The sequence below is a fragment of the Oryctolagus cuniculus genome, chromosome 6, assembly GCF_964237555.1.
Source record: "Oryctolagus cuniculus chromosome 6, mOryCun1.1, whole genome shotgun sequence".
In the NCBI taxonomy this organism is placed as follows: Eukaryota; Metazoa; Chordata; class Mammalia; order Lagomorpha; family Leporidae; genus Oryctolagus; species Oryctolagus cuniculus.
The window spans coordinates 29,781,833-29,923,432 of record NC_091437.1 but is presented as its reverse complement, the minus strand read 5'-3'; the positions used below and the strand labels follow the sequence as shown (position 1 = coordinate 29,923,432).

The 141,600-nt window shown below is 53.8% G+C and overlaps 2 protein-coding genes, 1 long non-coding RNA gene and 1 pseudogene across 4 annotated transcripts; 3 read left to right on the top strand and 1 right to left on the bottom strand.

The window, feature by feature from the left end:
- The first annotated feature begins 2,544 nt into the window (after positions 1-2,544).
- On the top strand, positions 2,545-2,933 carry LOC138850051 (large ribosomal subunit protein eL36-like). Its single transcript, XM_070075795.1, has one exon. The coding sequence runs from the start codon at positions 2,576-2,578 to the stop codon at positions 2,891-2,893; it is 318 nt and encodes a 105-aa protein (XP_069931896.1). The 5' UTR covers positions 2,545-2,575; the 3' UTR covers positions 2,894-2,933.
- A 38,938-nt stretch (positions 2,934-41,871) lies between these two features.
- On the bottom strand, positions 41,872-94,428 carry LOC138850172 (uncharacterized). Its single transcript, XR_011389781.1, has 4 exons — positions 94,240-94,428; positions 75,216-75,306; positions 54,916-55,115; positions 41,872-42,027 (listed from the first exon to the last, which is right to left on the bottom strand). It is a non-coding gene; the product is annotated as an uncharacterized lncRNA (long non-coding RNA).
- LOC100355024 (large ribosomal subunit protein eL36-like) lies at positions 53,222-53,667 on the top strand (annotated as a pseudogene).
- A 130-nt stretch (positions 94,429-94,558) lies between the features above and the next one.
- SPRY4 (sprouty RTK signaling antagonist 4) lies at positions 94,559-106,917 on the top strand. Of its 2 annotated transcripts, none has more exons than XM_008255157.4 (2): positions 94,559-94,764; positions 102,704-106,917. In XM_008255157.4, exon 2 carries the CDS (start codon positions 102,750-102,752, stop codon positions 103,647-103,649), a length of 900 nt encoding a protein of 299 aa, XP_008253379.1. In that variant the 5' UTR covers positions 94,559-94,764; positions 102,704-102,749; the 3' UTR covers positions 103,650-106,917. The 2 variants fall into 2 exon arrangements, with proteins under 2 accessions (XP_008253379.1, XP_069932356.1); XM_070076255.1 differs by lacking the exon at positions 94,559-94,764 and adding an exon at positions 95,271-95,628.
- The last annotated feature ends 34,683 nt before the right edge of the window (positions 106,918-141,600 follow it).

Below are 141,600 nucleotides of genomic sequence, written 5' to 3'. Positions count from 1 at the left end.
GGGTTTTCAGGTGAAGACTGGAGGAGTGTTTGCAGCGAAACTCTCGAGGGGTTTCAGCCACACCACTGGACTCAGTGACCCAGGGCCTCTGCAGACTGAGCTTCTGAAAATGTGGTCCAGCATTGCCTGGGGGATTCCTAGAAATGCTGACTCTCAGTGGCTCACGGGCGTGTCAGAGAAGCACTGCTCGAAGATGAAGAAGGCCTCTAGGCAGAGAGAGTAAAACCCTGCGGTCAGTCCCTCAGCAGCCTTCCTCCACCTGAGTTTTCTGAGTGCGGCCATCCTGGCTCCATCAAGTGTGGAGTTCCGGGCAGGAGCGAGGCTGCCGCTCTAAGACCTCAGCCCTTCTTCCACCCAGGGCTGCACTGTTTCTTTTTTTTCTTTTTCTTTTCTTTTCTTTTTTCTTTCTTTCTTTTTTTTTTTTTTTTTTTTTTTTTTTTTTTTTTTTTTTTTTTGACAGGCAGAGTGGACAGTGAGAGAGAGACAGAGAGAGAGAGACAGAGAGAAAGGTCTTCCTTTGCCTTTGGTTCACCCTCCAATGGCCGCCGCGGCCAGCACACTGCGGCCGGCACACCGCGCTGATCCAATGGCAGGAGCCAGGTACTTATCCTGGTCTCCCATGTGGGTGCAGGGCCCAAGGACTTGGGCCATCCTCCACTGCACTCCCTGGCCACAGCAGAGAGCTGGCCTGGAAGAGGGGCAACCGGGACAGAATCCGGTGCCCCGACCGGGACTAGAACCCGGTGTGCCAGCATCGCAAGGCAGAGGATTAGCCTAGTGAGCCGCGGCACCGGCCATGGTCTTCCTTTTTCCATTGGGTCACCCCCCAAGTGGCCACTTCGGCCAGCACGCTGCGCCTATCCGAAGCCAGGAGCCAGGTGCTTCTCCTGGTCTCCCATGTGGGTACAGGGCCCAAGCACTTGGGCCATCCTCCACTGCACTCCTGGGCCACAGCAGAGAGCTGGACTGGAAGAGGAGCAACCGGGACAGAATCCAGCACCCCAACCGGGACTAGAACCCAGGGTGCTGGCGCAGCAGGTGGAGGATTAGCCTAGTGAGCCGCAGCGCCGGCCTCGCTGTTTTTCTACTCAAAGCTTCCAGATGCAGACTTTGGAAGAACAGTGGAAGATTCCTAACTTGTCTCTAAGCAGGTCCAGAACTTACAGTGGAAAAAAATTAATTTAATACTATTTATTTTGGGGGAGGTAGCACAGTGGTTAGGATGCCACCTGGGACACTCACATCCAGGGCCCCACTTCTGCTTCGGATTTCAGCTTCCTGCTAAGCTATAGTCTGGGAGACAGCAGGTAACGGCTCAAGTACTTGGGTGCCTTCCATCCATCCAGGATACCTGGCTTGAGTTCCAGGCTCCCGCCTGTGCCCTGGCCTCTAATACCTGGCTATTGCAGCCATCTGAACCACAGAATGAAAAATATCTATCTCTCTCTATCTCTATCTCCCTGCCTCTCTCGTTCTCTGCCTTTCAAATAAAGATTGAAAATTTAAAAACTATATCCTCAGAATAATCATTTTTTTTTTAAAAATTATTTATTTGAAAGGCAGAGTTATAGAGAAAGAAGCAAAGACCGAGAGAAGGATCTTCCACCTGCTGGTTAACTCCCCAAATGGCCATAACAGCTGACATTGGGCCAGGTCAAAGCCAGAAGCCAGGAGCCTCCTCCAGGTCTCCCACATGGGTGCAGGGGCCCAAGCGCTTGGGCCATCTCCTGCTGCTTTTCCAGGCCATTAGCAGGGAGCTAGATGGGAAGTGGAGCAGCCAGGACTGGAATCGCTACCCATACGGCATGTTGGTGTTGCAGGCAGAGGCTTAACTTACTATGCCACAGTGCTGGCCCCACAAATCACCTTTAATAACAGATGTGACTGATCTTGTGCGCACATGTCCCATAGACACTGCTCAGTGTTTTTTAGCTCTTGCTGAATCCCCACAATAACCTTGCAGGATCGGTCCTGACGTTGTTTCTCTCCCATTTCATAAATGATGAACCTGAGACTCAGAGAGGGTGACTTGCTCAGGGCCACACAGCTGGGCGATGGGGGAGCAAGTATGCTGCCAAAGTTCAAGTCCTGAACCACTAAGCCCCACACCTATCTCCTGTAGAGGAAATCTCTCACCTTCCAGTCTTCTCAGCAGGCAGGCAAAGTGGCCTAGAGGCTGCCAGGTTTCCACAGAGCCCATTCACCTTACCTGCCATGCAGCCAGGCTGCTGGCCAGGCAGCTGCAGGCACAGGTGCCCTGGGGTCGCAGGTGTCAGCCCTGCATTCTATTCTGTCCATTACCCAGGAAGACCTGGAGGTCCAGCTTTCAGAGGGGGGCCCTGTGCTCCTTATCTGCTCCTGCCCCTGCATTCCCGCAGGCCTGCCCTGCCTTGCTTACTCTCCTGGCTGCGGCCCCACGCCCATTAGACCCCAGCACTGCAGCACAGTACACAGCTCTCCAGTTCTGATGCAACGGAACCAACTCGCCACCCCTCCTCTAGAATTCTGGGCGTTGTCAGAGAGGATTTAGAAGGTGTCATTGCCCCGCCCCGGCCGCCATCGGAAAGCTGCAGCCATGGCCCTGCGCTACCCCATGGCCGTGGGCCTCAACAAAGGCCACAAGGTGACCAAGAACGTGAGCAAGCCGAGGCACAGCCGCCGGCGCAGGCGCCTCACCAAGCACACCAAGTTCCTGCGGGACATGATCCGGGAGGTGTGCGGCTTCGCCCCCTACGAGCGCCGCGCCATGGAGCTGCTGAAGGTGTCCAAGGACAAGCGGGCGCTCAAGTTCATCAAGAAGAGGGTGGGCACGCACACCCGCACCAAGAGGAAGTGCGAGGAGCTGAGCAACGTGCTGGCCGCCATGCGCAAGGCGGCCGCCAAGAAGGACTGAGCCCCGCCCGCCCCCAATAAACGAGTCCGCGAAAAAAAGGTGTCATTGCCTCGGAATTACGGTTCTTTATTTCCAGATGCGTTCCAAAGGGAACCAGCACCCCCGGCCAGCCTTACACAAGCACTTTCTTCCCAGCAAAGCGTCCCTGGAATCGCACTGTGCACATCTGCTCTGCTCAGGGAGGAACCGTGTCCACGAGAACCCAGACCTCCCAGACTCACGTCCTGCAGCCGAGGCTCGGAAGCGCATCTCTCTCCTCATTAACTCTGTGAAACTCGGTGGATGCCTTTGTCCTCCTTGCCCTACCCAGGTCCCTCAAGGCAGGAGCCACCTGTGAGCTCCCTGTTTCCACCACACAGCAGTCAGCTCTCGGCACTGCCTGTAGGAGACAGTCGATGGCCGCGTAACTGATTGATAACACACCAGCTGCGGTTTACATACCACCATGCACATCTGCTGCTCGGTCCAAAGTGAATCCACTCTTCCAGAAAATCAACTCATTTGGAAGAGGGACTCAGAGGGGTAAAACTCTAACAAAGCGCAGTGAGACCCCAAAGCAGATGGTGCTGTGTAAAAAACCGTAACAGGATGGTCTCAGCCTTATGAGACAGAGCAACCAAAACTACTCCCTTGAGGTAGGACTCAGCCACCAATCCCCCTGGGACAGCTGGAAGCACAAAAGTCTCTTATAGTTCAGGGACAAAACCCACCTGGTCAGACACTAACCCAGCCATAACCTCCTTATCACTTGCTCCAACTTCCACACTACTTAAACAGAGTGCCGGGAATTTTAAATGTTATCATTTTCTAACAAAAACAAAACGTAGGTGAAACCAGTTGGAAAAAGCGCACATTTCCTCCAGCTACAAAGGTCAGATTTCAGCAAATCAATCAAGTTTGAATTTCAATCAAGTTTGAATTTCTACTCGGGATGACTCAGTTTTTGAAACTGTGTTGTATTTCTCTCCTCTCTTCCTAGCCGGCTGTGTTCATTCACAAGTGGATCCAGAGAGCAGAGCAGGCTCTCCGTGGTCAGCGTCCACTCGGGGTTAGTTTGGAGGCTTCCCACTAGGTTCCTTCAGTGCTGCGACTGCACCTCCTCAAATGATGGTCTCTCAAAAGGTCTAGGGAGCACGCAGGCCACAGGGAAGGGGAAACAGCACAGTAACCAGGGCGAAGGGTCTGGGGCAAGGCCAAGTTCAGACCCTGTTTCTGTTCCCGGGCATGAGAACTGGCCCTGTGAAAACCCTCTCTCTCCATGGGAGGATGCACACACTCACGCCCCACCACCTTCAATCAGGGGAGGAAGACTAATGTCCATCAGCACAAATGAGCACGGGAGCTAGGTCAAGGGGACGGGGACCCAGTCAGCAATGACGGGCACTGGTAGGGACTGAGGTGAGCCAGAGTACACTACCCCACAAGTGGACCTGGCCTGATGCGGCACCAGCCAAGTGCAGCCACAGGGGCCACGGGCCAGCATCCTCCACTCTGATTCTTCAGAGAGAGAGAAGCCGAGTCTCTGTATTTGCATCTGAAATATCCCAGCTTTTCAATGATGGTTTGGGCTGAGCATTTGGTACAGCGATTAAGACACCACTTAGGACACCCACACCCCCTCATTGGCGTGCCAGGGTTTGTGTCCCAGCGCAGCTCCCGATCTCGCTTCCTGCAAATGCTGACTCCAGGAGGCAGCAGGTGAGGGCCCAAGTACTTGGGTTCTTGCCACACACATGGGAGACCCAGGTTGAACTCCTGGCTCCTGGCTCCTAGCTCCCGGCTCTGGTCTGACCCAGCCTTGGCTATTGTGAGCCTTTGGGAAATGAACCAGCAGACAGAACATGTTGGTTCATTTACCAAAGGTTCACAAAGCATGTTGGCTCAAAAATTTTGACAGAGATCAATCTTCCTTCCATGTACTGTCTCACTTCCCAAATGAAAGCAATAGCTGGGGCTGAGCTAGACCAAAGCCAGGAGCCAAGGATTCCATCCGGGGCTCCCACAAGGGTGTCAGGGGCCCAGGCACTTGAATCCTCACCTGCTGCCTCCCAGGGTGCACATTAGCAGGAAGCTGGACCAGAAGCCGAAGTACACTCTGATACGGGGTACAGGGCATCCTAAGTGGCAGCTATGCCCACTGCACCACAACCCCCACCTCTAGCTGGGTTTTTTAACTCCAGTTTTGCCATTCACCTGCATGTGACCTTGGACATCTTAACTGCTTCATGTCTCACTTTGCTCATCTGAAAAATGAGATCGTGCAAATACCAATTCCATAGTGCTATTATAAGGAATAAAAGGCATATATATCTAAATATAGAGTGGTCCCTTGTTATCTGTGAGAGATTGGTTCCAGGATGCCCACACAGATACCAAAATCCATGACGCTCAAGTCCCTTGTATGAAACCCTATAGTTTTGGATATAACCCTCCTACATACTTTACATTATCTCTAGATTACCCATGACACCTAACACTATATAAAGGCTACATAAATAGGTATTATACTGTATTGTTCAGGAAAGAATGACAGGGACAAAGTCAAGCTATGTTCAATATAGACACAATATTTTCTCAGTATTTTCTTAAATTTTTATGGTATTTATTTTATTTCAAAGGCAGAGGGAGAGAGAGATGGAGATATACACAGAGAAACTTCCCGTCCACAGGTTCACTGAAACCAGGAGCCCAGAACTCAATTCATCAAGCATCTAATGGGGGTAACAGGGACCCAAGTACTTGAGCCATCACCAGCTGCCTCCCCAGAGTACATATTAGCAGGACGCTGGACCTGGAGTGCAGGAAGGACTCAAACCTAGGCACTCCCATGTGGGATGCAGGTATCCCAAGCAGTGTCTAAACTGCTAGGCCAAATGTGTACCCCCAAATGTTCTCAGTGCACAGTGAGCTGAAACCACAGAGGCAGAACCCAGTGATACAGAAGGCTGTCTATGTATATAAATACAAACAACCAGAACAGGGATTGGCACATGACAAACTCTCTCTATATGTCAGCTATTACTGACATTACTTTTGCAAACACAGGACAGAACACACACAGCACTTCTCTTAAGAGGGCCTCACATAAGCCAATACTTGGAGACCTTAGCTATGCCGCATCTGCCTCTAATGCATTCGTGGGGTCATGTGCCTGTCTCTGCAGCTGTGATGGCTGGATGAGCAATCTCGCTGCTTCCAGCTGCAACACTCTGCAGCTGGACACGAGGAGGAATCTGGGACCTTTAAGGGCACCTTCCTGCACATCCACCCTCCCCAGATGAGGGGGGCTGGGGATCACTCTGCCAGGACACAGGCAGAGCACCAGGCGATGCCTTCTGAGCCAGCACTCCCAGACACAGAGGGGTCCCAAGCATGGTAAGGCCCCTGGAAAAGCTGACTGTATTTGGGAATTATTGGCACTTCCAGCCCCAGGGCAAGTGCAACAGCTCTACTTACCAGGCTTCCTGGTTCCTTGGCTTCACTGATGCCCAGGTATTTTCATGATCAATACTGAGTGCATCCAAAAAGCCCTGGCTTCCGGGAGTCCTGCAAAGGGCCTGTCCAAGCTACTTGGCCTGTCAGTATTTTGTCACCAAACTATGCAATTCCCCCATGCTCCCTTGCACTGCACAGTATTTTCTCCAGTCCTGCCTACAATTCCTACCCAGCCAGCGGCAGTGCATCTGCTAGCTCTTAGCAACAGAAGGGCTTAATTTAAAAGAGAGAGAAGAGAAGGAGGGAGACAGTAACTGAGAAACAGGATCCTATCTTCAACTCCTATTAAAAATTGTCCCTTTCCTCATTTGATTGCCTTTAATCAGGTCTAATTTCTTTCAGGTGTGGGCTATCCGTCACAATGGTAGCAATAATAACAACCAAACCTAATAGTTATTGAGCACATGTTGTTGAGCCCTTCACATCCATGCCCCCCACCAACCCCGCAACATAGATACTCCCAGGATCCTAATGGGACACAGGAGGAAACCCATACTCAGAGAGGTTAAGAATCATGCCTAAGATCACACAGCTTGTAGGTGGTAGAGCTGAGGGGCATAACACATCTACAACCTCTGAGTCCCCAGTCTTACCCAGTGAAAGGAACGAGACCAGGACTCCTCAGTGTGGTTGTGACTGAGCTTTCCTAATGCGTTCACTGGGCTAGGAATGGAAAAACGAAACCCCAGCCTAACCTGTGACTGTGGATACTGCAACCACTCCTCCTGGAAGTGACTTTCCTCCCCATATCACCTCCTGAAAAAAGGGGTTTGGAGGATAAAGACCCTAAAGGTGAGGCCTGTGCTGTGGCACACACGGTTAAACAGCCGCATCCCACAAGCAGGGGCTCAAGTCCTGGCTGCTCCCTTTCCCATCCAGCTCCCAGCTGACGCACCTGGGAAAGCAGTGGAACAAGTGCTAGGGCCGGTGCTGCCCATGTGGGAGACCCAGAGGGAGTTCTAGGCCCCTGGCTTCTGTGTGGCCCAGCACCAGCTGTTGAGGCCATTTGGAGAGTGAACCCAAGGATGAAAATCTCAATCTCTCTCTCTCTCTCTTTCGCTGTTTCCATCTCTGCCTTTCATAAATAATTTTAAAAAAATAAATAAACAATCCAACTCATACACAAAACCCTATTTCAAAGTAAAACATAACCCCATTCTTTCAGTCACACACTCATTCATTCGTTCATTCAAGTACTTGTGGTCGGCCAAGCGCTGTGCTCAACTCAAAAGAATTTTTTCAAAAAACCACAAACCAAGTCTCATTTCCTGCCCTTGAGGAACTGCCAATTCAGTGAGCAGACATGAAATTCATAAATCAATTCTACATCATATTTTTAATTTATTTATTTGAGTGGTAGAGGAGGACAGCTCCCATCTGCTGGTTCACTCACTAAATGTTATCAACAGCTGAAACTCGGCTGGGCTGAACTGAAGCCAGGTGCTGGGAACTCAATCCAGATCTCCCATGCGCCGCAGAAACCCAATTATTGTCATTACTGCTGCCTCCCAGGGTCTAAATTAGCAGGAGGTTGGGAGTCGGGAGCAGCAGTCGGTATGGAATCCAGGTACCAGATATAGGGCAGAGCTGTCTCAGCCAACAGGCTAAACCTGCTCTTATGCTTAATTTTTTAAGAAACTGCCAGGGTGGAGGCATCATGGCAAAGCAAATAAAGCCACTGCCCGAGGCACCTGCCTCCCATTTGGCTCCAGTTGGAGTCCCAGCTGCCCCACTTCCGATCCAGCTCCCTGCTAATGTGCCTGGGAAAGCAGTGGGAGATGGCTCAAGTGCTTGGGCCCCTGCACCCCCGTGGGAGGACTAGAAGCAGCTCCCAGCCTCGGTCTGGTCCAGCCCTGGGAGGTGAAATCAGTAGATGGAAGATCCATCTCTCTCGCTCGCTCGCTTGCTCTCTCTCTCTAACTCTGCCTTTCAAATAAATAAAACAAATCTTAAAAAAAGAAAAGCAACTGCCACACTGTTGCCAGGGGGGCTCTAAGCTGTCTACATTCTCACCAGCAGTATTTCAAAGCTATAGTATTCACATCTTGCCAACACTGGTATGCTCCTTCTTTTTAATTTTTAGCCACTCTAACAGGTAAATAGTGATATTTCATTCTGATGTTAACTTGCACTTTCCCTAATGAATAAAATCAAGCATCTTTTCATGTGCTGGTTTGCTATCTATAGATTTTCTTTGATTAACTTCCTTTTTTTTTTTTTTTTTTTTTTTTTGACAGGCAGAGTGGACAGTGAGAGAGAGACAGAGAGAAAGGTCTTCCTGGCCGGCGCCGTGGCTCAATAGGCTAATCCTCCACCTTGCGGCGCCGGCACACCGGGTTCTAGTCCCGGTTGGGGCGCCGGATTCTGTCCCGGTTGCCCCTCTTCCAGGCCAGCTCTCTGCTATGGCCAGGGAGTACAGTGGAGGATGGCCCAGGTGCTTGGGCCCTGCACCCCATGAGAGACCAGGAAAAGCACCTGGATCCTGGCTCCTGCCATCGGATCAGCGCGGTGCGCCGGCTGCAGCGGCGGCCATTGGAGGGTGAACCAACGGCAAAAGGAAGACCTTTCTCTCTCTGTCTCTCTCTCACTGTCCACTCTGCCTGTCAAAAAAAAAAGAAAAAAAAAAAAAAGAAAGGTCTTCCTTTACCATTGGTTCACCCTCCAGTGGCCGCTGCAGCCGGCGCACCGCGTTGATCCAAAGCCAGGAGCCAGGTGCTTCTCCTGGTCTCCCATGCAGGTGCAGGGCCCAAGCACTTGGGCCATCCTCCACTGCACTCCCGGGCCACAGCAGAGAGCTGGCCTGGAAGAGGGGACAGAATCCGGCACCCCGATCGGGACTAGAACCTGGAGTGCCGGCGCCACAGGCAGAGCATTAGCCTAGTGAGCCACAGCGCCAGCCTGATTAACTTCCTTTTCAAATTATTTCCCAGGTTTAAAATTTGGGGTTTTTTACAGAGACGGAGAGACAGAGAGAACTATCTCCCATCCACTGGTTCACTTTCCAGATGGCCACAACAGCCAGGGCTGGGCCAGACAGAAACCAGGAGCGAGCTTCATCCAGGTCTCCCACGTAGGTGGTGACAGGGCCCCAGGCCCACAGGCCATCTTCTGTGCTTCTCCCAGGTCCTTATCAGGGAGCTGGATCAGAAGCAGAGCTCCTGGGACACCAGCACCCTTATGGGATGCCAGTGCCGAGGTCGGTGCTGAGGTCGTGGCTTTATCAGCTGTTTTCTTAGTATCCACTTCTAAGAGCTCTTTGAATATTCTAGATGCCAAGTCTTCTAAAGAAAAATGCTTTGCAGGTATTTTCTTGTAGTCTGTGGCTCGTCTTTTTGTTCTAACCGTATCCTGAAGAACAAAAGGCTATGTTTTTGACAAAGTCCACTCTGTCCATTCTCTGTTTTATACATTGTGTGTTGGTGTCTTAGCTAAGAAATCATTGCCTAAGTCAAAGGTCACAAAGATTTTTTTTTTTCCTTTGTTCAAATATTGTTACAGTTTCAGGTTTTACATTTAAGGCTGTGAGTCAGTCACCTCTGGGAGGCGTTTGGGACCCTGTGGGGCATTTGTGTCTGTCACAGGGACAGAGGCAGGGGTTCAGGCAGGTGTAGGGTGATGGAGGGGCTGGGGCACTCAGGGGACGGCTGCACAACAAGCCTCCTCCACTCTGCAGGGCTCTCAATGTCCCACCCACACCGTGTCAGGAGAAACCGTCCAGAGTGACACAGCTGTCTACTTAGCTTTCGAAATACCAACGGCTGTTAGGAAAGTTTCGGCAGCGTTAATTCAATCTTTGTGTCTCTTAAATCCAAAGTTTTTCCTTAAAAGCTCCTATCTCATTCTGTCTTCTGGTATATTACTGCCTGTGCAGCCACATATTGAATTAGGTATTTTATTGCAAACTCATTTCCTTTCTCTTTTCTAATTCAATTACAGCATTAAATTAATTTTGTAATCTTGGGTGTGTAGCTGGTTATATTATCATACATTAGTGACATGATGAAATTAAAAACACTGAGCTGAGTGAAAAAGAATGAGAACGACATCTAGAACAATGCTGCTCATATATTAACGCAGTATTCCTGGGGCAGGCATTGTGGGGCAGCAGGTTAAGCTGCCACTTCAGGACGTCTGCATCCCGTGCGACAGTGCCTGGTCCGAGTCCCTGCCACTCTGCCTCCGATCCAACATCCCTCTAATGCGCCCTGGGAGACAGCAGATGACAGCCCAAAGAGCTGGGCCGTTGCCACCCACGTGGGAGACCTAGATGGAGTTCCAAGCTCCTGGCTTTGGCCTGGTTCAGCCCTAGCTGTGGTGGGCATTTGAGGAATGAACCAGCTGATGGAAGAACTCTCTCTCTCTCTCTCTCTCTCTCTCTCTCTCTCTCTCTCTCCCCCACTCTGCCTTTCAAGTTCATGAAAAAATAAATCTATAAGCATTTTTAAGTATAGCTGTTATACAATTAAAAGTTTTAGAAACCTATACATACAACAACTCACATTTTATAAGAATATACAGGGAGGGGCTGGCGCTGTGGTGCAGCAAGTAAAGCCCAGGCTTACAGTGCCAGCATCCCGTATGGGTGCTGGTTCGAGATCCAGCTGCTCCACTTCCCATCCAGCTCCCTGCTAATGCGCCTGGGAAAGCAGCAGATGATGGCCCATGTGCTTGGGCCCCTGAACCCATGTGGGAGAGCCAGAAGGAGCGCCTGGCTTCTGACTTCACATCAGCTCAGCTCTGGCCATTGTGGCCATTTGGGGAGCAAACCAGTGGATTGAAGACCTCTTTCTCTCTCTCCCTCTGTCTATACCTCTCTCTGTAACTCTTTCAAATAAATAAAACAAATCTATTTAAAAAAAAAAAAGAAGAAGAAGAAGAAGAAGACGACGAAGAAGACATGAGGAAAGGTAGCCATCATGCTCATGAGAACAGCTACCCAAGGGAGGAAGGAGACGGGAGCAGGGGATGAGGAGGAAAATGAAATAACACACCACAGCCCAGGAGAGAAGCCCCGCCCAGACTGAAGACTGTCGCAAAGCCTGGCTGTCCATCTGAGTGTCTCAGGCAGCCACTGCAGGGTCTGCAGCAGAGTGGCATCGCGTGAGGCACAGAGCAGGCGGGCGTGCAGGGACCGCTCAGTGCTCCGGGAGCTCTGGCCAAGCTTCACTTCAGCCTGTCTGTGCATACACTGCCCAGAAAACTCTCCCCCACCTTTTTTTTTTTTTTTTTTTTTCAAAGATTTATTCGTTTATCTGAAAGAGTTACAGAGAGAGAGAGAGATGGAGAGGCGGGGGGTGAGGGGGGGTGGGGGTCTTCTATCCGCTGGTTCACTTCCCAGATGGCCGAAATGGCTGGAGCTGTGCCGATCCGAAGCCAGGAGCCAGGAGCTTCCTCTGGTCTCCCATGTGGGTGCAGGGGCCCAAGGACCTGAGTTATCTCCCACTGCTTTCCCAGGCCACAGCAGAGAACAAAATGGAAAGTGGAGCAGCCGGGACTCGAATCGGGGCCCATATGGGATGCCAGCACTGCAGGCGGTGCATTTACCCACTACACCACAGCGCCAGCCCCTTCTCCACCTCTTCACTGAGTTGACATCTAGCCAGCATCTTAATCTCCATTCCTCAGGGAATTCTTCCTCACGGGGCCACCTCCCCTCCCTGCAGGTGCCTTAGCTGCTTCCTTCCCAGCATGGGTCCTGGTGAAACCTCTCCGCCGTGTCTGCTGTGGTGTGGAGCCGCCTTGGGATATCTGCCTGCACCCTCCGGGGCAGAAGCTATCGTTTTAGTCAGGGATTCACTGCCTGCACCTAGCACAGAGCAGGTACCCATGGCAAGGAGGAGGTCAGAGAAGGGGAGAGCCACAGGTGTTACCACGATCAGCGCTGAGTGGAAGATGCAGGCCGACTGCGAAGGCAGAATGGCTCTGCACTCCCAAGGCAGACAGGAAAAGGCATCTAAGAAGAAGGAAAGAAGTCCTGTTGTAAGTAAGGAGACTGTCAGGGATCAGACAAAAAGCCAGAAGAAATATGTCCTCATACCCTCCTCCAGGGCTGCCTCTGACAACCCCTCCCATATCCTGCAACCTGGAATCATCATCGTAGCACAGCTGCCCAAAACTGGGCACAGGCTGAAAAATCCAACATGGCCACTGCCTGCCTCCCCATGATGATCTATAGCCCATTGTAATATCATTACAATAAAATCATGGCTGACACTCCTACTCCCATCATGCACCTGACACCATGTCACTTCCAAGACTTCCTAAAAAGGTCAGGAAATGAGCAGTCACTCAGCACCTGGAAATCTCCACCTTTTCCTGGAAAACTCTCCCCAAAGCACCACTCTTCCACCTTCAGCTCAAAGGGCTGACACTGAACCTCCCAGGGAGGAGGAGGGGGTGAGGGCTTTGACATCAGGTCTGCCCCGTATAGACTTTTGCTTTTGACCCAGCACAGGCGGCCTCTGCAATCAGAGGCAGAGAACCCCAGCGGCCACCATGTAGTAAGATTCATGTTGGGCTGCCCCAAACCCAAGCAAGGAAAGAGATGTCTGGTTGGGGGCAGGGTAAGGAATCCATCATCTACTGCTGCAAACTAAAAACTGGGAGAGGGCTGGTAGATCCAGCGTTCATCCTTGAAGGAAGAACAGCCTTGTCAATAACACCCTCAGCAATATTAACTGGGCTGGGTGTGCCTTCAGTGATCTCATTCAGTCCTCAACTGCTGGCTTCCCTATCTGTCTAGGATCACTCTCCTATCGCCCTGTTCCTTCCCTTCCAAGCACTGGATCCCTGAGTTATCTTGTCTGCCTGTTTCCTCACTGCTTATCACCTGTCAGTTAAGCTCCTTGGGGGCAGGAACCTTATCCACCCTATGCCGCACCCCTCTGCTAGTACAATACCTGGCACATAGCACACACCAAACACCAACCAAGAGGCTGCCCCACCAGTTCACAGACCAGGAGCCTTGCTTCCCTATACTTTCCCCACCTTAGTGTTGAAAGCCTCTGCTTTTGCACGGGTGGAATGCACTGGCAGCTCTAGACCACGCTGTTCTTCCTCTTGTGCTGTTCTGCAGCAAGGCTGCTCTCGGCCCCAGATCTCTCTCCCAATAGCAGGATATATCCCTTCCCCATCTGAAACCCAGGAAAGCAACAGCTGCCTATCCAAAAAAGCACTGGGAGAGGTGCGGGGTGGGGGGAGTTGTTTTCCTAAGGTAGCTGGCATCCCATATGGGCGCAGGTTCGTGTTCCCACTGCTCCTCTTCCAATCAAGCTCTCTGCTATGGCCTGGGAAAGCAGTAGATGGCCCAAGTGCTTGGGCTCCTGCACCCATATGAGAGACCCCAAAGAAGCTCCTGGCTTTGGATCATCCCAGTTCTGGCCTTTGCAGCCAATTGGGGAGTGAACCAGCAGATGGAAGACCTCTCTCTCCCTCTGTCTGTTCCTCTCTCAAGTACATAATAAATAAAATCTTAAAAAAGAAAAGCAAGCAAGCATTGCAAACTGAATGGCTTGAAATGACAGAAATTTACCCCCTCACCCTCCAGTTCTGGAGACTGGAAGCACAGAACAAGGTGTGGGCAGAGCCGGGTCTCCCTGAAGGCCATGGGGAAGGGTCTGCCCCGCGCCGTTCTCTTATTAGAGTTTGCTGTCGCGCCTGCAGCTGTGTAGCTCCAGTCTCGGCACTGCATTCTGCCCGTGCCTCTCCTAGCCTCTTCCTATAAGGACACTCATCATTTTGGACGAGGGGCCCATTCTACTCCGCACAACCTCACCTGAACTGACTACAAGGATCATGCTTCCAATAAGGTCACCTTCTGAGACACAATTCAACCCACGTAACACCCCCCTAAAAGAGCCGGCCCCTCCTCCAGCTGCCCATAGCCTGCACGCCACTTAACTCAGAATGCATCCTGATTGCTTTTTAATTCTCTCCTGCTTCATCAATTATCCAGCTAGTGAAGAAAATCTTGAATCAGCTAGTGATGTCTGTCATGGGTGGAGGAATGAGGTAGGGCAAACTCCAATGGGCGTACAAAGCCTGCGGGGAATCTCAGGCCAATGCAAACTGATTCAGTAAGTTGGGAGGAGGCCTTGGAATCTGCATTTGTAATATGCTCCCAGGGAACGCTGCTGCTGCTGCTGCTAGGCCAGGGTGCAAAGTCTACAACTCTGTATTATGTTGAACAGCACACGGATAAAAGAATGTCTGAGCATGAAGATTCTGGGGGATGGGGCAGGTTTTCCACAGTGGTTAAGAGGCTGTTTGGGATGCCTGCGTCTATCGGAGCGCCTGGGTTCCAGTCCTGCCTCTGACCCGGCTTCTTATCAACGTGCACCCTGGGAGGCAGCAGGTGACGGCTCAGGTAGCTGGGTCGCTAACACCAAGCAGGAGATGGAGACTGAGGCCCAGGCTCCTGGCTTCACCCTGGCGCAGTCCGGGCTGCTGCATACATTCAGAGAGTGACCCAGGGGAAGGAAGAGAGCATGCTCTCTCTCACTCTGCCTTTCCAATAAAACAAAATCATTTTCAAAATTAAATAAAATGCTAGGCTCTATAGGGACTCTTTATAGAAAGTTCAGGGAAATCTCTATTATGAAAAAACTATTTAAGAATTAAAAAAATTTTTGCCCCTAAATAAATTTATCTTTAATCCTGTTTTCCCATGTGCTTTTTGAAGTATCCTCGTATTTACAAAACTGGGACAACCGCACCACTGACACCTCCCTCCCACGGCCCTCAGAAAGCCCCAACCTCACTGGAAGGCACTGGGCCTGAATTCAGCACCCGCAGTGCGTGCAGGACCCCGGCTGGGGGGTGGAGCTCTGGGCGCACGGAGGAAGCATAGGCCCAGGGGAAGCGCGTTAATCCTCCCTCTCCTTCCCCTGCTCTCTGGCCCGAGGGCCTTCCTGCGAGGAAACAGCGTCTGTGTACCTCACCGCCTGGCAGGGGACGCGCAGTAATGAGGTTAGGGGTGGTGGTGCCGTTCAGCAACCCCCACCTAACCTGCAGACCGGGCCACAGCTGCTTCAGACGCACTCCTGAGAATTAATCCTGCCAAACTCCAGCCCACGCCAGGTGCGGCCCCTGACCCCCAGGTCACCGCTCCAGCAAGGGAGTGCACAGTCCCAACTGTTCGGGGAGCCCGTGCGGGCCTCCAGGTGCTCTCTCACACACAGGGACAGGCACACGCACACGCTCGCATGATTAACTAGTGCAGGCACATCTGTTATCTCTAGAAGGGGCGGGGGGGGGGGGCGGTTTGCAACACCCCTGCTCTGCATTCCACACACACAATCCCAAAGCCTCCACACAGCTCCTTCTGGGGTGATCTGGACACAGCCCTGATTTCTTAAAGACACAAGAGCATCAAATCCGATGTGTCAGTTAAGGAGTGGTCCCTATGCACTCGCTGAGTTGCAAAGTGGACTGGGACAGCAGCTACAGCTGACAATGAGAGCTCTGAAAGAGAAGACAGCAAAGGGAGGGGCTGGCTTGGCCTTGGCCGGAGCAGAAATGCCTTGTCCTCTGGATGGGACTCGGAAGCAGCTTTCTCCCCTGTGCCTTCCCTCCCCACTGGCTTTCTCTCCTTTTCTCTTTGGGTCACTGTCCTCAAGGCCCAGTGACAGGAGGAGAAGCAAGGTGAGGGTGCTGTCCATGCTCCGGCTCCCCTAGGCAGAACCAGGCGAAGGCAGTGCCCCCCGGGCTGGAAGTCAGGCAAACTGGGAATCCAGCAATGGCGGGGGGGGGGGGGGGGGGGTTGTTTGCAGAAGAAGCCAATCTGGAAAGAGGCACAGTATTCATGGGAGAATGTGACCTGGCCTGGAACCCTGGGGGGCTGGGCCAGCCCGGCAAACAGCAGATGGCCCTGCACCGGCCTGAATCCTCTCCAGCGAAATGTGCAGCAGGGCTAAGTGCCCAGCCCCTCAGTTCATCTGCACCCCAGCATTCTCCAGCCTAGGAGAAGTAGCTCTAGCGCTCAGGTGTGTGCGTGCACCTGTGTGTACCAGTGCACACATGAACCACCCCCCCCCCACACACACACACACAAACACACCTCTGTTCAGTCTCAGCCTGCACAGCAGCAAGCCAGGGAAGATGCTTTGGGGTGCAGGGATCCTAGAATCAGAGAGGTTCAGGGGCTGGCACTGTGGTGTAGCAGATAAAGCTGCCTCCTGCTTTTTTTTTTTTTTGACAGGCAGAGTGGACAGTGAGAGAGACAGAGAGAAAGGTCTTCCTTTGCCGTTGGTTCACCCTCCAATGGCCGCCGCGGCCGGCGCGCTGCGGCCGGAGCACCGCGCTGATCTGATGGCAGGAGCCAGGAGCCAGGTGCTTTTCCTGGTCTCCCATGGGGTGCAGGGCCCAAGCACCTGGGCCATCCTCTACTGCACTCCCTGGCCACAGCAGAGAGCTGGCCTGGAAGAGGGGCAACCGGGACAGAATCCGGCGCCCCGACCGGGACTAGAACCTGGTGTGCCGGCGCCGCTAGGCGGAGGATTAGCCTAGTGAGCCACAGCGCCGGCCCATGCTATTTTTTTTCTCTTCTTCTTCTTCATGCCCCAGCTGCTCCACATTCTATCCAGCTCCTTGCTAGCAACTGCCAACCACATGGGAGACTTGGAAGAAGCTCCTGGCTTCTGGCTTCAGCCTGGCCCAGCTCTGGCTGTTGTGTTGCAGCCATTTGGGAAGTGAACCAGCAGGTGGAAGATCCCTCTTCCTCTCTGACTCTCCTTCTGTCTCTGTATCTCTGACTTTCAAATAGATAAATAAATCTTTTTTTAAAAGCTCCAGCTCAGAAACTTGCTATAACTGGGTGATCTTGTACAAGCCACCTCCTACCCCTCACCTGTTGAACGGAGCTCATAACAGCATTTGCCTCTCAGAGGCCAGGGGAAACAGAATCCTGTGTTCTCTTTTAAAAAAAAAAATTTATTTTTAGTATTTGAAAAGCACAGAGATAGAGAGAGAGAGAGAGATCTTCCATCCACTGGTTCGCTCCCCAAATGACTGCAAATGCCAGGGCTGGACCAGGCCAAAGAAAGGAGCCAGGAGCTCCATCCGGGCCATCCTCCACTGCTTGTCCTAGGCACATTAGCATGGCCATATGGGATGCCAGCGTCATAGGCAGCAGCTTTAACCACTATGCCACAACACCAGCCCTAAATCCTGTGGTTTAACATTGAAGAACAAGGTTATCCTAAGCATTTTCAGTGCTGAAAGAAAATTTTAACAATAACAAATATACAGCAGGAGGTAATGGGAAATACTAATGTCAGTGTCCCAGTTTTGAATGTACAGCATTCATTTACGATACCACGGTGGGGAGCTGGGTAAAGGCAACACAGGAATTCTCAGGACTATTTTTGCAATTTCCTGTGAGTCAAACTATTTCAAAATAACAAGCTGTTTAAAAAATTAACAAACATAAAAATACTATTGCATATGTAATTTTATTTAAAGATAACCTCAGAGGTGAACCTTTGGCACAGCAGCTAAGATGCTGGGGGGACAGCCACACCCCATAGCAGAGCGCCTGGGTTCTGATTCCAGCTTCCTGCTAACACTCCCCGGGACTCGGCAGGACTCATGTGGCAGACAGTCCCTGGCTCCTAGCCTCACCCTGGCCCAGCCCTGGCTATTGAAGGCATTTAGGAAGTAAACCAGTAGATGGGAGATTTCTCCCTTTCTCTATGCCTCTCAAATAACTTAAATAAATAAATCTTCCATTTTTAAAAATAAAGATCAAACATCTACAGTTGAGGTTTTACGCAAATGAGATACTCTAATAGGTGCCCCCTGCCCCTCCCTATCTTGTGCCCCTATAGAAAGCCTGGGAGGTCTACGCTTTTTCAGAGCACATAGCTCCCACACAGCCCACACGCAGAGCCTCCACACCTGCTGCTTTCTGGATACAGTAATGACTATTAGTAACCAAACGACCATGAGGAAACAGCACTGTAGCAGTCACCCTGGGGAATGGATGCCTCCCAACAGAGCTGTCGGAGAGTACACAGGTTACAAATGCGGAAAGAGGTTCGTGAAGTACCAAAGGCAGGTCACAGATTGGTATGCAGAGTTTTGTCCTGCTCTTCTGCAAGCTGGCATGGACAGCGCCTAAGAGTATAGGCCGAGGCTCAAATCCTGACTTGACTACTTAGTGACAGTATTTTTTAAATTTATTTTTATTTATTTTTCCCTTTATTTATAAAGCAGAGCAGATGGAGATGGTTCACTCCCCAAATGCTCTCAAGAGCCAGGACTGGGCCAGGCTGAAACCAGAAGCCCAGAACTCCATCCAGCTCCCACAGAGGTGGCAGGGACTCGAGCACTGGAGACCTCACTTCATGCCTCCTAGGACTTGCCCTAGCAGGAAGCCAGATTAGAAGTTGAGCCAGGACTTGAATCAGCCTCTCTGATATGGGATCAGATATCCCAAGTGGCATTCTTTTTTTTTTTTTAAAGATTTATTGATTTATTTGAAAGGCAGAGTTACAAAGAGCCAGAGGCAGAGAGAGAGAGAGAGAGAGGCCTTCCATCCACTGGTTCACTCCCCGATTGGCTGCAAAGGCTAGAGCTGCACTGATCTGAAGCCAGAAGCCAGGAGTTTCTTCTGGTCTCCCATGCAGGTGCAGGGGCCCAAGGACTTGGGCCATCTTCTACTGCTTTCCCAGGCCACAGCAGAGAGCTGGATAGGAAGTGAAGCAGCCAAAAGACTCAAACTGGCGCCTATATGGGATGCTGGCACTGCAGGCAGCGGCTTTACCCACTATGCCATAGCGCCAGCCCACCAAGTGGCATCTTAACTGCTGCACTATAAGCCTAATCCACCAGTGTGATTTTTTAAAATTTATTATTTATTTATTTATTTATTTGAGAGGCAGAGTTACAGACAGAAGGAGAGACAGAGAGAAAGATCTTCCATCCGCTCCTTCACTCCTCAAATGGATGCAATGACTAGGGCAATCTTCTAGTGCTTTCCCAGGCCATAGCAGAGAGCTGGATTGGAAGCAAAGCAGCTGGGACACGAACCAGCACCCATATGGGATGCCGGCGCCAGGGGCGGAGGTTTAGCCTGCTGCGCCACAGCAGCAGCTCCCAACAATATTGTCTTAAGCAAGGTACTTGATCACCCTGACCTTAGTTTTCTCATGTATACAATGGGTGTAATAATATAAATAATCTTTGCATCACTGAGGATCACATGAGTCACGCATGTAAAGCACAGGCCAACAGTGACTGCAAATGCAGCCCATCAGCAGCCGCGGCTGGATTTCACACTAATACAGAGTCTGCAGGAGCATCCTGCAAGAGCATCAAACACAGAGCAGCAGCAGCAATTATCCCCGCTGCTAAGTTTGCTGAAGTCTTTTAACGCCGCTAATTTATTTTTCTACAATACACATGGGTAAACAACAAATCTGAAATTCTTACAACCAAAAATATTTGTCTTGGGACCAGTGTGGTGTTTTAACAGGGTAAGCTGCCACCACCTGCAACATAAGCATCCCATATGGGTACCAGTTTGAGTCCCAGCTGCTCCACTTCTGACCCAGCTCCCTGCTAATGTGCCAAGGAGAACACATTAAATTGTTTAGGCCCCTTCCATCCCTGGGGGAGACCTGGAAGAAGCTCCTGGTTCCTGGTTCCTGGCTTGGTTCTGGTGCAGCCCTGGTGGTTGCAGCCATCTGGGGAGTGAACCAGTAGATAGAAGATCTCTCGCTCTCTCTCTCTCTCTCTCTTAAATGCTGAGCCAAAGGCCTACCTTCCATAATTTTTAAGAAAAAAGGAATAAGATTTATTTATTTGAAAGCCACAGCAGAGAGAGCGAGAGATCGATCTTCTAACTACTGTTTCACTTCCCAATGGACCAGAGCTGGACCAAGCCTAAGTCAGCAGTCTGGGGCTTCTTCCAAGTCTCCCACGTGGGTGCACAGGCCCAAGGCCATCCTCCACTGCTTTCTCAGGCACATCAGCATGGAGCTGGATTGGAAGTGAAAAAGCCAAGAACTGCTGCCCACATGGGATGCTGGCGTTGCAGGCGACAGCTTGACCTGCTACGCCACAATGCCAGTCCCATCAATTTTATTTTTCCAAGTTTTGAAGTCCCTGCATACGAATGATCATTTCCACATGTCATCTAGGGGACAACAGGGAGGAAGGGAGGAAGAGTCTAATAAAAAGCCAAGCAGGAGATGGCACCCTCGCCTGAGGCTCTGCTGGAGTTGCTGGGTAGTTGCCCCCACCCCCGGGGCGGGGGGGTTCCCTGCACCCCAGGGCTCTCAGAAACACCGCATAACAAGTGCCAGCAGGTCACCAACACAGCGGATGTATACTTTAAACCAAACCTGCAATCCACATCCAAGTATACCTCACACACACACACGTGTGCATTACCAAACTACAGAGACTCTCCCTGCAGGATCTCTCTAGTCGTGGAAAATGCCTTGGCAAAGGTAGCAGGGGGCACGAGGTCCCTGTGCAGCTCACTACCACACCCAGCCCACAGCACAGAACAGCTCCTTCTGCAGAGGTCGCGTGCCATACCCCTCACAGCGCGGGCCACCAAGGCACCTTCAGTGTAAGGTCTGCCACCCGCCGGATTGGCGGGGAAACCTGCAGCCCGCCCGCCCCACCCTGCCAGTGGCTGGCCCAGGACTCAGGCCATCCTCACCTCCCTCCCTGGGCACAGCCCCAGGCGAGCTGTGGCTGGAGAGCCGGAACGTGAAACAGCAGCCTGTTCAGGGGCTGCCCGGCACATTATTGGGAGGAAGCTGTAAAAGCTGCCAACATGGGTGACCTCAAGCCTTTTCCTTCCCACACACGCCCGGAGCCAGGCGCTGCCTGGGTCTTCTCCCCGCCCCGCGCCGGTCTGGAAAAGGCCCTCTGTGTCCTGACCCTGCTGACTGACATCCCGTGCTGGCCGCTGCAGCGTCTCCCTGCTCGCCCTTCAAAGTAGCTCTGTCCGGACCCAGTGCCCAGAAGGCGGCTTCCAGACCGCATGGCCCACTGGCTTCTCAAAGTCTGGCTCGGAAACGCAATAAAAAGCCTCTCACTGACACTGTAGTTTATGTGCAGCCGCTCAGAAGCCTTGTTTCCACGCCTTAGCCGGCTCCCACCTGAACAAATTCGTCTTAAGTGCCACTTTTCCGTTTGCGGACGACGAAGCTGTGAGGAGCTCCGGGGAACAGCCCCTCCGCCTCCGTGCGACGCGCCAGGGCAGGCAGGGATGCCAGGTGACCCCTGGGGGACCAAGATGGCCAAATGGCACGCTGGCTCTCGGCAGCCGACGCCACAGCCCTAGGAAGGGCAGGCCCGGAGGAGCCCTCCATGAAGGGGCAGCCCTCCCTCCTGGACGCAGCAGGGCTGGCGGCACCGGCCTTCAAGTCTTGACTTCAGATCCCAGCTAAGCACATTCCCAACTGTGAACCCCCAGGGGCATGGGACAGGCTCCCGAGCTAATTTCTCCAGCTGGAAAGAGGGGACAACACCCACTGGGGAGGGGGCTATTGTTAGGATGCATGGAGATGATGAAATGCAAAATGGTCACCATCCTGATGAGTGTGTAGACCCCCGACACCAGCATCACTAATTCATCTTGCAATGTAGGAAACACATATTCCCTGACAGGCGGCAGCTGGAAGCCAAATAGACATCATCTCCTACTCAAAGATGGCGGTGACATCGGTGCACAGTCCTAACACAGCGTGACCACTGCAGCGACAACAGTGTGCGTGTGATCCAGGATAGCGCCAGGGAATGAGGCGCAGGCACACACCGCACGGTGGGCTGGAGGAGTCCTAGTCCAGGGGCAAGCCTGACTGGGGCACACGCCAACACACCACAGTGACCAGCACTTCTGCCAGTCCACCTGGCCCCATGCGCCCCCAGCTGAGCCTTCTCAGGGGCCACCAAGGGCTGAGTCAGAGCCCCTCTCCCCGACCCGCAGCAGAGAGAAGGCAGAGGCTCCGGCAGCCTCCCACAGTGGCGACTTGCCACCACGCAGGAGCGTCTGGATTCCACCTGCGGAGCGGGGCCCCACCCAAGACTGGCAGGGCTCAGGCACACTCTATGGCTCCAGTTCCCCACACCCAGCTTGGGGGGGGGGGGTGGTAAGTACATTTATCAAGCAGACTCTGAGCGCCAAACCATTTTTTTTTTAATGCAGCTCTGTACCCTTAAAAAAAAAACAAAACACTTTGATTTCAAATTCATTTATTTTCAATTGTAATGATTTGGAAAGCTGAGAGAGAGAGAGAGAGAGAGATATCTTCCAACCCACTTGTTCACTCCTGAAATACCCCTAACAGCCAGAGCTGGGCCAGGCTGAAGCCGGGAGCCCAGAACTCAATCCAAATCTGCTCCAGGGATGACAGGGTCCCCGGTACTTGAGTTATTACCAGCTGCCACAGGGTGTGTATCAGCAGGAAGCTGGAATCAGGACAGAGCCAGGACTTGAACCCAGGTGCTCCGACATGGCACGTAGGCATCCCAAGAGCAAACACCCTGCCCAGCCAAGCCCATTTTAGGTGCGCGTCCTCGTCAACTGCGGACTCACTTGCCAAGTTTGGTTAAGGCCCCTTTTCCTCGTCTGCGACCCTGGACTACTGACCGGCCTCCCGAGGCTCTTGCGAAGCCTGCACATGTTTACAGGAGCCTGGCAAGGGAGACGCATTCAAAACACGCCAGCTCCAGGATGGCATCCTACGTCCTGGCCGAGGAAAAGACGCAGGGAGAGGCGACAGTCTGTCCCACTCCCACTCCCACAACTGCCGAGGAGACGGCTCAGGGATTCGAACTCGGACCACCCTCCCTGCCACACTTCAACACTCCCACGCGGTGACCAGTGCCGGCAGCATAGACAGAGCTTCTGTGTTCCCCGAGAAAACTTGAGCATACCCCATGGGTCAAGGAACTCTGGTCCCATGTGTTTTGTTTTGTTTTGTTTGTTTTTGTTTTTTGTTTTTTTGTTTTTTGTTTTGTTTTGTTTTGTTTTTATAAGCAGAGTTAGACAGTGAGAGAGAAAGATAGAGAGAAAAGTCTTCCTTCTGTTGGTTCACCCCCCAAATGGCCGCTACAGCTGGAGCTACGCCGATCCGAAGCCAGGAGCCAGGCACTTCCTCCTGGTCTCCCATGCGGGTGCAGGACCCAAGCACTTGGGCCATCCTCCACTGCCTTCCCGGGCCACAGCAGAGAGCTGGACTGGAAGAGGAGCAACCAGGACAGAATCCAGCATCCCAACTGGGACTAGAACCCGGGGTGCTGGCGCTGCAGGCGGAGGATTAGCCAAGTGAGCTGCGGCACCGGCCCATGCTCTGTCTTTGAGCTATGTGTCACTCTGTGGTAAATCACATTAGACTTCCTTCTCTGCTACCTACTTGTGAACTCGCACGGACTCCACCACCATGCACATTCTGTGCTTCTTACCAAGTACTCAGTTCTCCACCATTCCAGCTCCTCTCCCATCCTAAAGGTGGCGTCTCCAGCACTAATACCTGATGTGCAGACCCTTACTGGATCAGCCGTCTTGCGGCTGATCTTCACCTTCAACAACTAAGAACCCCAGCAAGCTGAAGCTGGGTGACCTGCTTCACTGATCACGGGTCTCCCTCAAGGCAATGCCGGGGCGTCTGCAGCAGCCAGCAAGGAGCCACCCCGGCTATCCATTAGGCCCTAACCTTGGCCTACCCCCCCAGGCCGGCTTTCCCCACAGACACCCTGAGGGTCCGTGCCCTACGCAGGCCAGCTGCCAGCTGCCAGCCCCCAGCTTTGCGACAGTCCACTCACACATAGAACATGGCTCTGAAAAACATGGGAATGGACTTCCCACCTGGAAGCGCCTCAGAGCTCCGTATTCTGTAGAGCGTGATGCTGTGCATCCAGTGGCAAAAAAGCCAGGCTGAGAGGAACACAGAGACAGGAGACTGCAGCCGACTGCAGCCAGCACGAGGCCAGTGGAGCCCCTGCATCCCCTAACTCTGTTCTCTCGGGGAAGACTGTACGCATGAGCGTGTTTACATGAAGGAGCCTTCCAGAGAGGGCGAGAAGCCACGTCCTGACTGGCCTGCTGCTCCTCTGCAGACAGGAATACTGGCTGAGAGGCAGGGGCAGGTGCCCCACCCGCGGTACCACACACCACCCACCCCATATACGAGGCCCCTTGAGACCCAGTGACGCCTGGAGCAGAGGAAGCTGCAGAGTGGGAAACTGGAATGGGGGTGGCTGAGGAGCAGGTGGATTTTGTGAAACTAGAAGTTCTGGAAAAACCTGTAACACAGCTTTCAAGCAGCATCTCCTTTCTAGTAGATCTGCTAGAGGGAAAACACACATCACCCAGGTCCCAGCCGCCTCCAGGAGCCTGGGAGAGGAGACGGGGCAGACACCTGCACGCACACCAGGGCCCTTGCTCCAGCCACAACGTGGCTGCTAGCAGCTCAGCAGTGCTGGCGGGTCACCCCGCTCACTCGGGAAACAGGGCGGTGAATGGGCCACACTCGGCACCGCAGGGCTGTGGATGGATATTCAGGGGTGGGCATGGAGCATCCTAGCAACACCTCTCCTCCTAGAACCAAGCCTCTGCCTTAGGCTCCATTAAAAATGTTATTAGGGGCCGGCGCTGTGGTGCAGCGGTTAAAGCCCTGGCCTAAAGCGCTGGCATTCCATGTGGGCGCCGGTTATAGTCCGGCTGCTCCTCTTCCAATTCAGCTCTCTGCTGTGGCCTGGAAAAGCAGTGGAGGATGGCCCAAGTCTTGGGCCCCTGCACCCACATGGGAGACCCAGAGGAAGCTCCTGGCTCCTGGCTTCGGACTGGCGCAGCTCTGGTTATTACACCATCTGGGGAGTGAACCAGTGGATGGAAGACCTCTCTCTCTGTCTCCACCTCTCTTTGTAACTCTGTCTTTCAAATAGATAAAATAAATCTTTTTAAAAAGTTATTAAAATATTTCATCACATTGTTCAAAATGTATCGGGCCCCACCAAGGACCCTTATTTTTAACTATAAACGAAGTTTACATGAATCATAAGAAAAACACAAAGAACCCCAACAAGAAAATGAAGGAAGAATATAAAGAGCACGTCACAAAAATACTTATGAACTATGTGAAAAGTGAGTTCAACCTTCCCGATAACCAGAAAAAGGGCACATTTTAAAAGAGGGCTCTTCCCAGGAAGGTTCTAGAAATCCAGTGATGTCTAGCAAAGGACAGGGCTCTGCTCAGCCCTGATGCATCCACTGCAGGAAGCCGTATGAAACCAAAAATTCTCAATGGGGGCTGGCTCCGTGGCGCAGGGGGTTCAGCAGACACGGTATCCTATGTATCAGAGCGCCAGTTTGAGTCCCAGCTCTGCTTCTGCTCCAGGTTCTGTTAAGGCGCCTGAGAAAGCAGCAAATAGGATCCAAGTACTTGGGCTCCCACACCTATGTGGTAGACCCAGATGAAGTTCCTGGTTCCTGGCTTCAGCCTGGCTCCGCCCTGGCCGTTGCAGTCATTTGGGGACTGAACCAGCAGATGGAAAATCTGTTTCTCTCTTTCATCCGATAAGTACAAGGTGCTGATCTAACCGCTCCCACTAGAAACCCGCCCCAGGCCCTAGACTGGCAGCCTAGCTGGGCCCTCAGAAAATTCCTCTCACCCCCTCAGCCATGACCCCGAAAAACTTCCAGTCCCGGAGTCACGCGTTTTGCACTTCCTCTTGGCTGTGTTTTACCCAAGAAGAGCTACAGTCTGCGATTCCTTTAAAGGACATCAAATCAGGGCCCCCGCGGCAGGAGCCGCCCAAGGTTCTTGTTGGCAGAGGAAAAGAGGAGTGCCCAGGAGGCCCCAGAGCCCCGAGACAGCCCCTCACAGTGCCGGGGGTGGGCCATGCCCAGCTCTGGGCAGGCGAAGCAAGGTTCACAAGTCACGGGCACACAGCTGGCTCGCTGCCCCCGCCTACCTCTCCTCCTCAGCCCCTGCCAGGGCCCACAGCCCAGCAAGCCCCTCCTGACACGCCTGTCACCCATCCTGCACTCAGCCCTGTCTCAACCCTCTGCCACATCTCCTCCCCAGAACAAAACAGCTCAGGGAAATTCTCTCACAAGTCACTGACACAGTTAACTGTCTCATCTTCTGCTATCCCATCCGCTCATGGATCAAACAGTTCTGATCGCCCAAGCAAAGCTGCATGGGTCAGAACTTACTCAGCTGGGAGGGGCAGAAACCAAATCTGACTTCCTAAGCTCGGGGGAGCCCAGTCAACATTGCCAGCTTCAGGTATGGCTGGATCTAGGGTCTCAAGCATCAGAACTCTGAGCTTTCTCCATTTGCTGAGCAGAATATCCATCAACAGTCACTCAGGTCCCACCCATTCCAACTAGAGCAGACCACCTTCCCAGAAAACTCCAGCAGAAAAGGGCCAGGAAGAGCTCAACTGGCTCAGATGTCCTGTCCACCCTGGGGACACAGGGCAAAGGTCAGCCCCATCCAATGCACAGGGAGAGGTGACGTCTTCCCAGACAGCAGATGGTGCTGGAAAGGAAACCAACGACCGACTTCCACCTAGAGAAATCCCTTCCACTTGAAGAACAAATACAAGTTTCTTTTTAAAGGTTTATTTTGTTTATCGGCCGGCGCCGCGGCTCACTAGGCTAATCCTCCGCCTAGCGGCGCCGGCACACCGGGTTCTAGTCCCGGTTGGGGCACCGGATTCTGTCCCGGTTGCCCCTCTTCCAGGCCAGCTCTCTGCTGTGGCCCGGGAGTGCAGTGGAGGATGGCCCAAGTACTTGGGCCCTGCACCCCATGGGAGACCAGAAGGAAGCACCTGGCTCCTGCCATAGGATCAGCGCAGTGCGCCAGGCCGCAGCGACCATTGGAGAGTGAACCAACAGCAAAGGAAGACCTTTCTCTCTGTCTCTCTCTCTCACTGTCCACTCTGCCTGTTAAAAAAAAAAAAAAAAAAAAAAAAAAAAAAGGTTTATTTTGTTTAGCTGAAAGGCAGAGTTACAGAGACACCAAGATCGTCCATCCTCCGGTTCATCACTTAAACGGCTGAAACAGCCAGAGATGTGCCAGGCTGAAGCCAGAGCCTAGAACTCCATCTCCTACATGGGTGCAGGTGCCCGAGTACTTGAGCCATCTTCTGCCACCTTCCCAGGCTCGTTAGTAGGAAGCTGGACAGAAGCAGAGCAGTTGAGACTCCGACCATCCCTCCGACATGCGATGCCGGCATCACAAGCAGCAGCTTAAGCCCACTGTGCCACAACATTGACGCCACACATCAGGCCTTTGGCACAGAAATTCCCTGGCAGAAGACACTGCAGGACTCAGACACATTAGCAGGGAGCTGGATCAGAGGTGGAGCAGCCTGGACTTGAACCAGAGATGCTGGCACTACATGCAGAAGCTTAACCCCCTGTACCACAGCGCAGCCTCAGGTTTCTCACTCATCATCACACTTGAACTTCATCCATGTCAGTGCATGTCAGAGGTGCATTCCCTGTGTTGCTGAGCAACACTGACATGAATAAGGGGCCAGTGCTGTGGCATAGCGGGTAAAGACGCTGCTTACAGTGCCGGCATCCCATACGGGTGCTGGTTCGAGACCCAGCTGCTCCACTTCCAATCCAGCTCTCTGCTTTGGCCTGGGAAAGCAGTGGAGGATGGCCCAAGTCCTTGGGCCCCTGCAACCCATGTGGGAGACTTGAAAGAAGCTCCTGGCTTCTGGCTTCAGATCGGCTTAGCTGCAGCCATTGCGACCAATTGGGGAGTGAACCAGCAGATGGAAGATATCTCTCTCTCTCTCTCTCTCTCTCTCTCTCTCTCCCTTCCTCCCTCCCTCCCTCCCTCCCTCCCTCCCTTTCTCTCTCTGTAACTGATCTTCAAATAAATAAATAAATCTTTTAAAAAAAATTCCCTCGTACACGCTTGACCTGTGACAATGTGACCAGAGAGTGATGCAGCTGTTAGGTCACGGCTTGGAGGAACAGCCCCATCCCGTACTGCAGCACCCGCGCAAGTCCTGGCTATCTACTCCTCACTCATGCACCGGGGGGACAGACGATGGCTCAGGTACTTGGGTTTCTGTCATCCACTTGGCAGATCTATGTGGAGGTGTGGCCTCCTGGCTTCACCCTGGCCCAGCTCCAAGCGTTGTAGGCATTTAGGGAGTGAACCAGCAGATGGAAGATCCCTCTCCAGCTATTTCCCCACCCACCCCCACCCCTGCTTCCAAATAACATGAAAACAGACATAAATCAAAGGCTTCACCGAAGATATACATCAGGGGCATCCCATGGATGAGCAATTTAGCTATCAGCTCCACGAATACCTCAGTTTCCCCGTGTGTGGCTCGGAGCAGGCGTTCCAGCAGGGAGCAAGACAAGGCCCTCATCGTGCGGGTGCTGTCACTCCCATGCAGGAAGAACATCAGTGTACCCACGCGTCAGGAGGCAGGAAGTGACAGGGAGGAACTAGAGCAGGCCATGTGATGGCGCGGGAGGCACTGGTGGTCATAAAGCAGGCAGCATGAGCCTGGGGGACACCAAAGGAGGCGCCTGCCAGAGGGAGGGACCACCAAGGACAGGCCCCAAGGCCTCAGCCAGCAGGAAGTTGATGGCGGCAGGAGAAAGCAGAGAAGCAGGACAGAGGGCTGCTGGGAGCTGAGCAAGGGTGGGGGGCAGGGGGCCACCTGGAAACCAAGGACAGGGCTTTGGGCTTCACACAAGACACACCTGGGGCTGAAGTGAATGTGGCCTGGGGAAGCCTCCACACTGCAGCCTCGCTTAGCACAGCGACGCACAGAAAGCCCGACCCTGCACTCGGCTCCTGCAGCAAACGGCTGGGCTGCAGCCAAGGCGACCACCGGTGCCAAGCACGTTCCAGCTGTCTCTGTCCTCACTTCCGCCTCCCTGGACCATTCCCATTTGCTGTCCAGAAAATGCCGCCTGACCACCAAGCAGAGGGGAGTCTCTCGGAACCTGTTTCGGTTCTGAGGGCCTCCTTCTTTGCCCAACTAAACTCGACTCAATGTCAATGACCTGGAGTTCTTTTGTTTTGTTTTGAAACACTGGGGACAACCCAGATAGCCCAAGCTGTCTGCCTCGTCCACACTGGCGGGGAACCATTTCATGGCCACATGGATTAGAGCCACAATAAACCCGGTCTCCACACTGACCACCTCCCCGTCCTCAGATACTCCCCAGAGGAGACTCCCGGGCCTGTGGCACACTTTGCTTCCTGTCCCCCAGCAGCACCAGCTATGGAACTGGCAGGGCCCAGCTGGGGTGGGCAGAGAAAGCAGAATACTCAGTCGAATTTCAGATATTCAATGAGTAATGTAAGTATATCCCAAATATTTTGCACAGGATATACTTATACTACAAACATGAAAATGAGCCAGCCATAATAGAGCATGGCACAAAGCGTGAAAGCTTTCCAGGTGGGGGGGACCTGTGAGCTGCTCAGGTGCACACCCTCTAAACCAGCCCGGCTCCTCCGCCCTACCGCGCTCTGCCTTCCAGCTCCTCTGCAGACCCAACTAGTCATCTGAAGGGAAGTTCCCCACCTTCCAGTTCCACGTACTCTCCCCAGCCTGTGCTAACTGAAGTCCCCAGTCCTTCTGAGCCCTGGATCTCACCCCCCCCCCTTCTTTTTATTCATCATCTGAAAGGCAGAGTGACAGAGAGAAAGGGAGAGACAGAGAAAGAGATCTTCCACCTACCGGTGCACTGCCCAAATGCCCACAGCAGCCAAGGTGGGCCAGGCTGAAGTCAGAGGGCAGGAATTCTATCTGGGCCTTCCACATGGTGGCAGGAACCCAAGTACCTGGGCCACCATCTGCTGCCTCCCAAGCACATTAAGAAGGAGTTAGACCACAAGCAGAGGTGGGACTCGACCCCAGGCACTCCCATGGGAGACACAGGCATCCCAAGCAGCAGCCCAACCAGCTATGCCGTGACATGCAGCTCTCTGCCTACCATCTTGGGGCCCTGCATTATTCATCACACACTTCTCTACATTTTCTTCAACTTCTAACCTACCAGAAGTACCTGTCACCAGCAACTAAACATGCGCAGTCACCCCCATCTCTCTAAAGCCTGGACCCCCACACACCCCGACAGCTAGCATCACTCTTCTTCACACTCTCGCAATTCAATCTGGTGACCACATTCCCTCTGCTTTCTCACCCGCCGCACCCCATGGCATGCTCCATATGATCATCAATGATTTGTTTTAGTCATCCAAGTTACTCACTTTGCAGGACTCAACTTTCCCTCATCTTAAAAAAAAAAAAAAAAATGGGGCCGGTGCTGTAGCATAGGAGTCAAGCCTCTGCCTTTGGCTCTGGCGTCCCAAATGGATGCTGGTTGAAGCCCAGCTCCCTCCTAATGCACCTGGGAAAGCAGTGGAAGATGGTCCAAGCACTTGGGCCTTTGCACCCGCATGGGAGACCTGGAAGAAGCTCCTGGCTCCCAGCTTTGGGTCGGTGCAGCTCCAACTGGTTGGCCATTTGGGGAGTGAACCACCAGATGGAAGACCTCTCTGTCACTCCCTCTGTCTGTAACTTTGCCTCGCAAATAAATAAATAAATCTTTATTTAAAAGTTTGTTTATTTATTTGAAAGGCAGGAGAGAAACAGAGATAAATAGGTATCTCTAAATGGCCGCAAGAGCTGGGGCTGGACCAGGTCGAAGCCAGGCACTCCACCTGGATCTCCCATGCAGGGGCAGCATTTCAGCTGTCCTCTGCTGCCTCCCAGGGCAGTCAGCAGGAGGATGAATGAGAAGCAAAGGCGAGAGGCTGGCGCCATGGCTCACTTGGCTAATCCTCCGCCTGCGGTGCCAGCATCCCATATGGGTGTCGGATTCTAGTCCCGGCTGCTCCTCTTCCAGTCCAGCTCTGCTGTGGCCCAGGAAGGCAGTGGAGGATGGCCTAAGTCCTTGGGCCCCTGCACCCACATGGGAGACCAGGAGGAAGCACTTGGCTCCTGGCTTCAGCCATTTGGGGGGTGAACCAATGGAAGGAAGATCTGTCTCTCTCTCTGTCTATGACTCTGTCAAATAAAAAAAAAAAAGAGAGAGAGAGAAGAAGAAGAAGAAGAAACAAAGGTGAGACTGGATCCCAGTCATTCCCACATGGGCCGCAGGCAGCCCAGTGGCAGCTTAACTGGATACACCACAGCACCCACCCTCCCTCCCTGAAACGCTCTTGCCACGGCTTTAGTGGCACCAAGTCCTCCCGGCTTCTTCTTTTCCTCCGTGGGCCGCTGCACCTTCCCTACGAGGGTGCAAGCCCCTGCCCTGGACCCCGGCACACGGACACACTCACTGGCCCACAGAGGAGCCCAGGGACCCAGATGCTGCAGCCCATGCCTCTGTCCTGCCCAGACACCTGCCCTGAGCCTCAGACCCTCAGGAAATCTGACACCACCTCTGTCACCCACACTTGAACATCTCCACACCTGACCTTGAGTTCAACTTGTCCCAAATCAGACTCAGGGGTGAGAACAAGAGGAGGGCTCCTTCTCTCTTACCCCTTGCCTGGCTCTACCTTCTCTGTTTTCTTACTAAATTCATTTCTGGGATCGGTGCTGCAGCGAAGATCAAGCCTCCACCTGAGACGCCGGCATCCCATATGGGCACCAGTTCGAGTCCTGGCTGCTCCACTTCTGATCCAGATCCCTGCTAATGCGCATGGGAAAGCAGCAGAGAACGGCCCAAGTACCTAGGCCCCTGTCGCCCACATGGGAGATCTGGAAGATGCTCCAGGCTCCTAGCTTTGGCCTGGCCCAGTACCGGCTGTTACAGCCATTTGGAGAGTGAATCAACAGATGAAAGATCTTTTTCTCTCTTACTCTCTCTCTCTCTCTCTCTCTGTCTCACCCTTTCTGTCTAATTCTGCCTTTCAAATAAACAAAAATAAAATCTTTTTTAAAAAAAATAGAAGAAATTCATTTCCAAGCCATCAACCCAGGAGCTTCCTGGACTCTCCCTTCTCCTTCTGCTCACTAAATCTCTCTCGATTGCTTACCTGTCCTCCCGCTTCCCCTACTTCACGTGACACCGGCTCCTCCCTTCTAGAACCTTCCAACAGGCTCCTAACCTGTGCCTACTTCCAGTCTCGCCCCCTCCCACCTCCACCTGGCAGCCCCCACTGCTCCCTCTCACGGAATAGGCTCAAGATTCCCCCAGCATCTTGCCACCCTCAGCTGCATCATGCCCCGTCTCATTCCCCCAGGCTTCTGCATACGCTGTTCCACCAGCCTGGAATTCTCTCTTCTCCCCTCTTGACTCCCTCACTCCCTCTCACCTGTCATGGGAAGCAAAGCATGGTGGGAAGACAAAGATCCTACAGCTGGGCTGCCAGGGTTCAAGCCACAGTTCCATCACTTCCTAGGTGTATGATTTTTAACCTTCCTAAGCCTCAACTCCTCGCCAGAAAAATGGGACTAATGGTTGACATTTCATGGATTGAGACTACCTGACTACTTTCCCTTCTTTTTGTAAGGTTTATTTATTTATTTGAAAGAGTTACACAGAGAGAGGGAGAGACAGAGAGAGATCTTCCACCCCCTGGTTCACTCCTGTGATACCTGCAGCAGCCAGGGCTGGGTGGGGCAGGAGCCAGGAGCACTCGCACCAACTGCTGCTGCTTTGCCCAGGTCATTAGCAGGGAGCCGCACTGGAAGTGGAGCAGGCACTCATACAGGATGCTGGTGTCACAGACAGCGGCTTCACCAGCTACACCACAGCCCCAGCCCGTTCCCCCTTCTTCCTCGGGAACAGAACCCCAGTTTTATTCAGGGGCCTTGGGCTCAGTCCAGGGATTGAATCCGGCCTGGCATAAATGAGTTCCAGGAACCTACCTTCTCCGTGCCAGTGGTTAATTCTACCCAGCAAAACCAAACAGGACGTCCACTGTGGGTTTCTGGAAAGCACAGCACTGCCCTAAGAACCAGGCACAAAAGGCCCCCTGCACCAGAGCCCGAGTGTTGGAGAGTCCCACCAGTCACAAACACACATCCAAGTCACGGCACGCCCGGGCACTCCTGTCACTCAAAGTCACACAGCATGACCCCAAACCCTCAAAATCTGCTCTTGGGACAAACACACACTTGGGCCCCAGAGAACACTTCACGCCTCTTGCCCTGTGTCCTCAAACAAAAGCCAGCTGCATCCAAATGAGAAGCTCTGTGGCTTGTGCTGCTGCCAAGCCCAGAGCCCAGAGCTGCCATGGGGCGGGGAGGATGGGAGACACAGTCCTGTGAGCAAAGAGCAAGAGGCTCCAAAGCCTTCCTCTCAGCACAGATGCAACCCTGAACCGCAAAATTAAGCACAGAAGCCCAGGAGCACCAGGTACACACTGTCTTGCCTCCGCTCCCGTTCACGGTCCCAGGGGCACTCACCGCCAGTGCTGCTGAACTAGCATCAGCTGCACACGGTAGCTGAGTAACATTTTGCACTGCTTTATCACACTGCATATCCATGTCACGGGTGCAGACGTACAGCTCACGTATGCAAAGGAAATACATGTGAAATGTAACTCACATGATGCGTAACAGTTCTTCACTTTGGTAATTCACTGGACATTGAACAATCAAGTTACAGATATATATTATCACAATAAAACTAAGATTTAGGGGTCAGCTTTGTGGCGCAATAGGCTAAACCACTGCCTGCCGATGCCAGCATCCCACATGGCACTGGTTCAAGTCTTGACTGCTCCACTTGCTATGCAGCTCCTGCTAATGCACCTGGGAAAGCAGCAGAAGATGCCCCAAGTACGTGAACCCGAGAATGGAAGCTCACCCTCTCACTCCCTCCCTCCCTGTCTCTCCAATTTTTTTAGTATATGTGCTGCCAAAACGAGCACCCTCCCTGTCTCTCCCTCTCTCTCTAGATCTCTGCCTTTCAAATAAATAAAATCTTAAAAAAAAAAATTAGCTTGCCTAAGTGTTTGGGCCCCTGTTACCCACATGGGATACCTGGATGAAGCTCCTGACTCCTGGCTTCGATCTAGCCCAGTCCTGCTGAAGTTGTCTGGGGAGTGAACCAGTGGATGAAATGCATCTCTCTCTGTCTCACACTCTATCTCTGTAACTCTGAAATACAAATAAATAAATATTTTTAAAAAGATTTAATTTTCAAAATACTAAATGAGTTTTTAGCCTTTAAATAATTTTGACTAAACATTGATATTAGTTATAAATTTTGCCTTTTTTAAAAGATTTATGTATTTACTTATTTGAAAGAGCAAAAGAAAGACTTGAAGAGATAAAAGACAGAGAGCGAGCTTCCATCTGCTGGCTCATTCCCCTAATGGCCCTAAGGACTAGGGCTGGGCCAGGCGGAAGCCAGGAGCCAGGATTTTCTTCTGGGTCTCCCATGTGATTTTTTTTTTAAATATTTATTTATTTATTTATTTCAAAGGCAGAGTTACACAGAGGCAGAGGCAGAAAGAAAGAAAGCTGGGCTGATACGAAACCAGGAGCCTGGAGTTTCCTCTGGGCCTCCCATGTGGGTGCAGGGGCCCAAGGACTCGGGCCATCTTCCACTGCTTTCCCAGGCCACAGCAGAGAGCTGCATTGGAAGTGGAGCACCCAGGTCTCAAACTGACACTCATATGGGATGCCGGCACTACAGGCTGTGGTGTTACCCACTACGCCACCGCGCTAGGCCAAATGTGAAGTCTTTTAAAAAGTCAAATACGGCTGGCGCCGTGGCTCAATAGGCTAATCATCCGCCTGCGGCACTGGCACTCCGGGTTCTAGTCCCGGTTGGGGCGCCGGTTCTGTCCCGGTTGCTCCTCTTCCAGGCCAGCTCTCTGCTATAGCCCGGGAGTGCAGTGGAGGATGGCCTGAGTACTTGGGTCCTGCACCTGCATGGGAGACCAGGATAAGCACCTGGTTCCTGGCTTCGGATCGGAGCAGCGCCAGCCGTAGCAGCCATTTGGGTGGTGAACAGACGGAAAAAGGAAGACCTTTCTCTCTCTCTCTCTCTCTCTCTCTCACTGTCTAACTCTTTCTGTCAAAGAAAAAAAAAGTCAAATACACAAAGAGAATAAAGCAGTGGTTTCCGGGGGGGGGGGGGGGGTAGGCCATGGGAGCCACAGCTCAGAGGATAGAAAATAGCAGGTAAGTAGGATGAACAGGTTGAGAGATCTCATATACAACACAGGACTACAGTAAGAAAATGGTAGTGTTTGGGATTCCTGCTAAATAAGTAGATTTTAGCTGCACTTACCACAGAAACAAAAAATAGGCAAACGTGAGACAATGGATATTTTCATTTGCTTCTCTGTAGTAACCATTTCACCATCTAAAACGTATCTCATGACATCATCTGATAAACCTTAAATATATAATACAACAACATTTATTTTAAAAATAGATATAGGAGAGGGGGCAGAGCTGTGGCACAGTGGGTTGAACTGCCGCCTCTGATACAGCTTCCTGCTAATGTGCCTGGGAAAGCAGTAGAAGATGGCCCAAGTGCTTGGGCTGCTGCACCCACATGGGAGACCTGGAAGAAGCTCCTGGCTTCAGGCTGGTCCAGCCCTGGCTGTTGTGACCATTTGGGGCATGAACCAGCGGATGGAAGACTTCTCTCTCTGAGTATCTCCCTCTCTCTGGTAACTTTGAATTTCAAAGTTTTTAAAATTTAAAAAAAAAAAACACCTTTTCTGCCTAAAGTCATTGTTTGATAAAGTTTCTCTTCCTTGCAGACCAAAGCATTCTTCACAAATAAACACTCCCCAGCCCAAGACCGGCAGGAGGACTGAGCGAGATGAACTCCGCTGAGCTGGGAACTTTGCCTGAGCCAGCACTGTTACAATGATGGAACTCTAGGGGCAGGGCCGGGCACGTGGTTCAAATGCCACAGAAGTTACCATCCATACCAAGCACCTGGCAGAGTAAAAGCTGGTGCAGAGGACAATTACGCCAGGACCACAAACATCCACACCCAGCCAACTAAGAGCCAACCCTCTATCAATGCTAGCGCTTTCTACTGGCAGATGCATTTCCTCATGCCCTCTGAGAACACCCTCCCACTCCCCACAGCCAGGGCCAAGGCCACTCTTGGGTCTTCGGCCCCAGCGTTCCTCCCAGTACACAGCCCCAGGGCCTGTCTTCAACATGGTCCACCCCACTGGACTGCAGGCCCATTCTTTGCTGTGTCCAGGAGGATTGGCAAACCCAGAACGTTCAACACACATCTGCTGAATTAACTGATCACACCTTGCAGCCTTGCCTGACCTGGTGATTCCACTGCCAGTGAGATGCTCTCTATTTGCACTTGGCTTCTGTGGGAGCAGGACCTGTGCTTGCTTCCCTCGCTTGCCGTCCTCACTGCGGGGCCCAGGACAGAAGCTTCTCTCACAACGATGGTGCTCTTCCCTGTACGGCGGCCCACGGAGCACCATGGGATTCTCACGAACCCGGTACTCTCACTGTGCAGCGTTGGGCTCCCCTGGCTAGTTGGTCAACTCAGGAGCCCAAGTCCAGGTGGAGAGACCACTGCAGCCAGGCACTCTGATCAAGTGATACTCCAGCGCCTTCCTGGCTGCAGAAGCACACAACGCACAGGACGAGGAGGTCAGGGTCAGGTTCATCTCCCCAGCACAGCTCTCACCTGGTGCCCTAGGACTTTGCTGTCCCCACTGAGTTCACTGCTGCTGTCCCTGCAAACCCAGTCTCCAGAACATGCCTCTCAAACAGCCAGAGCCAGGCAGCATGAGCCAAATAGGCCCAAGATGCTGGCGTCCGTCTCCTCGGCCACACTGCAGAGCCTCGCATCTCCAAAGGAGGAAGAAGAAAACCCCTCCGCAACCACCCACAGACCAAGGCAGCACAGCCGAAGGACCCAGAAGCTCTTCTCATACGAAACCTGTGTGACAGGCCCACAGGCCATCAGATGGGCCACGCCACCTCCAATGGCCACGTGACACCATAGCCAGAGCCTTCTTCCAGGTGCAGGGGGAGGGGACTGCTGCCCTGGGCACCCTCGGCGGCTGTGATGCGGGAGTGCACATCACACTCCTGGACGTCAGAACAGGAAGGATGTGCCCAGTAGCTCATCCAGCTGTCTCCAGCCATGCCATGGACACAGCTCCAACATGGGCACCGCCGTGGCCAATCAGGTTCATCACAGCCCACTGTACGTCACATTTATGGTATTCTCCCACACCCCCAACCCGAGAAGAGACGCCAGCGTCAACACCGTGCAGACGCTAGTCCCAGTGTTCTTGCTTGTCCCACACGGTGCACCCAGGATCAGAGACAGATCCCTTACCTGTCACTGGTGAGGGAGCCTCCCTCTCCATCTGCGGGGGATGCCATATCTCCCCTCATCCTCAATGCAGCTGCCACCACAACGGCTGCCCAACCTAAGAGGAAATGTCAAGTGCATCACCTGCTGTTGCACCAAGAAGCAGCCTTTTCACAAAGTGGACTCACGGAGTCGGCGTTGTGGGCGCCAGTTCGAGTCCCAGCTGCTCCACTTCCAATCCTACTCCCTGATAATGTGCCTGGGGAAAGCATCAGAAGATGGCCCAAGTGCTTGGGACCCTGCACCCATGTGGGAGACCTGGATGAAGCTCCTGGCTTTGGCCTGGCTCAGCCCTGGCCATCGTGGCCACTTGGGGAGTGAACCAGCAGATGGAAGATCTTTCTCTCTGTAACACTGACTTTAAAACAAATTAATAAATCTTTTAAAAAGAAGCAAAAAAAGCAGCAGCAGCAGGAGTGGACTCTTTGACTCTTTCTGGAACCCTAGGGAGTTTTCTCCCTGACCTCTGGTACCTTACTACAGGACTTTCTTTTCCTTTAGGTTAACTTCACTGGGCAGGAAAATAAGAAGACGTGCATGGTGGTGGGAGGGGGGAGGTGTGGAGAAACAAGAACCCAGTAAGGCCCCGCCCCCATCTGCTCAGAATCTTCCCCTCACAGGATGTCATGTCCAGAAAACCAAAAGCATATTCCTTCCTGTTCCAGCACCCAGCAGGATCTCGCGTGCAGAGAAGAACGCCTGCTTACCGGGTGGGTTTCCATCTGCTCTGTAACCCACGTGGTGCCAAACTACAAGGGCCCCTTAACTCCACTTCCCCCTCCCCCAAAATCACAGGAGTGGCAGCAAGGACCAGGGCAGCCCCGGGCAGGAGCTGACCTCCCCTGCAAACCCACCCCCGGCCCCCCCCTCCCCCGCCCGCCCCCAACGCCGCACAAAAGATCATTCCTCCCAGGCCAGGCCAAGGACTCCTGCAGATCTCTTAGCTGAAGACACACCAGGGAGCTGCCTGGGGTCCCCAGAAGAGGTGAGGCTGCCCCCAAGCGTAGCAAGAGTGGGCTCAGGATGGCAGCTTCTGGCCGTGCGCCTCCCGCCACCCTGCATCCTGGCCCGTCACGTGGGTGTGCACAGGAAGGACGTCCCTGGTGGCTCGCAGCAGCCTCACCGCTGTGCTTCCAGGGCTGGGAGGCTGATATTTATAGGAAGGGCGGCCAGCCAAGCTTCATTCCACCCCACCCTCCCTTCCCCTCGGAGTTCAGCGGAAAAGCATTCCTCCCTTTATTGCTGGGTTTTTACGCAAGGACCGAGGCTCTCATTAAAATGATTGAGAAACTCTGCCTGAAAAGATGGAAAAGGACCTGCATGCCAGCCCCTCCTTTTGGCTCTTTCTCCCCATGCCCCTCCCTCGCAGGTTCCTTGGCACCTGCTCCTTCCTCTGCCCCTGCAACCAGAGTCCCCTGGGGTCCTCCAGATGGGCAAGGCCCTCTTTGACTTCAAGCTCTTATCATCCTCCCCCCCACCGCCCACTCACTCCTCCTCACATCCTGCAGCGCCCTGCATAATCCACCGACCTTCCTTCTTCCCCACATCCCCCACAAACAACCTCCTACTCCCACCGCTCCAAACACCAATCACGGCCCTCCCGGCCTTGGCTCCGGAGCGGCCTCTACCTGGAACACACACACACAGATCTGTCTCCCAGGGCCCAGTCCTCCGCCCCCAGAGACCTCGCTAATGCCTTCTATTAGAAAGCACCCTACAAGGGCCGGCGCTGTGGGGTAGCAGGTAAAGCCGCCGCCTGCAGTGCCGACATCCCATATGAGTCCTAGCTGCTCCACTTCCGATCCAGCTCTCTGCTGTGGCCTGGGAAAGCAGTAGAAGATGGCCCAAGTACTTGGGCCCCTGCACCCATGTGAGAGACCCAGAAAAAGCTCCTGGCTTCGGATCAGTGCAGCTCCAGGTCCGGCCATTGCGGCCAATTGGGGAGCGAACCAGTGGACGCAAAACTGACACTGACACACACTCTCTCTCTCTCTCTCTCCAGCAAGAATCCCCTTCCCTTGGTGCCTCCTTTCAGTGACCTGAAAGTGACCCTGGCTGATTAAAAACCCCAGCCCAGTCTCATTCAGAGATGCACTGACTGTCTCCCCTATTGCTAAGAAGTTGACTGCTCCTGCAATCATCCTGAATAAAGACGTCCTGGCCATCTTAACAAGGGCAGGAATCGTGTGTCTTCACTGCCACCTGACACCTCATGCACTTTCTCGTGCAGGAAGGGGCTGATCCAGGCTGGCATCACACGCACACGGTGACAGAACTCACGGGAGCAGTCCGGAGCAGAGTCGGATTTAGCGAACACACTGCAAGAGAGCAGCCGCGGGCGGGACGGTGGGAAGCTGAGTACTGCTGCTGTCTGTGAGGGACCGCGGTGGTGCAACAGGTTTTCCCGGTTGTGTGATTTCCATTTCTGGGTGCAGCTGGGGAGTCTGCCCTACCCTTAGCTTAGGGGCTCCGCCAAGCGCTGTGGGACCACCCTCCCCATTTCTGTCCATCTGTCTCCATCCCTTGGATTCCAAGTTTGACAAAGGCAGCAGCTTTGTGTGTTCTCTGCTAGATCCAGCTTCCACAACTGCTCACACAGGGGCACTCGGCAGACATTTCTCCAGCCACCTGCACTTGCGCGTTGGTCTCTGCTGACCTGCCACGTTCTCCAAAGACATCCACCTGAAAGTCATCTTTGAGTCTTCCAACCTCAACCCCGCACTGCAGGGAGCAGGGATTGTGCGGCTCAGGGGCTGCTGTCCGAGGGGTCTGACACGTGCTTTTCATTTGTTAGATAGCTGATGAGTATGCTAACACACAGAAAGACGCCTTGAGGCCCGCCCTGGCCTGCGGCACCACAGCCCCCTCTGTCTTCTTAGGCGTCCTTCCCTGCCCACAGCTGCTTGCATGACTGCACCCCCAAACACACACACACACACAGTGCCAGGCCTTCAGCACACACACACACACACACACACAGTGCCAGGCCTTCAGCAGGGGCTGAATTAAGAAAGGGGAAGAGGAACAGCCATTTAGCCTCCCAGTTAAGACTGCCATGTCCCAGTCAGAGTGCCTGGTCCAAACCCTGGCTCCCAACTCCAGCTTCCTATCTCTGCACACCCTGGGAGGCAACAGTGATGGCTCAAGAAGCCAGGTCCCTGCCAACCATGTGAGGGACCTGGACTGTGTTCCAGGCTGCTGGGTCCAGCCCTAGCACAACCACAGATACTGTGGCATTCTCTCTCTCTTTATGTCTTTCAAATCGTTTTCTTAAAAGATGACTTATTTACTTGAAAGAAGAGAAGCAGAGACAGAAACAGAGATCTTCCATCAGCTGCTTCACTCCCCAAATGGCCACAACAGCCAGGGCTGGGCCAGGCTGGAGCCAGTGTGGGTGCAGGGGCCCAAGCACTTGGGCCATCCTCTGCTGCATTCCCAGGCCATAGCAGAGAGCTGGATCAGAAGTGGAGCAGCGGGGACTCGAACCAGCACCCACATGGGATGCAGGTTTTGCATGTGGTGGCTTAACCAAGGGGGCATGGAGGAGACACCTGGTGGGGCTGAGCGTCAGCTCTGTATGTTCCTAATAAGTCAAGCTCTGCTCCCATCCTCCTGGCCCTCTCCACCGATGTGTGGGGGAGGGGGCACCTGTGTGGGCTGCCCTGCTGGAGGCAGCTGCAGTGACCAGGGCTGGCCACTCCCAGCTCACTTCTCCTACCAGGCAGACTTTCAAGGCCGCTGCCGGTCAGCAATGAGTCCCCTGAGCCTGACCCCAGGAAGGGGTGCACAGGAAGGGCACAAGGGCCCAGCTGACCCCAGAAGACAGCTGGGCCAGGGCTGTGGTGGTAAACTGGGGCCTGCTGGGAAGCGTGGGGGAGGGTGCAGCGTGGGGGAGGGTGCAGCCTGGGGCCAGGGCGGCAGCTGGGTGCAGAAACAGCCCAGGTAGGTTTGCTCACAAAAGAAAAGTCAACAGATGAAGGCTCTGCCTCAGCCCCCTGGGCCCCTTGGAGGAAAGAAAGCAAACCTCCCCAGTGTTTGCTGAAATGCTAATCCCATTTAGGAGTTCTTTGAAAGAGCTGCAAGAGGAAGCAGCAGGCCTGCAGGCTGAGCCTGGCCACTTTCCCCACCTCAGCCTGTCTCTGGGGACATCACACAGAGACCCAGGGGATCCGAGAGGTACCTGGGCCAGGTGCTCTTGCACGGAGGTCCGTGGGACTCTTCTTCCTGCTGCGCCCAGAAAGAAGCCTTCTTAGCAGAAAACCGGCCAGGACTGGAAAGAGCTGACTCCAACAGCCTTCACCCCAAGGCCAGCTCCTGTCATTCACGCCCTAGGAATCTGGAAGACACAGAACGTCCTTGCCTCTGCTCCCTGGGAGGCACTAATTAGCCTCAACTCCCACCCCAGGTGGGTCTTATTCCTGGCAGCCAGTGTATTCCCTGAAGTCGTAGGTGGAATGAGCTGGAGGCTTGCGGGAGGGGAGGTTACCAAACGATTAAAGGAAAAGCAAACCCACAGTCCTGTTCTCTCCCCCTTGGACAGCTTCACCAAGTCCTGTCACTCGTTGTCACCCACAGACGGCCCCGCCTCCTCCCTTGAACACCCCTGGCTTCAGGAGGGGCAGGTGTTTTGGAAGGCAGCCTGATGACGCACAGGAGGGCTTCCTGCTGTGGTCTCCTCGCCCCTCACCCCTTGTTGGGTTTTAGAGGGGAGGAAGGTGAAAAATCTAGAAGGTCAACGGGTTTCTTTCAGTCCCAAGCATTCATTTAAGAAGAGGGTAAGATAACCTTAAAAAGGTTAGGAATCATATTGCCCAGCAAGTACATGTTAAGCATTTTTTATGTCTACAAAATCGCCCAGATTGGGAAACTGAGCGCCATGATCACACAGCTAACAAATAGGAGGGTTGGGGTGCTGATCCAATCAGAGTGACACTAGGACTTGCAAACTCACTCTTAATCTGTGAATTTGTGATCCCCAAAGAGCAAGCTTGTTGTCTAGATCACGGAGTGTGAAATGGGGCCAGCCTTCTGGCACGGCAGGTTAAACCACCACTTGAAACGATGGCATCACTCATTCAGTTGCTGGGGTTCAAGTCCCAACTACGCCACTTGCAACCCAGCTGCCTGCTAATGCGCCTGGGCAAACAGCAGGAGATGGCCCGAGTCCTTGGGCTCCTGCCACCCACGTGGGAGACAGGGATGGAGTTCCAGGCTCATGGACTGTGCCACTGTGAGCACAGGGACCCCTTGTCATCAGGAGACGGTACGAGGCTCATGGGCATCGGGGCGCTGCTGCCCTGCGGGACAGCCTCCTCACACTGCCCCTTCCAAGGGCTGCTAGGCGAACCCAACAGCAGCCCGGATCTGGCTGTGTGCCTCCAACTCTATCCAGCGCCCGCTGAGCTGCACTGCAGATTAAACTCCAGATCCCACAGCCACTGCCCTGAACGTGTGAACGGGGGCAGACCTGACAGGAACCAGTCTGGCCGGATGGGTCACAAATCAGGATAAGTGTTCACACCATTTAACTTGGTAATCCCCTTTCTAGGAATTTTTTTTCTGTAATTTAACAGTTGGGAGAAGGGGACAGGAGAAGTTGCTGGTAACATTTCCACATAATGGTGTTCAGGCCTAGGATTATCTGGAACAATGAAAACCTGGAATAATGCCTACAACCAACAGCGAAGAAATGGTTTACCGAACTATGATACACCATTCGACTGGATTATTATGCAGCCACAAAGATACATGTTAATGAGGAACTAAGAATAACACGGAAAATGCTCAGCATACAATGTTCCGCCAAACGAGTATGAAATAAAATTACATAAATGATGTGATCATAACAATATCAGGAAAAACTACTTTGAGTGAAGAATGGACCGGAAATGAACAAGTTTAAAGAGAACTACTTCTTACTAAGGAGCCTGCTACCTGCTGTATGTTCTGATCTAATCTTATCTACGAATCAGTTATGATTTTCAGTCCTCACTCTGCCAAGGACCACCGAGCTGCTCCTGGTTGCCTGAAGCTAAGGAGGGGCAGGAGGCGCCAGAGCTCACCCTGGCCCATCCTCCCCTGAGCCACTCCCAGACACAGGCAGTACATTCTTTGGCACGTGCAACTCCTGGCAACTTCTTTCCCTTTTTTTTTTTTTTTTTTTTCCTTAAGAGTTATTTATTTATTCAAAGGCAGAGTGACAGAGAAAGAGGGAGAGACAGAGAGAGACCTTGTGGGAATCCCCTGGTTCATTCCCCAAATGGCTGCAACAGCCAGGACTTGGCCATGCTGAAGCCAGGAACCAGGAACTCCATCCAGGTCTCCACCTCCTGGATGGCAGGGACCCAAGCATTTGGGCCATCTTCCACTGCTTTCCCAGGCGCATTAGCAGGGAGCTGGATCCGAAGGGAAGCACCCAGGACACCCACCAGGCAACTCCAACATGGGATACAGGTGTCCCAGGCGGGAGCTGAACCCTCCATGCCACAACACCCGCCCCACCCTCTAGTTTGTATTTTTTGTTTCCCACATTGTTTTTTTTTTCTAAGCCATGTTGTATAATTTTGACCCTTTTTCCCACACTTCAAAGGTGACACAGGCTGATAACACTTGGTGTCTCACATGATCATTTTAGTATAGAAAACAGTACACTTAGGACAAAATGATAGAAACCAGATCAGAAACCCTGCTTTCACCTTGAATTCAAAGCTGGCCGTGGTCTGCCTCTCTGCCCTTCTTCTGACCACACGTTCCATCTCCCCTTTTTCTCAGCCATTAAGTCACTAAGTGAGGTGATTGGGAGACGCGGTCAGGTGCACATTGTGGGGGCCTGCACCAACTCCTCCCCCCACCCCACCCTTGAGAACATCAGTGCAGGAGGGGCGAGGGTGAGGACCCACAGTGCACAGGGACACCCCGAACCTCGCATGGGGGGTGGGTTTTTCTCTTCTGAGGCAGAGAGCAGACTTCTGGGAACACCACACACAGGCGACTGGGCTGCAGGGGTAGCAGGGGAGCCCATGGGAAGAGCTGCAGCAGAGACTACATTTCATGCGCTCTCCCGAGCCTCGCACACTGGAGGGCTTTTGAGGAAGAAGCCGCAACTGTGCTAAGATCTGAAAACAGGAACCCGTTAGACCCCGGGTCTCAGAATCGCAGGGGAAGGGGTGCAGCTGTGTAAATGCACATTTTTCAGGCTCCCCTCAAACATTCTGATTCAATACATCTTGCCAGGCTAAGGAGTCTACATGGGTTTTAAAAAGTCTTTTATTGGGGCCGGCGCCGCGGCTCACTAGGCTAATCCTCCGCCTTGCGGCGCCGGCACACCGGGTTCTAGTCCTGGTCGGGGTGCCGGATTCTGTCCCAGTTGCCCCTCTTCCAGGCAAGCTCTCTGCTGTGGCCCAGGAGTGCAGTGGAGGATGGCCCAGGTGCTTGGGCCCTGCACCCCATGGGAGACCAGGAGAAGCATCTGACTCCTGCCATCGGATCAGCATGCGGCAGCCATTGGAGAGTGAACCAACAGCAAAGGAAGACCTTTCTCTCTGTCTCTCTCTCTCACTGTCCACTCTGCCTGTCAAAAAAAAAAAAAAAAAGTCTTTTATTGGGCCAGCACTGTGACATAGTAGGTACAGCTGCTGCCTGCAATGTCGGCATCCCATATGGGAGCCGGTTCGAGTCCCGGCTGCTCCACTCTCTGACATGGCCTGGGAAAGCAGCAGAGGATGGCCCAAGTGCTTGGGCCCCGCACCCGCGTGAGAGACCCAGAAGAAGCTCCTGGCTCCTGGCTTTGGCCTGGCCTAGCCCTGGTCATTCAGCCATCTGGGGAGTGAACCAGCAGAAGGAAGACCTCTCTCTCTCTTTCTCTCTCTCTCTCTACACCTCTGTCTGTAACTCTACCTTTCAAATAAATAAAAATTAAAATAAAATAAAAAGACTTTTCAAAAAGTCTTTTATTTATTCAAGAGGCAGAGAGAAAACAGACAGAGCTTCCACCGCTGGTTCACTCCCCAAATGCCCGCAAAGGCCAGAGCTAGGCCAGGCTACAGCTGGGAGCCAGGAACTCAATCCAGGTCTCCCACATGAATGGTAGGGACCCGAGTACTGGAGCCACCTGCTGCCTCCCTGGCAGAGTGCTGGGATTCAGACCCAGGCATTCCAGGCTGGAACGTGGGCACTGTACCTGCCAGGCCAAACACCTACCCAGGGTCCGTGTTTTGAATGAGCATTTCTCCAGGTGTGCTGTGGAGCTGTGGAGCCTTAGCCACCGTATTCATGGGCAGGGCAGGCATTTGGCACAGCAGTTAAGACACCCCTTGGGATGCCCACATCCTCTGTCAGACTGCCTGGCTCAAATCTCCCCGATTCCACTTCAAATTCAGCTTCCCAATGCACAGTCCAGGAGGCAGCTCAAGCACTTGGGTGCTTGCCGCGCAGCAGGGAGGGAGTTCCAGGTTCCTGGATTAGACTTGGCCCACTCTTGGCTGTTTCAGGCATTTAGGGAGTGAACAAGCTTATGGAAGATCACACTCTCTTAGCAAAAAAGCAAAGCAGGAGATAAACGTATTACTTACCCACAGATCACCAAATTGTTCTTTTTTTAAAATTTTATTAGACACAATACAAAAGAAATAAACCTAAGTTGCTAACAGCATGTTAGGGAGATGGCATTTCTTTATTTGATTAATCTTTTTTTAAGTAATTAAGTACTTAAAAAATGGACTTTGCACACAGACAGACCTGGGTTGCAGTCTCCATAAAGAGAGCATGGGAGATAAAAAAAATCACTCCCAAAACATGCAGGACTAAAACCAAGGACACACACACCCACACTGGGTGCACTGACATGACACAGCACACAGCACACACTGGGTGCACTGACGTGACACAGCACACACGCACACACTGGGTGCACTGACATGACACAGCACACACGTACACACTGGGTGCACTGACATGACACAGCACACAGCACACAATGGGTGCACTGATGTGACACAGCACACACGCACACACTGGGTGCACTGACATGACACAGTCAGCAGACACTCTTTCTGCTTCTCTGTGTTCCCTGGATGGGTCCCGTGTCACACATCAGCATTTACACACAGGCTTAAAGATGGGGATTTCAATTCCTGCTGGCCTTGATTTCCCTCTCCCTAAGCCCTTGTGTGTTTTAACTCTGAAGGAGACGTTGCACAAAGTGCATTACGGTGTCAAGACCCCACCCCCAGCTAACTGAAATACTGAATGGAAGGAAGAGTGGAGAGTTCTAAGTGCCTACAAATGGAATGCATCGAGAGTCTATTTTTACTGGATGACCTGAAGGGACAGTGATTTAAACAAAGACCCAGGTGAAGCACCTGCAGTGTTTACAGGCAGTGCAATAAAATGCATTAAGTGAACAGCTACAGGCAGCGGGTGGGAGCGGAGTGAAGATGGAATGTGGAGGGGTTGTGTGTCAAGAAAACGCCTATCATTCTTCCAGGGTTTGGGCCAACCAAGGCTTGCAGCAGGAGGCAAGACTTCAGAAGAGAATGAGAGCTGTTACTGCAGGACGCCCTTCAGCCAACCAGAGAGGCAGCTCCTCCGCCACTCCCACAGCGCATGTCGCAGGGCCTCCCTGTTAGGCTTGGCACTGCATCCTCTTCTTGAGTGAATCAAGAGTGTCGCTCTGATATCGTGGGTCTAGAAAGTATCCTCTAAAGGACTATGTGAAAGTGAAAACGAGGGGTGGGGTTGTGGCGTAGCGGGTAAAGCCACCTGTGACACGGGCATCCCATATGGCACTGGTTCAAGTCCCGGTGGATCTCCCTTTGATCCAAATCCCTGCTGATGCACTTGGGAGAAGCATCGGAAGAAGGCCCAAGTGCTTGGGGGCCCTGCACCCACGTGGGAAACCTGGAAGAAGCTCCTGGCTCAGCCCTGGCTGATGTAGCCACTTGGGGAGTGAACCAGCCCATGGAAGATCTCTGTCTTCTCTAAAATCAACTGTTCAGAAAACAGAAACCTGTATCTGGTTTACATTTTTTTAATTGTCTTTACCTAAGCCATCTCACCTTGCTCTCCGGCTAACTGGACATGTATTCTCCCAAACTTTTACTTTTACAAATATATATGATATATTCATATGCATATGTACATACACAATTGTTTTTCACAAAAATAAAGTCACACTTTACCACTCTGCTACCGGAAATTTTCACTTTCAGTAAGTCAACGGCACCTTGCCAGACCTGTCCATGTACAGGTAGTTAGTGACCCTGGGGACCAGGGTCCCCCACTCACCACTCCTGTGACAGACATCAGGGAAGCTACTTACTATGTCTCTCCTCACTGAAAAAGTCTCCTGTAATCGTAATCAAAGGACTGTGGATAAAGTGACTTACTGCTGTAAATGTACAAATATTGTAGAACACACAGACTGCGCGGCGAGTGTGTAATAGTAAATGCTGTATCTGTATTTGTAAGCTGGCCACTGTGAGGACCTCCCTTGCTCTTTTCTGTAACAGCCACATCCTAGTCCATCACCTGGATGAGCCAGAGTCCTCCTGATGGACATGTAGGCGATTTCCTACATTTGACTGCAATGAGCATTTAAAAAAAAAAAAAAGATTTATTTATTCAAGAGGCAGAATAAAAGAAAGAGGGAGGGAGAGACAGAGAGATCTTCCATCAGGCTGGTTCACTCCCCAAATGGCTGCAAAAGCCAAGGCTGGGTCAGGCTGAAGCCAGGAGCCAGGAACTCCCTACTGGCCTCCCATGTGGACTCAAGTACTTGAGCCATCATCAGCTGCTTTCCCGGACACATTAGCAGGGAGCTAGATTGGAAATAAAGCAGCCAGTACTTGAACCAGCCCTCCAATGTGGACTGCTGGCCACAAGGCTGGCCCCTGCAGTGAGCTTTTTTACACATAGATCTTTGTATATATGTGCAGCTATCACTGTAGGATAGTTCCCAAGGCACAGAGTTGCTGCATCAAATATCATGCTCATGTTATTGAAAGGTTTATTTATCGGGGCTGGCGCTATGGTGCAGCTGATTAAAGCCCTGGCCTGCAGTGCCGGCATCTCATATGGGCACTGGTTTGAGTACTGGCTGCTCCACTTCTGATCCAGCTCCATGCTATGCCCTGGGAAAGCAGTGGAAGATGGCCTAAAGTCCTTGGGTCCCTGCACCCACGTGGGAGACCTGGAAGAAGCTCCTGGGTCCTGGCTTCAGATCTGTACAGCTCCAGCCATTGTGGCCATCTGGGGATTGAACCAGGGATGAAAGACCCCTCTGTCTCTCTGCCTCTGCCTCTCCATAATTGTGCCTATCAAATAGATAAATAAATCCTTTTTTTAAATATTTATTTTATATATTTGAAAGACAGCGCCAGCCCCAGTCATGCTCATTTTTTATGAAAGCTGTTGCCAAATTCCCACCAACAGTGTCCACACACCTGTCTCCAGGCCCCTGCACACCACAGGCAGCCTGGATCCCTGGCATCCACATTTCCACACTCGCCTTTCCCAAATGAAGCCTCAATCAAAACCACTGCCAGTGGCTGGTGTCGTGGCGCAGGATGGCCCTCCTGACACCTGGCCCCAGCCTGGCCCAGCCCCAGGCATTGCAGCCATTCGGGGAGTGAACCAGCAGATGAAAGATCTCTCTCTCTCTCCTGCTATTTCCCCTCTAATACATTTGTTAAAGTCCCAGGGACACCTAATCTCTTTGTGTTTTCTACATAGAATCAGACATTGGGCTCTCTGACAGGTCTTTATTCTCCTGGACACGGGCCTGGGATGACTTGGAAACACAGAAATCAAACATGCTTGCTGTTTCCTAACACCCTCCGAGAAGCCCGAGGAGGCGTGCGTGAGGCCCAGCGCTCTGCTTCCTCTCACTTGCAGCGAGACTTTCAATAGCAGCTGGTGTTTTCAGGGGGGAGCTCAGAGCCAGCACTGGTATATAAATATTATCTCTGGGCTCCAGTACCAGTCAGGCTGAAGCAGATCCTGCTTGTTAAAGGATGTAGGGTGCAGGCAATGAGCCCCTCACCCTTCCAGAAGCCGCCCTACACGGGGAAGCAGCCCGGGTCCAGACCAGCCCAGCACGGCAGCTTCTAAGCCATACAGAGGCAGAAGCCCATGCAGGGCTCGGCTGCAAACCTGCACCAGGTAGAGAAGGTGCAGGGCAAAGAGGGTGTCCAGGCTGGTCCCCTGCGCTGTGGCTCCAGCCGTGTCCTCACAAGATGACCGCTGGCTGAGGTCGGCCCCCCCTCCACAGTTCTGAGACACAGGGTGACTGCTTGGTTGGTCCCGGACCCCTCAGGACTGAGGGGAGCTTTGGGGGGGTGGGGGGCGTCCCTGGCTCCCAAGCAGCCTCCCAGAGTTCTCACACAGCAAGGTCACAACACGCATTCTTCTCTCCAGCTTGTGTTCAGGCTTCACTGTGTTCAGGCTCAAAACCATTCACCTCTGTCCGTCCCACCGTCCCCAGGGAGCCAGGCTGAGGAGGGTCTGGAAGAATGGGTTGCGCAGCTCAATTCCAGGGATGAGACCCAGGGACTCCGGCTCCAGCGCACGGCAGAGGGAGTCACTCCAGCAGTGATCTCGGGAAGTCAGAGTGGCTGAAGCATCCCCTGCTAGTTCAGCTCACGTGGGAGAGTCGGGGGACAGGGAGCCAGAGGAGGCAGCGTGCGGTGTACAGGAAACAGAGTGAGAAGCCGGACACACCCAGCTTCAAGCTCACTGCGCCCGAGGTTCCTTTGCTCTGGGGCTGGCTGCCTGACACCCTGCATGTCATGTTTGGATGTGGACTGTGTGCTCTGCACCCCAACAACACAAGGAGCGACATAATATTTTGGATCATGCTTTCTACCAAGGAACCATGGTTTCTTGAGGGGGTTAACGTGCCAAAGCCATGCAGCCCCTAAGTGGACCCCATGGCCCGGCTCTCCCTCAAACGACACCGCTCTTCAGTGTACACCGTGGTGACAGCTAACCCTGGTCACCATGAGGAGGGCGAGAGCTGATGCCCCGGGGGGGTCCTTGCTGATATCAGCTCCTCCAAGGCCCTGGGAGAGTCCTGGAAAGAACCATGCTCACATGGTCTTAGGTTTCTCTAACACTGACCAAGGTCACATTTGTTTTTTGAGATGTAGAGAACTCCCATGCCATCCACTGGCTCACTCCCCAAATGCCCACAACAGCCAAGATTGGGCTGGGGCCAAAGCCAGGAGCCAAGAATGTAATTCAGGTCTCCCAGGAACCCAACTCCTTGAGCCATCACCGCTGCCTCCCAGGGTCTGCAGTAACAGGAAACGGGAGCCAGGAGCCAGAGCCGGGAATCAAACCCAAGGACCTGGATGCGGGACTCCAGGCCACCTGCGCACTCCTCAAAGTCTCTCTCCACTCCTTCTGCCTGGCAGTGCTCCTCGCCTGCAGCAAGAGAGCAGACGGGCCCTGGCCATGGCAGGAGTTGGTGCGACCTGGAGTTTGAGTCTAGCATGTTATAGTCACGTGGTTCACAGTCACCTCCACAAAAGCTAAGGTGCAGCGAACCCTCCCAGAGTGGACACCCACGATTAAGTGCCCCTCGCCCAACTCCTGACAGGTGCACAGCCCATGAGCACGTCCTGCAGCGGCCGGTGCTGATGCATGCGCAGGGGAAGAAGGCTTTGAAACGGAGGGTCAGGCATCAGCCTGTGAGAAATGCTGACGGAAGTGAGGGCCACAGGGCTTGAAGGCGAGGGGGCAGCTCCCTGGCCCGGAAGCCAGCTCTCTTCTGTCAGAAGCACACAGGGGTCCTGCACCAGGTTCTCTGTTTAGGTTTGGTGGGAACGCCTCTGTGGACGTCGATGGAGAGTAATTCTATACGCAACCCTGGTGTCTGTGTGGGTCAACTCATTCTTTCACTCTAGGCTATATAATAATAACACAGAAATCTTGACCACCCATCCTAGAGAAAAGGCCCAATGATCTTTAGAAAATCAGTATGATATGAAGAAGTGATCAAAGAATATGGAGCCAGACGATGGAGGAATAGAAAGTATGACAGAAATAGGTCAGGCAGTGAATTCATAAAAAACAAAATGTTCAGTTATTCTTCTAGAGTTTGTAGTAGACGGTGTTAACTTTTAAAATGTGCAAATTATTATTTCCCCATTCTAATTAAATATTCTCTTACATTCCTAATATTGGATGCATGATCTTGTATTACTTATCTTTTTTTTTAGATTTAATTTTTATGTATTTGAAAGGCAGAGTTAAGAGAGAGAGAGAGAATCTTCCATCTGCTGGGTCATACCCCAAATGGCTGCAATGGCCAGAGCTGAGCCAGGCCAAAGCCAGGAGCCAGAAACTTCTTGCAGGTCTCCCACATGGGTGCAGGAGCCTAAGCACTTGGGCCATCTTCCTCTGCTTTTCTTTTTTTTTTCTTTTTCTTTTTTTTTTTTAATTTTTAACAGGCAGAGTGAACAGTGAGAGAGAGAGACAGAGAGAAAGGTCTTCCTTTTGCTGTTGGTTTGCCGTTGGTTCACCCTCCAGTGGCCGCCGTGGCCAGTGCGCTGCGGCCGGCGCATTGCGCTGATCCGAAGCCAAGAGCCAGGTGCTTCTCCTGGTCCCCCATGCGGGTGCAGGGCCCAAGGACTTGGGCCATCCTCCACTGCACTCCCGGGCCATAGCAGAGAGCTGGCCTGGAAGAGGGGTAACCGGGACAGAATCCGGCACCCTGACCGGGACTAGAACCCGGTGTGCCAGCACCGCAAGGTGGAGGATTGGACTATTGAGCCACGGCGCCAGCCTCTGCTTTTCCAGGTGCATTAGCAGAGAGCTGGATTGAAAGTGGGGCAGCCGGGTCTCATACCGGTGCCCATATGGAATGCTGTTGCTACAGGTGGCTTAACCCACTACACTACAGCGCTGGCCCCATGTATTACTGATCTTAAAGACAGCCCTCGGAGCAGGTGTTCAGCCTCAGAGAGCCTGGATTCAATGTCTGGCTCTGGCTCCAGATTACAAGTTCCTGCTAACGAAGACCCTAGGAGGCAGAAGTGATGGTTTGAGTACTCAGGTCCTGCCACCCACATGGGAGAACTGGAGCAAGTTCCTGGCTCTTGGTTTTGGCCTCACCCAGCCCTGGCCATTGCAGGATTTTCAGCAGTGAGCCAGAGGATGGGAGCTTGCTCTCTCTCTCTCCCATTAAAAATTAATAAATTAATTCTTAAAAAGATGGCCCTCAAATTGTATAAGCTTTAGGACCCCATAAACCCTCGCTCTTGCCCTGCAGCCATCATCCTGTTAGCGGGTATGGAGAGCCAAGGTCTCAGACGTCCCTCTCTATGGATCATCTCAGCTATTCCTCAGTCAGCCCATTGATGTCACCCGAGGCGTGGAGCATTTATTTTACATAATGAACCTCATTTTCAAGGTTGTGGCAAAGATTCAAAGTTGCCCAGCACCTGCAGCAGTGCCCCAGGCCAAGCATAGGAACTATGGTTCTGCCCCGGCAGCCATTGGAAAGCTGCAGCCATTGGAAAGCTGCAGCCATGGCTCTGTGCTACCCCATGGCCGTGGGCTTCAACAAAGGCCACAAGGTGACCAAGAACGTGAGTAAGCCCAGGCACAGCCGCCGCTGCGGGCACCTCACCAAACACACCGAGTTTGTGGGGGACTGCGGGACAGGATCTGGGAGGTGTGCGGCTTCACCCCTACGAGCGCCGGCACCATGGAGGTGCTCAAGGTCTCCAAGGACAAACGGACCCTCACGTTCATCAAGAAGAGGGTGAGGACACACGGCCACGCCAAGAGGAAGCACGAGGAGCTGAGCAGCATCCTGGCAGCCAGGAGGAAAGCGGCTGCTAAGACTGAGGCCCCCTGCAGGGCCTCCCGAAGCCCCCACTTTCTCTTCATGGGGCGGGGGGCACATAGAATCAATCAGGCACCGATACTAGAAATGGTTTTGAATCATAATCAAATAGCTCACACACACTAAAAAAAAAGGAGCTATTATTATGATTCCCCAAATGTTGGGGCCAGTGCTGTGGCATGGTGGGTAAAGCCACCGCCTGCAGTGCCAGCATCCTATATGGGTGCTCCACTTCCAATCCAGCTCTCTGCTATGGCTTGGGAAAGCACTGGAGGATGGCCCAAGTCCTTGGGCCCCTGCACCTGCCTGGTTCCTGGCTTCTGCCTGGCTCAGTGCTAGCCAGTGAAGCCATCTGGGGAGCAAACCAGCAGATGGAAGATCTCTCTCTCTCTCTTGCTCTCGCTCTTCCTCTGCCTCTCTGTAACTCTGCCTCTCAAATGATAAATAAATAAATCTTTAATAATAATAATAATAATTCCCTGAGTGGCCTCTTGGAGCCCAGGGTTCCTTAGATTTGAAGCTGACAAGGTAAAAACATACTCAAAGTGCATAGGGAAGATCTGAAATGATGGACATCCAAACTCTCAGTACTGGGGGCCGCCTCCAAGGAGAGCCAGAGATGGGAGGGAGACATGCTTCTCTTGAAGCTTTAGATATATCTATATATCTATATATATACATACATATATATATTTAATTGCTTATTTGAAAGGCAGAGTGGGAGGGAAAGTCAGAGAGAGAGAGAGAGAGAGACCCTCCACTTGCTTATTCACTCCCTCAGAAGCCAGGGCTGGGCCAGCCCACAACCAGGAGCCAGGAACTCTACCCTGATCTCCCAGATGGATATCAGAGGCCTGAGTACTTGGGCCATCTTCCGTCGCCTTCCCAGGCACACTGGCAGGGAGCTGGATGAGGAGCTGAGCAGCCGGGACTCCAATACAGAGCCCCCTGCCCATTTCAAAATGTTAAACACATTCATATATGAAAGGTACTGGCACAGGGCCTGGCACAAGATAAGTGCTCCGTACAGGTCAGCTATTGCTATCACTTATTGCTATTGCTGATTAACTATAAAAAGTGAAGAAGTAGGACTTGAGATCAAAAGTCCTGTCTTGGATTCTGTTTGTTGCATATGACAGCACACTGCACTCAGCCGTGCCAAGGCTGTTGTGCACAGGTGTGTTTGACACGCCTCTTACCCTCATTTTGCAAATATGGAAACAGAGGCACAGAGAGGTTAAACAACACCCCGGGTCACACAGCCAGTGTAGCAGAGGCCAGGACTCACACCCAGGCCAGTGACCTAAAGCCCAGACACAGAGGGGCTTCGCTACACCACCCCTCCCGATACCTGGAGTCCCAGCGCTCACTCACCCTTCATGTACGCACGGAGCCAGGGAACTTCCTGGGGAGCAGGAGGGTTGGAAGGAAGCCCCAAGGTGGGCCACGGAGATGCCGGTATCGCAGACATGGCTGGCCAACTGGAAACGAGCTGGGAGGAAGGCCGGGAGGATGAGGGAGGTGAGAAACCGGTGCAAAGCATCTCTGCCAGCCAAGGGCGCGTCTCAGAGCTCCTGGGAGACAGAGTGGCATGAGACTATTCAGCACAAAAAATAACTCTGAAACCATGAATTGTTCTTTATAATCTGTATTTTCCATGCTCCCCCCCTTTTTTTATTTAAAAGATAGTGATCCTCCATCTACTTGTTCAGTACCCAAAAGCTCACAGCAGCCAGGGCTGGACCAAACCAAAGCCAAGCACTCAGAACTGAATCCGGGCCTTGCACACAGGTGACAGGGACCAAGCGCACGAGCCATCACCGCTGCCTCCCAGTGCACAATCACAGGAAGCTGGAGCAGGAGCAGAGCTGCACCTCCAACATCCTAAGTGGTGATTTAACCTTAGTATCAAATTCCTGCTCCTACATGTTTTACAAAAAAAATTATTTGTATTATAAAAATCCTCTGCACAGGGGCCAGCGTTGTGGCACAGCAGGTAGTCACCGCCTGTGATGCCAGCTTCTCATATGGGCACCAATTCATGCCCTGGCTGCTCCACTTTTGATCAAGCTGCCTGTTAAAGCACCTGGGAAAAGCAGTGGAAGATGGTCCAAGGGCTTGGGCCTGTTATCTATGTGGGAGACCTGGAAGTAGCTCCTGGCTCCTGGCTTCAGCCTGGCCCAGCCCTGGCAGTTGTGGCTATCTAGGGAGTGAACCAGTAGATGGAAGATCTCTTTCTCTTTCTCTCCCTCTCTCTTTCTAACTCTTTCAAATCTTTTTTTTTTTTTTTTTAAAGATTGATTTATTTATTTGAAAGTCAGAGTTTCACAGAGAGGCAGAGAGAGATAGAAAGAGAGAAAGGTCTTCCATCCACTGATTCACTCTCCAACTGGCCGCAACAGCCAAAGCTGCGCTAGTCCAAAGCCAGGAGCCAGAAGCTTCTTCCGGGTCTCCCACGCAGATGCAGGGGCCCAAAGACTTGGGCCATCTTCCACTGCTCTCCCGGGCCACAACAGAGAACTGGATCAGAAGTAAGGCAGCCGGGACTCGAACCGGCGTTCAGCATCCATACGGGATGCTAGCACTGCAGGCAGCGGCTTTACCTGCTATTCCACAGAGCCAGCCCCTCAAATCTGTTTTTTTAAAAAAATCTTTGGTGGGGCCAGTGCTGTGGCATAGTAGGCTAAGCCTCTACCTTTGGTGCCAGCATCCCACACAGGCACTGGTTCATGTCCTGGCTGCTCCTCTTCCAGTCCAGCTCTCTGCTTATGGCCTGGGAAAGCAGTGGAGGATGGCCCAAGTGCTTGGGCCCCTACACCCATGTGGGAGGCCCGGAAGAAGCTCTTGACTCCTGATCAGCCCAGCTTCAGCCATGGCAGCCATCTGAGGAGTGAACCAGTGGATGGAAGACCTTGTTCTCTGTCTCTAAATCTGTCTATAACTCTGCCTCTCAAATAAATCAAACAAAATCTTTAAAAAAAATCCTTTGCACAGAAACAAACTGATACATTTAATTCCATTTCCTCACGGGAACCTTCTGAAGTCTCCACATCCACATGCGACAGGAGGTTCAGCCAGTTGTCACCTTTATTCCCAACCACCCCCCAGGAGCCCCATATTCTCTGGATCCCCACTTCCCATCTGAGCCGAGCAGCCGGCAGGAAGGGTGCATGAAGCCCCTAGGTGTCGGGGCCTGGATCATCCAGCCCTTGGGCTCACTGTTCTCTGGAAGAGCATCTCCCAGCACAGCCCCTCCTGGCCCTTCAGGGCTTGCACAGCCTAAAGTAACTATTTCCTCGCAGCATGGTTCAACCCGGCAGCCTTCAGGGGTCTGTGTCACACAGTGGAGTCCTGGCGGTGACCCAAGGCTGCCACTGCAGGGGCCTCTCCCCAGCGAGGAAAAGGGTTACCCATGAGTTCTGCTGCCCGTAAGAAACCTGTTCAGATTTTTTTTTTATTCGTAAAGCAGAGACAGACAGACACAGAGACAGAAATCTCCCATCTACTGGTTCACTCCCCAAATGCCCACAGTAGCCATAGCTGGGCCAGGCCAAAGCCAGGAGCCTGCGTAAGTGGCAGGGACCCAAGTACCTGAGCCATCATCTGCTGCCTCCCAGGACACGTGTTAGCAAGGAGAGGACTGGAACCCAAGCAGCCAGGACTCAAACCAGACACTGCAGTGGGGCATGTGGGTGCCTCAAGCAGCGACTTCAACAATCGTGGCAAACTCCTGCCCTGAGAGACGTTTTAGAACCTACTCAGGGGCAGGTGATCGGCACAGCGGCGGAGACTCCATTTAGGATGCTTGCATCCCACATCAGAGTGCCTGTTGTCTCTCCCAGCTCTGCTCCTGATTCCAGCTTCCTGCTAATGTGCACTCTTGGAGCTACTGGTAATGGCTCAAGTAGCTGGGTCCCTGCCACCCACATGGGATACCCAGACAAAATTTTGGTGTTCCGGGTTTGGCCTGGTACAGCCCAGGCTGTTGCAGATATTTGGGGAGTGACCCAGTCAATAGGAGATCTGTGTCTGTCTCTGTCTCTCTGCCTTTCTCAGAAATAAAATAAATTAGTATAAAAGGGGTAGATTGTCGCTCCCCCTCTTCGTGGAGGAACGACACAGGACCCTGCGCTGTTCTTTTGTCTGCTCGGCCCTCCCCGGGTTTGCTGCTGGTTCTTCCCGGGTTGGCTACTGTCCCTTCCACCTCCGTGGAAGGGCGGTTCCCCCTGGCCACTTTCCCCACTTCCGCGGGGGAGCGGCACATCGCCGGCCGGCTCTCTCGGGGGCTGCACAGGTGTTCCCTCAGATGTTCCCCTTAGATGTTCCTGGTGCATGTTGTCTCTCTCCTCCTTTATAGTCCTCTTCCGCCAATCCCAACTCGGCTGCCCACACGCCGAGTACGCTGCTCTCCTCCAATCAGGAGCAGGATCAGCTCCTGGAGGTCATCACTCAAGTTGGCAAGAGGCAGCTACGTAGAAGCTGTTTTCTCCTCTCCCAGCGCCATATTGTGGGAGAGCAGATGCATAGAATAAGTCTTAATTCCAGTAACTTAGTCTAGTCCGAGTTGCTCCCCATAGTAGATGGGTGCCAGTGCTGTGGCATGGCAGGTAAAGCCCCATCTGCAACACTGGAATCCCAAATGGATGCCAGTGAGACTCCCAGCTGCTCCACTCTGATCCCCTTCTCTGCTAATGGCCTGGGTAAGCAGCAGGAGATGGCCCAAGTCCCTGGGCCCAGGCACCCGTGCAGGAGACCCAGAAGAAGCTCCCAGATCTTGGCTTCAGGCTGATCCAACCCCAGTCATTGCAGCCATCTGTGGAGTGAATCCATGAATAGAAGATCTCTCTCTGTCTCTCTGCCTTTCAGATAAATGAAGAAATCTTTAAAAATGGGGTGGGGGTGGGGGCAACGCTGTGCTGCAGCAGGTTATAGTCCTGGCCTGAAGCACCAGCATCCCATATGGGCGCCAGTTCTAGTCCCAGCTGCTCCATTTCTGACCCAGTTCTCTGCTATGGCCTGGGAAAGCAGTGGAAGATGGCCCAAGTCCTTGGGCCCCTGCACCCACGTGGGAGACTTGGAGGAAGCTCCTGGCTCCTGGCTTCAGATCGGCGCAGCTCCGGCCGTTGCAGCCATCTGGGGAGCGAACCAGCAGATGGAAGACCTTTCTGTCTCTCTCTCTCTCTTTTTTTTTTTTTTTTTTTTTTTTGACAGGCAGAGTGGACAGTGAGAGAGAGAGACAGAAAGAAAGGTCTTCCTTTGCCATTGGTTCACCCTCCAATGGCCGCCACGGCCGGTGAGCTGTGGCCTGCGCACCGCACTGATCCGAAGGCAGGAGCCAGGTGCTTCTCCTGGTCTCCCATGGGGTGCAGGGCCCAAGCACTTGGGCCATCCTCCACTGCACTCCCGGGCCACAGCAGAGCTGGCCTGGAAGAGGGGCAACCGGGACAGAATCCGGCCCCCCGACCGGGACTAGAACCCGGTGTGCCGGCACCGCTAGGCGGAGGATTAGCCTGTTGAGCCGCGGCGCCGGCTCTCTCTGTCTCTACATCTGGCTGTAATTCTGTCTTTCAAATAAGTAAAATAAATCTTTAAAAAACAAACGGGGTGGGGGAGGGGTGGGGCAGACGGTGTGGTGCAGCGGGTTAAGCCACCACTCTGAACACTGCATCCTGTCCTGGGGTCTTAGCACCTCCACTTCTGGTCCAGCTTCCTACTAATGCATCCTGTGACAGAGCTGGAACAGATGAGGGCTCCAGTGCTGGGCCCCCGCCAACTATATGGGGGACCTCAATTTTGTCTATCTCAAGAGGGGAGTCCCTTAGCTGCCACCCTCACCCAAGTAGAGCTGTGGCCACTCTGACCCCGCCAGCAACGCCCACATCTGGGATGATGCACACAGCACAGAGGTGGCAAGCTTACACGCCTAATACAGAGACAAGTGAAGGAACACAGCAGACACCACAGGTGCCTCCTGCAGACCCCTCCGCCAGCCCTGAGCTCCTCTGGGCCTCAGTGCCCTCTGCTTCCGACAACCCACACCTGCAGCCTTCCTCTGCGGCGTCCCTTCACCACCACTGCCGGCCCAGCCAGCTGTAGCCAATGAGCTGGCTTCAGGCCAACTCCAGAGTTCCCTGCAGGCTCAGGATGGAGCCTGGCTCCAACGAGCTCTTCCCACAATGGTCCCCAAGCCTCGCTTCTCTCCTGGGCCCCCATTAATGCTCTTGGGTAACTCAGCCAAAGTCTGAAGAGTGGGGGGCTTGTACCACATCTAGACGGGGGCAGCTGCCACTCAGCTTCAGGCTGTGCAACCTCGTAGAGACAGAGCATCAAGGTTGCCTGGCATTCCCATGCTTCAAGGGAGTCCAGAGGTGTGCATAAAGATTTATTGGTGCCGGCACTGTGGCACAAGCAGGTTAAGCTGCCACCTGCAGTGCCAGAATCCCATATGGGCACTGTTTTGAGCCCTGTCTGCTCCAGTTCCAATCCAGCTCCTTGCTAATGCACCTGAGAAAGCAGCAGAAGATGGCCCAAGTCCCTGGGCACCTGCCACCCATGTGGGAGACCTAGAAGAAGCTCCTAGCTTCGGCCTAGCCCTGCCCCAGTCGTTGTGGCCATTTGAGGAGTGAACCAGCAGATGGAAAATCTCTCCTTTTTTGTCTCTCCTTCTAAGTCTGATTTTCAAATAATAAGTATTTTAAAAATAAGTAAATAATTTATTATTTTTTTGACAGGCAGAGTGGACAGTGAGAGAGAGAGACAGAGAGAAAGGTCTTCCTTTGCCGTTGGTTCACCCTCCAATGGCCGCCACGGCTGGCGCGCTGCGGCCGGCGCACCGCGCTGATCCGATGGCAGGAGCCAGGTGCTTCTCCTGGTCTCCCATGGGGTGCAGGGCCCAAGCACTTGGGCCATCCTCCACTGCGCTCCCGGGCCACAGCAGAGAGCTGGACTGGAAGAGGGGCAACCGGGACAGAATCCGGCGCCCCGACCGGGACTAGAACCCGGTGTGCCGGCGCCGCAAGGCGGAGGATTAGCCTAGTGAGCCACGGCGCCGGCCTTATTTTTTTTTTTTACTTCAAAGGCAGAGTTACAGACAGAAAGAGAGAGACACAGAGAGATCTTCCATCTGCTGGTTCACTCCCCAAATGGTTACGACTGCCAGGACTGGGGCCAGTCCTGCTTCACCTGGGTCTCCCACGTGGGTGGCAGGAGCCCAAGCACTTGGACTATCTTCTGCTCCTTCCTCAGTCACATGAGCGGAAACTGAATGGGAAGGGGAGCAGCTAGGACTCGAACCAGCACCTATAGGGGATGTCAGCATTGCAGGTGGTGGCTTAATCCATTACACCACAACTCCAGCCCTACAGATATGTATATTTACAGGCAGAATGGGAGGGAGGGGATTGATCTTCTATCCACTGGCCAGGGTTGGGCCAGGCTGAAGCCAGGAATCAGGAACTGTATCCTGGTCTCCCTTGTGGGCTGCAGGGGCTCAAGCACTTGAGCCATCTTTGGCCGCTTTCCCAGGCTCTTTAGCCGGGAGCTGGATCCTAAGTGGAGCATCAGGGACTTGAACCAGTGCTCATAGGGGATGCCGGCTTTGCAGATGGCAGCTTAATCCACTGTGCCTAAACAATGGTCCCAAATGCTGGCAATTTAATTTTTAAAATGCAGCACTACGCAGGTCGAATAAAACACCTCCCTGGGTCGGGTCCAGCAGTTCTGTCGTCTAATACGTGCTTAACATAGCGATCCCAAGAGCTGCACGTGAATCACCTCGTTGGTCCTCACAACGCATCCTGTGAGACAGACGTTATTATCCCCAGTTACAGAAGAGGAAACTGAGCTAAGAGGAAGTGAAGTAATTTGCTCAAGGACACACTGTGAGGCATCAGGGAACTGCTGCCCACACTACGTGCCGTCTGACTGCCAAGGCCGGGCTCTGAACCACTGGGCAGCTCTGGTTCTCTCCTCAGGCTCAGCGTCTCCCTGGAAGGGAATCAGAAATTTGGGTTAAATCACCCAACTTGGGGGCTGCGCAGGGAGAAGAAGACTTTAAACACAAGGGTTTCTACAGCATGGTCCATAGCAGTGGAAAAACGGGGCAGGCACTGTGACACTGCGGGATATGGGGCCACTTGCAACAGCTTCAACCTGTATAAGGATGCCTGATTCAAGTCCTGCCTGCTCTGCTCCCAGCCCAGCTTCCTGCTAATGTGCCTGGGAGACAGCCAATAGCAAGTCACACAGCTGAAAGTCTGTTACCTCTGCAGGGGAGCCAGGCTGTTCCTGGCTCCCGACTTTACCCTGGCCCAGCCCTGTCTGTTGCAGCCATCTGGGGAGTGAAGCAAAGGATGGAGGGTCTCTGTCTCGGTCTCTGTCTCTCTCTCTCTTTCAGATAAAAAAGTAAAGCTTAAAAAGAAAAAAAAAACCTGAAAACAGTATAGTGAGAATGATCACACACATGATGGCTTCGAGAATCCTATGTGCTCCCGTTTAAAATAATAATTGGGAAGGCTATAGAGGAACAGGGGGAGATAGCTATAATTCAAGGTTGAGTGAAAACTCGGGCACAAGAGCATATCAACTGCACAGCTGGCAGACCTAGGATGGACTCAGGGCTGGGTTCGAATCCCAGCTCTGCCAGCTGTGAGCACGTAAACTCTCATAGCCTTGGTTTCATCATCAGAGAAGAGACAGCAATTCCTTCCTTCTTAGTCATTGCAAGAATTGATGAAAAACACATAGGCGAGACTGTTCACACCGCGTGCATATTTACAGGGATAAAGGCCCCCCAGGCACAAGGCAGGGTCACTTCAGAGATCGGAAGATCACTGCAGGACCTGAACAAAATACGGACACCTAAGCCGGGGCGTGGCACTAGCACACCATGAGTCACGGCCATGATCAGCCGGGCAGTGCTGTTCTTGCCAGCGAAGTCTGCTCTTGGACAATTTACAGAGAACTGAGAAAAATCACAGAGCCTCTGCAGCTTCCCCACCCCAGCTTCATGCAGCTGCTCAGCCTCGCTCGTTATCTGTTTCCTTAATGAAATCTTCCACACACAACCCGGGCAGGGAGCGGCCAGGAAGTCAGGCTGCAGGAAGACAGACAGATTTAGAATCAAAAGAAAAAAAATTAACATATTGCCTCAGTCACCAGGTCCTTAGCCACTCTCAGCCACCCTAGAGCCAGCCACGAGGCTGTCCAGTAGGCTTCCGGCCACCCTGGCAAGCTCCTTCACTCCCTGGGCGGTGCAGGTGCCCTGTGGGCGCTCACTGCCTGCACTCAACAACCAAACTGCAGCAGGCGCTGCGCGCTCAGTGCAAGGTGGACGACCAGGCGGGGCCGCGTTTGTTCCTGGACAGTTATCGGTGGAGACAGGCTCAATTATTTTCATTAGATGGAGTCAACAGAGACAGCAGGCACAATGGGTCTTGGCCAGGGAGGCAAAGGTTAAGATGCGGGGGTGGGGGGAAGCGGAGGAGCTGAGGGAGGCCAGCGTGCCCACTGAACCATGATACCAGCAGGGGAGAGAGAGGACCGGAAGATGCTGGCCCCGGCATAAACTCCGACACGGCCAAGATCACATCTCGTCTGATCTCATCAGAACAGCCCAGAGTTGGGGAGCAGGCTGGGTAACCGGGGACGGGGCAGGCGGGGGCTCTTGTCTCCCCTACTGCACAGTGCCATAAAGGGCTGTGTGTCACGCACTGTGCTAAACGCGCAGCACACATCCTCCTCCGTCACTCCACCCACCGCCCATCGCACACTTTCTTATCCCACTGGACAAATGAGGAACCAGGCTCCGAGAGGGCCAGGGGGCTCCCCCAAGCCAGTAAGGCACAGAGCCACCAGCCCCAGGCTCGCCTGCTGCAAGCCTGAGCTCCCGCCCACTGCAGCTTCTCCCCTGTACACGCCAGAGGCTCTCCGCCCCGCCCCCTCCCTCACCGCAGCCCAGGCCCTGCATGTGCTGGGGGTTGGGGGCCTATTCAGGAGTTCGCCCGCCCTCAGAAGAGCGAGGTCCTTCAGGTGGAGGAGTTACTGAGATTTCTCAAGAACAGGAAACTTGCCGCGCTGCCTGCAATAAATCCTAGCCTGTCTTCCTTTGAGATTTCACCCCGGAGCAGCGGGCCGGCATGACTCATCGCGAGGCCCACGGAGATCTCCTCTGGAGACTGGAGGTGACCTTGGCTGGGCGCTCACATCCTGTGCCTGTTTTCCCGTTTGTCGAGCGGGCAGCCCCAGCCTCCCCGCCACGCTCCTTGCGGCCTGTCTGGGTGAACACAAAGCAGGCCGACGAGAATGTAAAAAATCAGAACGCGTGACACAGAAGAGTCTCCAGACCAGTATCTAAATCCTCTCCTGTCTGAATTCTGCCTGCAAAAGTGCACCTGCACTCCTGCCACCTTCCCGGAGTGCTCTGGTCAAATGAGGATTACTGGGAAAAAAGAAAGGCCACAGGGACAATAACCCTCTTCCCAAATGCCATCGGTCCCAGCCCCATCACCTATAAGCACTTAACCTAATACCAGCTAACATTCGCGGAGCCCCGGTTAGCAATGTACATTATAAAGGTTTCCTCATTATTTTATTTTTTTTTTTTTTGACAGGCAGAGTGGACAGTGAGAGAGAGACAGAGAGAAAGGTCTTCCTTTGGCTGTTGGTTCACCCTCCAATGGCCGCCGCGGCCAGCGCACCCCGCTGATCCGATGGCAGGAGCCAGGTGCTTCTCCTGGTCTCCCATAGGGTGCAGGGCCCAAGCACTTGGGCCATCCTCCACTGCACTCCCTGGCCACAGCAGAGAGCTGGCCTGGAAGGGGGCAACCGGGACAGAATCCGGCGCCCCAACTGGGACTAGAACCTGGTGTGCCAGCGCCGCAAGGCGGAGGATTAGCCTAGTGAGCCGCGGCACCGGCCAAGGTTTCCTCATTTTATTCCTTTATGAGTGCATGTTATCAGCCCCACTATACAGATGAAAAACGTAAGGCTCGGATTACAGACAATAAAAGGTGACACAGCTCAACAGTGCCAAAGCCCAGAGTCAGAATAGGATCTGTCAGTCCCAACCATCTGACACTGTCTTTACTTAATTCACTTTAAAATTCTAAGCTCCAGCTGGCATTGTGACAAGGGTTAAACAGCTGCCTGAAACGCCAGCATCACATGTAAGTGGGTTCGGGTCCCGGATGCTCTGTTTCTGATCCATCTCCTTGCTAATGTGCCTGGGAACATAGCTGACAATGGTCCAAGTGCTTTGGCCCCTGCCATCCATGTGGGAGACCTTGTGGAGTTCCCGGCTTGGGACTGGCCCAGCCCCAGCCTTTGCAGCCATTTGGAGTGAATCAGTGGATGGACAATCGCTTCTCCCCATCCCCCATCTCTTTCTCTAACTCTGCCTTTCACAAGAATATTTTTTTGTTTTAAATTAAAGCCTCAGTGCTCCCTCATTGTCCTTCCCGCTTCATTTTTCTGCACTGTCAGAAATTTGTGCATAGTCAGAATTTCCTACCACACAGGTCCCTGGCCACTGCTCTGATGTCTGGCTACTGCTCAACCCCTCGGGTGGAAGAAGAACTCCTGGTACAGAGTAGGCACCTGATAAACATTACGCCCACAACAAGTAGGTTCAGCCAAAAATTCTCACCAGCTGTATTATTTTATTTATTTCAGAGGCAGAGAGACAGAGAGGGAAGGACAGACACAGAGGGAGAGTTCCCATGGGCTGGTTCACTCCATAAATGCACACAACGGCTAGGATTAGGCCAGGCAAAGCCAGGAGCCAGGAATTCAACCTCAGTCTTCCAAGCGGGTAGCAGGATTCCAACTGCTTGTGCCACCGCCGCTGCCTCCAGGGTGCACAGAAGCAGGAAGCTGGAGTCCGCAGTGGGAGCTGGGAATCGAATCCAAGAACTCAGATATGGGACACGGGCATCTTAACTGCCCTTCCACTAGACAGAAAACGCACAGCGTTCTATTCACTCCAGTCCCCGCCGACCCTCACCTCCCCAGAATCAAGACGCAGACTCTCACTGGTATAACACTGCCGTACTGGGTTTGGGGACGGATTTGGGGGTGGCCTGCCATCTGGGGAATCACTCTCGGGTCCCAGGCCCACACCGAGCGGGCACTCAGTGGTCGACTGGGTGAGGAAGGCTGGAAACCACATAGCATCGCCTCCCCTTGCCCTTGGGTTCGCACTGTGTGGGGGCACTGAGGGCAGGCCAGCCAGCTGGCCTAGTGCACGGGTACCCTCTTCCGTCTCCTTTGCCGCTGCATGTCTGACTCACATCTTCCCGGGCTGTGGGAACGCGTTCAGTGTGTGGCTCCCCAAACACCACCGAGCAGCAGCGGGCTGAACGGCAGTGGGAAGGAAGGATCTAATTAAGCAGAGTAGGTGACAGTGTCAGGAAGAGAAAGCAAGCGAGTGGCAATTTGGATACCTGCCTGCAAATAAAAGAGATGACTGGCGTTTTGTCCTCTGCCTCCTGTTCGCCCTCTGAGTCCCCCGCCACTAATTCAAGCGTTTTAATTATCGCGGATACCACAACATGCTGTGCTGGGCCTAGGGTGGGAAACTGCACAGGTTGGGGAGGGTTGGCTAGCCCACTCTCCTGAAGGCGTCTGTCCCCTCGCTGCGGGAAACCCAACCTGGGGGTCTCCAGCATCAGACATGCGACTTCCTCCACTCAAAAAAGCTCTGGCTAGCCATGCAACTCAGGCGCCAGAAGTCACTCCGACCAATGCAGACGCTTAATCCCCAAGAAATCAAAGGCAGCGGGTCACAAGCTCAACACCAGCTCCTGCTCAGGTGGGATAGGAAAGTCCCCAGTGGGGAGCAGCAATGTGACCAAGGCCAGCACTTGAACATCACCTCCTGCACCGACGAGCTGTGCACCTCGGGCAAATCACTTCACCTCTCTGAGCCTCATCCTCCAGATAACGGGATCACACATAAGGAGCTGTGCTCGGTGCCCGACACACGGACGCTCGCAACACACTCCCGGTGCGGTTCACAATGCCTGTGGCCGGCTTCTTCCAGAAAGTCTCCCCTGCTGCCTGCCCCGCGGGCCTCCCGCACCACCCCACGGGACAGAAGGGCAGTCCTCCTCCCCACACCGCACACCGCCTCTCCCCTTGCTCTCTTCACCATGTCCTGCCCAGCACGGAGCGGGACCCGACACCTTTCATACACACACACCCATTTACATAGATGGAGGAAGCACGGATGCACCTAGTGGGTCTCACTCCCCTAACAATGAAACTCCAAGAAGGCACAGCTCCTGTTTTGACTGCTGAACCTCCACCACCTATGACAGTGGTGCCCAGCAGGGGAGGGATGCTTAATAAATATTAACTGAATGAACAAACAGATGCTGTTTTTCCTAGAATAGCTGTAAAGGCCATCGGAGACCACACAGGCCAAAGTTCCTCCCCAGCCAGGAAACGGAGACCAGGCGACATCAGATGACCTGCTCTCTGGTTCCAGAGTCCCCAGAACCCCGTGGCGCTGGCTCGGGTCTCTGACCCCGGCTGGCTTTGCTCTGCCTTCAGCCAGCCTGCTCAGCCTGCAGGCCAAGGGCGCAGCCCACGCTCCTCAGCCAAGGGATGGAAACTAGCAGATGGCTGTCCCTCCCAAGCGTGGGGGACCTGGGTGCCCCAGCTCCTGGCATTCTATAAAAGCAAAAGGACAGGTGGAGAGACACTGAAGCCGGCGCTGGAAACCCCCCCAGCACATGTGCTCGGAGCTGAAGAACTGCGGACAGCTGCAGCAGAAGGCGCCAAAGGCCACCGGCATCTAGGACCTTCCTGCCTGTCGGCACTGACTGAGGGCAAGCAGCTGCAGTCCCGCTTCTGGCTACCTGGAGGACCTGCACTCAGGCAGCCACGGCAGCCCAGCCCCACCAGTCCCCGGTACCCAGCCTCTGGGGGTACCAACTTCTCATCTCTTGGGATCTAATGAGAAACACGGCGCAGCATCTGGCCCAGGGCAGGGCACACAGCCACACAGCAGGCAGGCATCATCAGCCCTAGTACACAACACTGCTAACATTCAAAGGCAAACGGCGGCGGCGGCGGGGGGCGGGGGGGTCCCCCACCCGTCCACCTCACCAGCTCTTAGCACTGCCCCTAGAGCTTCTGCTCCAGACTGGGCTCTGCAGCCTCAGGAATCCAGGACCAGATCATTTGAGTGAATGAGAGGATTCGGCTCAGCACTGCCCAACACAATAGCGGATGCTCTTCATACTCCAGAGTCCAGCGCGCAGCTGACAGCGGAGCCAGGCATTGTCCAGACCGCCCCGGGCCATGAGCTGGGAGCAAGCATAGACTCCACCCAGGCTTCCAGGAGTCCTACAATGCAAACGGGGCCAGGCTGGGCGCGAGTAGTGTGCAAAGACCCAAACAGCTCCTAGGAAGGCGGATGTTCGCCCGGGAAGCAACGTGCCCCGACATACTGCTGCTTCAGGGGACTGCCCCTGCTTCAATGGGGACTGCCAGCGCTGACTTGGGGTTTCTAGAATGTTCCGGCGGCACTATGGCTCACCGATCACTGATAAGCACTGGGGTGAAATAAACCTGGATGGGGTACTGCGGGAGCCCTCCCAGGAGTTCCAGGAGCTGGTGGCTTTCTGCCACTCCCGTATCCGTCCCAGGCCTCCGCGTCCCCCTGGAGCTAACTGCCGCCTCTGCAGGCAACCGGCCAGGCTGCAGCGGGGAGGCGCCCGCAAAGGCGCACCCCGCGCGCCTACGCGGACCGAGGACCGGCCCCCGCTGCAGCTGCTGCAAACCTCATCCCCAGAGAGCTAGCGAGCGGGGCGAGGCGGCGGCGCGGGGGGCTCCTCCCGCGGGCGCCCGGGGAAGCCGAGCAGCGGGCAGCCCGCGGGAGCGCCGAGGCCCCGCTGTGCCGGGGCCGGGCGGGGGCGGCGGAGGCGGAAGCGGGGGCGGCCGGAGCGCGGTGGGGATGTTTAAAGGAAATTTACAATCATTTCCTCTCTGTGGTTTGGTGACAAATCAACAACATCCTGTTCTTTTGTGAGGCTCCGGGCGCCTGCGAGGCGGGGGCAGCGCTCGGCTCTTAAAGAAACACACACGAGGCCCCCGCCCCCACACCTCTCCCGCGGCTCCAAGGAACCTGCAGCCTCCCGCAGGCGCCACCCCCGGGAGCGCGCGCGGAATGCGGGGGCGGCCGGCGGCGCACCCCTCCGCAGGACGTCGCGGCCCGGGGCCGGCTCCCGCCGAGGGGGCGGGCCGGGGGCGGAGGGGGCTCCCGCCCGCCTCCCCAGCTCCGGGCAGCGCCGCCCGGCTGCTCCGGTCCCCTTCCCCCACCCGCCTCGAATGTTCCAGCCTCAGACGCTGGTGGATTTATGCTGAAAATGTCGACGAACGCACATGAGGTTTATAAAACGCCGAAGAGGAGAGAGCCTTCCCGAGCTGTGTGGGAGTAATGAGAATCACATGGTTTAGGGCCTGGGGGGGGGGGGGGCCTCGACTGCCCTCCAGGGATTTCGTTCTTGCAGTCATTTAGTGAGCATTTTTTGCTAAGCGCTGGGCACCACTGCAGGCCTCCGGACCGCAGGAGCGAGCCGTGGCCCCTGCCTCCAGGAGGCTTGGTCTCAGCAGAGAAGGAACGTCTTCTCCACAGTGAGAGCTCTGAGCAGGGTTAGGGATCTGAGCCGCACCTTCAGGAAGGAGCCTAGACCTGGGGACCAGTGCCCCTGCCCGTGCCAAAGCGTGCACAAGGGCGACCCAGGGCCAGCGCTGCCCCCAGGCCAAGCCTGTGCAGCCGCGTGGCCTGGGCTCATCCCTTCCTCTCCGTGGGTTCTCATCACAGCTTCCGGCCTTGTCAGGAGCTCCCAGCCTGAGAGCAAATTCCTAATTCCAGGAAGAATTTTTGAAAACCTTGACCCTTGCCCCACCTCGGACCCAAGCCAAAGAATTCCTAGAAATGGGGCCAGGCCCTGGGGGCAGTCGGGATTAAGAGTCCGGGGCTGGGGCGGGGCTGTGGAGTAACAGGTAAATAAAGCTGCCGCCTGCCTTGCAGTCAACCGGCATCCCATATGGGCGCAGACTGGATTGGCAGCTCCTCTTCCGATCCAGCTCTCTGCCATGGCCTGCGAAAGCAGCGGAAGACGGCCCAAGTGCTTGGGCCCCTGCACCTGTGTGGGAGACCTGGAAGAAGCTCCAAGCTCCTGGCTTCGGATCGGCCCAGCTCCGGCCACTGAGGCTATTTGGGGAGTGAACCAGCGGGTGGAAGACCTCTCTCTCTGCTTCTCTAATTCTGCCTTCCAAGTAAATAAATCTTTATTTTAAAAAAAAAAGGATTAAAAAAAAAAGAGGGGCCTAAGTGATGTCTAGTGTTTGGGTTCCAAGGGCAGTGAGAGCCACGTGGATTCCCAGTATCATCATTCACACCTGCTGAGCACCCAGCAGCTAGCCCATAATACCCGACGTAGGCTGCACAGCTATTTTACTTAAGGAAAACTACTACATATGACAGGTATTACTGTTCCCATTTTACAGATGAGTAAACTGAGGCACAAAGAGTAAGCAACATTTGGTCAGAGCCTACAGGTAATAAGTAGTCTTGTTTGTAGCTTTTAAGCTGGGTGCCTTTTCCAGTGACAGGGAGCTCACTCCACCTCATAGGGTTGTTCATCACAGAGGGTAGTCACCAAGAGAAGCGCATGGCTTGGGATCAGGGTGAGCTGCTCACCATCTTGCGCGGAGGCAGGGGGCTGGCCTGGATGCTCGGAGCGGTGGTCCGGAATGATGGACCGTAACCCGGAGAAAAAAAAGCCTTTTCTGTTTCGCCACACTAAGCCTCCCGGTGGTCTTCAGAGATGATTCCCATCATTCACGAGGTTTTGTCCTAGGAAGCGGAGGAGCCATTTGGCCAGGCGAGGAAGAGCAGGAGCTGCCCGTGTACCCCAGGAATGGCCAGGATTGAATGCAGCGCCTGTGTGGGGTCCATCCTGCCCCTGGCACCTTCTGACCAGCTTCCTGTTTGTGCAGTTGCCTGAGGCAGGCAGGACCCAGAGCCGGCCTGGTCTGCCAGGGCAGAGAGTAGAGGGAAAGGCGGATGGTGGGATTCTCTGTTGCTGTGAAGAAGAGCTGTGTGGCCAGGCCAGAGGCACGCCTGTGTGCCCGTGATGCGCCAGATACAATGAAGACCTTCTCCTGATGTTCCCCTAAATGCCACGCACAGTGGCACACGTGAACGTGCACGCACACACACACACACCCCTTCAGAACCTTCGGGACAGACAGACTCCACACAGTGGAGGTAGCAGCGACGCCTGGGCAGGGGCCTGGGGCTGATCAAGGGCAGAGGGGTGTGTGCTGTGTACATGACACTTTCACTTTATCTCTACTAATCTCCCTGTGTTTTAAATTGTTGACAACAATCAGGTACTAATTTTTTTTTAAGATGGGAGCCTGGAGTGTGTGGCGTGGTGGGTTAAGCCACTGTCTGTGACACCTGCATCCCATGTGGACAACAGCTTGTGTCCCCTCTGCTCCACTTCCGATCGCACTCCCTGGGAAAAGCGGCGGATGATGGCCCAAGTGCTTGGGCCCCATACCCACATGGGAGACCTGGAAGAAGCTCCTGGTTCCAGGCTTCTGCCTGGGTCAGCCCTGGGGGTTGGGGCCATTTGGGGAGTGAGCTAGCAGATGGAAGCTCTCTTTCTGTCTCTCCCTATCTGTAACTCTGCCTTTCAAATAAAAGAATACAAACTTTAAAAAAGCAAAAAGATAAAAGTGCTTCTGTGTATGATAAAAATATTAAAAGTGGAAGATAAGAACTCCTGCTGGGCCCAGGGAACTCTACCCAGGGTGGACACCTGGCCGTACCATCTTGGTGATGTCACTGGTCCCATGACCTCCCACAGTGGGAGCCTGCCATTCCAGTGGCTGTCTCCTACTTGGTCGGCGCTCTCCCTCCAGTGATCGGATGTCCCATGAACCATGTGGGTTACACTAGGTGAAGGATGGTTCTGAGAGTAAGAGATGACGCAGCTGCTGGGAGGGGGGTGACACGGGTGCTGATGGTGGGGGTGGGGTGGGCGTGGCAGTGTTCACAGGCTCTGACTTCCCTCTGTGTCTCTGTGTTGCGCTTTGGGAAGCTAAGAAATGGCATCTGACAGCCCCAGTCCTGAAGACAAACGGTAGTGCTCTGTGGTCAGAACCTCATTCCAGAAACCCAAAAGGCTAGGGGCAGGGGTCTGCCTGTGACACCACCTCCAGGACTGTCCCCCCAATTAGGACCTGGAAATTCAAAACATAGGTGACCCGGGCGAAATGTCACGCTCCAGGAAGGAATTGTTTGGCCATTCTGCTTCCTCTTCTTTATGTTTTCTTAGATCTTTGCACCTTATAAACAGCATAATGTTAAGCATAATTGTTAAGAGCAGGAGCTAAGACAGAGACCCCTACGAGGGGTTTCCAGCTCCCCCACCTTCCCTAAGTCTCAATTTCTTTCTCTACAAAGCGGGAACACTGCTATTTACCTTACAGAGAGTGGATATGAGAATTAAACAAGCGAGTACGGAGAAATCCTTAGCCCTGTGCCTGGCACATGTGCTAGTGGCAATTATTAATTTTTAAAAATAGATTCATTTTATTTACTTGAAAGGCAGAATGAGAGAGATCTTCCATCTACTGATTCACTCCCCAGTGCCCACAACAGCCAAGGCTGGGCCAGGCTGAAGCCAGGAGCCTGGAACTCCGTCTGAGTCTCCCACATTGGTAGCGGGGGCCCAAACACTTGGACCATCTTCCACTGCTTCCTGAGGCACACTGGCAGAGTGCTGGGTTAGAAGCAGGGCAGCTGGGACCAGAACTGGCACTCGGATATGGGATGCTTGTGTCCCAGGCAATGGCTTACCCCAGTCATTGTTAATTTTTACAAATGATTTGTGCCTGTGCTGATTTGTGACTGTGCTAAGGGGCTCATCAATGTTCATGCGTCTACTTGTCCATCTAAAACAAAACTTGGAATCCTGTCTTCTGGAGGTAGAGCTCTTCCGGAAGACCCAGGTCCATGGTTGTGCTAATCCTTCATTCAAACATTATCACCCGCGTCTGGAACCATTCAGTAAGGCTCCCCATTACACGCGCCCTGGTACTGTACGGGAGATGGAGACTGATGGAATGCTTCCTCCCATTCATCCCGGAGCCTGGCCGCCTTTGAATGCTCCCCACTCTTTGAAATAGCAACACTTTCTTCCACTCTGTTTTAAGCTTCTGCTCGCTCCTTCTCCAAGCTAGTCCAGAGAAAGTTTCTGAGGACAGGAGGTTGCCACTAATGGGCCACTGACAGCATAACAAAGCAAAAGGAATTTTGCAGGTCACCAGCTAACAACTGTGGAGTAGCACCTTTGAAAAGTCACTTGCTCGGGGAGGGAGGGGCAGGAACAGGCAGGGCAGGGAGGGGCAGATTTCTCCCAGCTGCTGGGGACCTGGAAACAGCCTTTTTCACGGCCAGCAAAACCAGGAGGCATCCTAACAGGCAGCTTGGTGTGCGTGCACTCAAGATGCAGATTTCGGGAAGACGACCTCGGTCTGCTGAAGCCACAGATGAAAGGTTCTCCTCCGCCTCAGACCCCTGCTCCGCCTTCAGCTGTGATCCAACATTCCCATCCTTCTATTCTGAGCTGCTGAAGCGCACGTGCACCCACACTCACACGCGCACGCATGCACACACGCGTGCACACACATACACGCACATGCACGTGTACACATACGCACACGCGCGCACACGCACATGCACGCACACATGCACACATACACACATGCACATGTACACCCACACACATGCACACACACGTGTGCGTGCACACACATGTACAACACGCACACATGCACACACACGTACACACACATGTACAACACGCACACGCACATACACGCACACACAGACACTGTACAACATGCGCACGTGCACACACGCACACACGCACGTGCACGCACACGTGCACGCACACATGCACACGCACGCATGCACACACACAGGACTACCTGAGTGCAGCTGCGGCAAAGTTTAGCAGAGGAGCTTTGGCCATGCCGCGGCCCCCTCTGCCCACCCACCCCGACACACCTCCTCTGTGTTTGCAGTTTTTAAATTGATTTGCTGGCAGTGTGGAAGTTCCTGAGGAAGGCAACTTCAGAACCTAAGCAGTAAGCAGGGGTGTTCAGAGAAAGTTCTTCCAAGAGCCGCCTTTGCTGCCGACCAACAGAAAGCCTTGGGGAAATTCATAGCTGGGCCTGACCACCTCTCTATGCCGCTCTCCCACGTACTGCCCCAGGCACTTCCTATGTAGGCCTTAGAACTCCTATAGCCTCTTGACGCCAGATCTTCTGGGGGCCCTGCTCTAAGGCTGCTTGAGAACTACAGATGGAGGCTGGCGCTGTGGCGTAGCAGGTAAAGCCACCTCCTGCAGCGCCGGCATCCCATATGGAGACCAGTTTGAGTCCTGCCTGCTCCACTTCCACTCCAGCTCTCTGCTATGGCCTGGGATGGCAGTAGAAGATGGCCCGAGTCCTTGGGCCCCTGCTCAAGCATGGGAGACCCAGAAGAAGCTCCTGGATCCTGGCTTGGGATCAGCTCAGCTCTGGCCATTGCAGCTCTTTGGGGCATAAACTCCAAAATAAACCTCTCTGCCTTTCAAATACATAAAACTTAAAAAAAAAAACTCCACATGGCCCCCAACCTTCAATGGTTCAACCTGATGTTTCAGCTTTACGTTGGTGCAAAAGCGATACACATTTGGTGAGAGCAGCACTTTCAGTTCTGATCTTTCCTTGGGCTGGCACTGTGCAGTACGATCCTCCCTTGTAAAGTAGGGCGGCGGCAGCCCACGGGGGTTCCCAGTGTCCCTGCGATCATGAGGAGAACAACTGGTGCTCTGCAGTGTGTGCTATGCTGGGTAAGGTGGGGAGGTCACATGCATCGTCTATCCGATGTTTTCAATTCCCAATGTGTTTATTGGGAAGTAAGCCCTATGGAAATGCAGGAACACCTGCAATGATACACATTCTAGGTTCTCCATGACAGTGGCTTCCAGGTCTTTTTAAAAACAGAAGAACTCGCCGGCGCCGTGGCTCACTAGGCTAATACTCCGCCTAGCGGCGCCGGCACTCCGGGTTCTAGTCCCGGTCGGGGCGCCGGATTCTGTCCCGGTTGCCCCTCTTCCAGGCCAGCCCTCTGCTGTGGCCAGGGAGTGCAGTGGAGGATGGCCCAAGTGCTTGGGCCCTGCACCCCATGGGAGACCAGGAGAAGCACCTGGCTCCTGCCTTCGCATCAGCGCGGTGCGCTGGCCGCAGCGTGCCAGCCATGGCGGCCATTGAGGGTGAACCAACGGCAAAGGAAGACCTTTCTCTCTGTCTCTCTCTCTCACTGTCCACTCTGCCTGTCAAAAAAAAAAAAAAAAAAAAAACAACAACAACAGAAGAACTCTTCTCAAAAGCACACAAAAATATGAAATACAGAGGAAAACTATTACTTCTGGTGGAAGTCAGTCACAGTGTTGCTCAAACGGGACCTAGGATTGGAAGCTAGGAGGAAGTCACTGTGTTGGAATACTATTCTGTTATTCCTTTAAGTAACTTCAGCATACACTCAGGTCTAAACTGATGACTATGCCAAGACAACTCTTTCTGAGCCCACCCCTGCCTACCTGAGCTCATGCAGTTACTTTCATGTTCTCTGCTCTTCATGTGCTCCTTGGTTTTCTTGATGCAAGTCCTGCAAGTCTTGATGCAAGGTTCCTGGAAAGAGAGACACAGGAGGTTAGTTTTTTCAGACCTTGCATATCCGAAAACGTCTTTTAGTCTTTCCTCACATTTTAAATGATGGTTTTGGTAGGTGTACAATTCTAGACTGTAAATCATTCGCTGACACCACTACCACTGCTCCCCTCAAGCCTAAACCTCTCCAGTGTGCAGGCCTTGAACTATTAATTCCTTCCACATGGGACGCATATCCCAACTCTCAGCCCCACCTGAGTAGCTAATACTTCCTTATTCTCATCAACGAAACCTCCCTGCCTGGCCGCAATATGCCTCCTAGGAGCTCCCACAACACCTAGTACTGAACCTTTTGATGCCTTTATCACACCGTAGCATCCCTCCCTGTTTTCCGGCAGCCTCTGCTGGGAGGCGAGCACGGGTCCGGGAATGCACAGCCACAGTGCCACGCAGTAACTACTTCTAAAGCAGAGGAACAGATCATGAAGATGTGGGGTTTCTTCTTATTATTAAAAGGTACAATCTGAGCCGGCGCCGTGGCTCAATAGGCTAATCCTCCACCTTGCGGCGCCGGCACACCGGGTTCTAGTCCTGGTCGGGGCGCCGGATTCTGTCCCGGTTGCCCCTCTTCCAGGCCAGCTCTCTGCTATGGCCAGGGAGTGCAGTGGAGGATGGCCCAGGTGCTTGGGCCCTGCACCCCATGGGAGACCAGGAAAAGCACCTGGCTCCTGGCTCCTGCCATCGGATCAGCGCAGTGCGCCGGCTGCAGCGGCGGCCATTGGAGGGTGAACCAACGGCAAAGGAAGACCTTTCTCTCTCTGTCTCTCTCTCTCACTGTCCACTCTGCCTGTCAAAAAAAAAAAAAAAAAAAAAAGGTACAATCTATAATAAAGTAGTATTTATTATTATAATAATAAGGATAAATGTCCCTGTCAGTTGGTGCATGCTCCAGATTTTCGGGGAGAGGAAAAGGTGGCTCTGGAGGGAACAAACGCAACCTTGACACAAGCAGCATAGAAAGAACTCTTACAATTTCTTGTTCAATGTGTGTCTTCTATGAAGACAGGGTGGACTGCTCTGCTCACGGCTGTGTTCCCAGCACCAAGAACACAATGAAACCTTAATAATGCACCACTGAAAGACGAGCCGGCTTAGACAAAGCAAGTCCCACGTATTATCATCAGGAAGACAGAGAAGTCCCCACCCAGTCTTTATCCTCTAGGAAGAAGGGTTTGGAATGAAAACCCAATTCACCATTTCTTCCCACTCCACTTCCAGAACCCTCTCCCAACTCCATATCCAAGACAAAGGCATTCTTCTTCGGACACCTGGATTTGAAGCCCTGGGAACTTCCAGTCCTCAACTTCTCCTTGCCAGTCTGTTTTCAGACTCCAAGTCCTGTTGTCTCCTCCCCCCCTCCCCCTTATGGCAGCTCTCTCACCAACCCTCCTTTCTCATCCCATCATAGACCCCCAGAAAGACCGCCGACCCCATCCCGAGGATCACATACATATCATTCCTTCTTTCACTCTGTGTCACCTTGACACGGCTGCTGGATGGATCTCTTGGAAGCACCACTTCTTACATGGTCTCTTCATCACTCCAACCCCATTCCAAGGCCTCCAATTCCCTTTTGTGTTAAAACACAACTTCTCTGCCACCTTTAGCATTACTTTTTTTTTTTTTTTTTTAATATTTGTTAACAGAAGCAGAGAGAGAGAGAGAGAGAGAGGTCTTCCATCTGCTGGTTCACTCCCCAAGTAGCCACAACGGCCAGAGCTGGGCTGACCCAAAGCCAGGAGCCAGGAGCTTCTTCCAGGTCTCCCATGCAGGTGCAGAGGCCCAAAGACTTGGGCCATCTTCCACTGCTTTCCCAGGCCATGGCAGAGCTGGATAGGAAGTAGAGCAGCCAGGAGTCAAACGGGCGCCCATACAGGATGCTGGCACTGTAGGCAGCGGCCTTACCCACTACGCCACAGTACCAGCCCCGCATTACTTCTTTTAGGTAACATTTATTTATTTATTTGAAGGTCAGAGTTGCAGAGAGAGAGAGGGAGAGATGGGGGCAAGGAGCCAAAATAGAGAGATCTTCCATCTAGTGGTTCACTCCCCAGATGGCTGCACTGGCCAGGGCTGGGCCAGACCAAAGTCAGAAGCCAGGAGCTTCATCCAGGTCTCCCAACCAAGTGGCAGGGGCCCAAACACTTGGGCCATCTTGTGTCACTTTTCCAGACCACCAGCAGGCAATAGGATCTGAAGTGGAGTAGCTGCCACACCAACCACACGACCCCCCCACCCCACCCCCCACCCCGGTTGTAGCAGGAGGCAGCTTTACCTGCTACACTGTAACACTGGCCTCAAGCCTTGCTCCTGATGCTGTTTTCCCTCCCTATGCACACCAGAGAGCTTACTGCACGTGTATCACTCTCTCACTCTGGGCAGGCAAGACGCTTCAGTGTCCCACAAGAGAGCAGCGTTGTGTGTTCTCTTCTCTGCAATGTTTTCCCCATTCCTCTCCCAATCCAATTCATCCTTCCAGACCTGGCTTAAGTCTTCACTTCTCCAATAGACCTTCACTGACAACTTCAGACCTTGCTCCTATCTCCAGCTTTAAATCCAAACACATTTATGATCTTTGCAGCCCAATTAAACTGTAATAGGTGCCTTATCCAAGACACTATCCAGTCTACAAAGCATCCAGTCTGGGTGTCCTGGATAGGCAAGTATGGTCTTCCCCTACCCATCCTGGCTGCTCTGTGATAGCAAAAACGTGAGCGTGTCCTGTTGTTGCTCCTGAGGGCAACTTACAGTTCAACTTACAGAGCGTTCAGCAGGTAATCACAGAGCTGCCACCAGAAACAAACACAGCTGGATGAAACCCCAGCCCTGAGGCAGACTAAGTGGTCAAGACACACTTGGGATGTGTGCAGCCCAAGTAGGAGTGCCTGGGTTTGAGTCCTGGTTTCACTTCCAGTTCCTGCTTCCTGCTAATGCACACCCTGGGAGATGATGGCTCCAGTAGTAGGGTCCCTGCTATAGCCTGGCCCAGTCCTGGTTGTTCTAGGCATTTGGGGAGGGAACCAGCAGATAAAAGAGCTATATCTCTCTGTCTTTATCTCTGTGCCTTTCAAATAAATAAAAAGTAAGTTTGAATTTTAACAAATAAGCTACCTTTTTAAAATAATTTTTTTGACAGGCAGTTAGAGAGAGAGAGAGAGAGACAGAGAGAAAGGTCTTCCTTTTCTGTTGGTTCACCCCCCTTAATGGCCGCTACGGCCTGCACGCTGCGGCCAGCGCACTGCACCGATCTGAAGCCAGGAGTCAGGTGCCTCCTCCTGGTCTCCCATGTGGGTGCGGGAGCCCAAGCACCTGGGCCGTCCTCCACTGCACTCCTGGACCACAGCAGAGAGCTGGACTGGAAGAGAAGCAACCGGGACAGAATCCGGCGCCCCAACCGGGACTAGAATCCAGGGTGCTGGCCGCAGCACACCCCTTTATTAAATGTTTTTAAAATATTTTTATTTATTTATTTGACAGGTAGAGTTACAGTGAGAGAGAGACAGAGAAAAAGGTCTTCCCTCAGTTGGTTCACTCCCCAAATGGCCACAATGGCCGGAACTACGCTGATCTGAAGCTAGGAGCCAGGTGCCTCCTCCTGGTCTCCCATGTGGGTGCAGGGGCCCAAGCACCTGGGCATTCCTTACTGCCTTCCCAGGCCACAGCAAAGAGCCGGATTGGAAGAGGAGCAGCTGGGACTGGAACCCGGAGCCCATATGGGATGCCGGTGCTGCAGGCGGAGGATTAACCTAGGGTGCCACGGCGCCGGCCCCATAATCTACCTAATAAAAAATAAAAAGAGACTGGTGTGTGGCACAGTGACCTAAGCTGCGACTTGGGACACCCACATATCAGAGGACCTGGGGTCAAGTCAACTCTCTACTTCCTGTCCAGCCTCCTGCTAATCTACCCAGAAGGCAGCTGATGATAGCTCCGCGACACGGGGCTTCTGCCGTACGTGATGGAGACCTGAATGGAGTTTCGGGCTCCGGCTTTTGCTCAGGCCCAGTCTCTGTTTTTGGGGGGCATTTGGGGAATGAACCGATGGATGGAAGATCAATTGAGTTCTCTCTCTCTTTCTGTCACTATGCCTTTCAAATAAAGAAGTAAATGTTTTTAAAATAAAAATAAGTAAATTTCAGCTAAAGCAATTTTTCACTGTATATTTGGGCAAAAGTTTTAAACCTTCTGAGCCTCGGTTTACTCATCTGTAAATTGGGATAAGAGTGCTACCTCATAGGGTTGTTGTGGCCTTGATGAGATGCAGTAAGGCAGTTTGCACACTATGCTGGAATATAGTTAAGGATACAGTATCTGGCCGGCGCCGCGGCTCAATAGGCTAATCCTCCACCTAGCGGTGCCGGCACATGGGGTTCTAGTCCCAGTCGGTGTGCCGGATTCTATCCCGGTTGCCCCTCTCCCAGGCCAGCTCTCTGCTGTGGCCCGGGAAGGCAGTGGAGGATGGCCCAAGTCCTTGGGCCCTGCACCCGATGGGAGACCAGGAGAAGCACCTGGCTCCTGGCTTCGGATCAGCGCGGTGCGCCGGCCAGCTGTACCAGCCGTGCCAGCCGTGGCGGCCATTGGAGGGTGAACCAACGGCAAAAGGAAGACCTTTCTCTCTGTCTCTCTCACTATCCACTCTGCCTGTCAAAAAAAAAAAAAAAAAAAAAAAAAAAGGATACAGTATCTGTTAACTATTGTTACAATAGACACATGGGTCCCTGTTTTTGGAGTTGAACTTTGGCCTTGACCTTGTTTTATTCTTTCTGTCACTGAGTCTGCCTTGTACACAGTGATTTCCTGCCAGTGCCTGCCTGTGTCCACCCCGTGGGTGGCCAGAGCATGCTTCTGTAAGCAGTGAGTGGCCAGGGACCAGTCCCCTCACATGAGGTCACCTGGGTCCCCACTTGGCCATGGCTCCTGCCCTAGCACTCCTAGACGGAGCACTGAGTAGTGTAGCTGCCTTACCTTTGTGAACCTTCCTAAGCCTAAGCCTTCCTTTCCTTTCATCATTACCATTGTACTTTAACAGCGGTGTGTGCTCATTGTTTTAAAAGACAACAGGGGAGAGAGTTTGGCCCAGTGGTGAAGACACTGCTTGGTATGCCCAGATCCCGTTATTGGAGCGCATGTGCTCAAGTCCTTGGCTTGCTCCTGAATCCAGCTTCTTGCTAAGGCACACCTGGTGTGTGTGCTGGGGGGGCAGTGATGGTGGCTCAAGTGTTGGGTCCCTGTCACTCATGTGGGAGACCTGGATCGAGTCCCCAGCTCCCAGCTTCAGCCTGGCCCAGCACAGGTCAACGCAGGCATCTGAGGAATGGCCCAGCAAATGGTGAACTCATCCCCATCCTGCCTCTTCAATAAATAAATGCATAAAGTGTAAAGCATGTTAAGTACAGAAGAGCGTAGTCAAGAGGAAAAGATCGACCCCCCCACACCCCAGTCCCACATTCAGGAGCAGCCAGTCAGCATTTCTCACGTTTCCACAAATCTGGTTTCCGGAAGCACATAGCACACATGCACACACCTGTGTCTCGCTGTAGTCACGTGTCAACCTTTCTCTCAGCACACACGGCTTAAAGCAACGTAGATTGCTTTGGTAGAGATCAGCCATGGTTGACTTCCTCAGTGCCCTACAGATGGGCGCTCCTGCTACTGGCACTAACACATGATGAAGGGTGCGCCGGCATCGCGGTACAGCAGGTGAAGCTGCCGCTCTGGACGCCTGCATTCCATGTTGGAGTGCCAGTTCCAGTCCTTCTCACTTGGCTTTCAATTCAACCTCCTGCTCAATGTGCCTTGGGAGGCAGCTGAAGATGACCCATATAATTGGGTCCCTGCTACCTGTGGAGGAGACAAGGATGGCGTTCCAAGCTCCTAGGGTCAGCCTGGTGTAGCCCTGGCTATTGTGAACATTTGGTGAGTGACACAGCAAACAGTAAATCTCAATCTCTCTCAATCTCTCTCTCTCTCTCTGCCACTCTCCCTTCCAAATGAATAAGTCTTTAAAATAAACACATAAGGAAACGAATAAAACACTGTGCAGAATGTCCTTATATATTTACATACAGATCATGGCGGACTCTTTAAGTCTTTAGGGCTCTGATTGCCAGGTTAGACCAGACTGTGTATAATTCCTTACATTTGATTCTATTGCCCAAGTTATCTTCCTGGACAGTGTTCGGCCTCCGGACCCACTGACTCAATGGCCAGGGTCTGGCCACCTTCTTCATTGCATCACACCAGGAGAGAGAGGCCACTTGACCATTTCCTGGTTCTGTTGGGTGGGCGGTCACACAAGCCAGGATCCTCCCTTCCTTTGGCCCACAGGGGAAGTCCTGGGCATTTGGGAAGCAAATTCCAGGGAGCAGTGTGTTCTCAGGTATCCTGGAGGAAGCCCCAGGAAGGAAGGAAACACATCAGAAGCCCAGCTGTTTTCAGTGGGGCCAGGAGGGACGTCAGTGTGACAGCAAGGCCAGAAGCTGCGACGGGCCTCTTACCAGCAGTGACGTGGCACTATTGTCCCGGCCCACATCCGTTCCCTCTCGGGCCGAGGACAGGATGGGATGTCAGGAACCGGGCCTGCTTATCTGAGGCTCGGCCTGAGTCACCGTGACCCCACACTGACTGTACTCTGAATGAAGCTTTGGGAGCCAGAGCGGAGCTGGGGCTGAACAAAGATGCATGGGGCTGTGTCCTGGTCACTGGCCGGCTGTCCTGTGACCTGCATGCAGGGAGGTGGCGAGCGTCTAAAGCTCCCAGGAACCTGGTCACTTACAGCGAAGTTGCGGCCCTGGGCGCAGGTGGACACCAAGCGCTTCACACAGGACAGGCACTGAGAGCAGCCAGTGAACATGGGGTACAGGCGCCGCCGAACTCTCTGGCCCCACACAGGCCCCGGATCTGAGGAGCTGCTTCCTTGGACATGGGTTTTTTGTTTTGATTTTTGTTATTTTTCCCCAAGATATATCTGTTTATTTGAAAGGCAGAGTTAGAGAGAGGCAGAGAGAGAGAAGTCTTCCATCCACTGGTTCATTGCCCAGGTGGCCACAACAGCCGAAGCTGAGCCAATCTGAAGCGAGCAGCCAGGAGCCTCCTCCAGGTCTCCCATGTGGGTGCAGGGGCCCAAGGACTTGGGCCACCTTCTACTGCTTTCCCAGGCCATAGCAGAGAGCTGGATCAGAAGTGGAGCAGCCAGGACTTGAACCTGCACCCATATAGGATGCTGGCACTGCAGGCGGTGGCTTTATCTGTTGTGCCACAGCACCAGCCCCTAGCCATGGGTTTTGAATGACCTCTTTCTATGGGGCCAGACAGGCAAAACGGCCCCCAAGTTCTTGCCAATGTCCCTGTCACCCCTTCCTCTGCTGTGGCAGCTTAGGCACAGTGTGGCTTGGTTCTTCACTCAGTCTTCCTTTTTCTCCTTCCTCCCCCCCAACCCTCTTTCTCCTTCCTCTCACTATTTCTAAAGGGAAATCGAGTTCCAGGGCCAGGGTCTGTCATAGGATGGAGCAAAAGAAATTCATTTATTCATCAAGTAGAGTATCTGCCAGGTGGGGAAGTGAAGCCGCAAGCTTGCAGCTGGGCCCCGCCCGCGGCCGCCTGACCAGGGTGTTGCCAGCTGTACCCTCCTCTCTGCACGCCCACTCCTGCTGTGGGGCACTGAACACGGGCTCTCACGGTTCCAGCACTTCCTCCTCACTCTCCTGCCATCTTCCCGTGTCCCTCCTCAGGCCCCACCGCTGTCTCCTGGGTCATTCTGTACCCCTGAGCCTTTGCAGAGGGGGCTGTGTTCAAGTGAGGGAGGCCGGGTGGACTGCAATCCCACGTACAAGCGTGACTGGCACTGTAACGTAAGCACGCCAGGACACAGGAAGACCAGCGGAAGAGATGGAGCAGGCAGCCAGGTGCAGGCCAGGCAGTGCCCCCACAATCACCCAGTGTGCTGTCCTGTGTCATGGCTGGGCTTTGCTCTCCTTCATGGAGCAGATATTCCAGTGTGTTTGCATTTACACACAAGTCCTGGACGTGTCAGCTTTGCCAGCCTGCTCTGCTGGGAAGGGGGACTGGTGTGAGGCAGCCAAGAACCACAGGCCCCTGTGTGTGTCTCTCCTCTGGATCTCCTCTGTGGCCTCAGGCAGCCATTGTCACCTATAAGTGGGTGACAATGGTGGCTCCAACCTTATAGTGGAATTCCATGGGGATTGAACCCAGGTCAAATGGTCTAGCCTCAGAACTCTTCATACTGTATCATGCAAACTTTCTCCCTCTCTCCAAGCAAAGAAATTGGTTCATTTTTAACAATATGGCCAAAGCCCCCTGGACAAACTTCCAGTGCAAAAACCCCTAAACACTGAATAAAATATATCTTTTATCTTTTCCCCAAAAAATTCCATTGCCAAAGTGGCTACAAAAAAACTGATAAGAGAGAAGAATATGCAGAAGCCAAAAACAAAAGGAAAGTGAAACTGTGTAACACATGTGAGTATGCACACAGCTTTGGGCTGAGGGCTTCTGCCAGCAGGCCACGGTGTGCAGCCTCTGTTGAATCCAACAGCTTGGGAGCACAGGAAACCAAGCTCCCTACTGCAGGTACGGAATCTAACACGGGGCGACTTGAAAAAGTTCATGGGAATTCACATTACCGATAAACTGCAGAAGGATTTCCAAACATTATGCACCAAAGCGAACACATCCTAACCTCACTTTCCATGGACTTTTTTTTTTTTTTTTTTTTTGGACAGGCAGAGTTAGACAGTGAGAGAGAGAGACAGAGAGAAAGGTCTTCCTTCCGTTGGTTCACCCCCCAAATGGCTGCTACGGCCGCCACGCTGCGCTGATCCGAAGCCAGGAACCAGGTGCTTCCTCCTGGTCCTCCATGCGGGTGTAGGGCCCAAGCACCTGGGCCATCCTCCACTGCCCTCCTGGGCCACAGCAGAGAGCTGGACTGGAAGAGGAGCAACCGGGACAGAATCCAGCACCCCAACCAGGACTAGAACCCGGGGTGCTGGCACTGCAGGCGGAGGATTAGCCTAGTGAATCATGGTGCCTCCATGAACTTTTTGAAACACCCCACCATATATAACGGTTTTTAAATCTTCCTGCAGATTAACGCGCGTTGGCCACCTACTCAAACCCTCTGAAGACTTTCCATTCACCTTACCATAAAATGCAGAAGTATTTACCACAGCCCCCGAGGCCTGCGCGACCTGACGCCGCCCGTGTCTGCTGTCTTGTCTGAAACAGATGTCCTGCTCAGGCAGCGAACACCAGAGTCCACCTTCCCTTGTCCTCACACACACCAAGCTTGTTCCCGCCTTGGGGCCTGCGCCCCAGCCACCATCGGTCTGAAGCGTTGCTCCTTCCAGCCCGTGCTTGTTGCCACCTCCCTGCCTCTCCCACCCTCCCTGCTGGGCCACAGCACCCGGCTTGAGCGCCTCTTGGCACGCATCGCCGCTTGGCCACCACCCACCTCCTCTAACCAGAACACACACTCCGTGGGCGCGAAGCCTCCTCTGTCCCCAGGACCTGTGAATTCTCAGTGCCCAGAACAGATCCTGCTAGTTGTTCCAAAGACATGGTTCAGCAAAGGAACAGGCAAAAGGCCCCAAGTGCTCCGAGCCCCTGCACTCCTGCTGCTCCACGAGGTCACAAGGGTGAGTGGGCAGAGAGGACCTGAGAACTGAACACAGGCTAGGACTTGCGCTCCCTGTCCCTACAGAGACTTATTCCACGTGTGACAGCATATGTACACGCATCCTTCACACAGCACCTGGCCCAAGGGCTCAGCAGCAGGAGACACTGAACAATGCACTACAGACAAAGTGAACTGGTAAACTCACTTTGGAAGAATGCTTGGAAATACCTACCTTAGTAGACTCAGTACTCAATATATCCCTGCCAATATACAAATGTGTTCAACCACAGTCATATACAGGAAGAAGAACAGCAGCAGTCTTAACACAAAAGCACTGGAAAAAGTTAAATATCAATAACAGTAGAACATGTAAATATGCTACAGTGTATCCATGCAGTGGAATATTATACAGCACAGAAAAAAGATACTACCACTACACGCATTAACACGATTCAGCTCTCTCATACACAAAGTCTATACTGTATAATTCCGCTTAAAAATAGGCCAAATTAACCTGTGGCACTAAAAGCTAAGGTGGATGGAAAGGGCAGGAATGGGGCTTCCAGAATGTGCCATCAGGGAGAGAAAAATGGCTTCTCTCCACCCTTCCAGGTTCTTTGGCTGAGTTATGAGTTACACTGACGCAAGGCAGATCAGCGAGAGAAAACCCATATTCAATTACCTGCATATGCATGGGAGCATCACAAAGCCTGAGATTTGGAGGAGGGTGAGATGACTGCAGCAGATACAGCAACCTAAGCTTCAGAAAAGACGAGGCCGGTACAGCGGGGTAAGCTTCAACCCGCAACGCCAGCACCGGTTCGAGTCCTAGCTGTTCCACTTCAGATCCAGCTTCCTGTTAACGCGCCTAGGAAAGCAACAGAAGATGGCCCAAGTGCTTGGGCTCCTGCCACCCGTGTAGGAGATCCTGACAAAGTTCCAGGTTCCTGGTTTCGGCCTGGCCCCGGCTGTTGCAGCCATTGGGGGAGTAGACCAGAGGATGGAAGATCTGTCTCTCTTTGCAACGTTCTTTTAAAAAAAAGAAAACTGAAAGGAATAGGAGCTGGGGACCTGGGCATGGGGAGTGAGGAAGGGGCAGCTCCAAGGCCTGCTGGCGGTCAGTCTGCCCCGCTATGCAGCCAGCGCCTCTTGGGCGATGACAGGCGTCTGCAGCAGTCCCCTCTTGATACAGACTCTTACTAGCATAGATTTCCTTCCTAAGGGGGGGTTCCTTCTGCAAAACTGTGGCTTCCCAGAGCTATGGCTGTGTGCAGCATCTCAGAATAACCAGATCAAAACATGCCCGAGAAGCATATTTTGGAGTTGGCACAGTCTGGGCTCTCACAGTCCTATCTGGGGGCGGTGTGTCCAAGTTTTTTCTTGATGAGGATGCTCGTTCCAAAGCTGTGTTCATTTGGTAAGAACGCGACGAGCAGGACATTTGTGCTTTGTTCACTGTCCTGGACGTGTGTGCGTTGGGTCATGTGAAATCGCTTATCTTTATTCATGAGAGGTGGTGGAGTACTGGACACATCACAGGGTTCAACTAGTACACTATACTTCCACAAAAAGATTACTTAAGGGACAGGCCTTTGGGACAGCGGTGAAGTGCTCAGGGTGTCTGGGATGCCTGCACCCTGGATCAGGGTGCCTGGGTTCAGAGTCTGGCTTTGCCATCCACCAGTTTCCTGCTAGTGTGTGTCCTGTGATATGGCAGGCGATGTCCTTGGGAGACCTGGATGGAGCTTCAGGCTCCTGGCTTCAGCCTGGTCCAGCCCCAGCCATTGAAGGCATCTGGGGAGTGAACCAGCACATGGAAGATTTCTGTCTCTCTCTCTGGCTTTCAGCTACATTTTTTAAAAAATAAAGAAATCCTGCCTGGTGGAACTGCTTGGTACATGTGTTTGCACAAAGTGAGAAAGGACTACTGCCTTCTAAGGGCTCCTTGGCAGGTGGAAAACAGGCTAAGGATGCTGGCCGTTCCTCCCTGGGCTGCACACGCCGCAGGGCCTGGGCGAGGTGCACACCTGCAGCAGGAGGCCAGAGGTGCTGGTGTCTCTGGAGTATGGGGGCAGGGGGAGCACTGACCCCAGAGTCTCCTTCCTTGGCCTCAGTGTAGCTGTTGTCCTCAGCCTCCTGCTGATGGGCAGGTGTTCTCAGAGCTCCCCAAGGGCCCACCTCCCTCCCCTGGTCTCTGCCACATCCCTCTGCTGTTTCCTCCAGGGATTTGACCAGCAGGACAGAAGTTGAAACAGCTTAAGGGAAATGGAATGAGAAGATAAACTTATTTGGGTGCATAAAAGTTTTGCAACCCATGCATGATTTTTTTCCTGATATGTGTTTTCCATGAACTTTTTGAAGATTCTCCATATACATGGATTTCAAATTGGTATTTTAAATTTTTAAAAATTTATTTGAAAGATGGAATGACATGCAGAGAGGGAGAGACAAAAACAGAGAAAGAGAGAGATTGAGAGACCCATTGATCTTCCATCCACTTGCTCACTCCTGAAATGCTGACATAGCCAGGGCTGGGCCAGGCTAATGTCCAGACCCTGAAATGCCATCCAGGTCTCTCTCCCACACGGATGGTGGGCTTGAGTGCTTGCCTCGCCCTTTGCCACCTCCCGGGACGCATTAGTATAAGGCAGAAGTACTAGGACCGGGACCAGCGCTCCAACATGGGATGCAGGAGTCCCAAGCAGCAGCGGGTCCCACTGTGTGACAATGCCCACCCATGGATGTCTAAGTGGTTTTTTTTTTTTTTTGGCACCAAAACTAAGTTATTTCTTAATTTCATTTTCTATGAATTTTTAACAATTTTATTTTCTTAGAACTGTATCTATGAACTACAGTCAATCTGTTAAAAACTAAAAAAAAAAAAAAATTTACAAATTGTTTTTACTTGAGAGGCAGAGGGAGAGTCGGAAAGCCACCGTCCACTGGTTCCCTTCTCAGATGCTCACAATGCGCTAGGCTGAAGCTCACGGCTGCGCTGGGGACTCATCCCACGCGTGGAAGGAACCCAGTGACTTGAGCCATTCCCTCTGCCTCCCAGGATCAGCACTAGCAGGAAGCTGGGACTGAGAGCCAGAGCCAGGAATTGAACCCAGGCACTCAGATTTGGGATGCAGGTGTGTTCAGCAGCATCCATCAAGAGGCCTAACACGCACGCTCTAAGCACTCTCAGTACCCTGGTATCTGAAATCTCGGATGTTTTACTTTGTATTATCCCTTCCCGTCATTAGACTAAGCATGCAGACAGTAGAGTCCTCTAACTTATTCACGGTTCTATACTCTGCATAAGGCACAGTGCCCATTACCTCGAAGACACTGAATGAATGAATGAGCAAATGAAGTGGCATGACTATGTGGTCAGGGCAGAAAAAGAAGCGCTCAGAGCCTGGCACTGTGGTGCAGCGGGTCAAGCCACTGACTGCAACCTCAGCATTCCATATGGGCGCAGGTTCAAGTCTCTACCGCTCCTCTTCTGATCCACTTCTCTGCTAATGGGCTGGGGAAAGCAGCGGAGGATGGCCCAAGTGCTTGGAAGCCTGCCACCCATGTGGGAGACCCGGAAAAAGCTTCTGGCTCCTGGCTTTGATCTGACCCAGCCCAGGCCAATGTGGCCAACTGAGGAGTGGACCAGTAGATGGAAGCTCTCTCTCTGTATCACTCTGCCTTTCAATGATTTATTTATTTATTTGAAAGGCAGAGTAACAGAGAGAGGGAGAGTCAGAAAGATCGTCCATCTGCTGGTTCACTCCCCAAATAGCTGCAATGGCAGGAGCTGAGCCGGTCCGAAGCCAGAAGCAATTTCTGGGTCTCTTTCATGGGTATAGTAAGTAGCCCGAGTACTTGGGCCATCTTGCATTGTCTTCCCAGGCACATCAGCAACAAGCTGGGATGCCGGCACTGCAGACAGCAGCTTAACCCGCTACGCCACAGCACCAGCCCCCAGATAAATCAATCTTAAAAAAAGTGGGGATGGGTGTGGTGCGGTGGGTTAAGCCACAGTTTGCTACATCAGTATCCTTTATGAGCACCAGTTCAAGTCCTGGCTACTCCACTTCCAATCCGGCTCCCTGCTAATACGTCTGGGAAAGCAGCAGATGAGGCACCCACAAGGGAGACCAGGATGGGGCTCCAGGCTCCTGGCTTCGACCTGGCCCAGCCTCTGCCAGTATGGCCATTTGGGAAGTGAATCAGTGGATGGCAGATCTATCTCTCCCTCTCTTCCTGTAACTCTAATAAGCAAACCTTTCTGGCTTTTTTTTTTTTAAGTCCCCTGAGTCAGAGCTCTCCGGCCACTGCATCATCCGACGATGCAGGTGACCCTGGAGTTTCTGGCTGCCAAGCAAGGCCTGAGGGGCTGCTCTCGGACTTTTTTTTTTTTTTTTTTTTTCATTTTGTTTTAATGTCTTCTCTCTCTGTTCACAACAGCTGCTCTGCACTGAGTGCCCACCTGGGAAACAGACAACCTGCTTGCATTGCATGTGAACTTGAACTATGCTTCATTACCAAAGCTGATACAATGCCTCACACCAGTAAGGAAACCACACTTGTACTGAGGGAGGTCTCGGACAGAGGTTCTTCTGTGCACCTTCTCACTGCTCTGTTCAGCAGGGAGAAAACCGAAGGTCCTGGGGGGAGGCCGGGGAAGAGGGGACAAGTGACCTGGCTCCGCGGGAACAAGTGGACATCTCTACAACTGCCCTGTCTCACGGAACAACCAGAGGACCGCAGCAGTGGCTTGCACTGGGCTTTGAGCTATGTCACTGGAAAAGCTTCAGGCCGCTTACAGCCTGCCGAGGAACTATGCAGCCCCTTGCTAGAAAGCTGAGAAGAATGACGCAGAATCACCACGTGCTTAAGCCCCTCTCCCACACTGACCCCAGAGATGCAACGGTGCACTCACCTCACATCACACCATCTGCCACCACGGAGGCCCAGCAAGCACCCATACTGGTCATGGTAAAACCAGCTACTTAAGCTATCCAGTCACACAACTGAAAATACAACTTTTGTCCCGCAGAGATCAGACTGCTTAAAGCAGCAATGACAGTTGTAGTGTAATTCCTTGAATATTTTATTCATAAACTTCTTTTGTACTTTAGGCTGCATTTCTCTGAGTTTTTTTTTTCTAATATCATCTTAAACATTATCACTATTTAATTTATTTGAGAGGCAGTGAGACAGAGAAAAGTTCCCATCCACACGTTCACTCCCCAAACACCCAAAAAAGTTGGGGCTGGGCTGGAGCCAGAGCCAGGAACTCAGAACTCAATGCAGGTCTCCCACCTGGGAGGCAGGAACCCATCGCTGCTCATCTCAGGGTCTGAGTTAACAGCAAGCTGGAATCGAGCCCTGGAGCCACACATTCAGACACTGCACGTTCACCCATCTTTCTGCGTTTTTGATGACCTAGATAAATAGGTTCATCTTTTTAAAAATCTGATGCATTCCTTGCGCCAGAATGGCTGGATGCAATGATTCATCATCCAGTCTTTATTTTACACTACCCAGGTGTTATTCTAAATGCTTTATGTGTCCTATCTGTACCAGCTTTAGTTCCCATATTACAGAGGGTGAAACTGAGGCACACAGGTTTTGGAGTGCTTTGTGCACAGCTACAGAGCTTGTAACGTTAGGATTAACCCCAGCAGCCTGCGATGTCTGCACTTCTTTCAAGCTTTCCAGACCCCAAAGCTGCAAATAGTTGAACATGCTGGCTGAGCCAGAAAGCTTAGGGGGGCAGTGCCAGCCCAGGGTTCTAACACAGCTCTCCCTTCTTTAAAGGATGACCTACTCTGTCTCTGTAGCAGCCCCCAAGGATCCCTCCTGCTTGCAGGCCTTCCATCGTGGGTCCAGCCAGGCTGTGTTGGAATTCTGCAGGTTTGAGCTCCCCTGGCATTTCTGCAGGGCCCTGGGCTGTGCCCCTCTCCTTTGCTCTCTGTACTTTGTATGCCTCACTGGTGTTGACTGTAACAAAATCCTTCTTGGATGAACTATTTGTTTAACCATCTCTCTCCCCTGCTTGAATATAAACAGTAGCAATTCCAGAATAGCTGTATAGGCAACCTGGGTAGAGGGACTCTGCTTCCAATACTTAGCACGGGATACAAAGTTGCGAGCTATCTGTGGAACTCAGAAATGAGGCAGCTGATGGAGGTTAAGGAGGAAAGCACCTGCGTTTCCTCTCCATGGCATCACCACTGATTGTAAGCTCCCTACTGGCAACAAGAGGTATCTTTCTTCACTGTAACCCTAACACCTGGCTCTGTGCTGGAATTGGTGGCATTAATAAATAAGATGGATGCTCAGAGTTCTGACCTGAGAGGATACTGCATTTTAAAGCAACATGATGTCTGAAAACCTACCAAGACTAGGACCGGCACCCAGTAAGGGTTCTAAGAATATTGAATATCCTTGAATGAGAATCCCTGAATTTCCTCACTCCCACTAACTCATCTGAGAGATCCTGGCAAGGCCAGGAGCTTAATAACCAAAACACAAAATCGAACCCTCTTTATTCCGGGGGCCACCATGTGGTGGGGGTGAAGGCATTCGTTTAGGGGAGACTGTCATTAGCATACACAGGAAAGCGATTTTGTTTGGATCAGCCTCTAGTAGACAAGTTACACTTGGGGAAGTCCTCGGATACCTCTAGAATGAACAGACTGAGATGAAGAAAAAGAACAACAACAACAAGAAAAAACACCTGAAAACCCAGCCCCAAGCCTCCAGCTTCTCAGTCCACAAGAATGAATGTGGTGTCTTCAACCTGCTGGGCAGCAAGCACCTGGCCTGCCCCGCCCTGTCCCTTCACCACCACCCCCAAACCCCCCTGCCTGGCCACGGGGCTGTTGATGAGGTTAAAAACACAAGTCAGATGGTGCTGCACCCCACTTAAAATCCTCAACAGGATGGCACCTCAACTGCTCACCTCAACCTTGCTCAGCAGGCTGTGGCCACCGGGCCTCTGCCAGGGCCAGCAGGCCAGCTCTTCCCCTGGGAGGGTCCTCACTCAAATTCCCTCTGCCCTAGCTCCGTCTTCTCAGACTCCTGGTCTCAACTCCCCACTGGAGCCCCAGCTGAGAGGCAGTCCCGCTGCCCCAATCTAAGCCGCATGCTTCCCACACCTCCCCCCCCCCCCCCCCCAGCACTTTGCTCTAGACAGGGCACAGTCTGTCTTCCCAAAGCACAGCCTCACAAGGGCGGGAGAGCCATCTGTCCCTCACTAGGCAATCCTCAAAGGCACGGCAGGCCTCAGCATACAACAGACCAGTGCATGAATTCCTAATGCGGTCCCCAAACCCTCCTCAGTATGGGTTTCGAGCAGGACCAGAATATGGCGCCCTCGCAGACACTGAATCATCCCGGTGTAGATGATCAGAAGCCCCTCCCAGCCCAAGACTGGGGGCTCCTCCCTCGCCCCACCCCCTCCACCAGCAGGGGTCTCCTCTTCTGCTCCTAGGGGAAAGTCGACAAAAAGACCAGGAAATGGAACTCTGCCTGTCTCTTGGCTAATTCCTTTAATAAAGACTACAGGATGGCAAACTCCCTCTCCCCACCCTCCTCTTCTGCCTTGGTTTTAAAAGGATGTATTTATTCTTTCTATTTATCCCTCTAATTGTTTGAATAAGGACCACAGTGGACACTCGGCTGCAAAAAGCTTAGCTACTTAAGTGCTTGGATGACATGCAAAACGCAGGGTTTTGGGCCTGTGATGCTGAGGGTAGGGAGCAAACCAGGAAGAACTGGGTCGAACAGACCCAGAAAACCTTCATTACAATCCACCGGCACTTCCACTGATCAGGTGCAGGCTCCTTGGCCTCAATTTCCACACCTGAGGAGTGGAAGCAGTACACTGAAGTGTATTACCGGTAAGGGGAACTCCTGAGCACCTGTAACATCCCCCCTTGTGCGGAGCTAGAGTTTTGCCCTGGCTGTAAAGGCAGGTCTTGGCCCCGAAAGGAAGACAGGGGTTCCCTGGAGAGGGCCTGCTGCCTCCCAGGAGCTGGGCACAGAAATCCCAGTGCACAGAGGTGAGCTTGCCAGGTGACGGGTTATTTCAGACCAGGACTTGGTGACCTTGGGCGCAGGTCCGGGCCTGCGGGTGTGGGGAGCCCCAGCGCCAGGCCAGAGCTCTGCCCTGCGCTGGGAGCCTGCCAGGGGATTCTCTGAAGCCAGGCGCAGGCCTGTGGTGGCGTAGTTGGAAAAGGGCGGCCTCACAACCCGCGGGGGAAAGCAGACCCTGGCATGACGCACCTTGCAGGGAGCCCAGGCCCGCGACCGCGACCGCCGCGGCGCCAGAGCTACCTCTACCCGGGGCTCCCCGGAGGCTCCAGTCTCTCTGCTCCTGGGCGCCGGCTATCTGCTTGCCGGGATTCAGCCTTCTGGCTGGGGGCTGATCGTTTCTCCGGCTTGGGCTTATCCCTCCTTCTCCCCCCACCCCCTAACAGCGGAGAAGGGGTCCCTGGCCATTTCCTTGTCCTCTCCCGGCTCCAGCCCAGTTGTTTAATCTCGCGGCCTCTCCGTCAGCATCTTAGGCGCTGCCGGCTCCACCCATCCACCTGGCCGGTTATCTGCTGCTCCTGCAGCCCCCGAGGGGAAGCTGGGGCACGGGGGCGGGCGCCTAGAGCCGCACCCGGCCCCAGGCCTGCAGTGCATAGCGGCTTCTCAGGCCAGCGTCCAGTGTGGTCCCAGATAGGGACAGGGGTTGGGAGGGGACACCCAGCCAGGGCGACCGAGGGCGGGGAGAAGCCCAAGCACTGCAGACATGACGCTGGGGCGGGGGGAGCCGCGAGTCAGGCCTCCCCCGGCTGAGCGGCCAGAATCGCCCCGGGGGGTACTGGAGCCGGAAGAGGCCTCGGCCCAGCCTCCGTCCACACCCAAGAAGTGGGAGGAGGGGTGGTCTGCAGTCGCGGAAGACAGCCTCAGGAATGGACTCGGATGCACTCAGCAACCCCCACCCCGCCCTCCGCTGATACGGAGACTAGGCCTGTTCTTCATTTTTGGTCAACGAAGCTTCAAGACCCCTCCCCCGACGCCCCTAGGCGCCACCCGAGTACAGAAGGAGAAAGAGCACAGCAGGGGTCCGCCCGCCCACCCCCGCCCTGGGCTGCCGGCGGCAACCCCAGGTGTGTCCTCCCCCGCCCTGCACACAGCCCCGCATCCGGAGGCCGCAGCTCCCGCCGCCCCCCGGCGGCACGGACGGCTGCTGCCCGGGCCCGCAGTGGCGTGAAGGTGGCCTTTACCTCCTCTCGTAGGTTGGGAGGGCTGCAGCCCGCGCAGCTGAGCCAGCTGCTGCAGTCGCCACCGCCCTCCATTCATTAAAAAGAAAAAAAAAAGGCAACAACCTCCACCCCTTTGTAAAAGAACGACGGCCCCAGGAAGAGCGAGAGGCAGCCCCAGCAATCACGGGTTAAGTTCTTTTCCGGCCCCCCATTCATAAAAAAAAAGAAAAGAAAAAAAAAGGAGCGCGGCGCATGCGCGCACGGGGTCTCTTGTGCCCACCCATTCATAGAATCGCGGACGGCGCGCGTGCGCACTGGCGCTCCCTGCCCTCCCATTCATAAAAAAGCCATTTTCCCAGGCAGTGGTTGCAACATCGCCGCGGAGGCTGCGAGCGGAGCTGACAGCGCGGAGCTGGCGCTGCGGAGCGCAGGCAGCCTTGCCGGTTCCTACTGCCGGCGTCTGCGCATCCCGCGGCGGCTGACCCGCCTGGGCTCGAGGCTTCAAACAGACGGGGAGCGATGCTGGTGACTCTGCGGCTCCTCAAAGTAAGTCCTCGGCCGGGGCTGGGACCCGAAGTCGCCCCCTCCGAGCCACGACGCGGCTCCCCTCGGGCCGGGGCACACGGTGCGCTCTTTCTGGCCGAGCTTCAGCGCTGCCTCGCTCCGCCTGAGCCTCCCTCGGTCGCTGCGGTGCGCCGCAGCCCGCTGGCGCCCGCGGCCCGGCTGGAGGTGCGCGCTGCCGGGCGCCGCGGCTCCGACCCCCGGGCGCCGCCGAGCCCGGCTTCCCGGTCCTGTGTGACTCAGGAAGCCCCGAGCGTGTCCCGCGAGTTTGACTGTGGCCGGGTCTCTATCCTGCTGCCGCCGCCACCCGCCTCAGGCGCAGGAGCGCGCGGCTCTGCACTTGGACAAGAGCTGCCGCTTGGGTCCGGGGGGCGCCCTCGCCCACCCGGCGGCTCGATGCCCACGGCGCCAGCCGTGCGTGGACCTCCCCAGCCCGCCACAGCGGCCTACGCTCGACGTCGGGTTTCCTTCCCTCGTGGCTCCCCCGCGATGGTCAGCGCGGCGCCGGCCCAGACTAGGCATTCCTGCTCCCGGTGGTCGGTGAGGCCGCTCTCTGCCGTCTGACCTTTGCTCGGCTGCCGCATTTCGTGACGTGCCGTTGCCTTCCCCTTCTCCGGCCTCCGCAGGGCCCGAGGCAACTCGGCTGCCCCGTGCCTCCCTATCCTTGAGTATCGAGCTGTGCCAGGCCCCGGGCCGCGCCACGGCTGTGGTGGGGGCCGAAGGTGCGTTTACATAACGCGGGGCGTGTGGGAGCTGGAGGAAGAGATGGCGTGCGTAGGAGAGGGAAGGCTCCTTCCTTCTTGGTGGTACCAAGGTTGACATCACCGGGAAGAGAGGAGGATAGAGACGGTACGTTCTGAAAGGCCAGAGCCGCCGCCAAGGCCACGGGGGCATGGAGGGGGGTGAGGGCGGGCTTGGCCAGCCCGGGGCAGCTGGAGCTTGGCTCTGCCGCTGGGACCAGGGCTGTGCCCAGTTCCCCCTCCGTTGCAGACGATCAAAAAGCATTTAGACAGTAGCTGCTCTTGTGCAAGAGAACGGTTTCCCAATTCTCTTTGATTGGGGGCTGGGGGTTGTGGGCAGAGGAGGCGAGAGAGGCGGAAAATGGTTGCACGGCTTAAAGACGGAGGGACCGAGTGCAGAGGCTGGACGGTGGGCAGAGAGGGGAGACTCTGGCGGCTTCTTTCCCCAGCTGCTGCATGGTCAACCATATTGCCAGGCCCGGGTGAGGGCAGGAGGCCTCCTTATGGCGCAGTGAGACTGGGGAAGCCCCCAGCACAGTCAGTGCGGGAAGCAAAGGTGTGGGGTCATTGGGGCGCTGGGACCCAGTCGCAGCCCCCTCTGTCCTGCCTCCAGATGGACGGCAAGACTGTCCCCAGGTTGGGGAGAAGCCAGAGAACCTGCGGAGCGTGGGAGGCAGCGCGTGTCTGCCTGGTTAGCTGACCCAGGCGCTGATCTTTCTGACAAGCTTCTCGGGTCCAGAGCTGACAGGTAAAAGGCCCAGAGCAGTCGGGAAACGGGGGCTTATCAATCTCCTAACGAGCTCTGTCTGGCCAGGGGCCCTACTCAATATTGCGCCGGTGGATTTCACAATGTTGAGTGTTCTTGGGGATCGTCACACAAATGGAGCATAAACATCGGAAATGTCCAGCATTTTCTCCTTTCGTGCGGCTGTGGGGCAGACTGGGAGTGGCGGGGGGGGGGGGTTGCGGGGGGACGCTGCAGTTGGTCTCTCTCAAGGGTGAGAAAAAAGTTGCAGACTTGGCCAGTGTGACATTGCATTTCCTCTTCCCTTCCCTTGGGGAGGGTCCTGGCCTGCCAACGGGCTCCTTGGCTCCTTGCTGGTCCGTAGCCTAGTGCCCTGGGGCACATGCTGACCAGCTCAGCTCCTATAGCTTGTAACCTTGGAGGTGGTGCCAGGGGCATTTTGCTAGCAGATTTCTGAAATCCCAGTGGACAGCCAGGTGAGGATGACTTGAAGGCATCTGTTGGTTATCTTCCAGTTTTCAATTCTGAGTGTAGAAGTCGCCCCTTCTTTGTGGGGTGTGAACTCCCTCCTATCTGTTCCCATGACCTCTTGCAGATGATTCTCTGTGAATAGCAGCATCTTGCTGAGGCTTCAGTTTGGGCTGGGAGGGGGGTACGGGGAGGCAGGGCATGCAGACCCCGAACAGTTCCAGGCCCACGCAGGGCATGGGGTCTGCACAGTTGTCACCTTTGTCTGCATCCTTCTGAAAGCAGTCCCTACATTTCCTCAGATGGAGCTTTCTGGAATTCCACCGCCTGCCCAGTTCATTGACCCCTGGCGAACCTGATTTGCCTTGTGCAAATTAAGAGAGGATAGAAAAGCTACAAACAATTAACCCAGTGGCCTTCCAGGTTGCTCTGGGGTTTCACCCCTTGGGGCCAGTCTGTGAGGTCTTTGGAGTCCAGTTTCTGATGCTAAATGGCATCAAGTCCAGATTGGAGCCCCATGAACATTTCTTTCTCTGGCCAGCCTGGGAAGGAGTCATCCACCTTTATTTAGAGGAGTTCCGTGTTTCTTTGAAAGTCAATGTCATTTCACTTGGTTCTGAATCCAGCATGCTTGTCATCTGGCCTCCTCTGAGGCAGAAGTAACCTCTTGGGTGAGGAGGAGTCTGGCCCAAGCCTCTGGGTATGGAAACCTAGCTGAAGATAAGGGGTTTGGGATATAGGTGTGATAGGGCTTTTAACGAAGAGTGGAGAAGGTTCCATCTCCTGGCCAGCCCTACGGCTCCCTGACAAAGGAAAGCAGTGACTCATTGGAGCACTTCTGCTTTTTGCATAGAGCCAGAGGAAGAAAATGATGAACAACACCATATGGGAAGCTGTGTTGCTCCTTTTGGGCCAAGCTAAGGGCCGGGCCAAGGCAGAGCAAGCGGGTGGTGAGGCGAGCCTGCCAGGCATGGATCCCTACAGAGAGAGCACAGACCCCTGCTGTGCAGGACCAGGAGGACTGCCACGGACTGGGCTCCTTCCTTGAAGGAGGGCCTATCTTCCAACACCATGAAGTGTGCAGTGTTCTTGGCCCCAAGGCTCTGGGCCACCCTGCAGGTCAGGCCAGCTAATGAGGCTGGGGACTGCGGGGCCTGGTGTGGCCTATGGGACTCGCCTTCAGCTGTGATCACAATTGTTCTTTCCAAGGACAAGCCCCCATCTGAGGAGGAAGCGCAGGGCACTGGGAGGGAGCACAGATGTGCTGGTCTCGCGGAGGAGGGGAGGGGAGAGGAGGGGAGGGCCGGGGCAGGTGGCCACTTGCAGCAGAGTGGTTTCCTTTTCGGGTCATCTTGTCTTTTTCTGGCTGGGGGAGAAGTCATTTCCTGCCCCTGTCCCAGGAGTAAGCTGAATTCTATTATTATCAGTTCGGGTCTTGGTGGAGAACAGAGAGAGAAATAATAGGGTCTTGGTGTCTGGAGGAAGGAGCCCTCCCTTGGGGATCCAGGGTTTTTGGTGCACCCTGACCTTGACTTGGGCTGGTGCTTCCTGAACTGTGCCCGTGGCTGGCAGGCTCCTTTTTCTAGCTCCCTTTTCTGCTTCTGGGGTTCTCATGCATCAGTACGGGGATCTAAGCAGACTTGAAACAATTAAGAGGGGTGGGTAACACAGTGAGGTGAAAACTTGCAGCTGATGAAAAGAGCCCAGAGGCCAGCAAGACTGCCACCCATCTGTGTGCTGGGGATGATGGCTTGAGGAGGATGGAACTTAGAAAGGAAAAGCCAGACGGCTGATGGGACTCAGTAAGGAAAAGCCATTCTTCACTTTTGTCGTGTGAGCTGGAAAAGGGGACAGGATTCCCAGACAAATCCAGCTGCCTAAATGTTTTATGCTCCCAGTGGGGCCTTTCCTGGCAGAGCTTGCCTTCCTCTGTAGGGTACGTGGAGGAGCAAGTCCCTGGCTTCCCTCACCATCAGCCCTCCCCACGCGCACAGTGCTTTTCAAAGCACCAAGTCATCGTTGGTTTGTAGCTTCATTAACTAAAACTGGGATGCTGTCTCAGAACCCAGCAAAGGTGGTAGGTGGGCTCTTGGCCCGAGCTGTCCCTGGGTTAAACCACCTTCCCTAAAAGAACCTGCTGAGGCTGCACCTGCCCATTCTTTGGGAGTCTCTTGCCATTTTGTCATTAGGGGACCTATAGCTTCCAAAGTACTGCTGGCAGGTTTTCCCAGTGCCCTTCCCTTCCTAGGGGTAGTCTCCCAAGCGGAGAGTGTGAGTGGGTGCATCTCAGTTGCACACCCCAGCACATGCCTTTGGAGTCTTTGCAGCCAGCCTGGCCAAGGGCCAGATGCACAGCCCCCTCCCCACAGGTGTGAGGGCACTGTCAGCCTTCCCCCAACCCCTGCTCTGGGGTGTTAAGCATCCTGCTGCCCACAGACCTGGATCAGGAAGCCCCGTAGAGGAAGGGGCCTAGGGACCTTCATGTTGAGCTTGATATAGGCGGGAAGGTGCGGGGATTCTCCTCAAGCCCAGGGCTTCCTTTTACGGACAGTTTGGTAGTGAACGCCTAACAAATGAGGCTTTAAGAAAACTGCAAATGGAACCACTTAGGAAATGGGCATGTGGAACTGAGAGCTGATGGCAGGTGGGGAGGTGGAGGCTGGGGGGGGGGGTATTTGGCTGTGACACCTTTTTCCGTGGATACCCAGAAGTTAGGGGGTCTCCCAGGAATCACTGTAAGCCAGGGCAATGTGGCAGCCCAGAGCCTCCAGAGCCTCTGCTGTCTGGGTTCAAATCCTGCCCTCATCACATGCTAGTTCTGTGACCCTTTGGGCTTCCAATATTTCCTCTGCAAAATGGGTGCCGTCCTCCAAGGTGATGGTGAAGCTTAAATGAGAAGAAGTCGTTGAGGGCTTAACACAGGGCCTGGCACCTGTAATTATGCCAGTAATTACGATGCTTTATTAGGACACTGAGTCGAGAGAAAGTTCCCCACTCCTGCTAATCTGTAAGTCCGCCACCTAAAACTTGATAGAGGTGCTGCGTTGGCTAAGTTGGACTGCTGGCTTTGTTTCTGTGTCCAGAGTCTTCCAACTTGGCCATCATCCTCTTGCAAACAGCCTAAATGAGGCAAAGCCTCCTGTCTCCTATTTATATTATAAATCTCTTCCTTCCTCACAGGGGAAGCAAAAGGGTACGCAGGAAACTGCACTTAAAATCAACAGCGCAGCTCAGGCTGCAGGGTGGGTGTGTCCGGGGAGTGGCAGTTGATCTGCTAAGCCACACTGAGAGCTGGCATTTTTTTTTTTCTTTATTTTTTTTCCCCTGAGACATCATTTAGCCGTGCTGAGGGGTCTTCAGACAGGCCACTCAGGAAGCTGCTTGTCTTTGTCAGCCATGGAGGGTCCCTGCTTATGGGGAGGTGAGGCCTCAAAGCCTAGGACATTCGCGGTGCTGGGCCGTCGAGCCTGCCACGGGTTTCTGCTGAGCTGGTGGCCGGAAGGAGTCCTCCATCAGGGCTGTGATGGGGAAGATAGACTTGAGGCTGCCTGCTGGAGCCGCTGGATGCTGCCTGTCCCAAGAGAGCTGAGTCATCGTGGGCCGGGCTCCCACCCCCACCTCTGGACTCAGCCTCAGGCCCAGATGCTGCCAGCTGCCTCTGGAGCGAGGAGCCTGCCCTGCTAAGGCCGGCATCCCCAGTGCGTGCAGAGGCTGCTCCCCACTTGGCTTCCTGCTGGAATTTTTGGCCATGAATCGGGGACTCTGCCTTTTGGTTCATCTGCAAGCACTGTGGCGACTGACTTGGATAAGAAGAGTGGACATACTTTATGGATGCCCACGGTGCGGCTAGTGCCAGTCCCAGCCCTGAGACAAAAAAGCCCAATTGTATGAGGCGATGCCATCGTCAAGCTGCCCCTGGTGTTGGCAGGACACTGCCCTGGGCTTCTGGTATCAGTGAGTCCTCTTGTCTTTGGCTAGGGGTGAGTGCTGTGGCCGAGACACCCTGGTTGGTAGCAGGGCCTGAGGAGCCTTATCCAAGGCCATTTCCGGTCCTTTCCTCCGAGCAGGGTCTGCAGGGTGGGGACCTGTGTGGTCCCCATGGTCAAGTTCGGACCTGACCCCGAAGGTGATGCCCCACTATCAGAAGGGAACTCCGGGACAGCCACTGCCACTATGCAGGTTTTCTCCAGGACAGCAGAAACGAAGTGCAGAGAGAACTGCTGGCATCTTTGAAGCAGGCAGGGTGTTGGGAGTGGAGCCAACAGCTGATGCCCCGTGTGAATGGGAAATATCAGTTGACTGAGCATTGAACCTTGCCAAAAAGGCGATGCTTTCTTTGCGTTTAGTGGTATAGATGATACACAGATGCGAGCCCTGTGGATAACCCCCTTTTATCCCCTGGTTGAACTTCTCGGTTAAAACTAGCTCTTGAGTTTAGACTGGCTGCAGGCATCAGAGGAAGCACTGCTTCCCCAGCAGCTTAACTATTTCTGATCAAACCGTTGTCTCCATGTCGGGGAAGTGGTGTGCCGGCTCCACCCTGCTCTGCTCCTTCTACAGGCACTGCTAAGCGAGAGTGAGTTCGGGGGGGGGGGGGGCGCGGGCAGGTGTCCACAGCAGACTTGGCATCAGCTGTCCTAGAGGAAGCCTTTACTGAAGCCCCACCCCTAATCCATTCATAATGGCCCTTTAAAAAAAAAAAAAAAAGAAACAGCTCTTCTTCCCCTGTTGCTCCTACTCCCCTGAGGTTCTTCAGCTTGGGGTGGGATCTTCCCAGAGTCTGACAGCTCCCTTGGATTCCAGATCAGGTCCTCTTGAGCAGAGGCCATGGCCTTCTGCTGCTCTTTCTTTAAATTGATCTCCAGCCGAATTCCAAACGCAAAGGTCAGCGGGCGAGGAAATGGCACTTCTAATAGAAAACAATGTGCACTTTCTAAATTTGAACCAAGCCGTTTCCGCTCTTTGATTTAAGTGACTTCCTGGGGTTCCGTGTCAGGCACTGCAGTTGAATCTCTGGCCAGATTCCAAGTGAAAATTGCACTCCCTCAGTGAAATCAGAAACCGACCCGGGGCTGGCTCCGCTCTTCAAGTAAGTAGTGTTGAGGCCGAACATTCAGCTCAGCACTCGCACATGGGCGCTGCGAGTGCCCCTCGAGGACTTGCTGTCCAAGTTGTCAGAAGTGCACCTGCCCAGCGGTTATTAGCAGCTTGCAGGTTGCTGCTCTTACAAGCGGCAGAGGTAGTAAGGCAGTACCCGGGATGTGCAGGCATTCTTTGGGCAGTCTCAGAAGCAAAGGCAGACGGACCCCAGGGGAGCGCATCAGCACTGTCGGCTGTGTTCTCCATGCTGTCCCCAGCTTGTCAGGGCTAGGGAACTCCAAGTGGTTCTATTCAGGGATCGCGATAAAGCTGTCGAGGACTTAAGATATGCCTGGCAGTATGCTAGCTACAGGATTGTGTTCTCTGACTTAATCCTCACAAGAACCCGTTTTATAGAGGAAAAACTGATGCCTAAAATACAGAGATGAAATAACTGGTTCATAGCAACACCTCCAGGCCACAGTGACACTGCACACTTGGGTCTGGTTCCAGATCCTGTGTTGATAGCCGCCGAGCTGCACGCTCTGAGGAAGCTCCAGCTGCCCTTTAACCTCGGTTTTCTGTGACTGGTAAAGGGCGCTAGGGGGAGGGGTGGCAGATGCTCGGGAGCATTTTTTGTTAAGTGTCAGTGACCATCGCCGAGCAAGAGTTCCCCGGCGCGTACTCACTGCTGCTCCCTCAGTGTTGCTTCCACAGATGTCTAGTGGTTGGGGGGAGGCCAGCAGTCACCTAAGCTTTGGGACTTCCTGGAAATTTCACTGAGGGAACTGAGTCCCTGTTTCAGGTGGGAACCTGATTGGGCAGTGGGCGGTTCACAGGCTGTGCACTGATGCCTGGAATCCCTTCTCTCCTTTTCCCCACCCCCTCCCAGGGCCCCTAGAAGCCTGTTCTCAGCGCAGCCCAGGACCTCCGGCCCCATGGAGCCCCCGATCCCACAGAGCGTCCCCTTGACTCCCAGCTCGGTCATGGTCCAGCCCCTTCTCGACGGCCGGGTGCCCCACGGCAGGCTCCAGCACCCACTCACCATCCTCCCCATCGACCAGATGAAGGCCAGCCACGCGGAGAACGACTACATAGACAACCCCGGCCTGGCACCCCCCTCTGGCCCTAAGCGGACCCGGGGCGGGGCCCCCGAGCTGGCCCCAACGCCCGCCCGCTGCGACCAGGACGTCACCCACCACTGGATCTCCTTCAGCGGGCGCCCCAGCTCCGTCAGCAGCAGCAGCAGCACCTCCTCCGACCAGCGGCTTTTGGACCACATGGCCCCGCCACCTGTGGCCGACCAGGCCTCACCCAGGGCAGTGCGTGTCCAGCCCAAGGTGGTCCACTGCAAGCCGCTGGACCTCAAGGGCCCGGCAGCACCCCTGGAGCTGGACAAACACTTCTTGCTGTGCGAGGCGTGCGGGAAGTGCAAGTGCAAGGAGTGCGCCTCCCCCCGAACGTTGCCCTCCTGCTGGGTCTGTAACCAGGAGTGCCTGTGCTCAGCGCAGACCCTGGTCAACTACGGCACGTGCATGTGCCTGGTGCAGGGCGTCTTCTACCACTGCACCAACGAGGACGATGAGGGCTCCTGTGCCGACCACCCCTGCTCCTGCTCTCGCTCAAACTGCTGTGCCCGCTGGTCCTTCATGGGCGCCCTCTCCCTGGTGCTGCCCTGCCTGCTCTGCTACCTGCCCGCCACAGGCTGCGTGAAGCTGGTCCAGCGCGGCTACGACCGCCTGCGCCGCCCAGGTTGCCGCTGCAAGCACACGAACAGCGTCATCTGCAAGGCGGCTCCCGGGGACGCCAAGGCCAGCAGACCTGACAAGCCTTTCTGACGCTTCGGGCCCAGGCCCCAGCGCTCCTGCTTGGGAAGTTGTGTCCCTCCTGGCGGCCTCCTGAGGCTGACCTTGCGGATCTGATCTGATGCACCCAGCCCTCCTCAGTCCCCCAGAAGGAAGCAGCAGCAGCACCTTGGGGTTTCTGCAGGGTCCTGAACTTGGCATCAGACGGACGGTGGTGGGGACAGGGTGTGCTTTGGGAGGATCTTTGTCTGTTTTAGAGGATGGAGCACACATGCGGACACAGCTCCGGAAGTCGCAGCTGCCTCAATGCCGTCCCAGCGCCCTCCTTCCTGCTATTTTGGGAGGAGCTGGCTGCCTGGGAGGATTTGTTTGCTGAGGACCAGGGTACCTCGGAGGAAGATCCTAGGAGTCCTGACTTCTGTACCTTCTTCTCCTTCCCCTCCTCACTCTGTGCCCATCTGCCCCAGCGACTCGGGGAAGGCGTAGAACGCCCTAGCAAACCCTGTTGTACATACGCAGGAGCCCACAGAGAGAAGCCGGGACAGCGGGGGAGCGCCAGCCGGGTCCTCCTCTCGCCCCTGGAGCTGCCGGCTGGATCGAGGAGCTGCTGCGCCGTGCGCGTCTCCCCTCCAGCTTCACCCCTTGCTCCTGGGGACCTCGGCTCATCATGCCATCCTTTGGGTCCTACCGAGTCACAGACCTGCCTGCCTGCTGCGGGTCCCAAGTTCTCTACTCAGATCCTTACCAGAACCTTCACGGGTAGAGAAGGCCAGCGCAGCGAGTGTGAGACCAAATACCATTTTGCCAATGAGTCTGATGAGGCTGAGGTCCCTGGACCCAGTCACGATGTTTTTGTAGAATAATTGAACCCGATGCTGACTGGTGTTTTAAAAAAATAATAATAAACAACTTGCTTCCTTTTGGGCCACCCCCACGAAGGGCTGATTTCACAATCTGGGGGGCGAGCAGCCTCAAGGAACACAATCCCCCTGCCCACCAAAAAGAGGATTGGAACATCAAAGAAGAGAGGTGGCACCTCCCATTGGCACAAGTGCAGTGGAGCCAAGCTGGGTCTGGGTTTCCTCTCTCCTGATTTCTGCTGCTTGCTCTCAGCCTTTTGTGTAGAGTGATGTGTTTTATCTGTAAATAGAGAGCTGGTGAACCAGGAGTCCGTCTTAGTGTTAGGTGGCCGCGGTGGGGCAGAGGTCCTGCAGGGGCCGCGGGGGTTGAGCCCTGCTCTTGTGCACAGCCACACCACCACCGCCGCCACTGGCAGCCCCCAGAGACGTGGCAGCTCCTGGTCACGGTGCTAAAGGACTCGGGTGCAGTGTGTCCAGTGGGTACGGACTTGTTGCATGTAAAAGCTGTGGTGTGTCTGGTCCTTGACCTGGCTGTTGTGTATGGGGGGGTTGCTTTGTGTAGTATTTTGTCCCCCTTCCAAGATGAGAGGAGGTGGCCCGGCTCCGAAGAGCTACCCCAGGTAAGGTTGGATACGCATTAGGCAGAGTTGCTGTCACGTCTCCAGTACAGGAACAGAACCTGCCTCTACGAAGGAGGCAGGTGGCTGGGATGGGCGTGTCCCTAAAGCTTTCCAATGACTTCATTCTTCCCTTCTGGAGACTAGTAGTAACATCTTATGATTTCAGCTTTGTTAATTATAACCGTAGGTATTTATTGAGTGCAGGAAGGCAGGCTCAGTATTTGTTCAGCTTTATTTATGTAACACTTGCTAGCTTGTAAAAGGCGAGTATAGAATACTGTATCTGCATTCTCTGAGACTGACTGTTGGAGCTGCCCTTCCCACTGTTGGCGATGGCTGCACAGGTGATGTTGCACAATGGGAGGGGACGGGAGGAAGGAAGCAAGCACGTTCAGCCAACCACGTATGTTAACTGAAGGGGGTGGTGGCGTGCGGGGGTGGGCTCCAACCCTCTGCCCTCCAGGTCTCTGCCTTTTTCTTCCCAGAGCCCCTCCCTCAGTTGGTCTCCATGGGGAAACTGGACCCAGTGACAGGTTGCACTTTGAGCTTGGTGGTCCCCACTCGTGTTCCATGGACAACTGACATGAGTTGTGTGTGCATGCATGCAGACATGCACGCATGCCACACACTGACAGTTTCCTGGCAAGTAGCCCCCTGAACCCTTTTTGTGTACATAGATGTAAACACGGATTTTTGTGGGTTTTGGTTTGCTCTGTTGTCCTTCCCCCATGCTAGCTTGTGTGTATCCTGCCAGGTGGGTGTGGTGGAAGTTGCCCTAGGAGTCCACATGAGCCCCGCGTGCTCCTGGTCAAGGCTTGGAGGGAAGGAAGCGCCCTCGGCTCTCCCGGTTCCATTGTGTAGCAACCCTGCAGCACTGCTTTTCTCTGGCTTCTTGGCACAAACAGAAGGAAAAAGCTCGCTTGCCCTGGACTACCCCGCCCCCATTCCCAAGCCAGTCAAGGGCCAGTGAAGGACCACGTGCTCAGAAATGGTGCGCTGCTGCAGCTGCTCTGGCTGACGGCTTCCCTCACCGACGGCTGCATTGCGCCTCTTCTGCAAAAGGGCCAGCTGGTCCCTGCTCTTCTTAACCGTGGGATGGGCGCTGGTTCTGCCTGGAACAAGGCTTAGGGGACTTGCTGGGTCTGGGGCATTTATGCAGGGTCTCAGCTGCCCCCTCTGATGAGAGGGTGGGTTTGTGAAGGCCAGGCACTTCGAGGGGTCTCTGGGAGACAGAAGACCTTGAGAGGCGCACGTGGTCCTTTGACTTGTCGAGTCTGCCAAGGAAGGGCTGGCTAGATGATGATGACTGCTCCCAGGCTGGACACAGGAATGGGGTTGGTCGGGGAGCAGAAGGCCCGGTGACTGTCGCCTTGCAGCGTGCTGGCCTCCCTGGGCCGCCCCAGGGCATGTCTGGTGGGATGGGGCAGTTTCCTAGGGCATCCCGCCAGCCTGAGGCTCTTGCCTCGGGTAACCATTTTCCCGCCCTCTGCTTACTGTGACAGTCGATGACAAGTTGTGCGTTGTCTTCTCTTGCTTTCTCCCCTCGCGGTCCCACAGTCCGGTTTCATGTAAAACACAGAAGAGCTGTTGCCGGCTCCCATGCCACCACGTCCCTGCTTTGTCGCCCCTTCTCGCCCCACCACGGAAGTCACCACAGAAGGTTTCCTTTGTATAGAATATTTATTTTGAAGCTCTATTTTAATAGTATTTATTTTAGAAAGTCTACTATTGTAAGAGTTCTTCTGTTTGTGAAGAAAAAACAAGTTAAAAACTGAATGTACTGATCTAGAAAATATCTATAAATATATATTGTTAAATATACACAGGACTGCTGTTTTCTCGTGTGCTTGTGTGCTTACTTCGCTGACAGCTTCACCCAGCCAAGTCCCAGATCCAGATAGCTGCAGATTCTACCACTGGACGTGCAGAGCGGAGTGGCAGGGGAGGTTGGGCTTGGTGGGCTGGGGCAGGTGTGTCCTGCCTCTGGGGTGGCTGTGGGAGGAAAGATGCTGCCAAGTCCTTTCTGGGCTCTGTGACCAGCAGGACAAGGAAACACCCAACACTAGGAAGGGCTTGAGGTGGGGAAGTGGCACTGGATCTGTTTTCCAGAATACCATGGCTCCTCTCTTTGGGTGCCCTGGTGCCCTCCAAATAGATTTTTGTGTATGTGCATCAAGAAGCCAAACAGTCCCTCGGCAGTTGCTTGCTTTTCGCTGGATTGTTGGATACTGCACAGAACTGGGTCTTCGGGTCTCCAAGCCTTCTGTCCACTTGATGGCCTGTCTCTGTCCAGTTCCTTTACCCCCAACCTGTGCACTCCCTTTTGCAGGCCCAGCGCTTCTCAGTCCATGGAGCTGTGGGAACTTTTCCATGACCTTGAATTTGTGTGCCCATCACAATGAAAGCTGTTCTGTTGTTGACCGTGGGAACTCATGGGTGAAGATGACCAGCAGTGGTGGGGTTGGAGGGATGGCAGAGGGAGGAGAGATCAGGGCCCTGGGTCCCAGTTCTTAGTTTTTCTGGAGGTCACCACTCCCTTTGTGGAATCCAAGTGTTCCAAATGCATGCCAAGGATCCCTGGTTACTGCTCAAGGAGGCACAACAGGTATTCTTCCACGTGGGCTGGTCTGCCCTAGGATGTTTATAGGGTAGGCAAACATCAGGTTTGGATGAGGCCCATGAAAGTGCTTGGTCTGGCCTGCCCCTGCTAAGGCAACCACAGGTGCAACTCAAAGTTTAGTATGCCTATAGCAAGCTGATTGTTAAGTTGATAGTTCTGTACAGCCCGTGACTGATGTTACAGATATCCAATGGCCCTCGGCAAAAGCAAGGTTCCCCACCTCTGGGCAAAGAACGGCCATGGAGCACAGAAGGATGACTGTTTCAGTCAGGTTCTTAACAGGTATGGGCATGGGAGAAGCCTGCCCTGGGTTTTACTTTGTTTTTGGCATTTGGTAGATGAACAACAACTTATGTGGCATTTTGAGAACTACAGCCGGGACTCAAAGCTCCACGTGGGCCCCCCTCGTCTTGTGCAGCTGCCGCTGGGCCTCTTGGTTCCTGTTATGAGAAGGTTTGGGGTAATGATTGCAGTCAGCTTCCTGCCAGATCCTTTAGGCAGACAACACTGTCGGTCTCCTCGCGGGGATGCAGCAGATGAGGCTCCGAAGTTGTCACGTGCCCACCCAGTGCTCACCCAGTACACGGGATAGGATGGACGGGTGGGAGGTAAAATCAGACAAGGATTTAGCAACTCATCTGGGGAGGGGAGACGGAGCACAGAACAGAGTACACAGAAAGCGCCCCAGCGATGGGACCCACAAGTAAGAAGGAAAAGGCAGAATTTTGCTTTCTCCACACCCGGAACCACACATCCCTCAGTGCCTTCCCACAGAGCAGGGCTGGGCCGGGCCTCAGCAGCCTGCTGGACCAGCACCTTGGAATGGGCTGAACCTCCTAACTGTGGAGGAAGCAGGTGCACCCTGGCAGCCTGCTCCGTGCTGGCCGTGTGTGCCAGATGAAAGCCAAGAGGACATTTTTAAGAGCCTTGAGTTTATTCATTCATCGCGACTTTAATAAAACAATATGTCCGTGGCCTGGGGCAGGTGTAATTTTCATAATTTATGGGTCTCTGAGACAGGAAGAGAGCCGGGGGTTTACCAGGTTTCGCACGATGAATGGCATTCCGGCTGTCTACACGGTGTTCTTTGAGAACTCTAGTCTGGCAGGAGCACAGGCTTCTGGAACCCACCTGGGCCCCGGGGCCCGAGGCGCGGGGTAATCATGAAAGCATCTGGATGTGCTAAGCAGGAGATGATTGAAGAACGCGGTTCCTTCCGTCATGAGAAGACGCTTCCTACCCAGGCACCCACACCAACGCTTAACTGCTGCTCGGCTTGAGACCATCCTGTCCCTCTCCTGCCTTCTTCCTGGGGTTGGGGCCCTTTCTGCCCTGTGCCTGTTAGGGACTCAGGTAAGCCCGAGGACTGGCTTCCCCCTGTTGGGCACAGAGGGCTCTGCAGGCAAAGTGCCTGATGCCCAGGGCAGGGCAAGGGAGTGGAGCGCGAGGTGTGCTGGACTCCGTTCTCAGAGTGGCTGCAGACTGCTCCTCTGCAGCCCTCAGGGTAATGGAGGCCAAAAGGGAAGGGTGTCCCACCGTTCGCAAGGTTGGAGAGTAAGGTCGCTAGCCCAAGGCCACACAGCTGGTAAGTGACACAGCCTGACAAGAGATCTGGACCCACGGAGAGATGCTGCGTCCCGCAGAGCAGACCCAATCCAGCGGTCACCTTCCCTGCAAGGCCCTCCTGTGTTCCTGGGCCTTCGTTCCCTCTCGTGCTCCCAGAGAAGGCAGTAGGGCAGGTGGTTTGTCAGCCAAATGACATAGACTGCAACCAGGACGGAACTGGAGCCCAAGACTGACCACTGAGCCCCTCACCCCACGTACGATGTGAAGCCCATGCCAGGGAGGATCTCCCGCCTGCACAACCCTCCTGACGTTGCTGGGGGCCAGCTCCCGCCCCCCACCCCCAGCTTTCTCTGCAAACCGGCTGCCGTGGCCAGGGGCAGCGTTGATAAAAGGGCAGAGGAGCTGGAAACTGGCCCAGATCCTTCAGAAGGTCGGGTCTGGTGGCTGCACAGGTGGACAGGGAGAGAGGTGCACATAGGCTAAGGGTCTGGGCCACACCCGTGCACTTGGGGGCAAAGGCACAGTCCTCTTGAGTGGCCACCTTGAAGTAGATGGAGGGGGCGGGGCCAGGTGAAAGGGTTTGGAGACCCCCGTGTTCCAGGTGCTGCCCCTTGACCATTTCCCAGGCAGTGCTCCGCCCACCCTGGATTACTGAAACATGCTGAGGTGCTGGCATCTAATTGGGTTAGAGAACGAATGTTCAACCAGGGCACCCTGAGAAGTGACTGCCACTTGCACAGGCCACTCCTCTTAGGATGACGCGTTGGGCGAAGTCAAAGATGGTTGGGCCCAGAGCCTGAAGCTCTCCTGCCAGGGTTCCCGCCCTGCTGTCCTCGCTGTCATCCTGGAGAGCCACTGCCCCCAACAGTTGGAGGTGTAGACCGGGGCTGTGCCCTACCTGGCCCTAGAAACTCAGAATATCTGTGCAGTGGGACAGCAAAGAACAGAACTCTGCGCTCCTCTGAAGCTCCGTTTCTCTGTCTTCAGCTGGGCCATCTAGACCACGGGGGCTGCAAATCACACGTAACTCCTGGTCCGCGGTGTTTGCAAACTGTAGTTTGCATTATTTGAAAATTAAGATGTTTCCAAGCCCAGATATAAAACATCTGAAAACTACTAAAAAGGGTTCGCAGCTGGCTGGAGCCGAGAGGCGGCTGCTGTTCCACACCAGCCGGGCTCTGTGCTCTCACTCCGCACCCTCCCTGCTCCCTGTCCCAGCCCCCTGGGTGGGGTGCCGCTGGCCATCACTCATGGTGGGTATGCCCAGCCAGCTCCCCTAATTGACAGGACCGGCCTGGCTCTTGCTCTTGATGCTGACTGGTGTCAGCTCTGATTGGCCTCCTTGCATGATTTGTCCCCAAATACCATGAGGTCCAGCCCCCACCTGGGGGATCTAAGGATGCCCACCCTGCATATGTGTCACTCAGATGCAAGCAGCAGAGTGAGAATCCAGGCCCTAGAGGCCACTGCTTTGGAGCCTCAGCTTTGCACGCAGTGGCACCGAGGGCTGGCATCGAGGGAGGCATCTGTGAGCCCTGTGACGTTGCAGGGGCACATCTGTGTGTGTGTGCCTCCAGATTCTCCAGCACATGACCGCTGCTACACGTGACACCTCACCGGCCCGGCCCACCTCCCTCCATTGTGTGGCTGGCAATGGGAGACCCTGAGAGGACAGAAGTGTCTTGCCCACAGTCATACTGGGGCTTAGCCACGAGGCCTCGAGCAGGAGCCGGGATTTCCGTCTCTTTAGGAAGCTGCTGTGGGTTCGAAGCTTTCGTGAACCAATCTGTGCTGTGTCCTACAGGAAGTGCTCCCAGAACAGCATCAGCTTTCCGGATGTGTCAGTCTCTGCCCTCGTCCCGCCCTGGTCCTCCCACTGTGTCCTCCCTTCCTGTCGCTCCTGGTCAGCTCACTGCTTGTGCCTCTGCACGCCCATGTGTCCCCGGCAGAGTGTAAGCGCGGCAAGGGCAGGCGGCCTGGTGGCTGCTGTTCATGCCCTCGGGGCTTTGTGGATGTGCATGGAGCGAAACGGACAATGTCCCCACCGCGGACCCCCCAGGGCCGGGCGCTCTGTCCTCCCCAGGTCACACCCGCTGGCTTGAGCGCCCAGGGGCTCTGTCTTGAGGCAGCGGCTGGCCCGAGTGGCATTCAGCAAACACGTGTTAAATCAGCTAACTGATGCGGCCTTGAGAGAAGGCAAAGATACCCAGGCATGTCACCTTAGGCTTCATTTCCGTCCCCAAAGTAGACACGTGAGAGCCTGCTGGGTAATCACAGCGGTGTCTGTGTATCAGTGCCTGCTTCCTGCTTCCATCTGGGAGGGCTGACGGTGCAGTGCTGACCACGGGCCAGGGTGCCTGACGTAACGAGAGCCAACCCAGGGCTCTCCGTGCCGGTTCTTGGGTCCTCAGCCCCGTCCGTGCTCTTCTCACCCATTTCACAGATGGAGAAACAGAAGCTCTGAAAGCTGAAGCCCCCTGCACGGGGCTGCGCACCCTGACTGCAGGGCCACCACCACTTTCCAAGCCAGGTGTCCACCCAGGGACACTGGGCAAAGGCCTCAGCTGATGGTGGGGTGAGGCAGAAGCCGGAAGTCCCAGCTTCTATTTCTGCAGTGTCCCTTGTGGGCTGTGGTTCTCAGGACAATTGATCTGCAAAACTGAATCTCACAGATTCTCATCCCTCAGATCCTGGCACCACTTGCCTGTGACACAACACCCTGAGGAGCAAACAAAAAGGAGGCCATTGAAGGGATGTGCACCTCCAGACAGGGGCCACCGGAATCACTGCTTTAGGGCCAGTACTGAACCCTCACCACTCATCAGGCCAGGCTAAGAATTATCATTGACCAACACAGGGAAAAAGAACCAAGGTGAGACTATTTTATAAAGAGGATTTTTTTTTTTAAATAGCTTATTTATTACCATCCTGAAGTCACTAAAGAGAGGGAGAGAGAGAGAATCTGCCACCCATTGGTTCGCTCATCCAATGGCTGCAACAGCCAAGAACTAGTCAGACCAAAGCCAGCAACATGAAACTCCTGGGTCTCCCACATGGGTGGCAGGGGCCCAAGCACTTGGGCCACCTTCCGCTGCTTTCCCAGGTGCATTTCAGGAGCTGGATTGGAAGAGGAGCAGCTAGTGGACCAGCTGGGCTGGTGCCCCCTGTGCTGGCTTCCCACATGGGCACCAGTTCATCTCTGCCCTCGCCCCAGGCTGTTCTGCAGCATCTTCCATGGCTCTCCAGATGCGCCCTCCTTTTCAATCATCTCAGAGTTAGGACAGAACCCCAGATGGCATGGGAGGAAGGTAACAAAGAAAATGAACATGGCCGGCGCCATGGCTCACTAGGCTAATCCTCCGCTTGCAGCACCAGCACCCCAGGTTCTAGTCCCAGTTGGAGCACCAGATTCTGTCCCGGTTGCTCCTCTTCCAGTCCAGCTCTCTGCTGTGGCCTGGGAGTGCAGTGGAGGATGGCCCAGGTCCTTGGGCCCTGCACCCGCATGGGAGACCAGGAGGAAGTACCTGGCTCCTGGCTTCGGATCAGTGCGGTGCACCGGCCGCAGCGGCCATTTGGGGGATGAACCAACGGAAAAGGAAGACCTTTCTCCCTCAGAAAAAAAAAATGAAAATGAACAGGACGCCCCTAAGACTTACGCTTTTCAACATCATAGCACCGAGGAGACCAGCAGCTCCAAGTCTGCACAATCTAGAGTATTCCACAGTGACCTTCACATATTTTCCAATTCTTCCCTGTCACTGCCCTTCTTAAACCCCACCCACAGTTTCTTGGTTCCAAAGGACAGACCCTGGAAAGGGGAAGAAAGCCCCTTTCCAGTGGAGGTGGCTGGCAGGTGCACCTGCAGCGAGAGATTCAATATTCAGTGACATTATCCTGTGGCCCGTGAGAACATGTAACGTGAAGGGCACCTCACCTCTTCCCCACTCATAAGCTGAGTGTCGTCGTGAGGAAACAGCACACAGACCCAGAGGGAGACACAGTCTACAGCACAGTGTCACCACCCTGGAAGGCGAGGGGAACTGAGAGACCGCCGGCACTGGAGGTGATGGGCGAGTGCAGCACGGTACCCGGGACTAAGTCCTGGGAACAGAGCGTGGGGGCCATTGGCAGAATAAATCTAGACAGTTGTGCCAGTGGGAGTTTCTTATCTTGATAAATGAACCGTAGTTCTGCACATCAGCGTTAGGGGAAGCTGGATAAAGAAGACTATAGGGGAATTCTGTCCATCTTTGCATTTCTTCTGTAAATCTATTATTCCTCCAAAGAGGGCTTTTTATTTAAAAAAAAAAAAAAAAAAAAAAAAAAACTTCAGTTTTCCCCATCAAATTTAGAATGAAAGCCAGACCCCTCAGCAAAGTTCACAAGAGCCTGCCTAGTCCGGCCTGAGGGCCACTGCCATGTTCCCCTGGCACGCCATTCTTCTGTTTGTCTCCTTCAAGGTCAGTTCATTCCCTGCTTTATCTGCAGGTTCTAGACACTGACTGGGATGTGCATTGTCAATACCAAGAGGGACTTTTTGATGTCTTTGTAATGAACCAACCATTGCTTCCAAATGTTTGCTGTCAGAGCGACTGTGGCAGTCACCAGAGTTCACCCCTTTGCCCTGCAAACTGGAAGAATGAGGCTTTTCCCTGCTCCAGTGACAAACCCCAGTCCGGCCAGCCGCACCACGCAGGGGTGGGTACGTGCAGGGTATGTGACTCAGAGCTGGCTAGAGACGTGCGGAAAGGAAGCAAGACGGGAGCACTATTGTCATGCCTTCTTGTGACTCTTGGAGCTGCAGCCTGTGTGGTCCCAAGGGTTCCTAGGGGATAAAGGCTAGAACCTTGGATGGCAGAGAGAAAGGAGGGAAGCAACTGGGGGCCTTTTGACATCACTGACCTGCCTCAAGTGTAAGGCCGCCACAAAACACACCCAACACCAGAGTAAGGGAAAGAATTTACTGGAGAAAACTCAACAGACCAGAGGGAAGGGGTAAAGAAGGAGGAAGAGAAAGAGAGAGAGCATGTGTCCGAAATGGGTTCTAATATCCCTTTTCCAGGGGGTGGGTAGGGAAGTGGGAGTAGCAAATCCCATTAGGATGGGGGTGAGGCTAATACCAGTGGTTGGGCCATGTGACCACCTGGCTTCCAGTTTTAAACTTGTTTTTTCTTCACAAACAGAAGAACTCTTACAATAGGGGCTAGAGCCTAGGATGGTGTCAGGGTGTAGATCATGCCATAGATAAGACTGTGCCATTTTACTAACATCAAGGACCAATCCTGGAGTCACTGTACTTGAGACTTCTTGGATATGAGAATCAATTCTCTAATTTAAACCAGTTTAAGGTGGAAATATTTTTTTTTGACAGGCAGAGTTAGACAGTGAGAGACAGAGAGAAAGGTCTTCCTTCCGTTGGTTCACCTCCCAAATGGCTACTACGGCCAGCGCTGTGCCGACCGAAGCCAGGAGCCAGGTGCTTCCTCCTGGTCTCCCATATGGGTGCAGGGCCCAAGCACTTGGGCCATCCTCCACTGCACTCCCGGGCCACAGCAGAGAGCTGGCCTGGAAGAGGAGCAACTGGGACAGAATCCAGCGCCCCAACCGGTACTAGAATCTGGGGTGCCGGTGCTGCAGGCAGAGGATTAGCCTAATGAGCCGTGGCACTGGCCGGAAAATTCTTTTTTTAAAAAGATTTGTTTAGGGGCTGGCACTGTGGCACAGCAGGTAAAGCTGCCACCTGTGGTGACGGAATCCCAAATGGGTGCCAGTTCGAGTCCCAGCTGCTCCAGTTCTGATCTAGCTCCCTGCTAATGTGCCTGGAAAAGCACACACAGAAGAAGAGAGAGAAAGAGAGAGAAGTCATCCATGCGTTGGTTTACTCAACAGCCAGGCCTGGGCCAGGTGGAAGCCAAGAGCTGGGAACTCTATGTAGGTCTTCCCGTGGGTAGCAGGGGCTCAAAAACTTGGGCCGACTTCCTCTACCGTCCCAGACACATTAGCAGAGAGCTGCATCAGAAGCAGAGCAGCAGAGACTAAAACCAGCACTCCGATCTGGGATGGCAGTGTCTCGTGCTGTGACTTAACCTTTGTACCACAATCGCACCCCCTGAGCTGGGAAGTTCTTAGGACTTGCAGGAAAAGGCATCCGATAACCGACAGGGCTGCTTGGTGAATTTTCCTCGTCCTTACAGGGCTGCTGCTTAGAAACATCATAGGGTTGGGAAGGGCCTGAAAAGTTACCTGATCTCATCAGACTGCTTGTATTAAACATGCACAGCTTTTTAACAAAATATATTTTACTTATTTGAAAGGTAGAGTTACAGAGACAGACAGGGAGAAAAAGAAAAAGAGAGAGAGGTCTTCCATCCATCGGTTCACTCCGCAAATAGCCGCAATGGCCCCGGGCTCGGCCAGGCCAAAGCCAGGAAAGAGCCAGGAGCTGCATCTGGGTCTCCCACCTGGGTACAGGGGCCATAGTACTTAGACCATCTTCACCTGCCTTCCCAGGCAATTAACAGGGAGCTGGATCAGAAGTGGAGCAGCTGGGACTTGAGCCAGCGGCCATAGGGATGCTGGTGTTGCAGGTGGCAGCCTTACCCGCTATGCCACAGCGCCGGCGGTCACCTCTGTCAGTTTCCTGCAGGAAGAAGGTCACCTGAACTCTAAGCTCAACTCTGAGAGTACAGGAAGGCACTGTGTCCAGCGCTTTCTGAGACTTCCTTAGTGCTGGCGTCACCACGTCCCGTCTTCGCTGATGGCTTGAGGCAAGTGAAGCCGTGCACAGTTGCGTGCAGCTGGCAGACAGCTGGCCACCAACCCACCCACTGGTGCGGCCACTCCCAGCCCTGGGCAGCAGCAGCGGAGTGGGAGAGTCTGGGTTTTCAGAGTGGGTCGGTCTTACTAGTCTATTTTACAACCCCGTTATCTTCAACAGGGAACAGGATGGGGACCCAGAGGTCCTGCTCCAAATACCTTCCCAAGTAGATCACACAATGTCTTTAAAATCAAAATCGGGGTTTCCTTAATTCCAGGAAGAAGAGGGGAAGTGAGATCTGAAACAGGTCCCAGATTAGAAACAGCCCCCACCCCCACCCTGAGCTAAGCTACACAGCCCAACAAGTCTTTCTCTGCGGACTTTCAGGCTGGAGCCCTGCCAACAATGCGAGCAAGAATTTGGCCCATTGTTACTTTAAATATCCTGTGTCGCAGGCCATCTAGGAATGTCTAAGTATGGGAATTTTCCTTGTGAGGTCTGGGATGTGGATATAAATAACTCACTTGTTGCATTCTGGCCCCGCCCTGCCTCTCTTGGCTTCAGTGGCCACAGTAAGCCCTGCCTGATCATAGCGGCCACCAGCCGGCTGCACGGCGAGGATGCGAGGCGTGCTTTCCCCTGCTCTTCAACTGTCCCTCCTGTCACATGCCAGGTGACCAAGGCAGTAGCCATGTCCGAGTCCGCTCCAAATTTCTCTTGAAAATTTAACCTGGTGGGCCAGTATTGTGGTGCCAGTATCCTGCATCAGAGTGGTAGTTCGAATCCTGGCTGCCCCACTTGCAACTCAGCTCTCTGCTAACGCTCCTGGGAAAGCAACAGAAGATGGCCCACATGCTTGAACCCCTAGACTCCTGTGGGAGACTGGGATGGAGTTTCTGGCTTCTGCCTTTGGCCACCCCAGTTGGGGCTATTGCAGCCATTTGGGGAGTGAACCAGTGGATGGAAGATCTCTCCGTTTCTGTATCTCCCTCTCTTATCACTCTGCCTTTCAAATAAATAACATCATTTAAAAAAAAAAAAAAAGAAAACAAAACAAAACAAAACTTAAGTCTAGGGATCACGGTTTAGGTTGACTCATTCTGGCCTGTCTAGCCCTCACATCAGGGCTGAGAGCTTGGGTTTCTATTGCACTGAACGGAGAGAGCTTTGTTCCTGTCCTTACCACCCTGTCCCCACACAGGCTCTGCCGGCCTCAGCCTTCCGTCCCTGATGACCTGGTGCAGGCTGTTGGTGTATGGTCCTTGTCTTCAACTACTTTCTCTAGCCTTGAGACAGCCAATAAAGCAAATGGCCTGCAGGCAGCGCCTGAGTTGAGACTGAGACACTCCTGGCTTTTCTCACAGGCAGGGCTCAAGGGGGCAGAGTGTGCTGGAGGGGTGCCATGACCCCACATTTCTCTAATGCACCTGGGAAAGCAGCAGAAGATGACCCAAGTCCCTGGGGCCTGCCCTGCACCTATGTGGGAGACCAAGAAGAAGCTCTTGGCTCAGGCTTTGGACTAGCCCTGCTTTGGCCATTGTGGCCACTTGGGGAGCGGATGGAAGACCTCTCTCTTTCTCTCTTTTTCTCTTAAGTCTTTCAAATAAACACATAAAAGTTTTAAGCTGATAATTTTGTATGGTCCACAAATGATGTGATAAATACTCAAGTGGCCCTTAGCAGAAAAAAGTGTCCCCACCCCTGTAGACAAAGCAGAGATTCAGATGAGCAGCTAAGGTGGTGGCCACTACTGCATGTTCTCAGGCTCTGCTGCCTACACCAGGTCGGCCAGCAACAGCTTAGGGCCTGGAGTGTGCCCAGCGAGCCTGGGCTCAGGACTGTTCCTGCAGCAGGACCAGCAGAGAGGACGCCTCGGCTCCACAGTGAAGGGAGCAGACAGGAGCCCTGCGACCAACTGATGTTCACAGTGAAAAATGCTGCAGGGAGATTAAGTCAGGCAGCAGGGTAGGGGGTGACACCGGCAGCTAAAACCAAGGAGAACTGGGAGGTTGGGATAAAGCAACGGTCTTCCCCGTCGGGCCTTTCAGGAGCTGATCCTTGAATGACACACGCATGCGTGTCCACACTGTGTAGGCTGCAGGCACACACTCCTGCATGCACACAAACCATAAAAGGAAGGCCAAGCAAAATCTGCAGCGACTGCTCAGACCAAACATGACAGGGGTGAGCGGGCCAGGAACCCAAGATCCCGGCACAACGCAGAGCTGAGCAGGAAGGGGAGACAGACAAATGGCCCAGATAGAGATCTCGGCGGCTGTTTTCCTTCCTCACGATAGCACCTCAGCTCACTTGGAGTCCCCAGGCCTCCCAGGGCGGCAGGGAGAAACTTCACACTTCCCAGCCCTGCAGGCCCCAACCCCTCCTGCACCTTCCCCAGGGGCCACCAGGACACCAGTCTCCTTACAAAGCCATGCCTGGGGGTGCGGGGTCAAGGGGAGCCCAGGAGGAGTTCAAGGCGGGGAAGCTTCCCCTTGACCTGCAGTCCAAGCTGAGTCACAGCCACTCTTCAGGTCAAAGCTGCGTAAACAAAGTTGGAGGTGTGGACAGAAAGTGAGAAGGTCGCACTGCTGTGGGCCCCCCTCCCCAACTCCAGCTGGGTGGGGTGTGACAAGCACTTTCTGATCTTTTTAACTGCAGAAGACACCCCCAGCTGCAGTAAGAATGTGGAAGGGACGGGTCTAGAAAATACAGCAGCAGGTCCCATACCATCAGGAAACGGGTATTTTTTACCTGTTTTAAATAAGCTGAAGAATGGGTACCGGTTCAAGTCCTGGCTGGTCTACTTCCGATCCAGCTCTCTGCTGGTGGCCTGGGAAAACAGCAGAAGATGGCCCAGGTGCTTGGGTCCCTGCACCCAGGTGGGAGACCTGGAGGAAGCTTCTGGCTCCTGGCTTTGCAGCCATTTTGGGAGCGTGAACAAGTAGATGAAAGTTCTCTCTCTTTCTGTCTTTCTCTCCCTAAGTCTGCCTTTCAAATAAATAAATATTTAAAATAAATACAGATACATAAGCTGAAGACTCGACTTTCTCCCCAACACTGTTCTGAATCCTCCGGCTCTCCTGCTTCTGACAGAGACTGAATTTACCAAGTAGCTCAGGCCCGAAGTCCCGGGCTCTTCCTTGGCCTCTCTGTTTGCTGCCCTGTATCTGATCAGCAGCAACGTCACTGTGAAAATCAAAGGTGTGCATTCAAACACACGCAGAGCACTGTCTGTGCACAGCACTGCCAACCCTATCAGCTTCAGCAGTGCCTCCGTTCTCAGCATCTCCGCCTCTCCCGCTGGCGCCGAGCCACCGCCCCTGTTCCCGTCACCTGGGTTATTCCTCATGGTCTCCCTGTGGCCTCCTGAGTCAGTTCTCAGCACAGCAGCTGGAGACAACCTACTGAGCGCCTTCGCCAGCTGGCTGGCTTTGGACGGGCCACACCCCCCTCTGCACAGGGCACAGAGGGACAGTCCTTCATGCGTGCACCAGCCAAGACCCCTTCTCTTCAACCTTCCCCCCCCCCAGCCTATGCTGTATTTCCACACTCCCTGCACATGGACGTTTTTGTTTTGTGTCCTGCGTGGGGCACTGGGCATGGCAGGCACTTAATAAAAGCGTGTTGGATAAACAAATGCACAAGTGAATGAACGAATTCACTGTGCACCTGACTTTCAGCATGCATGTTTCAGTCCTCACTGTCATTATCTCGATCACGTGTGGCTTTCAGTTGAAAGACAAAGGAAAGCAGGTCAAGCTCTGAGCCTTCCACCTGTGGTTCCCTCTGCCTGCTCCTGTCTGGCCTTACTGCCTACTTGACCTTCCAAGTTCGAATCAAACGCCTTTTCTCCATGTAGGCTCTCCTGCCCAGGGCTGGTCCAGGTGCCTCTCTGGCTTCTCAGGCCTCCCCCCACCCCCAACAGCAAGGCGGCTACCTCACCATTTGTTGCCACTTTACAGATAAGGCAACTGAGGCTTTCAGAGCTTAGGCGGACTGCCACCCAGAGAGTAGGTGGTGAAGCCAGCACTCCAAAGGCAAGGCAGGCAGGAAGGAACGAAACAAATCAACTTGACCTTCCTATTGGCTCAGCCAGCCCAGGGCTCAGGAGGATTAGTGTACACTTGTGTGTGAAAGGGCAGGAGCAGCTAATCAGCTTGCAAATCTCCCATCCAATCCCTAACCTCCCTCCCCTCCAGCAGCCAGAACACAATGGCAGCTAATCGCTTCCTGCTGCCCCGATGCTATCTCTTTGGGGTGGGGGGTACAACCTCCCCTTCCTCCGGAGAAAGGTCAGCCCTCAACTCTGGGTGAGGCCGGAGGAGGACTCCTTGCACCTCCTCTTCCCTCCACAACAAACGCCAGCACAGGGATGTCTGCGCCAGGCCCCCAGAAGCACAGCGAGCTGCAGCCTGGATCCTTTTTTTTTTTTTTTTTTTTTTTTGACAGGCAGAGTGGACAGTGAGAGAGAGACAGAGAGAAAGGTCTTCCTTTTGCCATTGGTTCACCCTCCAATGGCCGCCGCGGCCGGCGCGCTGCGGCCAGCGCACCACGCTGATCCGATGGCAGGAACCAGGTGCTTCTCCTGGTCTCTCATGGGGTGCAGGGCCCAAGCACCTGGGCCATCCTCCACTGCCTTCCCGGGCCACAGCAGAGAGCTGGACTGGAAGAGGGGCAACCGGGACAGAATCCGGTGCCCCGACTGGGACTAGAACCCGGTGTGATGGCACTGCAGGCGGAGGATTAGCCTAGTGAGCCGCAGCGCCGGCCTGGATCCTGACTTTCAAAACCAGGCGGCAGCGGCGGAGGGGAGCTCCATCTGTGAACGCCACGGCGGGGGAAGTTTCCACTTGCCCTGAGTTACAACCCCCGTCAGTGGCTGTGGCGACACAGCCAAGGGCTGCCAGCACCGAGGCTCGAAACAGTCTCCAGAGCCCGGGCCAGTCTTTCAGAAGTGGTCCAGCAGGCCCAGAGCTCAAAGGGTGTCTGAAAAGCTCCCCTGGCTAAGCAGCTCAACACAGAACATTCGGGGTTCTCCAAAGAGCAGGGGCTGTGGGGACAGCCTCAGCATCAAGTCCCAGCACTGCCACTCACTCAGGAATCCTCCGATGTCACCTGTCCCTTCTGTGCCTTTTCCTCATCTGTAAAGTGGGGATCCCAATTCTCACATGCCACGTGCCGTAATTTTTGGGGTCAGGAGGAACGATGGCTATGAAATCCCGGGGACAGAGGACAGAGTGGGCAGGGCCGTCACGTTAGAGCCCTGTCCTCAGAGAGACCCCTTTGCTAATGCAAACACACTCCAGCATCGTTGTCATCCAGGTCACATGGCCGTGACCTTCCTGCTGGTTATAGTTCACTGTCCCAGCAAAAGCTTGTGTCAAACCGTTTCAAACACGCCCCCTGGGCACTGAGCACGGGGCTCAAGCCTGCTCTTCAATGACTAATTCCTCCAGTAGATATTCCGTAGGCACCAACTCAGTGGCATGCCCGGGAGCTGAGATGAATCGGCCAGACCTGGGGCGTGCCCTCCGGACGCCTGGTGCCTGGCTGGGCAGAGAGGGGCATACACGGGGCAAAAGGAACCCCACAGATACAGTGTGTGAAATGAGCATGCCGAAATGAAGCCCAGGAAGCACAGCGGGCACCTGGGCTGCCCCAGAAGGCGAAGTGTGTGGAGCACCAGCCTCTGGGAGGGACCCCCCCACCCCGGCCCCTCAACAGGTACAGTGGCCGAATGTCTCAGCGCTGTCCTGTCCCCGACTCCCAAGCTGGCCTCCTTGCCACACTGGGTCACAGGGAGTTAACACCAGGACATCCCCTTTCCCCTAAGGATTTCAGACTGCCAGGTTCAGGATCAGACCGTAGATGAACCGAGTGCTATAACAACACAGTCAGTCTTGGGTTTTTGGGCAGAGCAAATGACAAGATAGAAGTTGAACTTGAGAAAGGGAACAAGGTAACAATCATGGAAATTTCAGTGGGCTGGCATTGTGGCACAGTGGGTTGAGCTGCCACCTGTGACACAAGCATTCCACATGGGCACTGGTTTGAGTGCCAGCTGCTTTGCTTCCGATCCAGCTCCCTGCTATTAGCACCTGGGAAAACAACAGAAGATGGCCCAAATACCAGGGCCCCTGCCACCCACATGGAAGACACAGATGGATTGCTAGACTCCCAGCTTTGGCCTGGTCCAGCCTCAGCCACTGCTGCCATACGGGGAGTGAACCAGCAGACGGAGATCCATCTTTCTCTTTCTGTCTCTCCCCTTTTCTCTACAATCCTGCCTTTTCAACACATAAATTTTTTTTAGAAAAAATAATATCAGCTATTGTTGCTGAGTCCTGTGCTAATACCAATGCTAATTTTGAATTAATTTTTATTTATTTGAAGGGTAGAATAACAGAGAGATTTTCCATCTGTTGGTTCACCCCCCAAATGCCTGCAGCAGGGCTGGGCCAGGTTGACGCCAGGAGCCCTGAACTCCATCCTGGTCTGCCATGTGGAGTGGCAGGGACCCCAGCACTCGAGCCATCACCCGCTGCCCCCCTGGGTGCACTTATGCAGGAGGCTGGAGCGCGGGGGAAGCCAGGACTCAGACCTAGCACATCTCCAACGACCTCAACTGCTGTGCCCACTGCCCACCCGCACATGACTGCTACCTGCTTCGCTGCAGACAGCAGAATCGGAGCAGCTGAGACAGTGGCCCCGGAGTCCCAGGGCTGGAAGGAGGGCTTTGAAATCACAGCCCCAGCTCCGGGACACAGCCTTGCCCGTGTGGGAGGGGTAATGATGTAGTAGAAAGGCCATGGGGAAGGAGGGAGGCTGATGAGTAACGCAATGGCACAAAGGGTCTGTGCCTGGCCTCCCCCCACCCCGCCCCAAGCCCTGGTTCAGGTCAGCACCATGGTCGCAGGACAGGCTTTGCTGGGTCCCTGCAGCCTGCAGGGAGCTGAACTGCTCTTTCCTGACCTCCCACTGCCCTTTGAGCCCCTGCAGCCAGGACCAAGATCTGGATCTGTCACCCGCCGGGCTGCACAACCCAGGCTGGTCCCTGCACCTCTGTTTCCCATCTGCCATAGGGTGTCCCATGACCTCCCTCCCCAGAGCCCTACAAGAACTAAAGTAGAGGCCGGCGCTCTGTTGCCTGCGACGCTGGCATCCCACAGGGTCGCCGGATCAAGACCCAGCTGCTTCACCTCCAATCCAGCTCCCTGCTAGCGCACCCCGGAAAAGCAGCTGAAGACAGCCCAAGTGCTTAGGTCCCTACATCCATGTGGGAGACTCAGAAGCAGCCCTGAGCTCCCAGCCCCAGCTGTGTGGCCATTTGGGGAGTGAACCAGCAGATGGAAGCTCTCTCTCTGTCTTTCCTTTGCTCTGTAACTCTGCTTTTCAAATAAATTAAAAATAAATCTTAAAAAAAAAAAAAAACTAAAGTAGAAGCCACAGGAGAATGCACATGTTCTAAAAACGACCGAGTGCTGTTTCCGTGTGCTGAGTGACTTCTCGTGAATTTTGTCACTGAGTTACGAACCAAGTGACTCCCCAGTGGACCTCTCTGCTAGAGGCAGAGATGCTGGGGCATCTTGCTTGGGAGAGGCTCTGGAAGCCCCAAGGGCCAGCCACGGCCAAGGAGCCAGGCTGCAGGCCGCGTCCTGAGTCTGGGGTGGCCTCTGGTTTCCCAGGCAGCTGCAGACCCACAATTTGCCTCCTTCCTTGTAGGATTAGGCAGCCAAGGGGTCATAAAATGCGAAGAGGAAGTGGGAGCATCCCGCAATTGTAGGAACCCAGGATCCAAGGGGAGGAACCTAACTGTCTGTGGGTCTGTCAGCCGGGGAAGTGGGCCATAAATCGCTGCTTTAAGGGCTGCTGAAAGGATGCCAGCTATTGACCAAAGCCCCTTTGGCTTTTGAACTCTGTAAAGAGGCAACAGCCTTCTCCAGGGTAATTGGGGCTTGGGCCCAAGGGCTCAGACAAACAAAGCTCAGTTGGGGGAGTGTTTGCTGGGAAGGCAGGAGCCACTGGTGGACAGTCCTACTGTTAGCTCCCCAGAGGTTAACGCTGCCTAAGAACTGTCTGCAAGGGGGGCAAGTACGTTCCTCCAGGCTTACATCTATGCCTCCGGTCCTCTCTGATGCCTTCTGAAATGTCGCCTCCTCTGAGAAGCCTTCCCTGGTCATCTCGGCACCTTGAACCCACACTGCTCTCATTTTCTCAAAGGAAATTTTAGCCCTACCAGAGCAGGGCTACATGGACCAGGGTGTCCACCACACCCTAAGCACCGGCCCTCTGCTTGGCACCTTTGTTGTGTTTCTAAATAAATAAATGCAAGAACAGTGCCAGAGGGGACCTTGTCTCTGGGTGGGTGGGTGGGGCTGGAATGTGGAGGGCTTCAGCGACAAGGTGACTTGAAGCCTGGAGTAAGACAAGAGGGCACACTGCAGGAGGCTGGCGCTGTGGTGCAGTGGGTTAGACCGCTGCTTGTGACACTGAGATCCAATATCAGAGTGCCAGTTCGAGTCCTGGCTGCTCCACTTCCAATCCAGATCCCTGCAGATGTGCCTAGGGAGTCAGCAGAAGGTGGTTCAAGTGCTTGGACGCAGTTCCCACATCCTGCCTTTGGTCCGGCTCAGACCTGGCTGTCAGAGCTATCTGCGAAGTGAACCAGTGGATGGCAGAGAGCTCTCCCCTGTCCCTCATCACTCTGGTCCCTTCAAATAATAAAACTTTCAATAAATAATTCAATAATAAAACTTTCAAATAATAAATACATATCTATACAAGAGTGCAGGCTGCAGGAGGGCAGCCAGGGAGCCCTGTCCAGGTCCAGCTGGGGTTGGGGGGACACAATCGTGATGTGGCTGGAGTACAGGTGGCAGGGAAGAGCCATCAAGGGTGCTTGCAGGCAACTTACAAAAGGCCCTGAAAGCTGAACTGCAAATGACTTTGAATGGTAAAAACATTTTGCCAGGAGTTATGGGGAGGGCAGGAGGGGTGACAAAGTGGAGTGAGGATTTTTTTAAGGCAATGAAACTATTCTACCATATGAGACTAAAAAGGTGGATTGAAATTGTTCCTTTTGTTTTTTTAAAACTTACTCATTTGTTTGAAAGAGTCAAAGAAAAACAGAGATCTTCCAGCCCTGTGACTTCCCCAAAATTCCTGCAACGCCAGGGACTAAGTCAGGCCAAAGGCAGGAGCCTGGAACTCCATCTAGGTCTCCCATGTGGGTGGGGGGACCTATGTCCTTGAGGTTTCACCTGCTGCTTCCCAGGGCGAGCATCAGCAGGAGCTGGACTCAACCTGGCACTCTGAAATGCAATGTTGATGACCCAAAGTCCTAACCCTATGCTAAATCCTCACTTCTGGATGCAAGTTGTCAGACATCTGTCAGACTCAAACCATGCACCTCACAAAGAACGAGTCCTAATATAACCTGTGGACTTAGGTTCCTAACCGCGCATGCACACTGGCTCATCAGCTGTAGCCTGCCTATCCCTGATCAAGATGCTAACAGGAGGATGGCGCCACAGCTCACTAGGCTAATCCTTTACCTGCGGCGCCGGCACACTGGGTTCTAGTCCCGGCTGGGGCGCTGGATTCGGTCCCGGTTGCCCCTCTTCCAGGCCAGCTCTCTGCTCTGGCCAGGGAGTGCAGTGGAGGATGGCCCAAGTGCTTGGAGCCTGTACCCGCATGGGAGACCAGGAGAAGCACCTGGCTCCTGGCTTCGGATCAGTGCGGTGCGCCAGCCGCAGCGGCCATTGAGGAGTGAACCAATGGCAAAGGAAGACCTTTCTCTCTGTCTGTCTCTCTCACTTTCCACTCTGCCTGTCAAAAAAAAAAAAAAAAAAAAAGATGCGAACAGGGACAGGTGGTGAGCCTGGAGGAGGGATGTGGGGACTCTACTTTCTGCTCATCTTTCTGTAAACCTCAAACTTCTCCAAAAACTGAAGTGTAATGCTTACGACACAAAACCAAAAACTGTCCTCCACAAGATACTGATTGAAAAGTCACCGTAGAGGGGCTGGCGTTGTGGCATAGTGGTTAAAGAGCCCCTGTGATGCCAGCATCCCATATGGGTACCTATTTGAGTCCTGGCTGCTCCACTTCTTTTTTTGTTTGTTTTTAAGATTTTTATTTATTTATTTGACAGGTAGAGTTACAGACAGTGAGAGAGAGAGAAAGGTCTTCTGTCCGTCAGTTCACTTTCCAAATGGCCGCAATGGATGGAGCTGTGCTGATCCGAAGCCAGGAGCCAGGAGCTTCTTCCGGGTCTCCCATGTGGGTGCAAGGGTCCAAGCACTTGGGCCATCCTCCACTGCCCTCCCAGGCCACAGCAGAGAGCTGGACTGCAAAAGTAGCAACCAGGACTAGAACCCGGCGCCCATATGGGATGCCACGGCGCCAGCCCCTCCACTTCTGATTTGACTCCCTGCTAATGCGCCTGGGAAAGCAGTGGAAGATGGTCCAAGTCCTTGGGCCCCTGCATGCACATGGGAGACTCAGATGAAGCTCCTGGCTCCTGGCTTTAGTCTGGCCTAGCCCTGGCCATTGTGGCTATTTGAGGAATAAACTAGCCAACAGAAAATTCTCTCTCTCTCTCTCTGTAACTCTGCCTTTCAAATAAATAAATACCCACGCATGGTACACACCCAGAAGGTTCTTCTACACGAGTGAGTGAACTACGTCAGCTCACATTCAGCCACGGGAGTTACTGCAAACAGCAAGGATGTGGGCACCGCTCTCCCATGTCCTCCTCGTCACAAGCCACTGAGATCAGCTCAGTTTTGAGATGAGGGCATGGAGTGATTTGCTCAGCGCTATCCACCAGTAAGAAGCAGGGCTGGGGATCCAGCCCAGACTGGCTTTGGGATCCCACAGAGTGGAGCAGTGCCGTGACACCCTCCTGTACAATCTGAGAAGACCTTGAAGGTTAGACCCTGGGAGAGGGCTTTGCCATTGTCATACAGGTGCAGCTCCAGGACCCGCCCTGACTGCAGGTGAGGCGGGGACAGATCCTCTACAGAGTCACTGCATGACACGGTTCAGTCTGAGCACCCGCAAAACGGGAACTGCCCCACACAGGTGGGTGCCAGAGCTGGTGAGCGCCCGGGGTGGGCAGTGCTCCCTGGCAGGGGTGATGGGGCCAGTGGGGAGGCAGGGCAAGGGGCAGGGAGGAAGGAGAGAGGGAGAATCCCGTGTGAATAGGACTCTGTGCCCCTTACAAAGGTCAGGTCAAGACCTGCTCAGTCAAGGATGCTACCAGCAAACAACACCCAGCCCCAGTGCTCCCCTGAGCAGAGAAGGGCTGGAGTGGACTGGGCTGCTGGCAGAGCAGCTGGGTGGCTGAGTTAGCAGGGGTGTGGGGGTGGGGAGGAGGCACCCTGCAGCAGGAACATGAACAGGGCCACAGGTGTCAGGGAGGCCGATTTTCCTGAGGAGCATGACTCAAAGGATGGCAGTCAGGACCATGGCATAAGGCTGAACCCCTCACTCCAAACAAAGATGCCTTTGTTTTCCCAAAAGCCAGCCAGCGTAATTCACCAGGAAAAGCCAGAAAGCCCCAGGTGTGGGTGCACACGTGCCGGCTGGCGAGTGCGGGCCTCTGCCCATGCCAGGCTCCGCATGAAGCACTTGGCGTCTGCCATCCTGCGCACCCCCCCCCCCACACACACACAGAGCCTGCTGAACAGGATGCTGTCACCTCCCACACATGAGGAAGAGGGTCTTGCTCAGGTCTCACAGCTGTGAAATGAAGGAGCAGGTGTTCAAACAGCTCCATCTCACCCCAAAACACAGGCCTGGGTCCCCACCTCTGCAGGGAAGACACACAAAGAACACTCAACGTGCGTGACCTCATCTGGTCCCTGGCAGCTCCCAGGAGCCTTCACCCTAACTAAAGCCAGGCTCGGAACTCCTGGTTTCTCCTTCAGCCTCCGAGCAGCTCCAGCGCGGTTGGGCCTGGCCTGTCTTCACTCTCGGCACCTTGCTTGGTGCGTCTGCTGGCACTGCGTCTGCCCCTGTTACTTATCCTGATGACTGAGCCGTGCGAGAGATGCTCCTTAGGATGTGTGCTCACAGCAGATGCCTTGCTCACCTCTGCTTGGTCCTAGCCTTGAAGGATCCCCACTTCTCAGAGGTGGAGACTGACTCCTGGGGACAGGTTGGGTATTTGTCTAGACTACCGAGCTCTTGCTGCACAGGCCACATACACTCTGGTGTTGTAAACTACCAAGTTCAGGGCCTAGTGCTGTGGCCCGTTGGGTTAGGTCTCTACTTGCAACACCAGCATCCCATACAGGTGCCCACTGGAGAACTGGCTGTTCCACTTGCCATCCAGCTCCCTGCTAATGCTCCTGGGAGAGCAGCTGAAGATGGCCCAAGTGTTTGGGCCTCTTCACCATGCGGGAGACCAGGAAGAAGCTCCTGAATCCTGGCTCTGGCCTGGCCCAGCCCTGGCTGTTGCGGCTCTGTGAGGAGTGAACTAACAGATGTAAGACCTTTATCTCCACCTGCCCCCCAAACTCTGTCTTTCAAGAAAATAAAAACAAAAAAATCCTTTTAAAAAAATACCAAGTTCAGTGCTCAGGGCTTGTGTCTTGTGACCAGGGTATTCTGAGCTCGGCTGAGATCCTCCTGCCTTCATCCTGAGTCCCTGGGTATCAGACCCCCCCATCTTTGCTCCACCGCGTTGCCTCCTCTGTACTCGCCCCCCAGGGCCCTGCCACCAACCTCCCTGTCTTCCCTCCACCCAGCTGCCTCCTTAAAGCACTTCCTGACCATCTGAGTCTCCAAGCCGGATGTGGTATTGCCTGTTTCACAGGGAAAGCCCTCCGTGACTTCTCCACGGCATGTGCTCTGCCCTGAGTCATGGTGGTCACTTCTCTCTGGACTCGCCTTATCCATCTTCCCATACAACCTTGGTTCTCAGCTCCCTGCGAGCAAGGGCCAGACTGCAGCAAGTTCTATCCTCTTCGTGTTTACATGTGCCTGCTGCTCTCTCCAGAGTCAACACCTTAGGAAAACTACCCCCCCCCCTTTTGGTTTAAGATTTATTTATTTGTTTGAAAGGCCGAATTACAGGAGGGAGGAGGAGGGGGAGGGAGAAGAAGGAGAGGGAAAGAGAGAGAGAAAGAGAGAGAATCTTCTCCCTACTGGTTCACTCCCCAGATGGCTGCAATGGAAGCCAGGAACTTGGAACTCCACATAGGTCTCCCACACGGGTGGAGGGACCCAAGCACTTGGGCCATCCTCCACTGCTTTCCGAGGTGCATTAGCAAGGAGTTGGATCAGAAGTGGAACAGCCACGACTCCAACCAGAGCTCATATTGGATGCCCGTGTCACAGGTGGTGGCTTAACCTACTTGACCCCACGTCGACCCCAGAAAAATTACTTTTAATTCAGTGTTAATGGTGGTTATGTGTGCGGGCTGAACGTGTTCAAATCCAGGCTCTGCAGGAGCAGATCCTGGCTGAGTGACTCCCAGCAAATTATTCAACCTGTTTCCTCACCTATAAAATGGGGTCACACGGGACAAGCTGTAAGAAGTTCCTGGGACTCACAGAGCGTGTTCATCAAACGTCACCAGGAATTAAGTCCCCGATGATGGCAGCCACTGCTACTGGGAACATGACCACACTAGTGGCTTATGGGATGGCTGAGGGAACGGAGGCCAGGCTGGAGATGCACCACGTGGGAACAGAGCCAGAGTGTGGCTGAGGGCAGAGAAGGCTGGGAAGACTATGGCGGTGGCCTGGCAGGAGGTGAGTGGGGGCAATGAGGGTAGGCAGGGGTGGGGGTCAGGGAGGAGCCGGAGGCACAGTATGCATGTGTGTGTGCATGCATGTGTGTGCATGCTAGCAACAGCAGCTCTTGGAAACTGCTCACGCCATTTCTGTTTTAAGGGCTCCAAGACTGACTTGTACTAACCCAAGGATGCTGCAGCTGAAACACACAGCAAGCTGCAAGCAGAGGGACACTGCCAGCAGAGGGACACTGCCACCAAGGGAAAGGCACAGAGCCTCTCCTGGGGCCTGGGGAGCCAGGGCAGCCCAGTCTCTTCAGACACAACTGCTGGCGAGGACACAAGGCCTGTCCTCTCTGCCAGCCCTGGAAGGTGCTCACAGGGTGGGTGAGAGGCGGCCTCCTTGGGCAAACCAACTGGAGAGCACCCCCCCCACCTGCCCCCGCCCACACCAGCATTTGGTCAAGTGGCCGGAAGGAAGGTCCATTCAAGGGTCATAAAGGGGTTGAGCCTCCTGGCCAGGGGCCTTCTTCTCAGGGCAGAGGAGGGGCCGGATCAGGGTGAACAAAGCCCTTCCCCGGCAGGAAGCTGGGTGCAGGCAGTGGTCTCAGTTTCCTCCCCCTCTCACCCGCCCAGGAGCCCCAGCTCATCCCTCTCCTCCAAGGGCGTTTCAACACTGGATGCTACTCCAGCAGACTCCAGAAGTGAAAGGAATCCTCCCTCCAAGGTGATGAGAGGGGGCCAAAAGGCCAGTTCCATTTGGTGCCTAAAATTCCCACCCTGAGGGACAGGGGAGAGGGGTGCTGTCACTATTGGCATCTTAAGTAAGTTTTAATGTTCAGGGAGGGGCCTTGTGGGGGCCCCTGGGAGCCCAAGGCAGGGGCTGGGGACCCAGGCTGGTGATGACAAAGCAAGGGGATACCTAATACCGCCCATTTCACAGGCTCCTGCGCACACGCTCCTCCAGCAGAACTGGGAGGTGCTGCTTTCCTCAGGCCCCTGTGTGCCTTGTTGGGCCTGTCCCAGCCCATCCCAACAACTCCTGCAAAGCTGCCTCTGACAGTGGGGAGAACACAGCCGAGCCCAGACTTTCCCTCTGGCTCTGCAGCATGGCTGACTCCGGGACTGCACCCTCCAGGCCTGGGTAGAGCCTGTGGGAAGGCTGGGTCAGGGCAGACACAGCCACTCAGCAGCTGACAGCCAAGGCCGGACTGTGCTGAAGGGTGCTGGCCAGATTGTGCCACTCAGGCCTTTGCTCTGCTGTGGACAAGCTGCGTGATCCTGGGCATGTTACCTAGCAACGGTGCCCCTCGATTTTCTCTGCTATAGAATGGGACTGATAGTAGCAAGTAGCTGGCAAGATTTCAAGAGTTCTGAGAGAATGAAATGCTTCCTGCTCCTTGGATGCGGACCAGAGGTCCAGGTGCATAGGAAACCCACCAGGCCCTCCACTGTGGGCTGCTCTCTCCCTCCTGCATCGACCTCAATCTCAAGCTCACCCCGCTCTGAGCCATTCCACTCCAGTCAATCAGCTTCCTGGGAAACCCCTCCCTTGAGTGAGTCTTGCCTGCCCGACCAAGTCAGGCCCCTGGTTTTGTTTTTTTGTTTTTCTTTTAAAGATTTATTTATTTATTTGAAAGGCAGAGAAGTCTTCCATCTTCTGGTTCACTCCTTAAATGGCTGCAATGCCTGGAGCTGGGCCGATCCAAAGCCAGGAACCAGGAGCTTCTTCCAGGTCTCCCACATCGGTGCTGGGGCCCAAGGACTTGGGCCATCTTTACTATCCCAGGCCATAGCAGAGAGCTGGATTGGAAGTGCAGTGGCTGGGACTTGAAAACCTGCACTCATACGGGATGCCGGCCCTGCAGGCAGCGGCTTAACCTGCTACACCACAGTGCCGGCCCCAGGCCCCTGTTCTAAACTCTCATCACGTCCTCTCTCCCCTTACAACACATGGCACCATCCACCATCCAATGTTGGTTCATGTGTTTAAGGCCGGCTCCTTTGGCTGCAGACAGCCCCTGAAAGATGTGAGCTCTCGCCTCATTCACTGTGTGGTCTCAGAGCCTAGCCCATAGCTGGTGACCCATAAACCCTGGCTGAATGAAAACCAGTTTGACTGAGATGCTGCAGAGAAAATACCAGGTACAGCTGCACACCACGGGCAGCATCAGCCACTTTGGCTGCTGGTCTGAGGTCCAAGGCTTCAGGGAGAAAATGAAGGTCACGGCCACTCCCTATAGGCTGAATAAAGATCATCCAGGAAGGGGCTGGTGGCACAGCCGCGTAAGCCGCCTCTTGTGATACCAGAATCCCATACTGGAGAGCTGGTTCAAGTCCCAGCTACCCTGTTTCCAGTCCAGCTCCCTGCTAATGCATCTGGGCCCCTGCACCTATGTGGGAGACCCGGATGGGTTTTCTGGGTTCCTGGCTTCTGCCTAGCCAAGCGCTGGCCATGGCTGCCATTTGGGGAGTGAAACAGCAGATGGTAGACTTCTCACCATGCCTTTCACTCTCTGTCATTCTGCCTTTCAAATAAATAAGTCTTTTCTCTTTAAAAAGATCTGCGGCCAGCCTGGTAGCACAGCAAGCAAAGCCACTGCTTGCAACACTGGCATCTCACATGGGCATTCGTTCAAGTCCAGGCTGCTCCACTTCTGCTCTAGCTCCCTGCTCATGGCCTAGGAAAAGCAGCAGAGGACGGGCCACGTGTTTGGACCCCTGCCATCCATGTGAGAGACCTAGAAGAAGCTCCTGGCTCTTGGCTTCAGCCTGGCCCAGCTCTGGCTGTTGCAAAGACCCCTGGCTCTTCCTCTCTCTTGTAACGCTTATTTCCAAAAAAAAAAAAAAAAAAAAAAAAAAACAAGATAAGCCTGGAAGATAAGATCCCCTTTAACAGAGAATAATAAAAGGCAGTAATGGAGGGTCGGCGCCGTGGCTCACTTGGTTAATCCTTCGCCTGCGGCGCTGGCATCCCATATGGGCACCGGGTTCTGGTCCCGGTTGCTCCTCTTCCAGTCTAGCTCTCTGCTGTGGCCCGGGAAGGCAATGGAGGATGGCCCAAGTGCTTGGTCTCCCTGCATGGGAGACCAGGAAGAAGCACCTGGCTCCTGGCTTCGGGCCGGTGCAGCGCCGGCCATTGTGGCCATTTGAGGGGTGATCCGATGGAAGGAAGACAGTTCTCTCTGTCTCTCTCTTACTGTCTATAATTCTACCTGCCAAATAAATTAAAAAAAAAAAAGGGCAGTAATGAACTAACTGTTCCACGTATTCCACTGTGGGGTGTAACTGTTCCAGAAGCTCAGAGAATAAGCTAACGAATGCAGGGAAAATATGCAACACAAAATACAGAACTAACGCTGAAGGAAAAGCGGCACTGGTGTCACAAAGGAGAGTAGGGGGAGTTCAGGTAGGTTTTTACCACTCACCATCAGTAGTGGAATCATCTCTGCACCACCACCATCACCATCAAACCAACGTTCAAATCAGAATTTACAGTGCTGTCTGTTACAGAATTATTTTGTTTAATCTTTTTTTACGTCTTTAAAAAAATTTATATTTATTTGACAGGTAGAGTTATAGTCAGTGAGAGAGAGAGACAGAGAGAAAGGTCTTCCTTCCACTGGTTCACCCCCCAAATGGCCACTATGGCCGGCGCTGTGCCGGCCCGAAGTGGAACCTGCACTCTGATAACGGGACTCAGGTGTCCCAAGCAGCTGCTTTACCTGTGAATCCCACAACACCTGCTCCAAGTTGTTTTATTGCTAGCATTTTAGCAGTAAGAAATTTAAAACTTAGCATTCTAACATTTGGCACAGCAGATAAGACACCGCTTGGGATGCCCGCAACCCACATGGTGTGCCTGGGTTCTAGTCCCAGTTCCACTTGCAGTCCCAGCACCTTGCTAACATGCCCCCTAGAATCAAGAGTCCTTGCCCACCCACATAAGAGGCCCAGACTGAACTCCATGCTCCTGGCTTTGGCCTGGCCCAGTGCTACCTATTGCAGGCATTTGGAGAGTAAACTAGTAGATAAAAGCTCTCACTAGATCTCTCTCTGCCTTTCAAACAAAGTGAGAAATAGTTGTAAAGAAATTATTGTAAAAGCAAATCTTGGGGCCGGCGCTGAGGCGTAGCGGGTTAAGCAGCCAACTGCAGTGCCAGCATCCCATATGGGCCCCAGTTCGAGTCCTGGCTGCTCTATTTCCAATCCAGCTCCCTGCTATGGCCTGGGAAAGCAGCAGAAGATGGCCTAAGTCCTTGAGCCCCTGCACCCGCATGGGAGACCTGGAAGAGGCTCCTGGCTCCAGGCTTTGGATTGGTGCAGCTCCCGCCATTGCAGCCACTTGGGGAGTGAACCAGCTGATGGAAGACCTCTCTCTCTCTCTCTTGCTCTCTCCCCCTCTGCCTCTCTTTCTCTCTCTGTGTAACTCTGACTTTCAAATAAATAAATATTTTTTTTTCAAAAAGCAAACGTTATGGGTCCATCGCCCACCCTGCCCACAGTACTTAACGGAGTTTCTCCTGACAGTCTGCTCTGGAGCTTCAGAGCCACCGGTGCCTCCCGCTCCCCGATATTTCAAGCACCTTTCTTTGAGTCCAGGGCTGGCGTCAGCCGTGAGAGGCAGTGCCACACACCTCTCCCCACTCGTGTTCACCAACATCACACTGGTTTGAGTCCCATCATGGGGGTGTGGTGCAGTAATTACACTGAAAATCAACAAATGCCTCGAGCCAGCATTCTATTGTCCAGGACAGCTGATTGCTAAACACTGACCAAAACACATCTGTCTGCACCCAAATTAGAGGCTCCCCTTTCCACTATGAATGAAGAGTAAAGTGGACTCCAGTCAGGGAAGTGAGCTTCCTGTTGGGCTAAAGGTGGTAACAAAACTACCAGTCCTTGGAGACCTGCTCAGCGTCAGCTAATTCATCATCCAGCAGTGCTGGGGATGCAGGAGAGTTACGTCCTACTGCTGTACCCTCTTAGAGACTCACAGCAGAGGGGTGACGCCGCCTGCTGACAGTCACACTGGCAGTGAATCTGTCTCCAGGAAACCTTAAAGCCTTATGTCCTGACCAGTCCTGACCAGTCTCTCGCTTCTTAGGGGCACTGACGGCCACCTTGCCTGGTCAACTGCAGTCCTCCGCTGCAAGTTCCAGGAGACGACTTTGATGGGCCCTAGCAGCAAGCGAACTGATTTAGGGGTTCTGGTGGGCTCAGGGAATGGCTAGAAAGGTAAACAATGCACAGGTGTCAGGGGAGACGAGGCCTGGTGCCCACCTGGCAAGGACCCTGATGCTGTCACTGCACCGCTGGACAGGTTTCTCTAGGAAGCTGGACACAGCTGCCACTGTCTGGGACGGGTTCTCTTCTGCTTCTCTGCATCACCTGGCCTGGATCCAGAGTGCAGTGGGAACAGTGGCCAGCTGAGCGCCAGCCTGGCAGCCTCCCCCAACCTCCAGGAAGCAGACGTGGGCTTCTATAGGGACAAGCGGATCTTCCCATCTGGGATCCTGCAGTGCGGAAACCCTGGAGCACCAATGAGGTTTCCCCTGCTGGGCAGCCTCAAAAAAACTCTGTCACGTTCGCTGCTCCTTAGGCAGCCAACCTGGGAACACGTCTCTGACCTGCTTGCTGATGAATGCACTGTCACCTACTGCTTTTATTTATTTGCTTATTGTTTGAGAGGCAAGGAGAGAAACAGAGAGAGTGCCAGTCCTCTGGTTTACTCCTTAAATACCCACAACAGCTGGGACTGGGCCAGACCAAAACCAGGAGCCAGAAACTTACTCCAGGTCTCCCATATGGTGGCAGGGACCTGGTTACATGAGCCATCACCTGGTTCCTCCTAGGGTGCACATTAGCAGGCAGCTGGACTCAGGAGTGGAGCTGAGACCTGAACCCAGGCTTCAGTATGAGATGCAGGGGTGTCAAGAGGGTTTTTTTTCTTTTTTTCTTTTTCTTTCTTTTTTTTTTTTGACAGGCAGAGTTAGACAGTGAGAGAGACAGAGAGAGAGAAAGGTCTTACTTTCCGTTGGTTCACCCCCCAAATGGCTGCTACGGCCGGTGTGCTGTGCCGATCCGTAGCCAGGTGCTTCCTCCTGGTCTCCCATGCGGGTGCAGGGCCCAAGCACTTGGGCCATCCTCCACTGCCCTCCCGGGCCACAGCAGAGAGCTGGAGAAGAGGAGCCGCCGAGACAAGAACTGGCAACCATATGGGATGCCAGCACTGCAGGTGTAGCCTACTATGCCACAGCACCAGCCCCAGCTTTATCTTTCTTAAAAGCCAAACAAGAGGTAGATGCTGTGGCACAGTGGGTTAGGTCGTGTCCTGCAGCACTGGCATCCTATACGAGCACCAGTTCAAGTCCTGGCTGCTTTACTTCCGATGCAGCTCCCTGCCAATGTGCCTGGGAAAGCAGCAGAGGATGGCCCAAACTTGGGTCCCTGCCACCCATATGGGGGACCCAAAAGAAATTCTTGGCTTCTGGCTTTAGCTCAGCTCAGCCCTGGCTATTGCTGCCATTTTGGGAGTGAACTAGCAGATGGAAGATCTCTCCCTCTCCCTTTCTCTCTCTCTCTAACTCTGGCTTCCAAATAAATAAGTAAATATTATTTAAAAAAAAAAAAAGCCAAACAGTATCTAGCACATGATTTGGGTGCATAAATAAATTAATGAATAAAGTAGTGAATGAAAATGCTGATAAACCTACAAGGTAAACAGACACTGAGCTCACACCAACAAAGGTCTGGAAGTCAGAACGAGTATTAACTGACTTTGTGACCTGAGAAAGCTGACTCCTCAGTAAACTGTAGATAGAGCCAAGGGCCACCAGGTGACCTCCCAGACTTGCCACAGAGGCTCAGGACCCGGGAGCTCTGGTGAGGGCCTACCGGACGGGGCGGAGGGGGAGCAGAGCTGAAACGGGGGCTGGTGAGAAGATCCTTAAAGAAGCTGCTGGGTGCCAGATACCTTCTTCAACTCTACTGTGTGACACCCACTCCTCGGCTTCAGTAGAAAACTGAAGGTTCATTGTGGGAGAGAGCCGAATGAGAAGATTCTAGAAGGGAGATTCAGCCTTACCACTGAGCGCAAAGGTGCCTGGGAAAAGTGGGGGGGGGGGGTGCGCAGCACTGACCTGCTGACTCTGGGGACACACATGCCCCTTGCTGGTTTCACAGAGCCTTGTGCTCTCAGGCAGGAGGTTAGAAAGTCCTTAGAGATCTGACGAACCCAAGGCGAAGGATCTAAAACCACCCAAATCAGGATTTCCCAGTGCGGTCGGTAGCCAGAGCAGCCCACAGCAGAGAGGGCAGAGTCCATCGGCCCTGCATATTCGGGAATTCATTCCAGCCAGCTCCTCATTCTTAAATATGAACAGACAGCGTTCACTAGATATTTGAGGACAGTTAAGAGAAAGAGCCCAAAACAAACATTAAAAAGAATATTGCTGGCCGGCGCCGCGGCTCACTAGGCTAATCCTCCGCCTAGCGGCGCCGGCACACCAGGTTCTAGTCCCGGTCGGGGCGCCGGATTCTGTCCCGGTTGCCCCTCTTCCAGGCCAGCTCTCTGCTGTGGCCAGGGAGTGCAGTGGAGGATGGCCCAGGTGCTTGGGCCCTGCACCCCATGGGAGACCAGAAAAAGCACCTGGCTCCTGGCTCCTGCCATCGGATCAGCGCAGTGCGCCGGCCGCAGCGCGCCGGCCGCGGCGGCCATTGGAGGGTGAACCAACGGCAAAGGAAGACCTTTCTCTCTGTCTCTCTCTCTCTCACTGTCCACTCTGCCTGTCAAAAAATAAAAAATAAAAAATAAATAAAAAAAAAGCATATTGCTGGGGCCATCACTATGGCACAGCAGGTAAAGCGGCCACCTGCAGTGCCGGCATCCTATATGGGCACCGGTTTGAGTCCCAGCTGCTCCACTTCCAATCCAGCTCCCTGCTATAGCCTGGGAAAGCAATAGAAGATGACCCAAGTGCTTGGGCCCCAGCACCCACATGGGAGACCCGGAAGAAGCTCCTGACTCGGCCTTCAGATCGGCACAACTCCAGCCATTGCGGCCAATTGGGGAGTGAACCATCAGATGGAAGACCTCTGTCTCTCTCTGCCTCTCCTTCTCTCTTTGTTACTCTTTCAAGTAAATAAATCAATCTTTAAAAAAAGCATATTGTAGAAAGCAGAAACAATGCACACAAAAAAAACCTCATTACTATTTCTAGATTGCTCATGTTTTTTGCATCCATGAAAAAAGAAGAGTATGCTATAAAAAAGGAATATTCATAGGATCAACTAGAGCTGGAAATTATAAATAGCATAAATTACAAGTTCAACAGAATTGTTATAAGATAAAACTAAGAAACTCTCCCAGAAAAGTAGAATGCAACAATAGCCCCCCAGGGGACAATCTGTCTCTTTCAGCTTCTGCTGGGCCCAGGGTCCCTCAGCTCGTGGTGGCCTCAGGCCAGTCTCTGCCTCTGTCTCCTGCCCTAGGCACTTGTCACTGGTTCTCGGACCCAGCCAGGGTGAGCTCAGCAGATCCTGGACTTCATTCTATCTATGAAGACCTGTGATGTTGCAGGTGGTGGGGCTCAGGAGCTGGACACATCTTTTTTGAGGGCACAGTTCGGCTCACTGCATGGGTCAGCGAGGAGATTAATGCTGACAGGGGACTGACTGTGCAGACCATAGCAGGGATGGACAACAGTGGCTGGGTTGGATGGGTGCTGTGCTAGTCAGGGTTCCTCAGAGAAGCAGAACCAACAGGACGGAGACTCCGTGTGAATGCACACAGACTCTGATTCCAGGGAACTGGCTCACAGATCGCTGCAGAGGTCGAGAAGTCCCAGGGTCTGCAGATGGAGCCCCGGGAGCCCCACTGTGCATGAAGTGCTGGGCCCAGGAGAACCAATGGTGTCAGCTCCACTTCCAAAGCTGGTGGCTCGGGACCCAAGAAGAGCCAGCGTTTCCACCTGAACGTGAAGGCAGACAAGACCAGGGACCCAGCTGAAGCGGTGGGCAGCAGACCCCTCCCTCTGCCCTTTCTATGACTCTTTCAAGGTGTCCGGTGGAAACATCCCCACAGACACACCTGCGAATGAAGTCTGTCCAAACACCTGGGCACCCCGTGACCCAGGGAAAGCTGACACTGGAGTGAAGCATCACAGACGTGGAGGGAGGCAGGGAAGGGGAGAAGGGAAGAAGAGAGGGAGAGAGGGAGGAAGGGCCTCACACTCCAGGAGCAGGTGCATCCTTGAGGACCAGTTCCGACTCCAGCAGCACGGGTGGTGAGCGGAGGCCTCAGAGACGCTGGAGGCTAGCAGGTGCCACCCTGTGGGAGCAGAAGGCTGAGTCACTGCCTCTGTACCTATTTCCCTCTTGCAGCTTCTTCCTTCTCTGTCCCTGGAGAAGTATTGCCCTGCCAACTGCTCCCTCCAGGCCTCGTGCTCACTCTAGGAAATAAAGGGTTTGATTCCAAGGAATCGGAACCTTTGGCTGTGATGCAACCATCACTATGCAAATGGACCAGTGCAAAGCTAGGTGGCACTGGGCAGCAGCTTGTCACATGGAAATCGGATTTTTTTTTTTTTTTTTAATTTGAAAGGCAGAGTGACAGGGGAAGATACAGACAGAGAGAAAGAGATCTTCTACCTGCTGATTTACTCCCCAAATGTACACAACAGTGTGAACTGGGCCTGGGACTCCATCCAGGTCTCCCACATTGGCAGCAGGACCTAAGAATTTGGACCATCTTCCACTGCTTTCCCGGGTGCATTACCAGGGAGTTGGATCAGAAGTGGAGCAGCAGGACTTGAAACCAGCACTGCTATAGGAAACCAGCACAGCACAGTGGCTTGGTCTGCTATGTGACACAGTGCTGGCCCCAGAAAGGGGCTCTTTGAAAACCTTGCCTCTCCCACTCTGGCTTCAGTGGGACTGCTCAGGAACACACGGATACTTGCAACCTACTGGGCTGTATCCATCCTGTAGCATTCTGATTTCAGTCCAAGGGGCTCATTCCTACACCGGGGGTCAAACTCTCCATTTTCCGGCTTGCCCCACCTTAGGGACTGCTTTTTAGGTTAAGATTGAGTCCTCTGGGCCGGCGCTGTGGCTCACTAGGCTAATCCTCCGCCTGTGGCGCCGGCACCCCTGGTTCTAGTCCTGGTTGGGGCGCCGGATTCTGTCCCGGTTGCCCCTCTTCCAGGCCAGCTCTCTGCTGTGGCCCGGGAAAGCAGAGGAGGATGGCCCAAGCACTTGGGTCCTGCACCCCATGGGAGACCAGGAGAAGCACCTGGCTCCTGCCTTCGGATCAGCGCAGTGCGCTGGCTGTGGCAACCATTTGGGGAGTGAACCAACAGAATGAAGACCTGTCTCTCTCTCTTCTCTCTCTCTCACTGTCTATAACTCTACCTGTCAAATAATAATAAAAACCTCTTTCTCTCTCTCTGCCTCTCCTCTCTCTGTGTAACTCTTTCAAATAAATAAATCTTTAAATCTTTAAATAAAATCTTTAAATAAAAAAGATTGAGTCCTCTGAACTTCTGGCTTACAGATATAATCTTCAGTCACCACCTCTTGAGAGAGAGAGAGAGAGATCTTCATTCCACTTGTTCACTCCCCAAATTACTGCAACAGCCAGGTCTGGGCTGGTGCCTCCCAGGCACATTAACAATTCCAGAAACTAGAAGTGGAGCCGGGACATGAGTCCAGGGACTCTTCAACAGCGTGTGGCCATCCCACATGGAGTTTTAACCATTGCACCAAATGCTACTGCCTGGAAGCATGGTTCCTCCAAGGTCTGCTGGGGTAAAGGCCCTGCTTAGTCATCTATCGCTGGGTAACAATGAGAAGTTAGAGCTTTTAACAACCAGCTGTCTATATTAAGATAATCGAAAATGAATCTTGATGTGAATGGAAGGGGAGAGGGAGTGGGAAAGGGGAGGGTTGTGGGTGGAAGGGACGGTATGGGGGGGAAGCCATTGTAACCCATGAGTCGTACTTTGGAAATTTATATTCATTAAATAAAAGATAAAAAAAAAAAAAAAAAAACCAGCTGTCCTCCTGCAGATCCCGTGGGGCAGGAATCTGGAAGCAGCCTCCCCTGTGTGCTTCTCGGCCAGGGTATGTCTTGAGCTTGCCCTGTACCCGCATGGGAGACCAGGAGAAGCACCTGGCTCCCAGCTTCGGATCAGGATCAGCGCGGTGCGCCAGCCGCAGTGTGCCAGCCACAGTGGCCACTGGGGGGTGAACCAATGGAAAAAGGAAGACCTTTCTCTCTCTCTCTCTCTCTCACTACCCACTCTGCCTGTCAAAAAAAAAAATTAAAAAAAAAAAAAAAAAGAGGCCTTGGTGCCTTGCTGCTGATGGACAGAGGCCCAAGTTCCTCGGCACCGGAGCCTCTCCAGAGGGCTGCCTGAGAGCCACACAGGAGGGCAGCTGGCTCCCCGCAGGGAGCAAGGGAGAAGCTGCGAATTCCTTCTGGACCTGTCACACAGCGTGTCATCTTGGCCATGTTCTGTCTGTTAGAAGGGAAGGGGTTAGCTTGACTTCCGGAAGGAAGAGCAGCCGGTAAGTCACAGGCGCAGGTTTTGTGTGCAGGTGCTCCGGGAGTCTCTCCCGAGCAGCCTCTGAGAAGGGCCATTACCCAGTGAAGGCTGCGTCTTTCTGGAGCTGTGACTCCAGGACAACCTGGGAGCCTCAGACCAGAATTTCTCTGCCTCCTGCCCCCTGAGCTGGGTGTGACAGCACGACCATGTGCTGAGCATGCCCCGGGGCTGGCATCTCGAGGGCAGGGGCCCTGCTTCCCTAGGTCT

Coding starts and splice junctions, on each gene's coding strand:
- LOC138850051 (XM_070075795.1), top strand. CDS start 2,576: ATGGCCCTGCGCTACCCCATGGCCGTGGGCCTCAACAAAGGCCACAAG.
- SPRY4 (XM_008255157.4), top strand. CDS start 102,750: ATGGAGCCCCCGATCCCACAGAGCGTCCCCTTGACTCCCAGCTCGGTC.